At 35.4% G+C, this 123,303-nt stretch overlaps 10 protein-coding genes, 6 long non-coding RNA genes and 1 other non-coding gene across 27 annotated transcripts; 12 read left to right on the top strand and 5 right to left on the bottom strand.

Annotated features, from left to right (window-relative positions):
- The first annotated feature begins 8,209 nt into the window (after positions 1-8,209).
- On the top strand, positions 8,210-13,265 carry LOC125204374 (GTP-binding nuclear protein Ran-B1-like). 3 transcript variants are annotated; one of them, XM_048103026.1, is made up of 10 exons: positions 8,210-8,350; positions 8,482-8,551; positions 9,067-9,123; positions 9,233-9,348; positions 9,387-9,499; positions 10,420-10,468; positions 10,577-10,668; positions 10,753-10,861; positions 10,952-11,086; positions 13,232-13,265. In XM_048103026.1, the coding sequence occupies exons 1-8, from the start codon at positions 8,348-8,350 to the stop codon at positions 10,793-10,795; spliced, it is 543 nt and encodes a 180-aa protein (XP_047958983.1). In that variant the 5' UTR covers positions 8,210-8,347; the 3' UTR covers positions 10,796-10,861; positions 10,952-11,086; positions 13,232-13,265. The 3 variants fall into 3 exon arrangements, with proteins under 3 accessions (XP_047958983.1, XP_047958982.1, XP_047958984.1); XM_048103025.1 differs by lacking the exon at positions 13,232-13,265 and having other exon boundaries at positions 10,952-11,199; XM_048103027.1 differs by lacking the exon at positions 13,232-13,265 and having other exon boundaries at positions 10,764-10,861; positions 10,952-11,199.
- Positions 13,266-17,056: 3,791 nt separating this feature from the next.
- On the top strand, positions 17,057-19,981 carry LOC125208508. Its single transcript, XR_007174122.1, has 3 exons — positions 17,057-17,730; positions 19,125-19,185; positions 19,781-19,981. It is a non-coding gene; the product is annotated as an uncharacterized LOC125208508 (long non-coding RNA).
- Positions 17,082-18,857, bottom strand: LOC125208509. Its single transcript, XR_007174123.1, has 2 exons — positions 18,165-18,857; positions 17,082-18,073 (listed from the first exon to the last, which is right to left on the bottom strand). It is a non-coding gene; the product is annotated as an uncharacterized LOC125208509 (long non-coding RNA).
- Positions 19,982-35,644: 15,663 nt separating the features above from the next.
- On the top strand, positions 35,645-38,597 carry LOC125207748 (myb-related protein 305-like). Its single transcript, XM_048107224.1, has 3 exons — positions 35,645-35,780; positions 35,930-36,059; positions 38,122-38,597. Exons 1-3 carry the CDS (start codon positions 35,645-35,647, stop codon positions 38,435-38,437), a joined length of 582 nt encoding a protein of 193 aa, XP_047963181.1. The 3' UTR covers positions 38,438-38,597.
- Positions 38,598-41,242: 2,645 nt separating this feature from the next.
- On the top strand, positions 41,243-42,121 carry LOC125206880. Its single transcript, XM_048106096.1, has one exon. The coding sequence runs from the start codon at positions 41,243-41,245 to the stop codon at positions 42,119-42,121; it is 879 nt and encodes a 292-aa protein (XP_047962053.1).
- Positions 42,122-48,626: 6,505 nt separating this feature from the next.
- Positions 48,627-50,997, top strand: LOC125208282. Of its 3 annotated transcripts, none has more exons than XR_007174083.1 (4): positions 48,627-48,848; positions 49,592-49,643; positions 50,127-50,257; positions 50,504-50,997. It is a non-coding gene; the product is annotated as an uncharacterized LOC125208282 (long non-coding RNA). The 3 variants fall into 3 exon arrangements; XR_007174084.1 differs by having other exon boundaries at positions 50,614-50,997; XR_007174082.1 differs by having other exon boundaries at positions 50,127-50,215.
- Positions 50,998-51,072: 75 nt separating this feature from the next.
- On the top strand, positions 51,073-51,144 carry TRNAP-UGG. The gene has a single exon. It is a non-coding gene; the product is annotated as a tRNA-Pro (tRNA).
- A 5,428-nt stretch (positions 51,145-56,572) lies between these two features.
- LOC125203297 (PWWP domain-containing protein 3-like) lies at positions 56,573-59,169 on the top strand. The gene is made up of 2 exons (XM_048101612.1): positions 56,573-56,732; positions 57,407-59,169. The coding sequence occupies exon 2, from the start codon at positions 57,459-57,461 to the stop codon at positions 59,007-59,009; it is 1,551 nt and encodes a 516-aa protein (XP_047957569.1). The 5' UTR covers positions 56,573-56,732; positions 57,407-57,458; the 3' UTR covers positions 59,010-59,169.
- Positions 59,170-60,776: 1,607 nt separating this feature from the next.
- Positions 60,777-61,596, bottom strand: LOC125203826. The gene is made up of 2 exons (XM_048102297.1): positions 61,180-61,596; positions 60,777-60,915 (listed from the first exon to the last, which is right to left on the bottom strand). Exon 1 carries the CDS (start codon positions 61,523-61,525, stop codon positions 61,181-61,183), a length of 345 nt encoding a protein of 114 aa, XP_047958254.1. The 5' UTR covers positions 61,526-61,596; the 3' UTR covers positions 60,777-60,915; position 61,180.
- Positions 61,597-66,788: 5,192 nt separating this feature from the next.
- LOC125207714 (cinnamoyl-CoA reductase-like SNL6) lies at positions 66,789-68,858 on the bottom strand. Its single transcript, XM_048107178.1, has 4 exons — positions 68,468-68,858; positions 67,916-68,097; positions 67,488-67,670; positions 66,789-67,399 (listed from the first exon to the last, which is right to left on the bottom strand). The coding sequence occupies exons 1-4, from the start codon at positions 68,766-68,768 to the stop codon at positions 66,950-66,952; spliced, it is 1,116 nt and encodes a 371-aa protein (XP_047963135.1). The 5' UTR covers positions 68,769-68,858; the 3' UTR covers positions 66,789-66,949.
- Positions 68,859-70,993: 2,135 nt separating this feature from the next.
- On the top strand, positions 70,994-73,582 carry LOC125205354 (proteasome assembly chaperone 3). The gene is made up of 7 exons (XM_048104232.1): positions 70,994-71,153; positions 71,423-71,470; positions 71,543-71,589; positions 72,503-72,569; positions 72,679-72,722; positions 72,820-72,877; positions 73,376-73,582. Exons 1-7 carry the CDS (start codon positions 71,094-71,096, stop codon positions 73,430-73,432), a joined length of 381 nt encoding a protein of 126 aa, XP_047960189.1. The 5' UTR covers positions 70,994-71,093; the 3' UTR covers positions 73,433-73,582.
- Positions 73,583-73,620: 38 nt separating this feature from the next.
- On the bottom strand, positions 73,621-80,770 carry LOC125205353 (serine/threonine-protein kinase BLUS1-like). Of its 5 annotated transcripts, none has more exons than XM_048104230.1 (22): positions 80,507-80,770; positions 79,452-79,536; positions 79,047-79,302; positions 78,225-78,479; positions 77,871-77,995; positions 77,728-77,772; positions 77,555-77,636; positions 77,392-77,460; positions 77,151-77,321; positions 76,971-77,036; positions 76,803-76,871; positions 76,607-76,720; positions 76,435-76,508; positions 75,797-76,027; positions 75,046-75,137; positions 74,874-74,950; positions 74,543-74,665; positions 74,428-74,470; positions 74,296-74,342; positions 74,137-74,198; positions 74,004-74,055; positions 73,621-73,893 (listed from the first exon to the last, which is right to left on the bottom strand). In XM_048104230.1, the coding sequence occupies exons 3-22, from the start codon at positions 79,212-79,214 to the stop codon at positions 73,840-73,842; spliced, it is 2,019 nt and encodes a 672-aa protein (XP_047960187.1). In that variant the 5' UTR covers positions 79,215-79,302; positions 79,452-79,536; positions 80,507-80,770; the 3' UTR covers positions 73,621-73,839. The 5 variants fall into 5 exon arrangements, with proteins under 5 accessions (XP_047960187.1, XP_047960188.1, XP_047960184.1 ...); XM_048104231.1 differs by having other exon boundaries at positions 79,047-79,316; XM_048104227.1 differs by having other exon boundaries at positions 79,452-79,632.
- Positions 80,771-88,458: 7,688 nt separating this feature from the next.
- On the top strand, positions 88,459-94,354 carry LOC125207643 (probable phospholipid-transporting ATPase 8). 3 transcript variants are annotated; one of them, XM_048107071.1, is made up of 12 exons: positions 88,459-88,774; positions 89,011-89,422; positions 90,169-91,529; positions 91,624-91,734; positions 91,833-92,109; positions 92,216-92,304; positions 92,378-92,486; positions 92,563-92,772; positions 92,883-93,008; positions 93,134-93,232; positions 93,334-93,525; positions 93,604-94,354. In XM_048107071.1, exons 2-12 carry the CDS (start codon positions 89,030-89,032, stop codon positions 94,159-94,161), a joined length of 3,525 nt encoding a protein of 1,174 aa, XP_047963028.1. In that variant the 5' UTR covers positions 88,459-88,774; positions 89,011-89,029; the 3' UTR covers positions 94,162-94,354. The 3 variants fall into 3 exon arrangements, with proteins under 3 accessions (XP_047963028.1, XP_047963027.1, XP_047963025.1); XM_048107070.1 differs by having other exon boundaries at positions 88,460-88,774; positions 88,933-89,422; XM_048107068.1 differs by having other exon boundaries at positions 88,460-89,422.
- Positions 94,355-101,215: 6,861 nt separating this feature from the next.
- LOC125204849 lies at positions 101,216-102,245 on the top strand. Its single transcript, XM_048103593.1, has one exon. It carries the CDS (start codon positions 101,275-101,277, stop codon positions 102,079-102,081), a length of 807 nt encoding a protein of 268 aa, XP_047959550.1. The 5' UTR covers positions 101,216-101,274; the 3' UTR covers positions 102,082-102,245.
- Positions 102,246-106,340: 4,095 nt separating this feature from the next.
- On the bottom strand, positions 106,341-107,831 carry LOC125203580. Its single transcript, XR_007173399.1, has 2 exons — positions 107,567-107,831; positions 106,341-107,472 (listed from the first exon to the last, which is right to left on the bottom strand). It is a non-coding gene; the product is annotated as an uncharacterized LOC125203580 (long non-coding RNA).
- A 505-nt stretch (positions 107,832-108,336) lies between these two features.
- LOC125208665 lies at positions 108,337-109,203 on the top strand. Its single transcript, XR_007174162.1, has 2 exons — positions 108,337-108,397; positions 108,935-109,203. It is a non-coding gene; the product is annotated as an uncharacterized LOC125208665 (long non-coding RNA).
- A 7,261-nt stretch (positions 109,204-116,464) lies between these two features.
- LOC125208664 lies at positions 116,465-118,171 on the top strand. Its single transcript, XR_007174161.1, has 5 exons — positions 116,465-116,653; positions 116,732-116,816; positions 116,891-117,456; positions 117,535-117,767; positions 117,844-118,171. It is a non-coding gene; the product is annotated as an uncharacterized LOC125208664 (long non-coding RNA).
- The last annotated feature ends 5,132 nt before the right edge of the window (positions 118,172-123,303 follow it).

A 123,303-nucleotide genomic window follows, 5' to 3' on the forward strand; every position in this document is an offset into this window, starting at 1 on the left:
CAAGGTGAAACCACATTTCTCTAATAAAAGTATTTTCTCCACTTTTATTCTTGAAACTTAAATTTCTCCTTGCATTTTATTTCCTCCAACGAAGATACTTAAATTACTCCAAAGTCGAATACAATGAGGAAAATACGATCACACATCTTCTAAACGAAATTAATTAAGCTAATAAATCCTGATTTATCTCGAAAGAAGTGAACGAAATTCCGGAGCGTCACAATTACCCTTACATTAATTGTTCATTAATATACTTAATTAAGGACATTGCTCTAATTATGCATATTCAATTATTTTGTTAGCATACGACCTTTATATTTATGGTTGACAGTATTTTTTTTTTTAATCTCATCTTTCTTTCATTTATTTAAAGACACATATTTAAAGTTTTAAAATAGTGTAATTTCATTATATATTTAGTGTTCATTTATCGATCTAATAAAGTAAGATATATTTATCAAGCAAATAATTTATAATGGATTTCTTATCAAATTAGTTTTTATAATTTTAATTTAAATAAATTAATAAGTCTACACAATTAATATTTGTTCTTTCCAAAATTTAATCTCTATATATACTTAATTTCTGAAACGTTACAATTGAACCTCGATAAAAATAAAATCATATGTTCTTATCTCGTCAAATTTCCTTATAAATAGTACTATTAGACTTCTTGGCTCCACTCAACTCAACGGAATTGTTAACGGAGGACCAATTGTGATTCGATTTGAAATGTACAGGACCAAAAAATTCATAAGATAAAATTTAGAACCAAAAAGTCAATAAAATGCGCATATGTGTATGACCAATTTTGGTCTTTACTCTATGTAATATTACTAATTAAGCTTAGTAATGTTGTATAGAGTAATATTACTAATTAAGCTTAGTAATGTTGTATAGAGTAATATTACTAATTAAATTTAGTAATATTAGTATCACCATAATGTTCAATTTCAAGGTCATACATAATATAAAGTTAAAATAGTTACTTATTTTATAGCACAATTAAGAAAACAAGTCATACTATGTAAAACTAACGATATTATAATCACAAAATAAACAATAAAATACAAAATACGGAGTTATCTTATATAAAAATTAAAATACAAACTAACTAATGGTATATAAAAAGTATAAAAATAGAAAGAAAATCAAAATCATACAAAGCACATTACGAATATAATTAAGATATAAAAATAATATAGTAATAAAATATACTAACTTCCTAGTACTATTACTTAAAAAAATATAAAAATCTGCCTAATATTTGTAAAAATAAAGTCTAATCTAATGCATTAATGAAAACAATATTAGTACAATTTAGCTAAAATCAACACAGATATATATCTAATTTGATTTGGCATGTATAATCCAATTAGGCTATATTAGTCCATATTTAAATTAATCTTATGTTAAAGAGACAAAGGGATATTATGTCATGGAGACATTATGTCTCTAAATCACTACTGAAAACTGAGTAATCATTCAAATGGATAGCTATATAATTATAGCTAATAAAAAAAAGATGAATTTATTATTCATTCATACTCTTCGTCATAAAATTATTAGAATATATTGGTAGGTATTTTGAAAAACATTAATTTTTTTTCACTTTCTCGGCACTTTATAAGATCTATGTAATCATAATTTCAAATGAATATATTGACATAAATAATTGTCATTGTAGTAAAATCACACGCTATAATAAACTATCAATATTATAATTTAACTAATTACTGATGAGCAATTTCATCGTGCGCTCTAAGTCTTTACCTCAAAAGGCATGAAACAAAATTAAATATACTAATAGTAAGTTTTAAATTAAAATGCTAATTGTCATTCGTATTCAATTATTTTATTATTAAGTACTCTGCAATTCCAAAAATTACTCTATAAATTATAAAAATAACTACAAGTAAATATATATGTAACACCTCTTACCCGATTATTTTAATAATCGTATAAATAATGTCACATTTTGGTACAAATCTTGATTTAATAGAAGATGATCCCCTTTTTGCGCGCGCGCGCACACACACACACACACACACACATATATATATATATAGGATTGTGATCAATTGAGATTATTTAGGCTTATTGAGAAATGAGATGCAATATCAGCCATTCATTTTTATTAAATGAGTGGTCCAGATTTTTCCACATGGAAAATATCTTTAGATTAATTAATTTTAAAATGGCAGAATGGTAATATCATAGTTAATTTTATTCAATAAATATTTTTTTTAATTTTTAATTTTAATTTTTTTAAAAAAAATTTAAATTTTATTTTATTTTTTTAAAAAAATTTTAAATTTTTTTTTTCGTTTTTTTATTATTTTTTATTTTTTTAATTTTTATTTTTCAACTACATATACAATTCATGTCAACTACACACATATAATGTCAACTATGTGTACAATTCCATGTCAACCACACACATAATTCATGTCAACTACACATATATAATGTCAACTATGTGTACAATCCATGTCAACTACATATACCATTCATGTTAACTACACAATATAATTTCAACTTCATGTACAATTCATGTCAAATAGTATTTATTGAATAAAGTTGTTGACATTTGATGTGTAGTTGACATGAATTGTACATATAGTTGAAAAAATAATTAAAAAAATAATTATAAAATTTAAAAAAAAATAAAAAAATAAAAATAAATTAATAAAATTACAATTATGCCCCTCTGTTGACATAAACTACATGTTGTTGACATTTCACAAGTATTCTGGATGAGTGACCCATATTGCATCTCATTTCTCAATTTAGCTAAATAATCTCAACCTAACAAGACTCTATATAGGAAATTTGCATTTATATGTATTCTGGATGAGTGGCCCATAGGAAATTTGCATTTTAAATGTAGAACACAGAACCAAATAAAATAAATCATTACAAAAGATCATAAAGTTATTGTAAGATCATTTGTAATTCATTATAGGAAATTTGCATTTTAAAATAAATTAAAATAATCCAAAAATGTACTAGTTCATTTTAAGAAGCAGATTACTATATTGAACTAATAATGAAAGAACAATGACCTTAATGGTCTCCTACAATGAAGTATTTTCATATAGTTCCATGTTCTACTACATTTAAGATTGGTTCTACTACAATGAACTATTTTCAGTATTTAGTGTAAGGATGTGAATACATTCCATTTGGAAAACACAAAACTAATTATAAGGCATTGATCTTTTCCATCTAGTGGCCAATTTATATGCCAAGTGTAATTAATAAAAATATTAAATAAATTTTAAAAGGTTAGTTTTGGGAGATGAATATTGCAGCGGTTATTTTCTTTCCTTGATTATCTCCCTTTATGTAAACGTGTATTTTATGATTGATTATATTTGATTTTATTTCCTTAGATAATCCTGTACCTTTTGAAACTCACGCAGACGAAGACTATATATTCATTCTCCGCTACAGAAACTCAGCGAAATTGACAAATTTGTGTTTTTATATCCATGTACCTACTCAAACTCGACCAACTCGATTAGCGATGAAAGAAGATATTGTCGATTTGTAATTCCCAAATACTGAAACAAGATGAATTCCGTAATTCTTTATGCGTTGTCTATAATTTGTATAAATTTTTATATGAACACTTTGTGCTTAGAACTTGTGTTTATTTGACGTTGATGTTGCAATTTTTCATTTTAAGTATGAAATTTTGTTATAATTAACATTTTTTGTATAGTTGTCAGGGGCCATTACAGTAAATAATGTACGAAAAATGACAATTAGTGTAGATGTGTAATACTAAATGGTGTACATGTTTAAAGATTTAATGTTTGGAGAGAGTTGAATCCATACACTTTGGGTTTAACAATCCATGGGGCTAGGTTGTAGTACCCACTCACAAACAAAACTATCACCAAGGGCAGAGAGTTTAAATTGGTCCCTAAGCGTTTATTAATCCATGGGGCTAGGGTATAATACCACTACATGTACTGAATTTTATTTTTTGCGTGTTTTGGATTTCATACAGTAAATAATGTACGAAAATTGGCCTTTAATGCACATGCGTTACACTAATGATGTACTTGTGTAAGAATTTAATGTTTGGTGGGAGTTGAATCCAATAGCGTTTGAGTTTAGCAATCCATGGGGCTAGGTTGTAGTACTCACTCACAAAATGAAATCATCACCAAGGGTAGAAAGTTTGAATCATTCCCTTAGGGTTTAACAATTCATGGGGCTAGGGTATAGTACTACCACATGCTTTGAATTTCGTTTTTTATATGTGTTTTGGATTGCATACAGTAAATAATGTATGAAAATGGACCTTTAATGTACATATGTAATATGAATGATGTACATGTGTAAGGATTTAATGTTTGGCGGGAGTTAAATCCATATCCTTTGGGTTTAGCAATCAATGGGGCTAAGTTGTAGTACCGACTCACAAATGAAACCATTGAATCATTCCCTTAGGGTTTAACAATTCATGGGGCTAGGGTATAGTACTACCACATGCTTTGAATTTCGTTTTTTATATGTGTTTTGGATTGCATACAGTAAATAATGTATGAAAATGGACCTTTAATGTACATATGTAATATGAATGATGTACATGTGTAAGGATTTAATGTTTGGCGGGAGTTAAATCCATATCCTTTGGGTTTAGCAATCAATGGGGCTAAGTTGTAGTACCGACTCACAAATGAAACCATCACCAATGGCAGGGATAGAATCATTCCCCTGTGGTTTAGCAATCCATGGGTTAGGGCATATTACCAACACATGCGTAAAATGCTTTCTAGTGTGTGTTTTGGATTTTATACAGGAAATAATGTACGTATATAGTCTTATAATGTGCATGCCTAATAATGAATAATCTATAAAAGTAATCGTATAATGTATATTGTTTTGGATTCTGTTTGGTGACAATTATATATATATATATATATATATATATATATATATATATATATATATAGGGATATATTCATGTCCTTCTTTGATTTTATGTTCTATTCTCCTTTTTAATCTTGGCCATTTAATTTAAAGATCTTATGGCCCAAAATAATGCCACATGTAATTAATTAAAATGCTTAAAAAAATCGTGTAGGGTGTTTTAGGAATTCACAATGGAGTTAGTTATGGAAACTTGCTTGATTTTCTCTTCACAATATATTTCATCGGTTTTTTTTCATGGAATTACCAGAATCTTTCTTCTCTCTCCAAAAAATCTTTCTGTATCAATACATCACTGAGGAATTAATAAGATTGGATGCATCGTAAATCTGGAGAAATTCGTGAATCAAAAGAATTGAAAAAGTTCCATCGTTTGTGATTTTGTTCTTATTCTCCAACAATGGAAGAAGGTAATTTAAGGTCTTCACATGTCTATTATGAATCTGAGTTCGTTCATCTCATTCATATTTTAGGAGTTTTGCGTTTAATCATTCGCAGGGTTTTGTTTATTTTCTGTCGTGTTTGAATGTATTGGGCGAATTTAATATAATCTTCTAGGGTTTAGCAGTAATGGTGGTCATGGTGTAGTATGTTGTTGAGCCGACGAGTTTCAGTTTTCTGTCTAGGGTTTAGTTATTTTCTCGGCTACTGTATGGTGTTTATCGACGTATGTAATGTACAAATATTAAACTGTAATGCACTATTTGTTATCAGTAATGTACGATTTATATCATGTAATGAAACCTAATTCACGAATGCTTGTTTTTTTGATCTGGTTTTGAGTTTGTTCATCTCGTTGACATTTTAGGAGTCGACGCGTTTCATTGATTTGTCTTGGGTTTAGTTATTGTCTCGGCTACAGTGTGATACCAGCAAACAAGGAATGAGGAAGGCGGCGGACGGTGTTACTACTTGGTATCAGGTGTATGCAATATGGAGGGCTGCAAGAGGTCGAACGAGGAAGACGATGTAGAGGTCCATCCTCCGGATGTTGTAAAGACGAAGGGTCATGCTAGCAGCTCCGCGAGCCGATTGGTTTCAAAGAGAGAAAAGGCTATAAAGGAGGCTGCTAGGCCTCTTAGACGTTGTAAGGCGTGCGATGAGTTGGGCCATCACGACTCTAGAAACTGTCCAATGCTTAAAGAGATGGAGAAGGAGAAAGCGCTTAGCAAAGGAAAGAGGAAAGCTTGATGTGTTTTGTAACTAAGAAAATAATTTTTCATCTCGGATTTGTTCTTATTCTTTGTATCGCTGTGGTCATTTTTTGCAGAATAACTCTGTGGAGTTGCTATATTTATTGTTGATTATCGACTTAAAACCTTGCATTAATTATGATATTATATGCATCACTCCCTCTATTTATTCCATTAATTGAGTTTTTTGGTTTTGTGCATTAGCGCATTTATAAGCTTGCATTAATAACGATATTCTGTGCATCATTCCGTCGTTTTGTTCCATTTGTCGAGTTCGTTCATAATGTGCATTATCGATTGATATCCTTGCATTAATAATGTATATTTTATGCATCACTCCGTTTATTTAATCCAGTACTCCATCACTTTGTTAATGTTTGTTATAGTCTTTTAGACTTGCATTAAACCCGCCAGGTTGCGCAGCACTCCCGTTTATTTGTTCCATTACTCCATTACTCTGTTATTGTGCATTATCGTTTTATAGCATTACATTAATAGGGCTATGTTGTGCATTACTCTCGGTTATTTCATCCATTACGGATACAACAACTATTAGTCCTAAGTTTGTAAATAGTTTATCCTTTATCTCTGTACTACATCACACACTAGTACCAAAAAATGCATCAGTTATCAAGTGAAATGTATGGTTCAAAACATGCGTCATTTGACAAAATCAAAATAAGTCTTCATTGCGTGAACTTGTTGCAGCCTCTTCCTCGGCTAACCTTTTCCGCAGTTTCTCAGCTAATCCTATGGGAATAACATCGTCTACGGCTTGGTCAAACTCAGGCCGACGGTGCTTGGAACCTGCCCAGAACAGGTAAAACCATGATTTAGATCAAATAATCTATGCGTTTAACTAACTAATGCACGCCAAGTATTTATCAATGCACAGAACTGAAGCTGTAATGCACAAACACAAACATACCAATATATCAATTGCTAAAGGGATGCATCCAACAACTTCATGCCAAACTCAGAACGAAAATGCCAAATAATCTAAGCGTTTGAATTAGTAATGCACGACATCTACTCGCCAATGCACAGAACTGAAACTATAATGCACAAACACAAAGACATGAATATATCACTTGCTAAAAGGGATGCATCCAACAGATTAATGTCAAACTCCCACAAAACAAAAATGCCAAATAATCTATGTGTTTGAATTAGTAATGCACGACATCTATTTACAAATGCACAGAACTGAACCTACAATGCACAAACACAAAGATAGCAATATATCACTTGCTGAAGGGATGCATCCAACAGATTCATGCCAAACAATCACAAAACAAAAATGAACAATTACCCACAAAATTGAGGGAATGATGCATAACCTTCATTCTGTTCTGGCTGGCTTTTGTAAGGGCGTTGTCTTTTAGTCATTCTATATCTGCGCGACGAGAGGGCAAAAAACGATGAGTTTTCAACCATATCTCAGTGTTTTTTCACCCAAAAAAGGACAAAAAGTGTACATATTGGCCGGAAAACGAGCATACAGTAAATAGAATGCTCACAATACCAATGTCTCCAACAAAAAAACAGTATCTTTTGTGCATTACACCAACTGCAAAGTAAACCGATGCAAAACCCAGATCCAAAAGAAAAAAGTAATTGTTTTATCAAGGATGAACAAAACCCTATCTCTACCAACTGCAATTTCATTTTTTCTAACAAAATCGAGCCACATAATTTTGTGCATTATTTCGATTACAAACTCAAAATCGATGTTTAAGAGTGTTTGTGACTTCAATCGAAGTTTACGAGTGTTTGTGCCTACCAAAAGACAAAAGAAGACACTTAGGGTGTAAAAGGACCTTATGTTACCCTTATATATATATATATATATATATATATATATATATATATATATATATATATATATATATATATATAAGGTTGTGATCAATTGAGATTATTTAAATTTAATTGAGAAATGAGATCTGATATCAGTAACTCATTTTTATTAAATGAGTGGTCCAGATTTTGCCACACAATAAATATTTTTAGATTAATTTAATATGAAAGGGTATAAGGGTAATTTCTTGATAATCTGCCAATTTCGCCTCCCTTTCCATCGTCTTCCCTCCCCAATCTCTAACGCCTAATCCTCCGCTCCAATTCCTTCTCCGACCCTCTCCCAATCTCTCTTTCTTCCCCCGATTCCGTTTTCTCTCTACACTTACCAGGACTGCAGAGATCAAATGGTAAGCACTCACTACTGGCCTTGTTTCGATTCTGAGCTCGATTTAGTGTTCTGATGAATTTTGCGTTTCTCTAAATTACTGCGATTCGACTGTGTTGTGATTTTTTTTAACCGATTTTTGTGATTTTTTAGGCGTTGCCGAATCAGCAGACTGTGGATTACCCAAGCTTCAAGCTTGTAATTGTCGGCGATGGTGGTACAGGTATTGGATTCGACTTAAATCTCGAATTTGAGGTTTTTCTTTTTTGTTTTTGTGTGTTTACCTTTACATCTGGATTCGATTATATTGTTTGAAGTGTTGATTGTGTTTTTGGAGAACCTGAGCCATTTTTCTATGTGTAGTGAGATTAATTAGCATTGATTTACTTGTTAGACATTTAGGATTATTTCTGAAGTCTACTTGTTTTATTGCTATTTTATGAATATAGTGTATGGTAAATTTATGTTTTCTTTTTCGTTTTGATTTAGGACTTCGGATGGTAGGGTTTAGTCTAGGTTTTATGCGATTTTCTTTTTCTATAGAAATACTTTTAATGAATAGCCTTTTAAAATTTTTATGTGATTCGAAATTAAGTTTTGTAGTGGAAAAAATAAATTCTATTAATGTCTGATGCTTCAAATATTAGCTTGTATGTATCGCATGTCTAGTTCAATAAGTAGAAGAAAGATCATACGAATGAGTCTAATCAATGGTGTATCTCTTTAACTCTATGACAGGGAAAACTAGATTTGTGAAGAGGCATCTGACTGGTGAATTTGAGAAGAAATATGAGCGTAAGCCTTTACTTTGTCATTTGTCAATAGTCTCAGTACATTTCATTTCCTTTTTTCCTCTTTTGTCTTTCCTTGTGTTTTTATTGACAAAGAGATCTGCTTTGAACAGCTACAATTGGTGTGGAAGTTCATCCTCTTGATTTTTTCACCAACTGCGGAAAGATCAGATTTTATTTCTGGGACACTGCTGGTCAGGAGAAGTTTGGTGGTCTTAGGAGAAGTTTGGTGGTCAGGAGAAGTTTGGTAGTCATAGGAGAAGTTTGGTGGTCAGGAGAAATTGGACACGCTCCAATTTCTTGATAAGCTACGACGTCTACTACCTCAATCTCTTGCAAATCGCCGATGCAGAGGATATGAACTCGCTCCTAAATCAATTGTGAGTATTAACTCGCTCCTAATTCAATTTTTATTTCAGTTATGCACTGTGATTGTGACAATCTTCATGATTATTTGAGCTTAATTTCGTTGAGGTTTGAGGAGATTCTCATGGAGACTGAGATTTGAATAAAGTGTACCATGATTTTCCTGAACTAGTGTGTTGAAACTGTTGCAGGCTTTGAAAGGGGGATGAGGGAGAAAGTGCAAATTATAAGTGTTATTTTGTTAGTTGTTGACATTTTAATATGAGTTGTTGACATTCGATATTCTCGCTACTGATATGTGAATTTTAAGTGTTATTTTGTAGTTGTTGACATTTTAGTAGAGTTGTTGACATTCGATATTCTCGGTATTGATATTTGAATTTTAAGTATTATTTTGTAGTTGTTGACATTCGATATTCTCGGTATTGATATGCGAATTATAAAGGAAGAGATTTTGTCTGGGTTCCATTTGATGTCATTACCAATGCAGTCAAGTATGTTTCTATCATTAATTCATCTGAGTGATTATATTCTGTCTATAGCTTATTACAGATCTCAGGTGTTTATTTATTTATGTTTTATGTGAGAGATAAGGTGTTGATGATACATTGTCCTTGAGGATTGAACTGGTCATAGTGAAATATTTTCTTTACTGCTAGATTTAGAAACAGATCTATCAATGTTCCTTTCACCAAAATCCAAGATGAGATTTATCATGGCTCTTTATTAGGCTTTTATGTTGTTTCTCACTTTATGGGTCAAAACTGTAGGTTGTGATACTAACCTCTTAATAGGATGGTAATTTTTTAAAGCAGAGGAGCATGTCATGGTTTGTTTGTGGCTAGGAAATATTATAGTGTTCTTAGATGATTTAGTAATCCTATATGCTCTAGGCATAGCTGAAATACTAAGGATATATTTCCAAATAATGCAGGACTGTAGAGGGGCATTTAAAGACTTTCAGTCATCGTGAGAGGAAGAAGGTAAAGTATTTCTTCTAATATTTCATTTCCAAATTAGTTTTTCCATGAGAAAAGTGAATTCTCAAAAGTTGATAACGTGCTATTAATATTGCTTGTATCACAATTCAGATGCCGGACATGTTGAACTGGTTCAGATGGTGTACATGGGATGCCTTCTATACTAATGTTACTGCCCAAGGGGTGAAGCAGGGTTTGGAGAGGTAACCTGGTTACATTCTAGTGTGGCCTGACCCTTTGAAATTTCATCAACTTGATGTTATTTTCTTTGCTATTTCTTAACACAATTTGGAGAAAGGCGGGATTCCCCCAAAGTTTTATAATAATTGATGACGGGTGGCAGTCAGTTGACATGGATCCAACTAGTGAGAAAACATAAGCAGATAACTTTGCTAAGTGAGTCCATTTATCATCTAATACCTTTCATTTGTTCTTGCTACTCTTTTCTATCACTAACTGTTGTACTTTGCTCATTCTTGTGTCCAGCTTCGCGAACAGATTAACAAATATCAAGGAGAACCACAAATTTCAAAAGGATGGGATAGAGGGTGAAAGAATTGAGGATCCAGCAAAAGGAATCCAGCACATTGTTTCAGAAATCAAAGATGAACACTCTGTCAAGTATGGCCTCTTAGTGATCTTACTTTTTAAGTGTTATTTGTTAGTTGTTGACATTAGATATTCTCGATATTGATATGTGAATTTTAAGTGTTATTTTAAGTTGTTGACATGAAGATATTTATTTTTGACATGAATATATAGCTCGTTGACATAATAATGTTTGTTGTTGACATGAATTATATAGGTTGTTGGCATAAATTTTATGAAAAATGTTGTTGACATAAATTATATGTAAAACATTGTTGTTGACATGAATTATATGTAAAACGTTGTTGTTGACATAAATAAAATAGGTCGTTGACATGAAAATATTTGTTATTGACATTAATAATTTGTAAAATGTTGTTGTTGACATAATAGTTGACATAAATAACGTTTGTTGTTGACATCGTAGTTGACATGAATAATGTTTGCTGATGACATCGTAGTTGATATGTGAATTATAAGTGTTATTTTTTAGTTGTTGACATTTTAATACGAGTTGTTGACATTCGATATTCTCGGTATTGATATGTGAATTATAAGTGTTATTTTTTAGTTGTTGACATTGGATTATAAGTGTTATAAGTGTTATATTGATATTGATATGTGAATTATAAGTGTTATTTTTTAGTTGTTGACATTTTAATACGAGTTGTTGACATTGGATATTCTCGGTATTGATATGTGAATTATAAGTGTTATTTTTTAGTTGTTGACATTGGATATTCTCGGTATTGATATGTCAATTGTAAGTGTTATTTTTTAGTTGTTGACATTTTAATACGAGTTGTTGACATTCGATATTTTTGGTATTGATATGTGAATTGTAAGTGTTCTTTGTTGGTTGTTGACATTTTAATATGAGTTATTGACATTCGATATTTTCGGTATTGATATGTGAATTATAAGTGTTATTTTTTAGTTATTGACATTTTAATACGAGTTGTTGACATTGGATATTCTCGGTATTGATATGTGAATTATAAGTGTTATTTTTTAGTTGTTGACATTGGATATTCTCGGTATTGATATGTCAATTGTAAGTGTTATTTTTTAGTTGTTGACATTTTAATACGAGTTGTTGACATTCGATATTTTCGGTATTGATATGTGAATAGTAAGTGTTATTTGTTAGTTGTTGACATTTTAATACGAGTTGTTGACATTCGATATTTTCGGTATTGATATGTGAATAATAAGTGTTATTTATTAGTTGTTGACATTTTAATACGAGTTGTTGACATTCGATATTCTCGGTATTGATATGTGAATAGTAAGTGTTATTTGTTAGTTGTTGACATTTTAATACGAGTTGTTGACATTTGATATTCTCGGTATTGATATGTGAATTGTAAGTGTTATTTGTTAGTTGTTGACATGAAGATGTTTATTTTTGACATGAATTATATAGCTCGTTGACATAATAATGTTTGTTGTTGACATGAATTATATAGGTCGTTGGCATAAATTTTATGAAAAATGTTGTTGACATAAATTATATGTAAAACATTGTTGTTGACATGAATTATATGTAAAACGTTGTTGTTGACATTGGATATTCTCGGTATTGATATGGCAATTGTAAGTGTTATTTTTTTAGTTGTTGACATTTTAATACGAGTTGTTGACATTCGATATTTTCGATATTGATATGTGAATAGTAAGTGTTATTTGTTAGTTGTTGAAATTTTAATACGAGTTGTTGACATTCGATATTCTCGGTATTGATATGTGAATAGTAAGTGTTATTTGTTAGTTGTTGACATTTTAATACGAGTTGTTGACATTCGATATTCTCGGTATTGATATGTGAATTATAAGTGTTATTTATTAGTTGTTGACATTTTAATACGAGTTGTTGACATTCGATATTCTCGGTATTGATATGTGAATAGTAAGTGTTATTTGTTAGTTGTTGACATTTTAATACGAGTTGTTGACATTCGATATTCTCGGTATTGATATGTGAATAATAAGTGTTATTTTTTAGTTGTTGACATTTTAAAACGTGTTGTTGACATTCGATATTCTCGGTATTGATATGTGAATTGTAAGTGTTATTTGTTAGTTGTTGACATTTTAATACGAGTTGTTGACATTCGATATTCTCGGTATTGATATGTGAATTATAAGTGTTATTTTATTGAATGTTGATTGTTGAAGATTCGAAGATTTGAAGATTTGAATGTTGAAGATTGAAGATTTGAAGATTTGAATGTTGAAGATTTGAAGATTTGAATGTTGAAGATTTGAATGTTCAAGATTTGAAGATTTGAATATTGAAGAGATTTGAAGATTCGAAGATTTGAACATTTGAATGTTGAAGATTTGAAGATTTGAATGTTAAAGATTTGAAGATATGAATGTTGAAAATTTGAAGATTTGAATATTTAAATGTTGAAGATTTGAAGATTTGAATGTTCAAGATTTGAAGATTTGAAGATTTGAATGTTGAAGAGATTTGAAGATTTGAAGATTTGAATATTTGAATGTTGAAGATTTGAAGATATGAATGTTGAAGATTTGAAGATTTGAATGTTGAAGATTTGAAGATATGAATGTTGAAGATTTGAAGATTTGAATGTTGAAGATTTGAAGATTTGAATGTTGAAACTAGAGTTTTAGAGAGGATTTTAGAAAATGATTTCAAACACAATTTAATGAAAAGATAATTATACCCCCTTGTTGACATAATGTGGTATTTGTTGACATTTTGTTAATCTTGTGGATTAGTGGCCCATATTGCATCTCATTTCTCAATTTAGCTAAATAATCTCAACATAACAAGACCATATATATATATATATATATATATATATATATATATATATATATATATATATAGAGTCCCATTATCCACAAATCCACTCTTAAAGACCGAACCACCGAACCCTACCAAATTAGGGCTTTTAGATCTAGTTTTTTATGGATAAGATACATAAATTTATAAATTATTTTCGCCTTCATCACGAGCCTATTTTAATTCATCCGAAGGTAAATAAGTCATACTAACATGCTACGAAGATTTAACTTCGTTCCAGAATATATTACTTCATTCTAATAGGTTTTTACTTCATTCTAGTATGTTATTACTTCATTCCAGTAGGTTTTTACTTCATTCCAGTACTTAAATGTGGTTTCGCCGTCGCGTGCCGTTCTTTCTCTCTACAATATCTATCACCAACGCCATGGCGCTAATATGGTTTAATAAACACATGGAATAATGTAATAAATTATTGGAATGAAGTATGTGTAGAAGCATTTGAAGTACAGAATGAAGTAATAAACCTATATAATGAAGTAAAATGGGCTTATAATGAAGCCGAAAAAATTTTCACAGCAGCACATCTCATCAAAAAAACTAGATCTAATGGCCCAGATTTGGTCTCTAGTTCGGTCTTTAAAATTGGTTCGACATTGATCACAACTCTATATATATATATATATATATATATATATATATAGGGGTGTGTTAGGGTCCTTACAGCATCTTAGTGTAAAACACAGCACAAATCACAGCCCTTGGATCATTAGATTGGATGGTTGTGATTAGTTACATTATCATACTAAAAATCTACATTATTAGGCGAGGTACATTATTAGACTAGAAATGTACATTGTAAGACTAAAACTGTACATTATTAAACTAAAATGCTACATTATTAACCTAAATTGCTACATTATTATCCGAGCTACATTATTAGTCTAAAATTCTACATCATTAGATGACACGTGGCATTAATCTAACCGTTAGATCATAAGATCCAATGGACTGCAAGTGTTTTGAGTTTTACATATACTTAGCGTTCTGACCTGAATACATCCCTATATATATATATATATATATATATATATATATATATATATATATATATATATATTGTTTTAATACAGATGCTAGTCGTATGATCTTCCAGAGGGAAAAGGCTATAAAGGAGGCAAGCAGACCGCTTCGAAAGTGTAGGATATGTGGTGCAATGTGCCATCATAATGCGTAAGGGGAAGAAGAAATCTTGATTTTTTTTCGTTTGCTTTCCAAAACATATTGTTTCTAATGCGTAAGGGAAGAAGAAATCTTGATTTTTTTTCGTTTGTTTTCCAAAACATATTGTTTCTAACAGCTGTTTTTACATCTACATTATTTACTACTGAATGGTTACATAATAATGAGTTTTCGTACATTATTCACTGGTGAACGACTACATTAGTTATGTATTTTATGTACATCATTCATTTAGGCAGTGAATGACTACATTATTTACTATCGAATGACTACATTATGCATGAGTTATTGTACATTATTTACAAGTGAATGAGTATATTAGTTATGACTTGTATGTACATCTTCTAATTATTCTTTTACAATGGTATATTACTTTGTCATGATGTGTTACATTATTGTTGCTTATATGTACATTACCAACATACTTAATAAATAATGTACGGGATTTTATACAATTAATGTATTATTCATACAGTAAATAATGTACAATTGTATAATGCATAAAATGTACATTAAAACATAAATATTACAAACAATGTAAACGCTTTGGCGTGGCAGCACGATCAGTCTCCCTATCTGTAGCCATTTCCTTTCTACATTGGTGTATAAATGAAAGAGGAATTTGTTCATCAATGTCATCATCGAAGTCGGCCACTGTCCATTTTGATTCTAATAAGACAAGCGTACATTTATTAGTCTAAATGTAAATTAAAATGTCTTATAACACAACATATTAATGCAGTATAAGGATTGTACATATCGAAATAATCGATGTAATACGATGCTTCAATTAGAAGACTTGGTGTACACATAAGACTGAATAGTGTATCAATGCATAACTAATTAATGTACACATTAAATCCTTACACATGTATATCACTTAAGATTATGCATGTTACTTTTCGTACATTATTTACTATATGCAATCCAAAACACACTTTAAAAAAATTAAATTCAATGTATGTGGTGGTACTATACCCTAGCTTCATTGATTGTTAAACCCTAGGGGAATGGATTCAACTCCCGCCAAACATTAAATCATCTTTACACAGGTACAGTATTTAGTATTGCACATGTACATTAAAGGCCAATTTTCGTACATTATTTACTGTATCAAATCCAAAACGCACATAACAAAATGAAATCATATTACAATAGAGCATAAAAAAACAATAATGTACAATATCATAATTAAATGTACGAAATTGATTCAATAATGTAACAAAATTCGAATCATTTATGAAAGGAAACACAAATAGATAAAGAATGAATTAATTTCAATTACAATTTCAAAGAAATACACTATATCATACTGCAAATGACCAATCTTTCAGTATCAAGAATTAAATTTGTCAAAAGAGAAACAAAATTCAAACATTAGCTCTGTCATTGAAAGTAATAAATTAACAACATTTAAACATTAGCTCTGAAACAAAATTGAAACTATTACATTTGGTTACCAAACAATCGAATCTATGACGAAAAACAACATAAACAAAAGACAAATGCACCGAAACAGAACAAAAAGCATACCAATACTGACAAAAATAACTGAAAATCTGTCATTAAAAGAAACCCAATGAAATCTTGAACAAAAAAGTTCAACTAAAACCGAAATCGAGATTATATGGTAAATTTAGCAAAAAAAAAGACCAAATAAGTGTCGATTACTATTACCTTGTTCGTGGTCATCATGAAAGCGACAAAAAATCTGGAAATAATGTACAATTCGCGGTCGATTTCTAATATCCACGTTTGCTTCGTCTTCAATTCCTCCACAAATAGTGAAGATTAGGGTTTTGTCTTCAAAAATTGGGGAAATGAGGGTTTTGAAAAGAGAGAGAACCTGGGGAGACGGATTTGAGGATTGATGGTGTAACATTCCGAATTTTCGAACCTTATTATTATTATTAGCTTAAGAATAATTAATAAGTGATTGTTGTAGTATTCGGAACCTGCCCCTTTACGTTTATAATAATCGATCTTGGAATAATAAATATAGTCGCTTTGTTCTCAAACGAACATTTCAAGTACTGCTAAGAGATTAGATCCAAACAAAAATTTATAATATTCGGCTACTATTATACAAATTTATCAAAATCCTATCTATTACATTTAGAGAGAGAGACGTGCAAGTTCCAGCCAGCCCTTCAACTATATCATGGAAATAACCAATGTTCTCCAAACGAATTCTCCTGCATAAAAAGGTAATTAGAGAAAATAATAGATATATATGCAATAAACTATTGTAGTAAATTGTAGGACATTCAAACTAAGATAACAATAAAAATATGAGTAACAGAGGAGATTTATCTCAACATCAGACCAAATCTTTGAGCAGATTTCAACAAAGAATAATTAACGTCTCAGATAGTCCCTCAAATCTCAAAACTCATATTGGCCATAGGATCACCAAAATGAACAAAATATCTCTGACATACATCCAACCTCCCCAAGATAAACCTTTCTTCTATTTGACAGAACTTGCAACAAGTATATAAACCCAGCTCTTTGCACTTTCAAGCAGCCATCACCATCAAACATTCTCTTCACACTCACATAGAATAGAGGAGTAAGAGGAAGAGAGTATTGCAGATAATTGTAGGATCAAAGTCCCCAATCCAACAAAACTTTGCTGAGTTTGCTCCCATCTAAAAAGGTAAACCCCCAAACCTTTCTTTTCTTTCATATATTTACAAGCATATGCATATATAAATTGATAGTAGAATCTACCCAAGTAACATCAACAAATACACAGCAAGTTTAACATCATCTTCCACCACTAAGCCATCCATAACAGTAAGACAAATGCTCCAAAATCACCAAATTCATGAAGTAGCAGAAGTAAGTAGACACTTTAATGACTAAGCCAATTGGAAAACTTATCTTGAGGAATGAATCCGCCGGATTCCGGCGAATGGACTTAGGCACCCCATCGACACGAGGACAGCCCCACAACCCCGATATGACACCGATGCAAAGATTTCAAGACCTTTACAAATCTACAAGTTAAAAACACCAAACTTTGAATTCAAGATTTAATCTTTAGAAATAAAACAAAAAGGGGAAATGATAAAATTGGGCATTCCTTACCTTTCGGGAGTTCGGCGAGGAGGCGGCGACGGTGGTGGCTTCGGGGAGCTGCTCCGGCAGCGCGAGGCGCGGAGAAGAAGCGGCGAAGCCGCTGCCTGTGCATGCACAGCAGCGGCGGCGGCAGATCGGGAGAAAGAAGGGGGCTGTGGCGGTGCGTAGCAGCGGTGATCGGTGATGGCGGCGGATTCCGAGGGAGAGAGGTGGAGGGCCGCGACGGCGAACCGCCGCGCTCACTGCAGCTGCGGCGATGGAGTAGGGCCGAGAGAGAAAAAGGGAAGGGAGAGAAGAGAAAGAGAAAAGGGAGAAGGGAGAAGGGGAAGCCGCCGGAGGCGGCAGCGGCGCGACGGTGGCGGCTGGTCGACGGAAATTCCGATATGGGGAAGGGATTTCCCTAGTTTTAGCAATTGGGGAGGATGAGGATGAATAGTGATTGAGAGAGAGGATACGATAAGTGGGAGAGAGTATATGTGTTGAATTAATCTCAGAATTTGGCCATTGTTTTCCTAATTAGTTGCTGGGCCATTAATTATATTTGAGTTGGGGTCAATTTCTATTGTGGGCTAGTCCTATGGAATAGGCAATAGGCTAGTATAATTAATTACTGGACCTAAATTTATCAAAGAGCAAGAAGAATTGTTGGGCCGAATGGAATTTTTTTTCTAAGGGATTTTGGACTGAAGAATAAAATGGTTAAGAAAGATAAAATAATTAGTTGCGATTCGAATTGTTATAGTTTTGCGTAAAAATTTGTAGCAATATATGGAGTATCAATTTAGTCAAAGCCCAAAAATAATAGAAGAAGAAACATCAATTAATATATGAGTTTTAGAAATTTCTTAAGGATAAGTGAAACACGTTTCAATAAAAGAGAATTAATTGCGGCATGCATTCCTATAAAAGTTTAAGAATTTCTTGAAGTCTGATTAGTATACTATATTATATTTTGTTGTTTCCAAAAAGGTTATCTTTGCAAGTTAAAGTCGGAGCAAGAATTTCAAGTTAAGGAAATTAAACCAACGAGGTGAGCTTTCTTATACTAAAAATACAAATTATACTTTGTGAAAACTCGAACACATGTTCGTGATTTTAATGTTGTCTTGCCATAAATATTTTGTGTATGATGCCTATCTGTTGGCTAAGGCCAAGTGAATTATGAATGATGATATATAAGTCGAATTCGGGTCCCAGTGAGGGTGGTGTCCCCGCTCGGACTAGTGTACACGGGATACCTCTGACCGTGAACGGACGGCAGAGAAGGTGACCGTGGAAGGTGGCCACCTTCCCGGCACAAGGATACCTCTTACATGTTGGGCAGAGAAGGTGACCGTATGAGAACACCATCTCAGCGGCACAAGGATACCTCTGACCTGTTGGGCAGGGAAGGTGACCGTATGAGAATACCATCTCAGCGGCACAAGATGATCAGATATGGCTAAGTACAAAAAAATGGTGCACCAATGTGAGTATTTTTAGTAAACTCAGGTCTTTCAATAAAACCCCTGAGTGTTACTGTGATGATGGCTTGACAATATTTTCAAATGTATATGTGTATTTTTCGGCAATGTGTTCACTGAGTACTTTTGTACTCAGCCCTGCATATATTTCTAAATATGCAGGTTAAGCGGTGACGACGAGGGGCGATGTTGAGCAGGATGGCGAATGTGTTTCAGTTTGATAAATGCTTGGATGCATCGTGTCTCCATACACGATGTCATTCTCTCTTGACTCTTCCGCTGCAATGTAAATAACGAACTTATGTTCTTTTGTATTACGCACTCTGATACATTTTGCTAGTTATTCTAATTTAATTTCGTTCATTCTAGTTTTGTCGAGATTTTCCCTTTCTTCCCCGCTTCTTTAATCCTCTCCTAGTCACGATAAACCGTGTTTGCTATCCTTAGTAAAGTGCGGTCGTGACAGATGGTGAGAGAGTGGGATTCGGTTTTAATGAAAATAGCGGAAATCATGGATATGCATTTTAAAACCGACTACTCAATTTCTCTGATTCCAATTTTACCCTTATAATGTAGCTGAAAAACGTATTAATGTAGCGTGTGCTTTTTAAATCACCACCATCAACTTCTATGATCTAACGATTGAGATTAGTGCTATGTTTAAGACTAAGGGAGTGTTAGGAGGTTAATGCGCTCCTATATATATATATATATATATATATATATATATAGGGGCGCACTAGGCTACCACCATAGTTAAAATAACACCATACCACCAATATAGTCCGTTAGATCTTATCTATGGACGCCTAGGATTAAATTTCGTGAAAAAACACGGGTTTGCAGTCTACTGTATTAGATATTGCAGTCTATTGTATTAGATATTGCAGTCGCGGTACTCTGCAATATTGTTGTGGTACGACTTGCAATATTCAATGAACAGCACCTGCAATCTGGTAGCATAAAATTAGAAATTTCCTATTTTACCCCTCCGTGTTTTTACACGTGGCAGCATGATAAGCGCACACGATTTTCAGATCCAATGGCCTAAAATGGTGGTATGGTGTTACAATAAAGAGGATTGTTATCTTAGCACATCCATATATATATATATATATATATATATATATATATATATATATATATATATATATATATATATATATATATATATAGGATTGTGATCAATTGAGAACCAATCTTAAATGCAGAACATAGAACTATATGAAAATAGTTCATTGTAGGAGACCATTAAGGTCATTGTTCTTTCATTATTAGTTTAATATAGTAATCTGCTTCTTATAATAACCTTATGATCTTTTATAATGATCTTAAAATGCAAACTTTTTTTAGTGTATTTTTAGTGTATTTTAGTTTATAATAACCTTATGATCTTTTATAATGATCGTTGGATTTTTTTAGTGTTTTTTAAAATGCAAATTTCCTATAATGAATTAAAAATAATCTTATAATAACCTTATGATCTTTTATAATGATCTATTATATTTTGTTCTGTGTTCTACATTTAAAAGGGGTTCTGGTTTTAACGCTACCCATATATATGTATATATATATATATATATATATATATATATATATGTATGTATGTATATATGGATGTAGATTAAGAAGGAAAAAGGACAAAAGATATGAAAAGGATTTGAATACATCCCTATATATATATATATAGAGATGTGATCATATCATAACCCCCAAATCACATAATAACTCTATAACTAAATCTGGACCACACATATTTGATAATCTTGTGGTTGAGATTCAAACTTAGATTTACTTCATAAAAAAGGCGCAGAGGGGTAAAAATGTAATTTCCTCATTTAATTTCTGAATTTTACTCTAAACGCGTGATTCACGCTTTCATTCTGTTTGAACTCAATTCTCTCATCTTCATCTTCATCTTCATCTTCATCTTCACAATTAACAGATCGATTCTCTCATCTTCATCTTCCATATTTCTCGCCTATTTTATTTCAACATCTCCAGATTTTCTTCGATTTGTTCATTATTCCGTAGTCTCCAGATTTTGTTTCCATATTTCTCGCATAATTGTGATCGGGAAGATGTTTTGAATTTTGCGTTCTTATTTTCATTGATTACCTCTTCAATTGCTGTGAAAATTTGCTTCGATGGAATCTGTAGCAAATAACGAAGATAACAATCATTATTGATTGTGTTCATATTCATGTATTGAATTTGATTTTAGATTAATATTAGTTGTCGATTGGTTTATGTTTCTGATGTACTGAAATTCTTATTTGATTATATTATGTATTGTCGATTATGTGTTAAAATGATACTTTTGGCTTATAAATATTAGGTTTACTGCATAACATGATAGTTTTGTCGGATAAAATGATACTATGATAAAATGATACTTTGGGCTGATAAAATGATAGTCATAGCTGATAAAATGATACTTTTCAGACGTGTCATAGCTGATAAAATGATAGTCCTAGGTGATAAAATGATACTTTTGGCTGATAAAATGATAGTCATAGCTGATAAAATGATACTTTTTGCTAATAAAATGATACTTTTGGTGATAAAATGATAGTCATAGCTGATAAAATGATACTTTTAGGTGATAAAATGATACTTTTCAGACGTGTTATAGCTGATAAAATGATAGTCCTAGGTGATAAAATGATACTTTTGGCTGATAAAATGATAGTCATAGCTGATAAAATGATAGTCATAGTAGTTGATAAAATGATACTTCTTACTAATAAAATGATACTTTTGGCTGATAACATGATACTTTTTAGCTGATAAAATGAGCAACCTTGGAACAAAGTTTCTACAACGGTTTACATCTACAAGGAAACTTCTATGACAAACTATCTTTGAAGAAGGCTTCCAAAATAATTTCAATTGAACAATACAGAAGAGTTCTCTTCACATTGCACAGACCTACAAATGAAAAGTCTAATCTAGTTCAAATTGAACCACAAACAATGGCAAAATAATGTTTAAAGCCTACATAAGTAAATGTCTACCAACAAAATCTATGTTGAAGTATGGTAATTAAAACAAGCGCTGAGTTTCAGTTAGAGATCCTATCATGCTCGCGCTTGGCTTCACCATCTACGCACTTCATGCCTGTTGGGCGGCATCTTCCTGGGCGCCATTAACAGCAGGCGCTGGCTGTTCACTGTCAGCGACAACAACTTCTGTTTTCTTCCGCTTTGTGGCGGACTTCTTTCTCGTTTGAGCCGCAGGACTCTTCGAAGGCTGCGGAAGCAATAAGCACCAAAATATTCAGGAAGCAGAAAAATCTAGAAAGAAGAATTCAACATCATCAATGTTCTTACCTAATAAACAAATGATTTCAGTGTGTTAAACAGTTTATGTAATTATATAAAGTCAAAGTATCATTTTATCCCATGAATTTTATCCCATGAAACTATCATTTTATCAAGAGCAATTATCATTTTATCTTCTGAAACTATCATTTTCTAAATTTCAATGAGTTCAAAAAAGCAGAGAGGGCATAACTTGTCAATTAAGTAGAACAAAACACTATTCACAAATTATCATTTTATCATTTTCAGAAACTATCATTTTATGCACCCAAAGTATCATTTTATCAAGCAAAAGCACAATTTCTACATTTAAACAGATCATCCAAACACATAGCAACACACACACACACAAAAACACAGAGACACACACAACAACACACACAAACACAGCAGCAGTAGCCTCAGGACACACACACACACAAACATAAAGTATCATTTTATCCCATGAAACTATCATTTTATCTTCTGAAACTATCATTTTATCAAGGGCAATTATCATTTTATCAACTATCATTTTATAATCTGAAACTATCATTTTATCCCATGAAACTATCATTTTATCTTCTGAAACTATCATTTTATCAAGGGCAATTATCATTTTATCAACTATCATTTTATAATCAAACTGAAACTATCATTTTATCTTCTGAAACTATCATTTTATCAAGGGCAATTATCATTTTATCAACTATCATTTTATAATCTGAAACTATCATTTTATCCCATGAAATTATCATTTTATCTTCTGAAACTATCATTTTATCAAGGGCAATTATCATTTTATCTTCTAAAACTATCATTTTCTAAATTTCAATGAGTTCAAAAAAGCAGAGAGGGCATAACTTGTCACTTAAGTAGAACAAAACACTATTCACAAAGTATCATTTTATCATTTTCAGAAACTATCATTTTATGCACCCAAAGTATCATTTTATCAAGCAAAAACACAATTTCTACATTTAAACAGATTATCCAAACACATAGCAACACACACACAGCAAAACACACACAAACACAGAAAAACACACACCAACAGCACACACAACAAAATGTAAATCTAAATATATAGATTGTTCTCAATATTGTTATGCATGAATGATATTGTATAAATATAAGAAATATCTACACTAAAAAACTACAGAATCTAAAAAAATCGAGAAAATCTCCAGCAAAATGATAAATCGAGCAAAATCAAAAGTGAAATAAGTAATAAACTTCATCCAACCTTTCTTCGATGATGCTTGATCGTTTTCCTTCGACATTTTCCAGAATCGGATGATTTTTCCTTCGATTCGAAGGCTTTGAAACGCGATTCAGAGGGTTTGATTGTGAGAGAAATTGATGCAGGGTTTGAGTCAAGTTTCCTTCTTTCCCACCAAATTTTAAAATGAAATGACAATTTTGCCCTTAATATATCCGAAAATGATAGTTTTATTTGATAAAATGATAGTTTTGTTAGATTAAATCTAGACCACATATTTTAAAAATGTGTGGTGGAGATTTAGTTATAGGGTTATCACACAAATTGGGGTTATCATTATAATGCACCCCTATATATATATATATATATATATATATATATATATAGGGGAGTGATCAATTGTTAACTCATCATTTAATTGTTAACTACAACTAATTCAAGGCCACGTGATTTTAAAAAACGTGTGGTCTATAATTTGCCACGTGTAATTTGCGTTTTTATTAATTAAATCGAAAAAAATTAAAAAAAAATGTCAAATTAGGGTTTTGGATGAAAATGTCAATATAGTGTTTCGAAAATATCAACACAATGCTTTCGAAAAATACGAAAATTCTAAATTTTTTTTTTCAAATTTTGACGTCGGAACATATGCATGTAGTATATCGTTGGAATCCTTATAAAATTATCTTTAATTTGATATATGTTATAAGAATTTAAAGTTTTGGAATTTCTTTTAAAAATTAATTATAACTAACTTGACATTAATACCCCTATTGATTTTTATTGGAATTAATTCTATAGCCTTATTGACGTTTTTTGTTGATTGTATTGACATTTTGTGGTATGATCTAGGTCTTTAATTTGAATATCTAATGGCTATTATTGAATTGTAGTTAGCAATTAAGCATTGAGTTAGCAATATAACATTCCTCCAAAACACTAAAGTAGAGAATCTCATTTCACACCGTTAGATGGGTGAAGATTCGTCACAAATAACAAGATTCGGATCCAACCACACTCCCAACACCAACACAATATATAAATCATTTAATATACGAATTTTGATCCAAATATAAATAATCTCAACATGTCATATGCTATGAAATATATTCCGATATTCTAGTGCATATGAAATAGTGGATTGTGCTGGAAATTGTTGTCGTATTAGCTTTAATTAACTAGCACCTATATTCGACAAAAATTAAGAAGATAAATTAATCCCACAAAAACAGTTATCAGTCACACTCAAAAGCCCATTAATAAACTAACAAAAACTGATTTAGAAGCTAAAGTCTCGTGAAGATCTTTACTAAAATAGTGATAATTAAGTAAGATTAAACTACAACTTCCAAAAACCTTAATTAATTAATTAATTTTGTTTTTCCAAGATTTGTGGCTGTGATTTACCTGTCATGATCAAGGCCCACTTAATTCTATTGCCCACAAAAAATGGCTTGTAGTCATAAATTAAATTAAGAGAAGAAAAAAAAACACTTTTGCTTATTGGGTCATCTTTTCATTCGCTTTCGAAAATCAAAGCTCATTGAAAAAGCTAAAAGCCTATTTAATCTTTTTCGAATTTTTATCCATTTTAGGAAATTTTGTGAATGGATTACTCATGGAAGTGGTTTCCTCTATTGGGAAAGCTATGAGCTATGGGGAAAAGCTGTATTAATTAAGTTGATTATTAAGTTGTTGTCTTGCTTGGCTACATTACATGTGGCAATCACTTGTAAAGATTAATAAGTGGTGCTTGTTAATGACACTTCGAAGACTTGGAAACCATTGTTGGGGCTTGATTTTTTGCTATTGTTTTGTGGCAAACTTTAATGACTCCATCTAGAAGGTTATTTCATTATCATTTGGATATTTTTATTGTGTGGCAATGAAAAATTTGACACTATTGCTTTGAATGAATGGTTGCCACTTTTTTTTAAAGAGGTTTCACGATGATTCTCAATTACTCTCGTGATAATCTGAATCCTTAATTATTGAAAGAAGGAGAAGCATTTTATCAATCAAATTATACTTTATAGTTTAATGATTGATGAGATTAGGAGTTCATGCTATTTATTATTAATGTTTAGCTCGTATGCTTCGTTTAAGTCACAATTTCATCTATTTTACTTATCATAACAAACAATTAATAATAGAATAAATATATCCCCATTTCAAGAGTCCATAAGATGTCCATATACATGCTTAAATTAGAGATAATCAACTAGTTGCGTTTTATCCTAATTATTGCCTTAAATTAGTGTCCATCATCTTCTTTAATTGATTTTGATCATTAGCCGCCTTACAAGGACAAAAGTACAAGGTTTAAACCTAGTGGATAGTACGTAATTAACAAGATTAACACCCTTAATCAAGTCGAAGAACTTTAAATTTTTCTCAAAATAGTATCCTCTCCATGAAACATTTCGAGAAAACCGGCATAAATACACCTCTCACGAGTTATACAAATCAGTCAATCGAAATTTATACATGTAACTGCCTCCACCATTGGCAGAACTCTAGTAAGAGGAGTGGGCCCATGAACCCACAATAAATTTTGGTATTTTGGTAATTTTAATATTTTTTCAAAAAATTTAATAGAAAACAATTTACATAATGATTTTTCTTTCTTTGGTCGTATTTTCTCATTTTACTAATTAGAATTGGTTCGAATTCTAAGTTCCTACTTCTCTCTAACTAAAATCTTTGTCGCTTTTGCATTTGTCTCTCACTCGCTTCACTCTTTTATCATTTTGTTTTCTCCATCCGTACATTACATTTCTTATTGCAGACGGCACCACAACTACTTGCCCGTTGTTGTCAATTCGTTAGGCATCGGCGTTGCTTTCACATTGATTTCTAATTTCCCTAAATCACACTCCAGTTATTTCTCATTTGACGCCAAGAAATATCCTATAACCATTAGGCATTAATAGTAATACAAAGCCATATATTTTCTTCTCAGATCTCTATTAATGTCAAAATCTTAACTCCTGAAACAATGTGTTGGCATAAGTTAGGTGCACATTCACGAGAAATACAACATATATTGTCCGCCCATCCATTGAACTCCTATGTTACAAAGTTATAAACGACATCTCATTTTACATTTCAACGTAATTAATACATTGCTACATCAATTAGTTAATTAATTAATAAATTAATTAATAGCTAGTACTTGTAGTCTTGTAGATATGGTGGATGGGTCGATTATTCAAAGAGGGACCATGGCATGTTAGGAATCAATCATTCCAAACCCTTGATTAATTAAATTTTGTATATCTTATGTGCAGACAATAGATCATAATCTATAGCAATTGATTTTGTCCATTCCTGTCTTCCCCTTCCATAGACTTTTTAGTTTGTGTGGATAAGAAGTGTTCTTCAATACCTAACTCTACATGCTATTCATCAAATCTAGCCCTCTCTCTCTCTTCATAGATCTTTGAATAAACAGCTAAGACACTTTCCCTTTCATCCACATATTTCATTTTACTTGGATATTTTTGATGGATTTGGATCGAACAAAGAACAATGAAAGTGTTGATGGTTTTGATTTTACCATTCAATCGCCTAAACTCGGAATTTTAACTTGACTATATATGTATGGGGAAATAAATCATACTAGTATACAAGCATGCATCTCTTTGTATAGAAACAAAAATAAATGTACTCAAGTCCATAGCAATTGGATATTAGAAGTCAAATAGAAACAAATTCATTAGGGAGTAGTTTTTATGTATATGTGGATGATATAGTGGCACATACACATTGAATCTACACTACAATAGGTATATTTATATCTCAAAATATTAATTAAATTACAATTTTAAGAATTTTTTTATCCATAAAGAATCCTTATGTAGTCTATATTGTAAAATAAGAGTAATAAAAGCTTGTGTATTTTAATATTACCAAATCCATATAATTTAAACTATTTTATAATATTACATTATACAATCAAAATTTCTAAAAATATACTAGTAGGATTTTTTACTGAAATTAATGTATTAGTATCACGCATTACATAGAAGTATTATGTACAATTAACATCAAAATAAATATTTAATATTCTCCCACGAAAAGAAAAAGGTATTCCACAAAGAATTTAGAGAAAAAGGGAAAACTTTGAAGTATACGTATCCGTACAGTGGGCCCATCGTCGGTCACCCATAAACGCTTTCCCTTTCTATATATGGAAATATTCATTTGTCGCCGACTATTACACAATTCCACGTCACGGGAAGAAAATATTTAACTGACCACAACTTTCCGTATTTAGAAACTCATTTGTCTTATGTCAGTCACTTGTTGTGGAGTCAAACATTATTAATTCAATCTTGTTTATTAGATCATTCATTTCTTTCTGTATTTAATTAAATAATGTATCTAGATATAAAAGCATGTAAGTTAATGAGAGAATATTTATCTAATTATATAGCAAAACTCATTCGGCATGCAGTACTAAAAATTTTTAAAGTAATTTCTCGAATAGAGTTAGACAATTTTGTTTCAAAAGTTGCACTAGTAAGTAGTTGTTAAATAGCAAAGAGAGATTTGAAAGAATAATTTTGAACAGAATGATATTCAAAAACTAAACCATCGAACTTTATTTTAAATGATCTTAATATAGTTATGCTTGATTTTGGAGTACAATTATACCCGTTTTCTTAATATAATTGACTATCTACCTATATTACTGTTTTATCCCAAATAAAATCTCATTAATTATACATATTGCGATTTTGGATTTTGTTGAATAGCCTTTCATATTATGGGACCCAATATATATTTGACAGGTCAACGACTGAGGATATTTAAATGACCTTAATTGATAATACGAGTGTATGGACATTAATAAAATGCTAGTCTTATTATTAACTTTTTCGAGACTACAAGATTCGAATTAAATTATTGGCACTTTTCAAAAGAAAGTGAAATCATAGTAGCTATTTTAAAATAATTGCAAGTTCTTTAATTTAATAATTGTATGTTGATCGAGAATTAAATCAATGCCTATATATATATATAGATATTATTTAACTGGCCATTATCTATACCTAGCTATATTTGGATGAAATTATAAAAATTTCAAATTTAATTTAGTAAGTAGTACATAATAAAATTAAGATTTTGTGTGTAGTGTATGCGTGCTTGAGAAAAAGAATTAGTGACTCCATGTGTGGTGTGGTGTGTGTGTTTAATAATAATTATAGGAGTACTACTAATAAATAATAATAATAATAATAATAATAATAATAATAATAATAATAATAATAATAATAATAATAATAATAATAATAATAATAATAATAATAATAATAATAATAATAATTACTAAATTATTGAGCGCATAAATCTCAAGTGCTATGTGCATCATTCCACATGATAACAACTTTTATCGACTATTTTGAGAAGTTTATATGGGACACTTGCATTTCTCCTTCTATTAATGTGCGTGGACTGGAGCATTTGAGGTGTGAGCTTGCGAATATTCTTTATATGTATTTATTTATTTATTTATTTTATTTATATGTCTCTCTCATTGGTCGGAGATACTTTCGTGATTGAGTTTTATGATGTAGTAGTACATAAATTATAGACAGGCCTTACATCACTCATTAAATCAACTCCGACTCCACCATTTTATAATAATAATAATAATAATAATAATAATAATAATAATATTAATAATAATAATAATAATAATATTAATAATAATAATAATAATAATAATAATAATAATAATAATAATAATAATAATAATAATAATAATAATAATAATAATAATAATAATAAATAATGATGACTTGAATTCCACAGATTGAAATCTTGAATCAAGGCTTGTTGACATTGAACATTTTGCAAATGGAAGATGGGTTAACGATTTAACGAGATTTATTAATGGTCTGTTTTTTTTGTGATACATTTTATGTATCATTTTATTTTTTCATATTTTTTATTAATTTATTAAATTTTAAGTTCTTTCTGAATTTCTTAGTTATTATCAAGAGTTTATTTAAACAAATAGGTCAAAGCTGTGATACAGGACACCACAATTTGATGGGTCTCTTTGGATATCTCATTTCTTGTAAAATAATTTTATCTCATTTCTTGTAATTTGTTATACTCCCATTCCCGAATGAGTCGCACTCAAAAAAATGCATCGTCGGGATTTTTGTTTTTGGGAGTTAGTTATTCCATTAAACATATGTAATTGATAAATTAGGGACAGTTAATATGGTTCCAAAGAAAATTAAGCTTTTTTTGCTTTTAATTTTATGTCTTTCTAGCGTGCGCTCAATTTAATTTTTTCTCTTGCAGTATTTCCAAGTTACTATTGTGTGGCTTTTTCTTCACGCGGATTTGAATTAATCTTTCGATTCCAAATATGGTTAAAGTCAGAAAGAGTGTTATACATATATAGTGATCATGTATTAATGCTCTGTCACGGTTAGGTATGCTTTAAAATTATCATTTTATAGTAATTCTCTGAATAATATTGGTATGTGTTGCTCTTAAATCTAAAAGCGTGTGAGTAATACTTTAATCATTGTAATACACACAATAAGTGTTTCCAAAACAATAATCAAAGAACTTGAATTTTGATGGAATTTGTTTTTAGAAAAAAAAATCCATCAAAATTCAAGTTCTTCAATTATTGTTTTGGAACAGATATTTGAGTAGTATGTATATATGTGGACATAAGCTATCATTTTTCTAAATTATCATTCATTTCTTAATTAAGTATGTATACTCCATGTATTAGTATTATATTTTGCTATAATAATATCAAAATATTCTAACCAATGCATATAAAAGCAATTACACTATTGGTGTCTGGACTGTCCGTACCCCCCCTTTCATTGTATGGCTGCCAATCATTATAGTATTATCTTGAATTGATAAATAAAGTAAAATGGAGTATTAATAAGTTCGAACAAAAAAATTGGGAGAGGGTGAAAGGAAATCCTGCGTGAGCTCTCAATAAATTAAATTAATTTCCTATTTATGTAAATATGTGGAAAATCTGTGCATGTGAATGGCTTTGACAGTTAAAGGTTGCTACAAGACATCAAAGGTGCATGGTCAAATCACTGGGGTGTTCGATTTGACATCCATATATCCATAATTTCGGAAAGGATCACATAATCCGGATCCTAAGAGCATCCGCAATAGTCGGCTAGGGGGTCACCGGGAGGGGACCCGGTATATCGGCCCTCTCTTGATTTTTTGACGGCTTCGTCTCACACGTCGACCCCAGCGGAGACGCAGTTCACTGGCGATGACCTTCTGTCGTTGCATGATATGGGGATCGATCTCGATGATCCGGATACTCCCGTTCCAGCGAGGCGGGCCGCGCCGAAGAAGAAGACGAGGGGGAAGGCGAAGGCGGTCGGCGAGTCATCGCAGCCCGCTGTTGACCACACCCCGACCCGGAGGAAGTGGACGGAGGATGAGTACGTCGGGGTGGCCAGGGGGTGGTTGGAGGTGTGCGACGATCCGCTGGTTGCGAACCAGCCAATGGGTCGTCAACATGTGGGCGAAGATCAGAGCTGCCTATAGGAGGCACTGCCCGCAGGGGAAGGACTTCAGCAACGAGGAGGTTCGGAAGGGGTGGCAGCGCACCAGGGCCGCGGTGGGCCGTTTTGCGAACTTGTACGCCAACGCCCTCCGTCGGCTCAAGAGTGGGCAGAACGAGGAGGACGCCCGGAGGATAGCCGCGAGTCGTTTCCCGTGGAGGGGGGAAGTATAAGGAGTTCACCTTCGGGGAGTGCTTCTTGTTGCCGAAGGACTCGAGAAGTTCGGCGGGGGTGCGACGCCGGGTGGCCGAAGAAACATCAACTGAACTATAGCGGCGACTACAGCGGCAGCAGCGGCGGATCCCACGACCTCCCCGGATGCCGGGGAGTTTCCGTCCCCTCCTTCATTTACAGGTCGCCCCCGCCCGATTGGGACGTGGCGGGCGCAACGAGCCGCGAGGGGCGGATCCCCCCTATCGCCCCGCGAGGTCCAGGTCCTCCGCCCTCCCACCCGCCCCACTCGAGTACACTCTCCATTCGCGTAACCATACGCGAGATCAGATGTACAAGGTCTTCCAAGAGTGGAGGGCCGCCACTGACCCCACGGAGAAGATGTTTCTTCACGAGATGCTCGAGAGCATGCGTGCCGATTTAGCCGCCGCGAGGGCACGGCTAGCGATTCCGACGTGGGCTCAGATACCACGGGTGGCGGCAGCGGCAGCGGTGGCGGCGACGGAGACGGAGACGGCGACGGCGACGAGGAGTAGAGAGCGGCGGGGCCCGTGTGTTGAAGCCCTTTTTTTTAGAAAAGAATCATGTATTTTTTTAAAAAATATTTGTACTTTTTTTTAATGGAATGGATTATTTTTCCCGTATATGTGTCCTAAATTTAATTCCGTATTTTAATTCCGTAAATGTAGTATATTTTGAATTATTTTTATTGCGGCTGGCCTATGGCTGGCCTAAATCTGATGTGGCAGGTGGTTTTTTGAGTGTTGCTGACGTGGCAGGGGAGAGAATGGCTGGCCTATCAACCATTGCGGATGCTCTAATACATTTCCTACTCCATCTCTCACAAATATAAAATATAACGGTGGGGTCCACTATCATGTTTGTGAGGGATGAAGCAGAAAATATATTAGGGTCCGGATTAGGTGATCATTTCCACCATAATTTAGCCCTCCAAAATTCCAAATATCTTGTACGAGCTATTATATGTTGAATGATATCCATAATTTAGCCCTCCAAAATTCCTAATTAATATATTGTACGACCAGTTAAATGTTGAATGATATCCATTCATCCATAAGTTAGACATCTATACTCCTATTTTCTTCTATGGTTGTCAAAGATTGCGGTTTATGATTTAAATGTTTGTAGCAAATGGTAATAATGCACAATTTTTTTTAATTAGTAGATAAAAAAAAGTCCTACTCTACAAGAACAGAGAAATTGTTCAAATTAATGTGGAAGGACTATAATTTATACCTTTCTTATCAATCATCATGCTCCTTCCGTCAGCCATTAGGAGTCCCAGTTGACCATTTTAGTTCATTCGACATTAAGAATCTCGGTTCATTTTTACTATAAATAGTAGGTACACCTCACTTTCCACTAACTCATTTCACTCACATTCTATTATAAAACTAATGTAGTGTATAAAAATAAGTTTCACATTCCACTATCTTTTCTCACCAACTTTTCTCTATATTATTTTAAATCTGTAACGAACTCAAATAGGACTCTTAATAGCGGACAGTGAAAGTACTAACTTTATAATTAAAGAACATTCTGAACAAGCTATAAATTATTTTCAAATAAGATTCTTTTTTCATAAAAAAATTAATTCTGAGTTTTATAAAAAAAATTATAATTTTAACTTTATTTCAAAAAGTAATTTTACGTATTATGAGAGTACTAACATTTTTATATAGCAGTTATTGTCATTTCATATTATTAGATGAAGATTGAATTATATGCAATTAAATAAAAATACACTGACCTAATGTTAAAATTTTTCAAATTGCCTTTTTTTATGAAATCATATTGTTGCAAGACTCGTACATGTCACATGTTTGCAATAAATTGCGGTGGTATATTAAATTAAATGTAGAAAATATATAAAACAGGATATAAAGTTAGAATCAAGGAAGTACTATCTCTAAATTTAGAAATGGGAGTTTATTTGTAGTATTTTCCAAAGGTTACGATTCTTCTATTAATGAACTTGAAATGCTCCTGTATAGAAATGGGCCAAGAGATTTTACTGTACCGACTAAAAGTTTATTACTTGTAGCTATAATTCAACCTATTGAGTATATATGTCACACGTGCATGCACGTGCGAAGCAGATGCAAAAAATCCTCGTACCATTTGATCATTCACCAAAACAGTGTAAAAGGGAGAGGGGTGGGGGATGCATGTATTATGTATATATACAAAATGCAATGTTCACATCCGAGTTCTATGTATTATTATAGGATCATGTATTATCAATTATCATGACTATTGAACATTTGAACCATTGAATTTGCCTATAGTACTTGGTCAAAGGGGATATATGTATTCCACGATATAATGTTTGATCAAATTTTATGTGTTCATTTTCTCAATCACGTCATCAATATTCAATTATGATTAATAGCATGACGAGTATTCAACATTTGTAACTGTTGAAAACAAAATTAAAAATTTATTAATTGTGTATGTATAAAGACATACTACTTGTAAAAATATTAGTATATCGTATGTATAATTGAGTTGACTAGGCTAAGAATCCATTTTAATATCGGAACCACGAACTATGCATGGGATATGGATTTACTCAATAAATTATTTTTATCGTAATTCTTTAAGATTTTTTAATAAAGGGATAGTTCTTTCCAATATAATTCATATGTGTATTTATTATATGTGTGATTTTCAATTTCTTATGTTTCAATATGCTATCTGATTTTCTTTCTTTCCAAGACTTTTGCTTTCAAATATTAAAACGACTCGTCCGTGAAATGTTGTCTACATTGCTTTTTTTTTTTCATTTTTGGTAAATGGAGCCCACTATCCACTAACTCATTTTATACTTATAAAATTAAATTAAAAATGTGGAACCCACATTCTCCTAACTTTTTCCACATTTTTTAAAATCAATGACGAGTCAAATATGGACAACATTTCGTGGACAGAGAGAGTATACCACTAGGCAACTTAAAAGCACACCGGATTCTCCTTTTTACCATATAAATACTCCCTCTGTCGGTGAAAAATAGACTCATTTGTGAATATAAGGGGTCTTAATGTGCGATTGTTAAAATAGGAGATGATAACGAGAAACCGTGAATAAAGTTTCCATAAGTGAGATTATTTTACATACGTGAATCATAACTCTCATTCAAGCTATGTTTGTTTGAAGAAAATATATATATTGCTCAATCCCAATTCAATTCGAAAAAATTAAACTACTACTATGTATTTGGCTCCATGCATACAGCTAAATGTACTATTCCAGCAACTTACGTCTATTCGCATGTAAAAACAATTAATGACACATATATAAATTCGCTGCGTGTTTAGCTTCATACACACACACAATTTTACACATACACATATATGATAGTATAATATCATGCTAGATATCCATACTATGTTTTAGACCCTAATTAGTAATTACCAATGTTGATACAAAGTTAGGTTTAAAAGATCTCCATTATGTTGTCAATTAATAGCTCATTTAACTGGAAAAATCTCTCTTATACTGCCTCTATAAATTGAGCATCACCTCCATTATTTTCTTCAGATATCAACCTCTCTCTCTCTCTCTCTCTCTCTCTCTCTCTCTCTCTCTCTCTCTCTCTCTCTCTCTCTCTCTCTCTCTCTCTCTCTCTCTCTCTCTCTCTCTCTCTCTCTCTCTCTCTCTCTCTCTTCTTCTTCTTCTTCTTCTTCTTCTTCTTCTTTTCTCTTTCTTTCTCACAATATCTGTCTAAAGATGGATAAGAAACCATGCAAATCTATAGATGTTGAAGTGAGGAAAGGCCCATGGACTATGGAAGAGGATCTTATTCTCATGAACTACATTGCAAATCATGGCGAAGGCGTTTGGAACTCCCTCGCTCGATCTGCAGGTAAATTAAACACAAAACACACACATATTTATATATAAAGAAAACCCTAATGAGAATAAGAGAAAATAAAACTTTCTTCTACCATTTTAATTACTTTGATACTTGATGGAAATTTTCTAAATTTGTTTACTTTTTGTGTTGTTTTATAGGGTTGAAGCGCACTGGAAAAAGTTGTCGTCTCCGGTGGCTTAATTACCTCCGGCCAGATGTTCGACGTGGAAATATAACACCGGAGGAGCAGCTTCTGATCATGGAGCTGCATGCTAAATGGGGAAACAGGTATGTACTATTTATTTTTCTGGTGTGGTTTATATTTAAAAGTGGTAGTATTTTAATTTTTATAATCTTTTTTAGATTAAAAAGAAACATAAAGTGGTAGTATTTTGTTCTCCGTCTTTTTTTTTTATTATGCTTCATTTGAGTTGTAGTACAACTATATAACTAGATTTTATAGAGAGATAGAGAGAGAGAAGAGGACGAAACAACCAAGTTATGAACGTGAGGAAATCAAGCACTTCGCCGCAAAAAAGATTCAAGAAACATGCGAGTTTGTAATTTATGGAAACCATAATATTCCCCAACCCCATATCTTTCTAAAACAACTTTTATTGATCGTTACATATAATATATTTATTGAGGATATTAAACCCTTCAGCTAATCCGGTAGGCCCGCCTTGTTATTCCCATAATTATGGAAGTTTAACTATGAGTTGTTTTAGTTATTTACTCATTTTGAAAGTTTTTATTTTTATTTTCTATAAAGGGTCTTGATTTAAATAAATTATCGGGATAAGTTAGTTCGGAAAAGAAGGTTGCAAATTGATACACGTTTTGAGAGGTGAAGCCAAAGAGATTGGGGCTATGGAATTTTTCCATATTAATTAGGAGAAGAAATCACATGTACAACTCCAATCACTTGAAAGAGAAGCTACCAATTGATGCCTACTATCATGAAATCGACATCTGCCATATTTTGTTGTCCTATTCCAACAAAAGGGCCCCTTCCAAATTATTTTTATTTACACTTTTTTATAAAAATTTGCATCTAAGGTGAATGGGATATTTCCTAATTATTATGCTATTATCCACTGAAATAGTACCACTAACCGTTTGATAATATTTTTTGTGTGTAAGAGAGGGGGGGGGGGGGGGGAATGGAAAGGACCCATATACATGTCCTTGATTTTGTTCATTTCAAATTTTTTGCCATTATATGTCTATTAATCAAGCTTAAATATACAATGCTTGATTGTGGAAAATGGAAGGCGAAAAAGAATTTTCAAGCCGCCGGAGATAAGAGATGGAGAGAGAGGCTTTAAAATCATGCTAGAAAAGAATTTCCACGAAATAGAAAACTTTAAAAAATTGCACTTTATTCTTTTAAAAAAAATACTAAGAGATTGTGAGTGAATGTTAGTAAAACTTACCGGCCTGTGAGGGGAGTATCAAATGATGATATACCACACTTTCTTCGTTTTCGTCGAATCGAAATAAATAAATAAATCATTTTTAAGAGAAAAAGAAAGAAAAGAATATTGAAGATTATATTTTTCGGAAATGGATCTCAACCATGCCTAAGAGTATCGAGTGAAAGCGAGGTGCTAATACACACATGCAATACTTGGTAGTATTTGTTTTTCCTATAATTTGATTTTTCAATTTGGAGTGAATCTTCACTTTGCCTTCAACAATTGCTTTAAATAAATTGGGAATGCCAACAAACTATGAATTTCAACCGTAGAACATGGCTTGTCAATAAAATCCTTGTTGTGATGCAAAAAAATTGAAATATTGTCTATTAATAAGTGGCCCATGATGCATATTAATTTGGCTCGTTTTACACGTGTTGCTAGAAGAATATTAATAAAATTATAGCTTCATTTCCTTTACTTTCATACAACAAAATGCATTCTTGGAATACCAATGTAAGTGGTATAGTATAGCCGTCCCACCACCTTTAAAGAACATATACTACTATCATAAAATAAATAGTTAATTATTTCAATACCTACAAAAAATTGCATTCTCAGCAAAAGAAATGGGCCCCTTCTTTACTATATACTCCATAAAAATATTTTTAGAATTCTTTAAAACAAAGAGATTATATTGGGTGAAGAACATGTCAAGGAAGGCATGTCAATATCTAATAGTTGATCGAGTACATGTTAGAAATAGTGACAATTTTCTAGTAATTAAATGACAGAGATTTAATTTAGTTGAAATTATTTGTTTTTTCACACCTTATGAATTTGAAATAGAAGGGATTTTAAATTTGCTTTCCAAAGTACATAATATAGTCCAAAATTAATTAGGTAGCAACTTAATATCAATTTGATTATAGGTGGTCAAAAATTGCAAAACATCTCCCGGGAAGAACGGACAATGAGATAAAGAATTATTGGAGGACTCGAATTCAAAAGCACATCAAGCAAGCCGAGAATTGTACAGGTCAAACTGTGGAGAACTCCAACGATCAAGCTAGCACTAGCCAAGTCTCCAGTTCATGCCCTGCAGATCATACAGTTGAATCCTACTCCCCGCCTTCCTTTAATGGCAATAATATGGAGTCTTTTCAGGGCCCATTTCCGACTGAAACGAACGAAAACCTTTGGAGTATTGAGGATCTCTGGTCCCTACAGTTACTCAACGGAGACTAAGTTAGCCTCTGTTGACTAGCCGCCCTATGATGGGCCCTGCGATTGCCTCCGTATATAAAGTAGTTAAATTTCCTCCTTAGTATACTACTGCTTTTTCATATAGTTCTTGAATTAAGGGTCGACTTGTAATATGGTATGATGAAATATCGAGTTAAGTGCATTTATATACTATATTAAATATATATAATAATATATACTAAAGGACGAAGAACGGTTACATATGTTGTACATTAAAGTATGATGAGATTTGATTAGTAAAGGGGGGGTTTTTTTCACACTTAAATGCGAGTATTAGACAAAGTGCTGTTTTTTTAAGATTAGGACAATTAGTACTTTTGTTACCATACTTAGTCATCTCCAAACAATGATTAAATCCTGTTATTATAACGATTGATGGTTAGTTTTGTTTGCTTATTTAAATTTTGTTTTCTATAACTATGTCACTATTGGAAGTTGGAACTAACTAGCTTTTCAATTGAATAAGATTTTACTTTAATAGTGAACTCCCCACCTTAACGTGTTGTCTTAATCTACTTTGAAAGCTGACCTTTTTTTGTCGATCTTATCCTTCATATACAATTAGGGTTTCCTTCTCAAACACGATTTCTTTGTGTGATGTTCACTGTGTGTCTGTGTGTGCATTCTACACACGATTTTTCCAACTAAAGGTGTCGACATGTCTTGCATGTGTGGTCTGTGGACTGTGTTTATATCCGATAATGTGTGTGTGTAAGCGCGTGCGTGTGAGGAGAGCTATTTACGCGTGTGTATATATGTGTGTGTGATGTCGGGTTCAGGTAGGGTTGGTGCCGATTGACCCAACGCCGGTTTATAAAGGCTGTAAAATTTCATTAGATTTGGATTTTTGAGTTGTCGTCGGTATTAAGGTGTAATAACGTAGTGTATAATGTGTGAAGAGAGTCACGCGGGTAATAATTGCCGAACTGAAATGAGGAGAAATAGGCACGTGGAAAGGTGGCATAGCTATTTATGGCAAAATTGAATATCTACTTTCTATATATGGCTATATATGGTCGTTGCCATCTATTTTGAAGTATGACTGCTGCCTAACTCTTTACCTCTTTTTAAGAAATCTTCACGTGGTCCCTTTTTATTCACACCTACTATTATTTTTATTACTATTTTTTGATAAAATATACTCTCTCCGTCTATAAAAAATGTGATACATTGTGAATAACACAAGTTTTAATGTAGAAATGGTAAAGTAACAGATAAAATAAAAAAGTAAGAGAGAAGTAGTGTTAGTGGAATGTGAGACCATATTATTAGTAAGAGAGAAGAAAAAAAAAATAAGAGAGAAGTAGTGTTAGTGAAATGTGGTTCGATATAATTAATAGGAGAGAAGGGAAAAAAGTAATAGAGAAGTTGTTGAAAACTTTCCTCTTTAAGATGTGCTCTATTTTTCATGGACAACCAAAAATGGCAAATATGCTCTGTTTTTCGTGGACGGAGGGAGTAATTATTATTTTAGTTTATCTAGTATTTTAATATTATCGCGTAAGTCTGTAAGAACACTAATAAATTGGGAATAGAATTTCACGTGTGTATGTATGTAGACACACACAACTTGAGTAATAAACTAATTTTACATTTAAATATTTATTTGAAACTAATATTAAGAGATTGATCGGTCATCAATTAATAGCACAAGTCACGCAAGCAATGAAATTTCGTTTTGGGCTTTCGCACTACCAAATTTAGACGCAATAAATTTTTAGAACTGAGTTTAATTCGATATTAATTTCTAGAGCTCAATGAAAAACAATTAATTGCTTATAAATTTATAATTTGTTTTTAATATTCTTCACCCGCAAGCTAAATGCTATAGCCTTTATGTATCCATTAAGAAAATTGTCTTTCTGTAAAAAAAAATAGAAAAAGAAAGAAGTACTACTAAATACTTCAGCCACAAAAATTTTTTGCCCACATGTTTTTAGTGTGAAATTGAAAGAAAGGAACGCACCACGTGAAGGATAAGTAACTGTCACATGGGGGTCTATAACTGCATGGAAAACAACTCTTTTACCAATTACAAATGTGTAAAGGAAATAAAACTACAAATGTGTAATAAAAAATCACAAGCATCATATAATCAAGAGAAATATTGGCGAAGACTCCAATATAACAATAAGAAAATGTACGAGATACAAATTCAACTTAGTACATTTTATTGTAGAAATATGAAATGCCCAAATCTTAAGTTTGTGATTAATTATTTAAAAATATGTATGAAAAGGTTTGAGTGCTTGAATCTTGGGCTTTTAGTTCGGCCCATTATAATTATACCATGATCTGGTTTCACAGTTTGGGGTTATATAGTGGGCCCTATTGAGTAAATATTGTGTGGATGTGGGCCCGAATGGATATTTATGTAGTGGAGTACGGAGTATATTTTATTTCAAGTCTTAATACTCCATTAGTTATAAACGGTTAATACTTAATATAAACACTACTACTTAATATAGGGATGTACTAAGAGTGTCCACAGTGGGGGAGCCGCGGCTCTCGGCCCGGGCTTGGGCAGCCCGCGGCCCCCCACTACTGAGGCAAGAGGTGCCCGCGGCTCGGGGGGGTGGACGAGAGAGAGCCGAGCGCTCGGCCAGGCCGAGGCTCTTGGGCAGGCGGCTCGGCCCGCCACTGCAGGGGCCGAGAGCCGCGGCCCTGCCCAACGAATTTTTTTTTTTTTTTTTTTAATTTTTTATATATTCATCCCTTCTCCTCCAATTTTTTTACCCCAAACCAAATTCTACTCTTTCCACTTGATTTCAATTTAAGATTCAAAACATGAATTTCGACGATGAAAATTTTCAGCGCTTGGTCGATGAGGAGTTCGAAGAACTCGTTGCAGCGGTGCAAGCTGAAGCCGACGAGGAGGCGGCGGCTTTGGCGGCGGCGGCGGCCATCCCTCGGCCGAGATACCGTCGCCGGTTTATCAACCGTGACCATGTCGGAGCCGACCAGCGGTTGATGGAAGACTACTTCGGCGATAACCCCCGTTATACGCCGGAGATTTTTCGTCGGCGATTCAGAATGTCGCAACGACTCTTCATCCACATTGCGGATTGTTTGTCTCAGCGATATAGGTGCTTCACCTTGCGGAATGATGCCACCGGTCGACCCGGATTGTCGACATATCAGAAGTGCACGGCCGCAATTAGGCAGCTTGCCTATGCCGGGCCTGCTGACATGTTCGACGAATATCTACAGATGGGCGAAACGACTGCCCTCAAGACGCTGAGGCAGTTTTGCAAGGGTATCAAAGAACTCTTCAAAGGGGAGTACCTACGGAAAGCGACGGCCGAGGAATGCCAGAGACTGATAAATATGCACGGGGCAGTGCATCATTTTCCGGGCATGATGGGCAGCATCGATTGCATGCACTGGGAGTGGAGGAACTGCCCGGTGGCTTGGAAGGGGCAGTTCACTTCTGGTTTCAAAGGGCGACATCCCACAATGATTCTTGAAGTCGTTGCTGACTACCGCTTGCGAATCTGGCATGCGTATTTTGGTGTCGATGGGTCGAACAACGACATCAACGTTCTACAATCATCGCATCTCTTCAATGATGAGTCCCGGGGTAAGGGTCCGCAAATCAGCTTCATGGCCAATGGCACGCAATACAACAAGGCATACTATTTGGCCGATGGAATATACCCTCGCTAGCCCGTGTTTCTCAAGACGATCCGACATCCCGTTGGGCCGAAGCAGACCTATTTTGCCAAAAAACAAGAGGGTGCTAGGAAGGATGTTGAGCGGGCTTTCGGAGTCCTCCAATCGCGATGGGCCATTTTACGGTGTCCGGTTCGACAATGGCACGAAGATGATGTCGCGGACATCATGACTGCGTGCATCATACTGCACAATATGATAATAGAAGAAGAAGGCTTTACTGCAGAGCGTTGGGCACCGGAAGATGGTGCTAGCACAAGTCACGGTATTGCAACCCCTCCTCTGCAGATGGGTGTACCACGCAGTAATGAATACTTGATTCAGCGCTTCACCGATATGCGGAGTGAAATATCACATTCAACACTGCAGGCTGATTTGGTTGAAGAGGTCTGGAACCGTAGAGGGGGGGCGCAGCGTGATAGGGGTTCTCTTTGTTGTTCGCGTTGTATCGAAAATTTTCGTTGTGTAATTTTCCCTTTTATTATAATACAACGAAAAATTTGTTATAATTTTGTTTAGTTTAATTTTGTTTTGTTATAATTTTATTCTAGCTAAATTAAAATATATCAAAAAAGTTAAGAAAATAATTTTAATTGGTGGCCCGGAGGGCCACCATTGTGGTGGCCAAGTTTTGAGGGCAAGGGCCAAGTTTGTTGGGCATGCCCAATAAATGGTGGCTTGGGCATGCCCAAGAGGGCCACCATTGTGGACACCCTAAGAGCATCTCCAGTGGTCGGCTAGCCACCGGCTAGCCGATTCGTCGCGCTAGCCGGTCGGCTAGCCGAACCATTGGGGCCGGCGAGCGGCAAATCGGCTAGACGATCGGCTAGGGCTGGCCGATCGGGGGGCGGCTGGCCGATGCGCTGGCCGATCGGCTAGCCGCCATTGTGGCGGCCCGATCGGCTAGCGATCGGCCGGCGCCTATTTTCGAATTTTTTTTTTTTTTTTTTAAAAACCTATATAAACGCGATTTTAGTTTCATTTTCATTTGCACCACTTGTTTTAACGAGTTTTCTATCTCTCTAACTTTCTGTACAAGAGCATCATCGAGCGATGGATCACAACAACGAGTCCAGTCCGGTGACGAGTGGATCTCAGACTTCCCACGACACCTGTGGGATGCGGATCGGGGCGAGATGGGCCCGGGGTGGAACGTCCCTTGGCCGCGAGATGATGGGGATGATGGGCGGTGCGCCGGGGGGGGTGCGGGGGGTATGCCGGGGGGTATGCCGTGGGGATGCCGGGCGGGGGGCAGGGGAGACGGTGGGCGGTCGGTGCCGGGTGGGGGGGATGCCCCAAATGCGGCAATCTTTAGCCATGCCAGCAGCAGATGATGCTCCGGCCCGGCAGATGATGGGGCTGCGGGGGGGGATGCAGCACGGTATGCATCCGGGATGCGGGGGGATGCTGGGAGGGGACACGGTATATCGTCCCTCCCTCGATTTTTTGACGGCTGCGTCTCACACGTCGTCCCCGGTGCAGACGCAGTTCAATGGGAATGAGACTTTCTCATTACAGGAGTTGGGGATCGATCTCGGGGATCCGGCTTCCCCCGTTCCAGCGCGTCGGCCCGCGCCGAAGAAGAAGGGGAAGGCCAAGGCGGCCGGCGAGTCGTCGCAGCCCGCCGCTGATGACACCTCCACACGGAGGAAGTGGATGGAGGACGAGTACGTCGGGGTGGCCAAGGGGTGGTTGGAGGTGTGTGACGATCCGCTGGTGTCGAACGAGCAGCGGGTCGTCAACATGTGGGCGAAGATCAGAGCTTGCTATAGGCATCACTGCCCGCACGGGAAGGACTTCAGCAATGAGGAGGTCCGGAAGGGGTGGGGGCGCATCAGGGCCGCGGTTGGCCGTTTTGCGAATTTGTACGCCAACGCCCTCCGTCGGCTTGGTAGTGGGCGGGAACGGGGACGACGCCCGGAGGATAGCCGAGGGTGAGTTCCCCCTTGAGGGGACGTATAAGGAGTTCACCTTACGGGAGTGCTTCTTGTTGCCGAAGGACTCCGAGAAGTTCGGGCGGGGTGCGGCGCCGGGTGGCCGAAGAAGCGGCGGCGAACTATTCCGGCGACTACGGCGGCAGCAGCGCCGGATCCCACGACCTCCCCCCGGATGCTCGGAGCGTCCATCCCCTCCTTCGTTTACCGGTCGCCCTCGCCCGATTGGACGAAGGCGGGCGAAACGGGCTGCGAGGGGAGCATCTCCCCTATCGCCCCGTGAGGTCTCATCCGCCCTCCCCCCCGCCCCACTCGAGTACGCTCTCCATTCGCGTAACCATACGCGGGATCAGATGTTCAAGGTCTTGCAGGAGTGGAGGGCCGCCACTGACCCCACGGAGAAGATGTTTCTGAAGGAGTTGCTCGATAGCATACGGGCTGATTTGGCACTCGCCAGGGAGCGGTTGGGGGGTACCGACGTGGACTCGGATACCACGGGTGGCGGCAGCGGCGGCGATGACGGCGGCGACGGCGATGACGGCGGCGACGACGACGAGGAGTAGATAGTAGCGGGGCTCGTGTGTGGAAGCCCCTTTTTTTTTACCAAAATTCATGTAATTTTTTTTTTTGAAACTTTGTACTTTTTTTTGAATGAAATGAATTAATTTCCCGTATATGTGTCGTAAATTGAATTCCGTAATGTAATCGTAATTTTAATTCCGTAAATGCAGTATTTTTTGAATTGTTTTTTTGCGGCTGGCCTATGGCTGGGCTATGGCTGGCCTAAATCTGATGTGGCAGGAGTGCTGCTGACGTGGCGAGGGGAGGGAATGGCAGGGCTATGGCTGGCCTATTACCACTGGAGATGCTCTAATAGCTAACTAATTTTAAAGTGCTAGCGTACATCCAATCACGTGCTGCCACGTGGCACGAAAAATGCAATATTATATACAGAAAAATGCAATATGAATTTCGACATATTGCATTTTTGTTATATGAAGATTGCATTTTGTATTGTTGAGTTTTGCATTTTCAATATTGACTGTTTAATTTGCATTTTTTATCTATACGGATTGCATTTATATATGTGAAAATGCAAAACTTAACAATATAAAATGCAATTATGTGAAAATGCAAAACTTAACTATAAAAAATGCAATTTTCCTATAACTAAAATGCAATATGCGGAAATGCATGAACAACTTCACAAATGTGTATTGCATTTTTATATATACAATATTGCATTTTTCGTGCCACATGGCAGCACGCGGTTGGATGTACGTTAGCACTCTAATTAAGGATGCGCCCTAGCGCTCCCCACTTAATATATTATCATCAAAATAATGACATTTTGTCCTTTTCTACGATATGAGTCATATGACTCTATCACTTTCTTAATCGGAGTACTCTCTCCGTCCTATAAAAGATGTCAAATTTGTGGAACGACACGAGATTTTAGGAGGTTTTATTTTTTGTGTTAGGTGGAAAGAGAAAATATAATATTTATATTATTGTAAGAGAGAACTTTTAAAAAAAATGAAAGCGTGATATCTTTAGCGGGACAAACTAAATATGACATCTTTTATAGAACGAAGGGAGTATTATTTAATCACTGCAAACCCTTATTTTAAGTGAGACTCTTTCTCATCTCACAATACATCAACCATTTTTACTCAAATCTGCGTGTCTTTGAATAATTCAGACTCGAATGTACTCATATTAGTGGCACTTGATGAAGTGTAAAAAGTATGGAATTGTTGTTTTTAATATTCATAATTAAGATGGATTTTATACGAATCAGTTTAATAAATTGTGACAAGATGGATTTGATGTGTATGTAATAATGTAGTACTATCAGTGGTTGTTAGTGATTCAATTTATTACAAGTATGAGGTGACATCGCTTTCATTTATATCTTTTTCAATGATTTTGTACTATAAAGTCGAAATCAAAATTGAGCAATGATAAATAACCAAATTTTGTACAACCAAAACAACATTATATTAGTAATTTTGATGTGTTAATTAAATATTAAAATAATAGATATAGTTAGTTAACAAATTAAAACTAATTTATTAGTCTTTGGCCTCATTTTCAATTTTTTATTTTTATATTTGAATTATTTCTCTATTATTTTTAAAATTTGTATTAAAGTATGCATTAATTATATTTTATGATTCAAAAAATTTAAAAAATTATAGACAAATACCATAATATTATGCTCATTCCCTATACTATATATATGTTTATACTTTTTAATTAAATGCATAAATAAATTACATTTTTACTTAAATAAACTAAATTTTGGTTGTACAAAATTTGGTTGCATAGACTTGTTGATCAAAATTTCCACCAAAAAATCTCACTCCATTTTTGTAGGTTGATTGAGATTGCATAAATTGGTTGTATGGACAAGTCAATTCGGCAATCACTTACACTTCACTCTCTATCTTGAACCGACATTATAATTTGATAACTTTTTATGAAACTTTAGCATGTCGATATCCTTATTAAATAAATGTATAATGTGTGATTAGGAGAGTGATAGGATACCATCATCTCTTAAAATAACACCGTACCACCATTCCTAGCCAATCATTTATACATATAGACGAATAATAAGTTGTCACGTGGCCAAAAAATAAAAACCTAAAAAAGACGGCCAACAATATCGTATACACTATACAACAATTTTTTTTGACCAGCAATATCTGACACACTATATAGCAATCTATAGATTGATGTGTAACGTTTATAATATTGTTGTAATATATGGTGTTATGGTGTCACTTTAAGAGGTGTTGTCATTTTAACACAAACCTGCGTGACCAAGTTGCTATCTTAACTAAGTCTCTTATATAAGAAAATTGGGTTGATATGCAACTACACACAACTTTCATGTCACTTTTCTTCGTAGATGTTCTAGAACTAAGATGGTAAAATGGACATTATGCGAAAAATCACGAGTTAAAATTATGTCGACATCATCAAAATTCAACCACACACAGTATAGAGTTTATTGAATTTTACCTAATAATTAGCAGGTAAATAAAGTTCAGAATTTGATAGAACTATATATAGCATAGAAGCTACTTTCAAACACTAATGAGTATTGAGTACTGACTGAGCTAAACATATATTCTAAAGTATTAGACCATCTCCAACCATACACCATATCCCATTTTTAGTGTAAAAAACATTTCCAATCATACTCTAAACCCAAACCCATTTTTGGGTTTTTCTATGTGATAACACCAAATTTAGAGTAGAACACCAAATTTGGGTATCTACTGCAAAAAATTTTAAGATGTGCAAATCACTCCATATATGAAAAAGAATACGTTGTCTTTCTAAGCAGCAAGAAAGCATGCTACTGGAATACTTGTTTCTTTGGTTTGGTAGTAATGTTGCAATGGAATGCATTATTTCTTTTGGCTTGGCATTCGTTATTTAAAATTATTTATAGTCAAGTGAGATTCATTAATTATTTAAAATTAAGAACATTTCAAATTAGTGTAAGTTTTTTAATGTAAAGTATATTTAATACTATTAATAAGAAAATTAATTTAATTTTTTAATATAAATAAGTTATTGAAAAAGTATTGTGGGTTTGATATGTGATTTAAATAAGTATGTGAGTATAATTGAAAAAGTATAAAAAGTAGGAGAATGTAGAATATTCTTTTGGGTTTGAGTTTGGTGTAAATGATTGGAGTAAAATTACTTTTGGTGTTGACACATACTCAAAATTGGGTTTGAGTTTGGTGTAAATGGTTGGAGATGGCCTTAATGCATTCAATAAATAAAGATATGAAACTATAACTTTAGAAAATGATGTTACCAGAAATCGACACCTTTTTTTTTATCAACAAATAGTTTTAACTTGTAAGACCATCTCTAACAATACAATAAAATCTAAAATGAGATAGATAATTAGCTTTATTGATATTAGAAAATTAATTTCATTTTTTATTTTTGAATAGAGAAATAGTACTATTTTTAGGTCATTCAACCAAAATACTCCCTCCGTTTTTTAAAATAGCAACTATTTCCATTTTATCACATTCTTTAAAAATAGCAACTTTCAAATTTTCTATTTTAAAAAATCTTTACACTATTATACATCAATTTATTTACCACTTATACCACCACAATTAACAACTTAAAGTGGACCCCATGATCCACTAACATTAATTCCTTTACTTTTTTTATCTCTTTCTCTTACTTTACCAATTTATCACATCTTCTCTCTTACTTTAACAAATTGTGCATTAAAATCTATGTTTCAAACCTCCATATTTTTAAAAAACAGAGTGAGTAAAACTTTTCTAATTTTGTACTACTAAAAAAAAGGCATAATGTAGTATTCTTTTTAAGTCTGAGTTTAATGTAAATGGTTGGAGATAAAATTATATTTAGTATGATATACACTAAAATGGGGATTGAGTTGAGTATAAATAGATTTGAGTTTAGTATAAATAGTTGGAGTATTAATCACATAAAATTAAATGTTTTTGTTAGCCGGAATTTTTTTTTTTTAGCAACTGCTGTACTTGAAAAAAACACATTAAAAAGGGCGAGTTTGACGAGTCAAGAGCGCTGACTCAACTCGGAAGAAAGACAGGGAGGGACGTATTCTACTGGTTACTCCGTCTATAACATCGACATCGCGAGGATCAATAGTGTTCGGCGGCGGATGGCGAGAACGTTTTTGTACTTGATTCTCTGCGGTGAGTGTCGGCGTCGGCGTCGGCGTCGGTTAATTTGTGAGAAAACTGAAGAAACAGGTAATTCCCCTCTCTCTAATATGTATGCATTTATGTTTATAAAAATGTGTGATGCTGTTTTTTTTATGTAGTTCGCGAGTGATGGTAATTTTTTTACTGTATTAAATGTGTGTGTTACTGGTGGTTTTGCATTTACAAGTTCAATTATGATTTGCAGTTGATTGCGTTGAGTCCGATTAGTTACACTTGAAGGTGCTTGAGCTTTGTAAATAATTGTGTTTTCCTTAGGAATTAGGATGATTATTTGCTATTGTCATGGTTTTTACTTCATAAATCATTGCATCACAACATAGCCATAACTTGTGTACCCTAGAACAGCATCAAAGAATTCCTATACCATTCAACAGCTTCTTCAACACATATAGCTCTCTGAGTTACGCAAAGGTGCATAGAACGAAAAAGAAGACGGTTGGATTTGATGGCAGAGTATCCAGTTCACTCTACGCATTTATCTATATGCTGTTTAGGACTCTGTGGTCTGTAGCATTGTGAAACTATGGTCATAAGCAATTCTTCATTTTCTCATCAAACTCTTCGTCCTCTTTCATAAGCTTATTATTATACATAGAATTGGATCATGAGATTTTCTTACGAATTTTATCAGTTTGAGAAGGGGCAGCATGCTTTGTTAAAATTGATGTACTCATATTATGTGCAAGGTGAAGTTTGGCTGATGACAAAATGTTAGTATTTCCGATTTCGTTATTGTTCTTTGATTATATGCACGTGATCATCCTTTGCAGGTTGTACCCTATGAAAGGCCTGCATTAAGCAAAGGATATTTACTTCCTCAAGGTATTGATTTCCTTGTCAACCATTTCTTGCATGCTCTGCCAGCACTGGGAAGCCTTCTAAGCAGAAGGTGTGAATTAGTAAAGTTAAATATGATTACACAAACTGCCTCTGCTGTATAGTTGGGATTTTGTTTCATCTCCATAATGTCCACCATGATTAGTTTTGTTAGATTTCAAATACGCCCTTTACGGTTTCAAGTATATCGTTGATAGTTGATTAAAATATGCCCTTTACAGTTTCAAGTTTATAGTTGATAGTTTATTGTTACTCCCACCAGCAGAGTTTCCCTGCGGAATAAAAAATTCCAGTTGTAGAAAGGATGTGTTAATGTATTGACCCCTTTTTGCAGTATATGTGTGTTCCAGTGTCATTCTATATCTGTATATACATGATGTTGTTCTCAATTCTTATTGATTCTATACAACTGAAATTTTGACTTTTTGTTTTGACTGGTTTTCTCTCTGCCCTGTTTGTTATATTCAGCTCAAGCACGCGTTCCTTCATTTCACTGGTGTGTGGGTACCAAACTACCAATGGCTAAAGGCTGACTCCACGAGGGTACAAGGAACATGGTAAATCCATGTTAGCATACTGGTTATTGTGGAGCAACTTGGGTTAGATAAAGCACCTCTAAAGTTTTTTTATGCAATCTTATGTGTTTTTAACTTAATTTTTGGTCAAATTCTTTGATCTCAAATTCGTGGATCAGATCTGTTCATAAATCAATGTAACTCATGATATATTTCACGATAAAATGAGCATAAGTATCGTTGTAATAATTATTACTGGCTATATGACTATGCATATAAACTTATGTATTTTTGGAATGTGTTGATTTATTACTTGTTAACCCATCTTAGGTCTTGATTGCGGCCAAGAACCTGGTAGCTTGTGTGCTCATTATTATATAAGAAGTTGAGTTTGAGACCCTTCCTGAGGAATTCAATCCGTTTGTTTGCTTTTGATTTAGTTTGGAGATTCGTAAACATGTGATGTGGAGTATACGATTGTTGGATTCAGTACTATTTACTCATCAACTGTACTTCTTCAGGTATTGAGTTGATTCTTGGAACTAGACTTCAGTTTTGTTGATTTGATTATGTGAAGTGGAAGATATTGCTAACTGCAAAAAGGAGAAACCATAAGATAATATATCATAGTTCATTTCATGTAATGTACTAATGTGTTCATTTTGCCTTTGGTTGTTCAAGAACTCGCGAGAATGTATTGTCGAAAAATTGGAGTTCAGTTACTCTTAAATTATGGTCATACATTCAAGTTGTAAACCCAATTTCGATTTGTATGACCTTGTGTGAAACACCTTTTACAGATCATGAAGGAACCATTGCTTTAATGATGTAAGTTCTAGTTCTAGAATGGCTCTTTTTTGTAAATCTATGTGCTTTGATAAGTAACAATTCATCAAGATGGGCGTTTGGTCTAGTGGTATGATTCTCGCTTTGGGTGCGAGAGGTCCCGAGTTCAATTCTCGGAACGCCCCTTTTTCCCAAATTTTTATAATTTTGAATTTTCGGAAATTTAATTTTAGTAAATTGGATGGTTTGAAATGGTGATTAACTTAGGAAAGACGGAACGCCCCTTTTTCCCAAATTTTTATATTTTTGGAAAATTAATTTTGGTAAATTGGATTAATTTTAGTAAATTGGATGGTTTGAAATGGTGATTAACTTAGGAAAGACGGAACGCCCCTTTTTCCCAAATTTTTATATTTTTGGAAAATTAATTTTGGTAAATTGGATGGTTTGAAATGGTGATTAACTTCGGATAGTCATCAAGTCGCAAATCAGTCGATAGAATGATACAGTGTATAACTTCAAAATAGTTATAATTGAAAAAACGAACTACTCAAATGGTCCTTGAACTATGCGTTTCGCATGTAAATGGTATCCAAACTTTAAAAATATTATGAGTAGTCCCTAAACTAAGGTGTAATCATATTTATGGTATTTTTTCACAATTTTGCACTAAAAATGCCCCCATTGCATGCAGTGCATTTTTGCACCTAAAAAGCCCTTCATGCCTTGGGGGCATTTTTTGTGCAAAATTGTGATGAATAGTGAAAAAGTATCGTAAATGTGATTACACCTTAGTTCAGGGGCTACCCGTAATATTTTTTAAGTTCAGGGACCAATTACGTGCGAAGCGCATAGTTCAGGGACCATTTGCGTAGTTGACTCAAAATATTAATCCACAAATCTTGAGAAATGTTTCAGTGGTTGGTGAACGAAAATTTGAAAGATGTGTTGTTGTATACAAAGATCACTTCATTCGTCAAGTTATCATAAATCGATGTAGTTGTTAACATAGTCTGACTTAGGAATAGGTAACATGCTAGAGTAATTCATTAGAGACAAGTGTAGATAAGACCAAATATTGATAACTATTCGACGAATATTGACTTATTAGATGTTTGAGATATGATCATAATTATTGCCCGAAATAATTATGACTCTTTTTAATCTTTCAATTAACAATTTAGGGAATCATAAATCTCAGCGCTAACGAGGTACGAAACAAATTGAAATAGTCCACCTCCATTACAAAATTATGTATGTATGGCGTTTTTTAACATGCAATTTTCTACAATTTTATGCTATTAAAACACACTTGAAATTATACACACCTTTTTGTTTTCATCTACCCGTGCAATGCACGGCCTATTAATTTATTTCCTGTGCATATAAATGCGAGAATATTTTTCAATTTTTTAGCGCATATTTTTTATATAAAAATTAATATTCTATACAATTATAATTTTGATAACATTTTATTTCATATTAGTAGATGGGTCATAATTAGAAATTAAACGGGCAATATCTATCATATACTACCTCGAATGTGTCGATAATCATACCTATACCAGTATCGACCTATCAATATTAAATGCGAGATATTTTTTTACATTTTATGCGCATGCTTTTTAACTGGCTATTTATATAGTATTAATTTAGAATTCACATATTGATAAAAAAAAATTCTAAAAATCACTATTAATACCTTTTACTATTTTATATATATGGATGAGATCATAATCAATTCAACCTTATCAATCATTGTATTAAACGCGGAAAATAAATTCTATTTCGAATTAATCGACAATTAACAATCGAATCGACCTATACATGTATCTACCTGTCTATTTAAATGCCAGACCTTTTACTATTTTGTAGTAGATGAGATCATAATCAATTCAACCTTATCAATCACTGCACTATATACGGAAATTAGATTCTATTTTGTATTAATCGACTATGCAACTATTTAGGTATCTACTTGTCGATTTTCAATATGAAAAAACAATTTCACATTTTTTTGCTCATGATTTACAAACATATTAATAATTATACATCCAACTATGACAACACATCTAATTATAAGTACATTTTTGTTCCCACATGTTCATGCATTGCACGAACATTAATTTATTCCATGTCTATATAAGTGCGAGAATCTTTTTCATGTTTTTAGAGTGTAGTTTTTTTGTATAAGAAGAAATATTATATGCAATTATAATTTGGTTATTTTTTATTTCATACTAACAGATGCGTTGTATCTAGAAATTAAACGTTCAATAAATATTTTGTATTATCTAGAAATTAAACGTTCACATTTTATGAGCATGATTTACTCATATTAATTTGTAATTTATATATTACAACACATTTAGATATACATATAACTATTACAATACATCTAATTACACATACCTGTTTGTTTTCACATACTCGTGCGACGTGCGATGCACGAACATTAATTTATCTTTTTGTCTATATAAGTGCAAGAATTTTTTAATTTGTTAACATTGATCTTTTGTTTAAGCTATAATTTATTTTTTTATTTATATAACTGCGAGAATCTTTTTAATTTGTTAACATTAATCTTTTGTTTAAGCAATTTGTGTTAATTTACATGGCACTTCGCAAAGAAGGCAAGGTTGCGGCAGCTAGTCGCGTGACTTGGACTATAAAACTTATAAATTACTATTCCAGTGAATAATTGCGTATGGCTTTATAAATTAGTTTTTGCTAACTACTATAGTTTCCCTTGAAAATAGGTAACCCTCCCATTACTATACTAATTGGATGCTTTTCTAGCAGTATCCACGTGGTAAATAAAAAATAATTTATAAATATCAAAATTATTGATTTTTAAAAATAATTAAAAACTAAGTACTAAGGTGTATAGTAGGTATAAAATTCACATAATTCAAATAAAAAGTACAAACAATTCAAATAAAACAAATTAAATAATTGTAGTGGAAATTGGGATAAGAATAATAAAAGAAAAAGGGGAAATATAATTGGTTTGAATTTGTAAACAATTTAAATTGTTATTTTTATTAATAATTTATTTTCATATTAATAATTCTTTTAAGAAGTGTTATATGTAGCGTCTCATGACTTGATAGCAATATATCAGTGGAGAGGATTGCTAGAGAATGTAATTCAGTGTAACACGAGCAAGCTCAACAGTCGACAACGATGTGCACTTGTGCCCCACTGGTTGAGCACGTCTTTGCAAAGTGCCCAATGCCCATGCCCCCAAACTTTAACAAAGTTACTTATCCAACAATTATGCTTAAATGTATACTCTATAGATGCCCCAAGTGCTTTATTATTCATTTGAATTGACGCAATAAAGTTTGTGTTGATAAAAAAAATAAAAGAAAATTACTATTATTACCTTTTATTTTTCTATATTAATGAATGAGATCATAATCAATTTAATCTTATTAAACGTAAATTTTATTCTATTTCTAATTAATCGACTATCGACCTATACAAGTAACTACCTATCTATTAAAGTGCGAGGCCATTTATTATTTTATATTAGTGGATGGAATCATAATCAATTCAATCTTATCAATCAGTGTATTTTATATGAAATTGGATTCTATTTCGAATTAATCGATTATCGACCTATATCGACATCTGAAAATCTTTTTAAATTTTTTCTCACATCCTTACTATACAAAATTCTTATATTCAAAAATATAAAATTTATAGTACTATTTACTAAGTAAGTGGTATAAAAAAAACTATAGGCCAGAGCGTTCACGCAGTAGAGATACTCACGCAATGAGGTTTTTGTTGATAAAAAAAATATTCATTATGTTATAAATTAATTATAGTACTATTTGTTTATCTCATAGTAATAGATAAGCCATATCTGTAAATTAAACACGTAATAATTATTTCATACTACCTCGAATGTATCGACAATCACACTTACAATGATATCGACGACCTACATCAATATCAACCTATCAATATTAAATCAGAGAATCTTTTTCACATTTTTTATGCATGATTTTGTACTAGTATTGTGAAATACGAGTACAGTTTACATCTCCTCTCTTTTACTTTACTTTTACTCTTACTTTTACTTAAACTCTCCTCCTTACTTTATTATCTTTTTATCTATCTACTTTATTCGTTATTCCCTTAATCCACTTAATACAATTTTCTTAAATCTTGTACCCAAAAGAAATGTATCGATATACTATGAAGAGACTAAGGGACTATAAAATGAAAAAAAAAAAAAGAAGATAAATTACTCCGGCACCGCCGTACTTCAATGTCTGAGCACGCCGATGTCGATGCCCCTATTCTAACAAAGTTATTCATCCTGATCCAACCATCATCCTTTTTGTAAAACAGATATCCCAAATGCTTTTAATTATTCATGACTGACCCAAAGCGATTTTTGTTGATATAAAAATAAATATTCTTTCCCATTATAATTGCGATTATCTTTTTATCTCATTACCAGATGAATCATATCTCGAAATTAAATATCCAATAAAAATCATGTATCACCTCGAATATATCGCCAATCGCACCTGCACCGGTATTAACCTACACCAGTATCGACCTTTCAATTTCAAAATGTGAGTATCTTTTTAACAATTTTTGTACTTAGTTTTAACACTGAGTACTAATAATAAATTAATAATAATAAGAATAACAGTCGTTCATCTAATTATTCTGAAAATACCAGCTCATGATTAAAAAATTTAGAATCAAATTAAATATTCTTTATAATTATAATTATTTCCTTTTAACAAATGAGTCATAACTGGAAATTAAACGCCTAATAAATATCAGTTACTAACACGAATGCATCGACAATCGCATCTACACTGGAATTGACCTACACCGATATGGACCTGTCAAATTTAAAATGTGAGAGTCCTTTTTAATAATTTTTGCACTTAGTTTTAATACCAAGCACTAGTTCTATATAATTTACATCTTATAATAAAGTGTAAATAATAAAAATAATAAATTTTCCGTCTAATTACAATTTTAATTTTTTTTATTATATTAACAGAAGAGTCATATCTGGAAATTAAATGCCCAATAAATACCGGGTATTACCTCGAATGTATCGACAATCGCACCTGCACCGGTATCGATCTGTCCATTTTAAAATGTAAGAATCTTTTTAACGATTGTTGCACCTAGTTTTAATATCGGGTACTAGTAATTTAAAATTTATATATTACAAAAAAAATTTAAAATACTAAAAATAAATCCAATTTCACCCTGAAACCTGCTACGTCGGAAGGTCCGGTCACTTGCATAACGAAAACTCAACACAACCAAAACGCCAGACCGCCAGCTGTCAGTTACAACATTTAAACTCCATTCATCAAACCCAATCTCAACAAAGTCGATGTTAATAGCACGCGCTTCCTCCAGCTTCCACATCAGCAGTAACTCTCCAATTAAAGCGAGTAGAATCCAGTCTCCTCACTCCCGCGATTGAAATGAGTGACTAAAATACGCAGCACAGCATCGGCGACTCGAAGCACATCATTTCCATGGGAAAGACTCTATAAAAAGCTTAATACATTTACTTCACTCTCATAATATTTCTCTAAATTTCTTCTAATTTTGGCTTTCTGCTAAGAAACAATCCTTCTCTACAAACTACTGATTCACTTCTCAGAAACCCTAGCTCTCGTCGCGTTGAGCGAAATTTCTGTCCTTTTTGCGCCTTTTCTGGTGAATTTTCAAGGATTTCGAGCTTCCCGAAGAAAATCGGCGTGTGCATTGTTGTTTGGTGAGCTCCTCTGCTTCTTCTACTGATTCTCGTTTGTTTCTAACGTTTTTACTTCGTTTTTGGGGATAAAAATGGTGTTTGATTTCCAGTTTATGCAGCGAGAAGGTGTACGGAAAACCATGGGGTTTGATTTTGATGTTTGCTTTGTTTCCGTCAAAATTTTCTTGTGATTTTTCTAACCGTGTCGCCGCGTTTTTGCTTATTGGGAATTTTTAATTGTTAGTATTTTTTTATTCTACGTAACTGATCACTGTTGTTTATTTATTTATATGTGATTATTTGCATTTGGTGTTTAATTTTATTTTGATGATTTTTTAATCGGTGAATTCGTGTAATGTTGCTTGCGATTTTGCAATGTTTTGGTTTAGCAGTTGGTTTTCTGATATTTTGCGGTTAGTTTTTCATTAATTAGCCGATTATTTTAGTTGATACACTATTTGCATTTGGTGTTTACTTTTTTAGATAATTTTTGGTCGTTAAATTCGCAAATGTAGCCTGTGATTTTGCAATGTTTTTGTTTAGCAGTTGTTTTATTGATAAATTGCGGTTGTTTTTTCGTTAATTAGCCGATTAATTTAGTTGATACGTTACTAATTACACCTTTAATGAGTTCCCTGATTATACTTCAATTAATTTTTTTGACTGCTATTAACATAGCGATAATTTCGTTGCAGGAAACGTAGGGGGCTTACCTTTGTCAAATAGTAGACTGTTTATACATTAATTATGAGTAGCAAAGATTCTCAGACTCCAATTGGCGGGTCGGGCCGGGCTGGGCCATTGGTAGCAATGAAAGATCATGGTGGCTCTGCCGCAGCAGTTAATACAGAGAGACGATTGATCACCTTCAATGGTAATGGCAATGTGGGACGGGTGGGATATGGAAGGTGGAATGGCGAGCTGCTGGAGGATCAAGATCACGGCTTTCGAGCTGGGGACCTTGTGTGGGCGAAGATAAAGAGCCAACCGTGGTGGCCGGCTCAGGTTTACGACCCAAGGGATGCCTCAGAGCTCGCACTGAAGCATAGCCGAGAGGGCTGTGTGCTTGTGTGCTTTTTTGGTGAAGATTCTTGTTCTTGGTGCTTGCCCGTGCAGCTAGTACCTTTAGTCGAGAATCTTGATAGTATTTGGAGTGAGAGGCCTTCGAGGAGCTTTGAGAAGGCGGTGCATAGGGCGTTCGATGAGATAGGGAGGCTTATGGAGTCGAAGATCTTGTGCAGGTGCATATCGTTGGAGAAAAGGGGCGATCTTGCTAGGCCTGTGGCAAAGAATGTTGGTGTCAAGGCGGGGTTGCTTGTGCCAGAGGTGGACTTTGACCGTCTCCCTATCCCACAATACGAGCCTGCTGATATACGTGCAAAACTTGTGCGATTTGCGAGGACTGCCTCCTTTGGCAATGTGCTTGATCTTACAGTCCTGAGGAGCTGGATATCTGCGTATTCGTATGCAGAATGTGGTGGTAGGCGGCTTGCTGCGTATAGTGAGCCCGTTTTAATTGAAGAGCTGGAAGATAGTAGAGTAGTGAGCCCCTTCTATTCCCCTGAACCCACCGATGATGTTAAGAAGGTCTACAAAAGAAAGAGACTGAGAACTGCTATTGGTGGTGGATTTAAGGATGATCGTTTGGTTGTTTTCCAACCAAATGAAATCGAATCTAAAGCCGAGCCTTCTACTGCAAGGGAGAGGAAGAAGAGCAAGTATCTGTCTCCTCCTTATACGAATCTGAACGAGATAGGCTATAAGCCCTGGTTCGAGATGAGGAAGTCTTCATTTCTTGAGGAGCTGGATGATGAGAAGGCCTCTGAGAAAGATAAAATGGCTTCTCTGGCATCAGATGTTGAAGTAGAGGTGAATGAATTGATGCTGAGGTTAAAATCCGCAGCTGTTGATCGTTTCTACCTGAGAAACGAGGGCCATCTCGATTCCATCTGCAGCTTCGCCTCAGCATACAGAAGCTCCACCTACCTGCACGGCGCCCACTTCAAAACGTACCTCCGGTGCAAGAAAGTGAGCAGCCGTAAGAGAAAGAAGCTCACTGGCAGCCCCAAGGTTTTGAGATTGACTGCGCCTGCACACGAGCCAACAGATAGTCTCGTGTTGGATGCTAGACTGATCGGGAAGAGGGTCGACTCGATGGCTAAGATGCTGGAAAGCTGTGTCTCGAAGTTCTCATCAGACGACAAAGCTCGGCTAAGAGAAGAGATGAACGGTCTGATCGAGAAGGTGGAGGTGGCAAGCGATAAGGTGAGGTTGATAGCTGAGAAGAGCTCCTCTTGAATGAAGAGATAGGTAGTCTTGTTTTTTGAAAATTTGCTTTGAGGATTTTGAAATTTTTCTGAATGTTTCTTCATTTTGTGGTGGGGGAAAACAGTTTATGTTTATACTACTCCTAACAACTGACCTTTTCTGGAAACAATATACATTAATCATATCATGAATCTACGATGATTTTGCATTTCAATTTTTGTTGATTTGCGTGTATTCAGAATGTGTTGATTGATTTTATGTTTCTTCAGAGTTTTGATGATTTTCATCTTATTTATTGAGAGCTAGTAACCTTATTTTTTGGGTCTTTTGTGGATTTGGCATGCACTAATTATGCACTGAATTGCACTCGGCATGCACTAAATATGCACCGATTGTTTTATAATTATTTTTTCAATCGATTATGTATGAACTTTCGGAAAATACCATCACAACTTTTTTTTAAGGCGACACTCACAAAAATAATTATTGATTTTATTTATTCACAACTTTATACTACTATTGTTTTACATGTTTCCAAAAAACTCGAGTATTTTGTAATTTTTGACATTTTAATTTAATTTTTTAATATACCACAATGAATCAATCAAAATATAAACTAAATAATCAAATGCTACTCAGTCTCTCCCAAAACTAATTGCAGCTTAATATTTTCTTGATTTTGACTACTTCACCAAAAATCAGAAACAAAAAATAGAAAGAAATCAAAAAGAAAAACAATAAAAAATAGGAGTATTAAACTTAATGAAATGGGGCCCAAGGTGCTGTGAAAGCCCAGTTATTTATTAGAAATGGGCCCATTTCTTTATAAAAGGAGACCAAGAGCTCGTGTTTGAATAAAAATTGATTAAATTCATCTAACAATAACAAAACCTACCCGCTACTTAATAAGCTAAGCCGTTCATATAGGGGTGGCAAATCGTGCGTGTCGGGTCGTTATCGTGTCGACACGATAACGACACGAACACGATAACAACAAACACGAACACGACCCGTTAAGAAAACCTCAAACACGAACACGAACACGACCCGCTACCCTCAGACACGAACACGACACGAACACGACACGAACCCATTAACGACACGAACCGTTTCGGGTCAACACGACACGAACACGACACGAACCCATTAATGACACGAAAATAAGTATTGAAAAATGAAAATAATAAGAATAATAATATAAAAATATTATGTGTTAATAAGAATAATAATATAAAAATATTATGTGTTAACGGATAACACGAACACGACACGAACACGCATTGTTAACGGATAACACGAACCCGACACGAACACGACACGAACACGACACGAAATTTTCGTGTCCTTAATGGGTCGACCCGATAAGGACACGAACACGATAAGCTCTGACCCAAACCCATTAATTTCGTGCCGGTTCGTGTCGTGTTATCGTGTCGTGTCAAAAATTGCCAGCCCTACGTTCATAACATAATTCTTCATTTAATTGAATTTATATCGAATTCTAAAAGTTGCACCTGAGACTGTGACCGACTCACCTACAAACATTAAATCGATTTTAGTATGAATTCAGTTCCAAGATGACTACAAAATGGCACTAACTATAACAAGCAAAAAATTATTTAATACTAATAAATACCTGCAAGAATTATGCATTTTATTGATTAACAAAATACAAAGAGTTCAAGGCACAGAAAAATTAGCTTATAACATTCACATACAAATTAATACTCAAACCAAAAAAAAAAAAAAAGAACAAAGAAAGTGCAACGGTCTACTATAATGACACAATTGAATAAATTTAAATACAATCATAACTTGTTAAAATTATCCATAAACACTTAACATAGCTTACAAGAAAGGCTTAGCTTGTTCGTCTCTGATGGTCTTGTGGTAGAGTTGGCAACGCTTGAACCCAAAGATTTCAGATACGAGTTCACTGTGATGCAACCGTTAAATTTATGTTTATTTATCATTAAAAAAAGGCATAACTTGTGAATGAAGGAGCAAAATAGACAATCACAAAGAATATTCCATCTACAAATATTTCGGTCTCGTTTAATTGGCAAAGAGTGAAATTCTTAAAAATATGATTTTTTGGAATTGTGATAAATTATATAGCTAAGGAATTGGATTAATTTTCTTATGTTTTATAATCAAACATAGTTTGGTGATAATTAAGGTAAACACAAAAGTGAATTACCTCAATTGCCCTTTTTGTAGTAATTAATTCCAGCAGAAGAAATCCTCCCAAAACCCAAGTGGCCAATCTCGGCCAGCTCAATCCACAACTCCTCCGCGCTTACTCCCTCTCCGGCGACCACGATTTCAAGCTCGCACTTCCTCTCCTCCTCCACCTCCACCCGCCGCCGGCTCCTCCGCAGGCGGCGGCGCGCCACCGCCCACGGCAGCTTCACGAATGCCAGCACGAAGCAGTTGACCACCGCGCACGGGCAGCAGCACAGCGCCACGCAGTCTCCGATCGCCAGCGCCGCGCACGACTTCGCTCCGGCGCGGCGGTGCGGCGATGGATTGCGGTCGTCGTCCATTTTACTAGTACTGCTTCTCAATTGATTCTAATTTGAAGAAATTTGAAATTCGATTGATCTGTGAGAACAACAAATTGGATGAACAATCGAGCTCGGATTTCTCTCTCTAAATCTAAATTCATATGAAGAAGACGTGAGTCAAGAAAGGGAGAAATATATTAATTGCGTTAACGTGCCAAATATGGTGCTTTCCCATGCAATTATATTCTTTTTCCATTTTTTGATAAATGACGTATGCCTAATTTGCATTCATTAATACTACCGATATTAATACGCATTTGACGTATGTTAAACATCGCTATTAAATATAAATGGATAAATATTACTCTTTTCGTCCCCAATAGGAGTCATATTTGGTATTGACACGAGTTTTAAAAAATGTAAACAATAATCAGTTAGAAAAGTTAGTGGAATATGAGCTCCGCTTTTTTTTTTGTATTGATTTTATAATAAAATGTGAGTGAAGTGAGTTGGAGGAATATAAGACATACTTACCATTTATAGGAAAAGTAAAATGTGATTTTTATTGTAGGACGACCTGAAATGACAAAATATTACTTTTATTGTGTGAAGGAGAGAATAGTATTTCTTAATTAGTGTACATTAATTTGATGAATGTTGTTTTAGAAATTCTACAGAAAATTACTCCCAATAATTTATTTAATTGTTCAGTTTTCATGCAAACATTAAGAGTAAAATGATCTGTGTAATTTATCCTATCAATATTTAAGAATGATTTGATAGTTACCAATGACAAAAACGTTTTGGTACATATAAATGTCCAAATGCTAATATACCAATTAATTAGTTCCTCTTTACCTTTTTAAACTTGTGTACTTCTCTGATTTTACATGTTTATCAATATTAGGTAGAGAAAAACAAAATTAAGTGCATAACATTTGGTTGTCAATAATATCTCAAACTAATGGAAACAATCACCATATAGGTATAAATAGATATGTTATAACATTTAGGAAAGTAGGCATTCCACTAATTAAGATCTCCACCAATTACCTTTGAACAATATGTTGACGTCTCAAAAAAATACTTTTTGGGGAAAAGAGGAGGATTTCTTATTATGAAATGAACAATCACAACAAAGTACTATATATAATCCAATATTTCATTATATATTAAGGAAATAAATTAACCTAAAATCATCAAAGTAACCCCAACCTACAAGTCTACAATCCTAGCTTAGCTAGGAAAGCCAAGAAGTGAGTTTTATAATCATATATAATTTGTTAAACAAAAACTCTATATAATCATATTTATAAAAATGTGACTTTTACTTTTAATTTCAACCATGTAACTTCTACCTTGCGTATTTGTAACATAAAATCATCAAAATAACCCCCAAAAAACTATGGCTATACATGTATATAATTCTATCATGATCTTATGTGGATAGTATATCTCATTAAAATTATAAGAAATTAGTAGAGGGTGAAAAATATTCTAAAAAATACATGGTGTAGGGGTGACTAACAATAGTAGGGTCGTTATATTTTCCCTGAAAAATGAAAGAAGAAGATTTTGAGGAATATGAGGAACGATACATAGAGACACAGAGGTAGAAACAAAAGTTGTTCTCGATTGTAATGTCAGTAAGTTTTTTCTGTCAATGTAATACAAAAAGCTATTCAAACTGATTCTTATTCTGTCTTTGCCAAAACATATATATTTTGTATTTTGGGACTACAAATTATTGCTCTCTTTCTGTAATTACAAAACATATATTTTTCACTTTAAACAAAAATATTTGCAGTTTCACTCTTCATGCAAGATAAAATCCATCGTTATGGTATTTGTGGAAATGTTTAATTGAAATAGTATACTAATTACAATATTACATGTTTCTATATAGAGAAAAATCGGAAAATATGCAAGAAATTGACTTTAGAAATAAAATTCTATTCGAAATGTATTATCAGTTTTATTTCATCATTCACCTAAATTCCTCAGTGTTCATAATTTGGTAGGTTACTCCAATTCCACAAATGAACTGTAAATTTAGGACCTAAGAGAAATTTGTTATCAGTTCAGGGTGCAAATTGAATGACTGTAATTATAAATTTGAGAATTTCAAACATTTTTTAGTATTTAAATATAGTTAATGAGTTTTCATTAAACCAAGTTGACCATGTATTCAATAGATTTCATGAAATTTAATTAGAAGTGAAGTGAAAGCGAAAATGGATTACAAGGATAATTTCTTTCAATCAAACGCTAATATTAACTTCAAAGTGCTAAAAATTAAAAAATTAGATATTACTATATGAAAGTACATTTCCAAGAGGCGTTCAAACTTAGTAAAAGCATCCACAACGGCAAAAAAAAAATGTCCCCATCTCGTCTCGGAGGGACGAGACGGCGTTGTGGGCGTCGTCTCGTCCCCATCTCGTCGCCAACCCGTCCCGCGTCTCGTCGCGGCGAGGCACCCCGCGAGACGTCTCGCCACGCGCTTGGGCGACGTGGCGAGCTCCAGTTCATGCGTGACGCCCACTCGCCGTCCCGCGAGTGGGCGTCGTTTATATCCGTTAAAATTGATTTTTTTTATATTTTTTTTAAAAAAATCAGAAAAAATTCAAAAAAATAAAAAATATATATATAAAAAATTTCAAAAATTATACTAGCCGTTTATAGCCGTTTATAGCCGTTTTTTACAAATTTTTTATTTTTTTTTAAATTTTTTTTATGCCCCAAATCACTTCTATAAATACCAAATCATTCCCACAAATTATCCACCATAAAAAACTCTCTATTCTCACTCAAACACACTACATTCTTCATCTCAAAATATTTTTCTTCTCCCAAATTTAATCAATTCATGGATCCATTTGAGCTAATGCGTCAACTAATGGAACAATCGCTAGAAGAAGATCGACGTAGGGAGGAGGAGGAAGCCGCGGCGCGTCAAAAGCGAACCCGGAAATACATCCATCGTGACAGGGAGCAAGCCGCCGCAAGGTTGGTACGCGATTACTTCTCTAACAACCCGATATGGGATGATACCTACTTCCGTCGCCGTTTTCGTATGTCACGCCCGCTATTTTTGCATATCGCAAATACATTGGCGGCCCGGGAAGAGTTCTTCCAAGAAGGTTTCGACGCTACTGGCCGTCCCAGTCACACGACGCTCCAGAAATGTACTGCAGCTCCGTCAGCTTCCTACTGGACAAACGACGGATTTGTTCGACGAATACCTACACATCGGAGAAACCACTGGGAGACTTTGTTTGATGAAATTCTGCAAAGGCGTCCGGGCAGCCTTCACCGACGAATTTCTGAAGAAGCCAAACACCGCGGATTGTCAGTTTCTGCTCCAACTTCACGAACAAGCACACGGGTTTCCCGGGATGCTCGGGAGTGTTGATTGCATGCATTGGCAATGGAAGAATTGCCCAACGGCGTTGAGAGGGTCATACACGAGCGGCTACAAAGGCACCCACCCCACCGTTATACTCGAGGCCGTCGCCGACTACCGACTATGGATTTGGCATGCGTATTTCGGGGTCCCCGGCTCGAACAACGACATCAACGTGCTCAACCACTCCGACCTCTTCACTTGAAGTTCCGAATGGTAAAGCGCCGGCCATCAACTTCGTCGCTAACAACCGCCAGTATAAAATGGGGTACTATCTTGCCGACGGCATCTATCCGAAGTGGCCAACCTTCGTGAAGACGTTCAATAGGCATGCGAACGAAAAACAGGCTCTTTTTGCGCAGAAGCAAGAGGCTGCTCGCAAGGATGTGGAGAGAGCGTTCGGGGTTCTTCAAGCTCGATGGAACATTATCAAAGCCCCTGCTCGTACGTGGTTTATAGATAATATGGTCGACATCATGTATACGTGCATAATCTTGCACAACATGATTGTTGCCGACGAAGGACCTCGGGGCGGGAAATTGGTTCGACCCTGAGACCGCGGGAAGCTCTACCGCAAGTAGTCCGCCTCGCAGTGGATTGCATCCGTCTTTGGAAGAGCGGATGTGTATTCGGGCTAGGACACGTGATTCTACCGCCCACGGCCAACTCCAGGAGGATATAATGGAGCACATTTGGGCAAAATTTGGCAACGAGTAGACGCAAATGATCTTCATTAGACAACTCTTTGCCTCCATTTTTTTTTAATGGTGTGTGTTTTTATTTTTTTAGGATTTTAATTATGTGTGTTTTTATTTTTTTAGGGTTTTAATTATGTATTTTTTTTATTTTTAGGATTTTAAATTGTAATTTTATTTTATTTAATGAAGTGTGTTTTTTATTAATTGGATTTGTTGAAAATAAAAATGAAAAATGAAATTGAATGAATAGTTAAGAGATGAGATGGTTAAGAGATGGATTGATGTGGGTGCTATCTCTTAGTTAAGAGATGGAGTGAAAAGTACAGTGGAGCCCATGAATAGTAAAGAGATGAGACGGTTAAGAGGCGGATAAGAGACACCGCTGTGGATGCTCTAATAATAATACTGAATTACTGATTATTATCAATGAATATGATAGAAACAGCTATTTAAGTGTAAGGAAATAAGCAAGAAGATTAGATAAAATTGCTAGAACAAGCACTAAATTCAGAGTACCTGCGTTAAAATTAAATAAAGCATTCTCAAAGTAGTAACAATATTCTGTGTTGATTGAGTGTTGACAATTCCTAAAACTTTTAATGCGTAATTGCGTATACAATTTTAATATATCCACTTTAATGCTTAATAAAGGGTATCGAAAAATAGAATCAGAAAAAGAGGGAAACAAATGTTTTTTCTCTTCGAATTTAACTCTACTCACAACATATTATAATGCTTGTTCAAAATTACTACTATGATTTTGTATCAAGGAACAAAATAAACCATAGAAATGCGATCAATAAAATTAAGGCGTATTGAAAATAAATAGTAGTAGTATATAAAAACACAGACATACCTCAAAATTTGTATCACCTATTCCAGCTTCTGCATACTGCAATGTGGGTTGCGTGTGTATTTGTGCGAGCATTGTGTGTTTCTATGAGCATGTTCAATATTGTGTAAAAATGACGTATAGTGTGTAACAAAATGTTGCAGAGCCTCCGACACAACATGTATCTTCATGTCAAGTTTTAGGCACGTTGTCGAGCAGCACACATCCGTCTCGACGAATGGCATGGTGCGTGCTGCACACGTCATCTCATGGCAGGTTTTGCTTTTAGCGTTTTATTTATTTATTTTTATTTTTTTAAAAATGAAATTATAGGAGGAAAATTAGCAAAGGAGTTTTATAATGGGCTACTTAAAATGGGCCTTTCAGATGAAACTACCTTTAAAGTTGAGGTCAATAACTACAATTATATTTTCAAAATCACAAATTCTTAACTATGGAAGACCCATTCATACTTGATGCTCTTCAAATGATACAACAAAATTTGATTTATAATCATATCTCATCATTCATTCATTCTCACAACGTTGCGGTCTCAACATGAGCTGCCTAAGCTCTGCGTTCGACAGCTCATACCGAGGCCGGCAGCTGGACGAGGCGCCCCCTGTTAACGAGGCCACACTTATGCCCGTCTCAGCAGCCAGCCTCTCGACCTCGTCTCCTCTTTCCATCACTTTGTCGAAGCAAATGTACCTGCTGCCGGGGGCTGCCTTCTTCATCTCCTCAAACACGCGCACATGCGCCTTAGCTAGCGTGTCGATGCTCACTGTTGCCAGCAGGCCATATGCATACATTTCCTCGGCTCCTTTAAGGTATGCAATGGTAGGTGTTGGATTTCTCCTGTAGAAATCCGTGCCAGTGATGAGCCCGGGGCAGATGGTGGCCAGCTTCACGCCACTGGCTTTGGCAATCTCCCACGCGGCCTTCTCTGCCCTCAGCTTCCCAAGCGCGTACCAGAGCTGTCGATGATTACAGGCAGAAACAAAAGGTTAGGATCGATTCTAGCTAGACCGTGATTACACGACCACGCTAGTGAACTATATATACCTTTTTGTTTACGCATATAGACTCATCACTCCAGCACTTGTGGTCAATGACACGCATAGAGCTGTCGCGCCAAATGCAGGCCAAGAGAGACGAGGTGAGCACGCAATGTCTAACAGAAGGCGAAAGCCCACACGCCCTCACGACGTTCTTGCTCGTATTCACTTCAATCTCAGCCATGGCTTTCTACACAAAAGAATTTAAGTTAGCTCATCTAAAAAAAGCATTACATCAGCCACAACTCAGTGGATCAGATTCTTGAACTGATTAAACAGATTGTAATCTAATTTCAGCAATTTAACATCAAAACTACATAAGGTGCAATAGTTATATCCAAATCATGTTCCAACACTAGGTTAACAATACTTAAACTACTCATCCTTCATCAATGAGAAACCAATTTTTTACTGATGCAAACATTCAATACTCACAGAGTAGCCGGACAGCCCAGCCGGATCGACAAAAGCAGCAGGGTGGAAGACGACACGGCAGCCATCAAACGCCTCGGTTAGGCTTTGAGTCTCAGTGAGCCTGGCCATCACGACTTCAACTACACTGTTGTTAAGCCTCATTTCACCGGATGTTTCCATCTCCCTCAGCTTCTCAACATCCTCTGCATTTTTCCGATTTCAAAGCTGTTAATTAGTTACACATCGCACCAAACAATACATGCAAAATGTGTGAGTAGCATTCATTTTTTTTAGCTGGAAAAGCATTCAATAAATAGGCCTGAGCTTCTCCCGCTCATGCCTTTAATGCTGAAATTCACGGAATAACGGATTTATGATATATAAAAATGGACAAAAAATAAATTTAACGATTAAATTTAAAACAAAATTCAAACCAGATCAAATGATCAATAATCCAAAAATGTTTGCAAAAATCTCAATCGAGATTTTGATGAATTCGTTGTTTGATTTCTGAGCAAAAATTGACGAATTCGATATATAAAAAAACGAAATTACTCGAAAACAGCAACCGACCTTCATTATCGACGATGATGCGAACAGAGTAGCCGTTGAGCAGTAGCTGGTTCACGATAGCGATCCCGAGATAGGATACGCCGCTGGTGACGCAGACCATCCTGTCCAAGGCGTCGCCGGGAAACGCAGTCACCCTGGCGCCGCCGAAGCCGTCGCCGGCCTTGCGCCGGTTCACCGCGGCGCACGATAGCATCCGCCGGAATTCCTCGAGCTCTGCCTCCTGCCTCACAATTCCCATCGCAAAAAACTGAATTTGGAGAAGAAAATGAACAGAAAAAAGACGGAAACATAAGCGAATCATGAAAAAAGCGCTGCAGCAGATTATATCGATCCCAATTACTTCGGCTATCCAACAACTTGCGGTAGAGTTTGAAAGCAACAGTTAAGTGTTCCTACACTTCAAATACAAATTTTAATTGAAGCCCAAATGAAATTCATACAAATTTGAAATATTATAAAGTAGATAAAAAGTGGGATGCCTCTAAATATTGTACAAACTCATGTCAATAGACCACAGAGAAGTATCAACAGGAAAATGTTCAACAGAATTTCAACAAAAGTCAACTATTGATGTTGTGTTGATACTGTTGATACTCTATTGACATTAAAATCTAGAAATTTTACATTGTGTTAGATATTGTATTGAAACTGTGTTGAAGCAGTTACAATATATAAATTTGTATTTTATCAGTACCCAATGAAAAGTTAACAATGTTCAAATGCGGAGTTTTATTAAATTGAGGCGCAAATAAATTTTTTGTATGATTCATACAATTTGAAATATTTTTAAACAGCATAAAATAAAAATAAAATATTTTATACTAGCATAAATTATGTAATTGCATAGTATAAATTAAGCTATAAAAAGTGTTGAATTTATAAGCTTCTACTCCCTCCGTCTCCTTAAGATGACATGTTTTCCTTTTTAGCTTGTCCTAACTAAGATGACACATTTCCTTTTTCGGTAACTTTCTCTCTCCAATTAATACACTCAACCACTTTTTCTCACTCCTATTAAAATATCTATCTTTCTTTATCTTTCTACTTTAATACTTACACCCACTTACTCTCTCTCCATTTAAACACTTTAACCAATAACTCTTAAAATTATGTGCCGGTTAAATCATGTGTCATTTTAGTCGGGACGGAGTGAGATTGTCTATTTCGTTAAAATATATGGTTGAAAAAGACATTAATGTCTTGTCAGCGCTACAATAAAAATGGGAGTTCTAGCTACTAGTACTACTACTACTAGTTAAAACTACATATTGACTATGCAATAAAAATACACTTCCAAAATTTTTTTTAAAAGCTTAAAAAATATTTTCATGCATTCTTTATTAAATCTTTTTTCCAAAGTCCCCTTGTATATATTTCAAATACCATAATGAGACAGCAGCAACATTTTTCTTCAACCTTGACGTTCCTAATATTCGGATTTGGTTATAAGTTATAACCTCTTGCTATTAGACTATTAGTAAAGAATTGTTTTTTGGCCACTTGATTAGTAAGAGAAATTGAAATTAAATGCTTGAGAAAAATGGATATTGGAGGTTTAACATTTTTCTGGAAAGTCAGACATGGAGTGAGACATATGACAAAAAATAAAAAATAGATGCAACTATATCCATCAGCTAGTCACGGTCCAATTTGAGAAACGTCCTATTTTATGAAAAAACATATTTTTCTGATGTGACACTAATATAGTGACTAGTCTAGTAAACAATCCGGCTTGGCTACGGCTTTAAGCAGCTCGTGTTATACAAAGCACAACTAATAACCCTAAATACATTTTACATACACAGAAGTAGACTTTAACTACCAGCCCAAATAAATAATTTGACATACACCCTTGAAAGGCCCAATTATCTGTATTTTTTGGGTTTAAAAGTCTTGTAGCCCGTATAGATACAAAGCTATGAACTTATAGAAAAATTTCTCTATATTCCAACTATTACTGTTTCTAATTTCTATGATTGGGTCAGTTAGTAAAAGAGCTTTCACTTGCTATAGCATATGGTAGTTTGGAACTGTTAATTTTGTATGATATGCACACTTATGTAACAATTCGATCTTATTTATAAATTTGATTAGATAGAAATCATTGAAAATTTTGCGATTTAAGTTTTTGATCCACATTGAGTGTAAAACCGAAATACGGAATATATAATAGTCAAATTATTAAAATTTTGTGCTACACATTAAACTCATCATTTTGTCTATCATTTTTTCGGTTCACGCCAAAGAAAGAGAGCTTTATATGATTTTTAAAGAAATGAGATCAAAATTGCAAAGCAGAAACAAATTTAAGATTTATTTTGAAATAAAACTTTAAAATGTTTTCTTTTACTCAGCAAAGGAATAGTACAGGTATTAAAATTAAATTAAAGATTGCTTGTCACAATTTATATATTATGATAAGTCCAAAAAATAGGAGAAATAGGAGTACTACTATTTTAAGTATTGTCTTTTTCCTGCTCTACACTCTTTGGTTCGGTATTAAAACCAACTCAGGTTCGGTTCCGAACCGCGCGAATGCTCAACTTATTTGTTGAAGTTGAACTAAACTCTAAACCCCTAAAAAAATCTTCGGTAAAACATTCGTTAACTCCGAAATTCCGCGCAAATGAGATCGTCGGATCCTGCTTTTCCCGTTCCGAACACCTCGCTATGTTTAGATATCAATGTAATTTCTGTTTCTTCTGCTTTAATTTTCTGCGATATTTGCTTATTTATGTATTGAATTTCAGTGGTTATAGTTGTGCGAGCTTCTTCTTTTTTTTTTTTTTTTTTTTTTTTGCGTAATTGAGCTCAAATTTAGACGGAAAATTACTCGAGATAAACAATCTATGAGTTGAAATCCTTTTCGCCCCTATTTTTTGGATGCTGTGATTTCAGTATGCTTGATTCGTTATTAATTGAATGATTTTTACTGTCGTGTTTAATTGTATACAGGGACATAAGACGGATATTATCATAAGCAGCTACGAAGATCATATTCTTGTGAGATTTTAGTTTAATTTTGAAATTAAGGTATTTTTTGGAGTTATGTGTTGATATTTTGATTTATTTCAGGTCATGGCAACTCAGATTGGAAGCATGGGAACTATATTGCAAGCTAGGTATTGGCATAGTAACATTGCTTTAGATTCTAGTGTTAAGTATAATTTCGATGTGAAGAAGAGCCTGCATTTCTTTAGTTAATTTTGACAAAAAAATGTGATTGCACTGCCTTAGTTTACTTCTCCGTGAGAAGGCCGATTTGCTTGACCTTTATGCTTTAAAGAATTTGATAGTATACTATGGCAATGATGACTGGATTTTCATAGCATTTAATGAATTTTGGTTATATTAAGTAATGTAGGATTTATTAACCATTTTCGTTTTGGTTGCGCTTGTAGCAGTATCAGACTGTTAGTCTAAGAAAATTGGAAATTAAGGTTGATCCTTTGCATTTAGGTAATGGATCAGAAATAACTGACCATATGAACTCAAGAACCTCGTTATGGATCACAATTAGTCACTCATGAGATGTTGAGTAATGTATTGATAAAATGAGGCCATAACTTGACAATGTTACCGAGTGTGATCTATTCCATGTTTCATTGGCAAACTGCTTATATAGATCTGGATTTGTCTTGATGTTTTTGTATATTCAACTTATTGGGCGGGAGATCGGAATTTAGTTTGTCCTCCAAGATGCTAATAAAGCTCACAATAGGATCGAGCTTCAGCTAATTGCGAAGCTTTAACAGAGTGCTTCATAAGCATTAAGTAATTATGAGAATTTTGAGATTGCATTTTGGCAAATCAAAACTACTATTCCCACACACATAGTCAGTCCTGCCTGTGATTCTATTACCCGATCATTGTCCATGACATGGTAATGTATGGGTGTGTTTGTCTTAGAATATGGCTTTCTCTCTGCTTCTACTTCCTCTTTTATTCATGCCTGCTTTATATTTTTCTTCCAAACATTTATAGATAGAACTGCAGACTTTGATGGAAATTAGCAAACATTTTGTTGACTATCAGGAAAGAGGGAGGGGTTACAACTGATCCAACTTACAACATCTCTGTAGTATTTGGTAAACGAGATGAGGTAAGTGGATCTTCATTAAAAGTGTCTTTCGATTAAGTTGAGGGATCTTGTTACTTCTATTAAGGATATATAGTACTATCATACTGATGTATAAGGTGACTGTTTGCAGCCCATGCTCATCGCCTGTGCTCGACAGTTGATTGAACATATAAGGTATTTTGTGATACCAATCTGATGCATCATTTCATTTTGCAATATTGGTGCTTTGCAATCAACAACCGCCACATAATTTCTACTGTTACATTTGCAGCAACTCCGGATCATCAAAAACATTAGTCTTGTCCCTTGGTCTGAGAGATCATTCATTGGTATGATTGCACCCTCTTTTTTCTACTGAAATTAAATGTCAAATTTCAGTGTATATCCCAATCTTTGAGCATTTTTTAATATGTCCGTATGTTTTCGAACACTTGAAAAAATGATCAGAAGTTGTGGACTTGTGGCATAATCCAACATTTGACCTAAAAATATGGCCATTTAGGCAACTATTATAGTACTCTCTCCGTCCACCAATAAACTTCCCATTTTGCCATTTTTGTCCGTCCTCCAATAATGTCCCATTTGCTTTTTTACTATTTTTGGTAATGGACTCTACATTCCACTAACTTTATTTCACTCACATTTCATTATAAAACGAATATACTCCATAAAAGTTGTGCCCACATTCCAATAACCCTTTCCATTCACTTTTCACTACATTTCTTAAAACTCAACCCGTGCCCAGTCAAACTTGGCCTTATATTGGTGGAAGGAGGGAGAAATATTCTAATGTTTTACTTTTTGCATCTTTTCCTTTCTACGCGCAGGGGATATTGAAGACAATAGTTTCAGCTGTAACCGAGAAACTCGCTGAGGTAATTTAACTCGATCGTCGTGCCATATTGGACTTGTAAGGCTGAGTCTTTGTTAATTTAGAAACCTTTATTTTGAATATGACGTGAACTCTATGTTCATACATTTTCCACTTCCATCCAGAAACTTGGTGTTATATGTAATATCTGTCTGGAATCTCATTTTGGAAGAAGCAAACTGCTAATTAATATGCAAAAACTTGATAAAAATGCTTCAATACAATGAAGTGGTATCTCCACTAAGAAACTGCAGCAACTCATGATTGTAATGTCAAACAAACAATTGGACCAAGCTCACAATTAACACAAAACCTCAGCATACAAACCAAAGCTGCATTGGAAGTATATACACAGGAAAATTTCCTAGAGAAAAACAGAGGATAAATTTGATGAATCACGAGCTTCCCTTGTGTCTCTCATTATTCTGGTATCTTGTCATCTTTCTTGAGCATCATGAATAGTTCTCGTTCCAACTGCAAATAATCCAACAAAATCCAGCAAGTTATTATGACATACACATGTATTTGAACAGGGATCAGGTTCAGGGAAATTTTGTCCTTTGAACGAAGAACCAAAGACGAACCTTAGTGTTCTTAGCCTTGAGTCTCTGTAGTTCCTCAACCATACCTCCGACACTGATATTAAAAAATCAATTCAGCATGGTAGGACATTAAATCCAGACAAATCAGTGTGCATGAGTGATTTTGGTTTCATACCTTTGTTGCATTTGAATCACTTGAGCTTGCAGCTCGCGTTCGCGTGCTGAACTAGGGTTCATCTGCAGAAACATCAAAACATGTTTTCAGTTTGTTTCTTCTGAATGAAAGGAGATCTTGACAAGAAATTGGTGAAATTTTCGACTTGAGCAACTCTACCTGCAAAAGGTCGGTTATTCCTGCATCTGTTGACTCACTAGCATTTCCTGCAAAGAGCCGATATCTAAGCTGATGGAGGGGAAGGTAAAGGAGCATCATATGGGTCATGTATGGATTTTCGTTTATTCTTACCTGATGTTTGTTCCACAAACTCGATCATTTTGAGCAGTCCATCCTGAAAAGATGAGACGGGACAGATGAGCAAGAGAAGAGCAAATAAAGTGCAAAAAGTTGAGGCGGGTCTTACTCTTTTAATTGTATTATGCTGCAATATGCACTGCAATGACTGGAGAACTGAAGCATTCAAGACACTAGAATTCGTTGGGAATGCAGAACTACCAGAAATCGAGTTAACATGGTTCACCGGATCCTGGATTTGATAATAACAGTAGTTACAAAATGTCCTAAAAACTGAAATCTGAGCCAAGTACTGTATAATTTCAAAGGTGTGCTTGATCGATATACTCCGTAGGAGAATCTACATCATACTCATTCATACTATCTGACTATCCCGGATCCTTGCCTCAAAAATGTGAAGAGGATACAGTTAATGATGATTCAAAGAAGGGTTTTGATACCTTGATATTCACATCTGCTGAAGTTACTTTGAACCGCCCTCTGCGCTCGACCACAGCCCCTTCTGATGCATCCTCTCCTGGATTTACATTTAAAATATGGGTGTAGTATTTAGCACTCGAAAAAAATTAATAGAAAGCTCAGGCTGATGTAGGTGATTAAATAATGAACTACCGGGCCCAGAATAATTGAAATCTTTTCTTTGACGATTCTGCAGCGGACCACTACAATTTCGCTCCACCTGGTATCTCTGTGGCATATTTTCCCTTCATAAAATTTAAAATCAGCATCTCAAAAGCTGACTATAGCATGACAAACTACTTGAGAAACACGGTGTATACGATGAATGCTTTAACCAGTTAGATTCTGAATGCCGGACATTCGATTTTTATCAATGCTTCTAAAGTTAAACAAGCAGTCAAAAAGTTCAAAGACTCACCTCTAGGAATAAATAAGTTAGGACTTTGTGAATTTTCACCAACAAGGTAACAGGAGTGCAAGTGTGGATGTAAACAAGTCTTCAAGGTAGGAGAGTCACGAAGCTTTCTATGAAAGAATTTTCTAGTTTGGAGCTAAAAACAAGAGATGGGCCAAACTCCAAAGAAATAATAATGCGATTTCACTAGCAACAACCCTCATTTCCCCCAAACATACCCTGCCCCTGCGACCCCAACTCCCCTGCATCGCCACCCCCCACAGGGCCCATCCCCAACACACCCACATGGGAAGCAAATTAAATGATAAAATAGAAAGGAATTAATGAAGCACAATTAGACGACATAAATGCAACCATAGTAACTCAGTTAAGTAGGATTATATCCAAAAAGAACTAATAAAAGTTAAAAATAAAAATCTAAAGAAAACCAGTAGTTAGCTTTTACCTTTGGAAAATAAAATTGCATTACTCTAAGAGAGGACAATATACCTGTCTCCATCACCATTGAAACTTTTAGCAGGGAGGCTATTTTCCTGCAGTACAGGGATGCTGGGAATTCTTTTAAGACTTAGACGAGAATCTCCACCGTTATTTTTTGCCGTTTCTTCGTCTGCAGCAGTTGTCAATGGCTGTTGTTGGCTTTGTTGTTCGGAGTCTAAGTGGGCGGAATCTATTGAACTTGGACTACCAGGGTCATCCTCATGTACATCAAAACAACCTCTGCATTCAATAAGTCTACAATAAATCTCCTCATATATAATCGACTAATAAACAGTAAATGAATCCGAACATAAGGGATGAGTTCAACCTCAGGGCTGAGTAACATGGACAAAAAGGATATTACTTGTTCTTATTTTATTTAGGGAAGAGACTTACTTGAAAAATAAAAGAGAATAAGAATAAAGTTTATTATCTACAAAAGATAGTAGATGATGGATATGAATACACTTTTGTAGCTTTTGAGATTTTTTAATGAACCGACTACTCTATATTAGAAAGTCTGCATCGGATAAGCCCACTGTGGAACCATCCAACATCGGCAACTAGCAGCTACCAACAGATAGACAGAGATATGTGAAGCATTATCTAAGGTAGCAAGGAACCAAAAGCACATCTGGGTGGCTTACTTGAGAGCCTGTAGAGGTTTTATAGGAAATGCAGCTAATGACTTCTCCAAATCATCGATGTCATTGAGCTCATCCTAGGAAAATAGGAAAAAAAATAGATCAATGAGAATAAAGCCCTAAAGCAGGAATATAGCAAAAAAAGAAGCCACAAGGATATCAAATACAATCATACTTCCAAATGAGAAGCAGCACTGGAATTATTTGTCTGGTTGAGATCATTCTGACCATTGATGTGTTTCCATCTCATACTTGAGTCTTCTGAACATGATGTAGGGTCATCTTCAATCTGTGATCAACAAAAACGACCTTAGTGAATCTTGTGCTAAAATTTAACCATTAGCCAAGTGATCAGAAGAAAGTTGGTATACAAGGGCAGCCTGATTCCTTAGATCCTCCAGATTGAAATTCCACGCACTGACACCTCGAATGTACTCTTGCTGCACATAGTAACAACTCATGACAACATGTCAACATTCAAGATTCTCTATAATCTCTGTGTCCAAACAGTTTCATGCTTGAGTTAAATGATTCCTTACCTGTGATAGATGTTCTTTGTCCTCATATAATGACTTATTTTGCATAAGAAGTTCTGCATCTTTAGCCTGGAAGAAATGTAAATGATTCTTTACAGAGATCTTAACCAATATAATGAAGCAAAATACAATTCATGTAAAACAAAAGAAAAACCAAGCACGGAAATAAGGCAAGCAAGGGACCTTAAGATTCCTAAAACCTTCAGCAAGTGGGGATAAGCCGTCGAGGATAGCACGAGCCAAATAATCAGCTGGCTTAGCATGTTTGAAGAAAGGGTGCTTCAAAAGCTTTTCAGAGCTGGGACGTTTTTTCGGATCCTTTACTAAGCAAGCAGCAACCAAATCTTTGAAAGACTGCAAAATTCTGTAGTTCAGTAGCAATGTGAGAGATTCGACATTGTAATTTTCCTAAAAAAAGATAAACCTTAGAAAAGCGTCTGTCTCTTTCATAGTCCAGCCCTGGTGGAGCATTTTGCAAGGTCATCAGCAGAACCTGCAATTTTATGGAGTATAATAGAAGAACGAGCAAACTGAATTCTCTGCACATTTGAGAGCAAAAGAGAGATATAGGGAAAAAAGATCTAAACCTTCATAGGTGGATACTTGGAAAATGGTGCATGTCCATGAGCAAGTTCAAGTGCTGTTATTCCGAACGACCAGATATCTGCTCTGTCATAGGAAAATATTTTGCATAAAGAAATAAAAAACATAAATATATCAAAGAAATGAATTGACCAAAAATTCTTCAATGAATACTTACTTAAAATCATATCCATGCAATTGCTGCATGACTTCAGGAGCCATCCTGATCAAATCAAAACAAATATTGAAGTCAAACGCTAGCATGTATTGCAAACGGCGTGCACCTAGAAACTGAGAACTGTTTTTGTGGGGATAATGTACCAGCATGGGGTTCCAACAAAAGTATTTCTTGAACGCTGGCGATCACCGGTATCAAACATGCAAGCAGCAACTCCAAAGTCCGCTAATCTGACAGAACCATTAGTATCAATCAATATGTTACCAGCCTGCAATTAAGAGGAAAAAGCACATCAACCATATACCAGAAGGCACATAGTTCCTTAACCGTATAAAGTAAAGAGGATGCTCAATTTCAGGTATCAGAAAATAAATCTGAACGTTATGAGGATTGTCTGCTTACCAAATTACCCAATGATTCTTTATTAGTTACTACGATAGGGTTTGAACTGTAAAAATGAATGACACATAATAGCCTATGAGATAGATGTGGCATACCTTTACATCTCTGTGAATATGTCCATGGGCATGAAGATACACAAGAGCTTTAAGAACCTCACACAATACTGTTGCAATAACAGGTTCCTCAAAACCTTCGGGATAAGCTGATTTAATAATGTGAAGGCAAGATCCCCCTCCCATGTATGGCATCACAACCCATAGGTTATGGCCCACAGTGAAGGAACAGTGAGCTTGCAATACATTCGGATGATCTGTCAAAATCATTGTTTGTACCTCTCGCCGGATGCCATCCTATTTCATTCAATAACCCAACAGGAGAAAGTCAAAAGAAAGATGTAATATACTGCACAAATTGCAAGTGTGCAGAGTAACAATGCTTAACAAGCACGACAATAGTAAGCCTCCCTAGAAATATAGACACACCTTAGCCATGCCTAGAGACTAGGATAAGCACAAACCCCCAACCATCAAGACTCATGCCTCCAAGTTCACCTTAGCTGTGTACATCTAATAGAATTTTATTCCTTTATCCCTTATATAATCTGTGGTGTCAGGTGTGTAGTGTCTTATTTACTCTAATCTGGTCATATCCCCACCATTGCAAAATTTAAACAATTTCATGATAATGAGTTTTTATACGCTGATAATATTCATGACTCAAAGCTTTTTGTGTATCCATATGAGGTAAAAGACATGAGCTCAAATATACAATCATGAAAATCTGGATGAAATACTAGGTATTTTTCGTAAGTTCAGCAGCTACAGAATAGATTTAATATAAACACTAAAAAAACAAATATGAGACACAGTATTTTACGAAAGAGGATCTTCTGCCAGATAGAGGTGAAAAGGACTTACCAAGTCATTATTGCACTTCTCAAGATCAAGAACTTTGATTGCAACACTCTCATTAAGCGGTAAACAGAGGGCTTTATAAACAGTAGCACTGACCCCTTCTCCAATTTCCTCACACAACTTGTAATCTTTAGCAGTAAGAGGGAATTTCTTCTCTGATGGCGGCTTCATGATTTTCTGCTTTTTTATTTTGTTGAATCTTCTACACGGCTACACCTTGCTGATATAGTAAAAGTCCCCTCACTGGTTGCAATGGAGGCTGGTGAAAAAGTACTATATTATGGTTATTTAAACAAGTTAGCATTGTTCCTCATGTGCCAAAAATGTTCAAGAGTTTGTGCTCAGAGAATATCAATCTGATGATGCATCAAGAATTTAGGAAGGTTAAATTAGCAAGTGAAGCCTGACCGCAGTCACGTCAAGTCTCCCCCCTGCAACTGCTAGTAACTTGCAGTGCTGTCCAGCCCTTAAAGAAGTGATCACTTGTAAACTTCTACAGATGAGAAAAGATATGATCATAAAGGTAATCCTCTTGCAAATTTCAGTCAAACACCAAGTCTGCTTTCAGTTTAGTATGATACAATAAGATCTGCACAGTTTATAAAAACCAAATAAACAACTGTTGAGAAGACACAAGTTATGATGGCATGGGGTCATTTAGTTATAACTTATAGTAGGGTCAAATGCTGGGGAAGAACACTTCTGACAATTGATAACTGATCATCTGCACATGTTCAGCAAATAGCAGGTCCCACTAAAGGCCACTTGAAACTGATAATGTTAAAGTATCATTCATGATTCATGGTTGAGAAGTACTGAAGTTGCATGCATCAATATATGCACAGACCACATGATGAAGAAAACAATGAAGTATGCAACTTCAACAGCAGCGCAACCAACATCACATAAAATGGACAAAACATCTTCACACAACGAAGCTTAACAGCCACATGAATAAATGGTTACATGAAGGCCAACCGCAGCATAGTCCGATGCCAATTGCCAATAAGATATTTACGTTACTGACTGAAAATAACTGAGTACTCCGTTCCTTCACCAGATTGGTTCTAACACCAAATTAACATACATGACTGCACTTCAACTAAAAGTTCAAGTAACATACTAACATGATCTGAAAATGGAGAATCTGAAACATTCTAAACAGCAACATGACAAATTCTGAGGATTTTATTTTCCATAAGATTAAAAAAACTAAATAACTGCAACGGTATCAGAACAGAGTGAAAATAACTATCCTAGCACAATTATAGCTAAAATTCCAACCAACATAAGCTCGAAATGCATAATATCACGATTGTTACTATTCGAAGATATGCAAAACAAAACAACTGCGTCGTGCATCATGACAAAGTTAAAATAACAATATAAACACAATTATCGCCACAAATCCAATAAAAAAACTATGCAGATTCATAAGCAGTTCATCTCCTATTTAGACTGACCTAGGGTTCCGGCAAATCGCGGAATGAGAATGCGACGGTTTCCAAAGCCTGATCAACGGCGGAATCCGATCACCGGCGAGAAGATACGCCGTCTGCGGCGGCGATGGCAGAACTTCCGGTATTGAGCAACAACGATCTCAAATTGTCAACTGAATACGTATGCAGCAATAGAATCTCGCGTATATTGCGCAAATTTAGAAGCAGTAGCTCTACTGTATGACAAGCGTAGCAATTGGAATGGCTTATTTCGTTGCTCCTCTTTTTAAGGGAATCAATTTTCGTTTATTTGATAAGCAGAGCGACAACTGTATCGCTAGAGTCGCACCCCATGTGGTCCCGCGGTATGAATCTCGTTTACTAGTCAACTCAGCTCAACCGGGATGTTCGATCGCTCGGGTTTAGTTGTTTCCACATTTTCCGATATTGAATTGACTCGTGATTGTTCGAGTAAACGATAATAAAGTTAATTTTAATTTACATTCTATCTGATCAAACTACGTTCATAACACTCAATCTTGTCTGGTTCATTAAATTGAACACCTGCCACATGATACTTATCGTCTCAATTTTTATAATACTCAGTTCATAACACTCAATCTTGTCGGATTCATTAAATTGAACACCTGCCACATGATACTTATTGTCTCAATTTCTATAATACTCACTTAAACGTGTGATTTTAACTTTACTTACAATACTTCCACAATCGTATTAAATTTTATACTCCATTTTGGGAGAGATTGCATAGTTTTCCAACCATATATGTTGGGTATAAATATGTACTACTATATATCAATACTAGGTGACATATATTAGTGAAAAGTGCCGAACTGGCATGTATCGAGTGAATATTTATTAAATTAAAGAAATTTGTGTGCTTTCACATTCTCAAATCTAAAGTGGCTGGTTTATATTGATTAACAATGAATAAAATATTAAACTAAACTTCATTAACTTAGTGATCAACGTGGTGTGGAGAGCATAATGATAATTGAATCACATGAGATGTCGCAATTATTGTTCATCCACTCACACTATAAGTTGATCGTATATTCATATATGTATATTGCAATTATTTAATTATGTTTTACAAAATAAAATTTCTAATACAGTTGACATTTGAGGATGTTGTTCTATTTCTCATTCCCCTTTAACTATAACCACATTTTTGTAGTTAAACACCAACCGCTACATGTTACTCCCTCCGTCCCAGAAAGATTGTCCCATTTCCTTTTTCACACTCGTTTTGCAAAAATAATAATAAATAGTTAAAGTAGAGAGATAGTAAAATAAAAGAGAGAATAATGTAGAGAATGGTCTTACCTACATTAATCTTTCTCTTATTTTACTCTTTTTCAACTTTACATATTTATTATTATTTTTGCAAAACAAGTGCCAAAAATGAACTGGGACAATCTTTCTAGGACGGAGGGAGTACTATAAATTATATTGAGTATTGGAAACCATTAATTATGATTTTAAAAAAATAGTAAGGTTGTAATTTAGTAAAGAACATGTTCAAAATCTTAGTGGGATAGTATTTTAAAACCAATAAAAGCAGAAAGTGGTTTGGTGGACAGCCAAACTAAAAAACTTGTTATCCATTTTTTTTTTCTAGTCAAGTTATGATGACATTATGACCCACAATATTATAAAACATGTAGTAATATGTAAGTATACATTATTCGAACGTCCTTTTCATCTCTAATATTTTATTTATTATGAAAAAAATCTAAGTATTGCTGCAAAATTTTAAATCTTATCCTCTGATTTAGATAATTCAATTTAAGAAAAGTCAACTAAAAGATAGTCAAATAAATTGGAAACAATATTGGGCTATAGCCCAAGAACTTCATGTATGCTTATTGGATATAAGTGGCCTAACTTAGCTTTGTTAATAATATCAGTAATTTCCTTTAAACGGGGCACGATTCAAAATTATTTTGGGCCTATGACGAGTAACAAGTATTTTCCAAAATATTGTTGGGTACCCAGTTACAAAAAGCAATAACGGGTATAAGAATTGAGATGACTGGAATTTTTTTCTACAAGTTGTTGTTCCCCAAACATATTTCTCTCTCTACCATTTATTAGACATCTTCGATGCTAAATAGGTCAGTCATAGGCCAGCAATAGGTCAGTCATTCTCCCTCTCTGCCACGTCAGCAGCACTAAAAATACACCTGCCACATCGATTTAGACCAGCCATAGGCCAGCCGCAAAAAAATAATTCAAAAAATACTACATTTTACGGAATTAAAATTACGATTAAATTACGGAATTAAATTTACGACACATATACGGGAAAATTAATTCATTTCATTAAAAAAAAAAAGTACAAAGATTTTAAAAAAAATACATGATTTTTTTTTAAAAAAAGGGCTTCCACACACGAGCCTCGCCACTCTCTACTCCTCCTCGCCGTCGCCGCCGTCCGCCGTCGTCGCCGCCGCGCCGCTGCCGCCACCCGTGGTATCTGAGCCCACGTCGGAACCCGCTAGCCGTGCCCTCGCGATTTCCAAATCAACCCGCATGCTCTCGAGCATCGAGTGAAGAAACATCTTCTCCGTGGGGTCAGTGTCGGCCCTCCAATCTTGGAAAACCTTGTACATCTGATCCCGCGTATGGTTACGCGAATGGAGAGTGTACTCGAGTGGGGCGGGTGGGAGGGCGGAGGACTGGACCTCGCGGGGCGATAGGGGGGACCCGCCCCTCGCAGCCCGTTGCGCCCGCTTCTGTCCAACCGGGCGAGGGCGACCAGCAAATGAAGGAGGGGATGGAAACTCCTCAGCATCCGGGGGGAGGTCGTGGGATCAGCCCCGCTGCTGCCGCTGTAGTCGCCGGAATAGTTCGGCCTCTGCCTCTTCGGCCACCCAGCGTCGCACCCCGCCAGGAACTTCTCGGACTCCTTCAGCAACAAAAAGCATTCCCAGAAGAGGAACTCCTTATACTTCCCCGCCTCGGGGAAGCGACTCTCGGCTATCCTCCGGGCGTCCTCCTCATTCTGCCCACTAGTGAGCTCTTGGAGGGCGTTGGCGTACAACCCCGAAAATCGGCCGACCACGGCCACGATGCGCTCCCACCCCTTCCGGACCTCATCCCCGCTGAAGTCCTTCCCGTGCGGGCAGTGCCTACTATAGGAAGCTCGATCTTCGTCCACATGTTGACGACCCGCTGGTTGTTCGCAACCAGCGGATCGTCGCACACCTCCAACCACCCCCTGGCCACCCCGGCGTACTCATCCTCCGTCCACTTCCTCTGGCCGGGGGTGTCGCCACCAACGGGCTGCGACGACTCGCCGACCGCCTTAGCCTTCCCCTTCGTCTTCTTCTTCGGCGCGGCCCGCCTCGCTGGAACGGGAGTATCCGGATCCCCGAGATCGATCACCATATCATGCAATGACAGAAGGTCATCGCCAGTGAACTGCGTCTCCACCGGGGTCGACGTGTGAGACGAAGCCGTCAAAAAATCAAGCGAGGGACGATATACCGTGTCCCTCCCGGTGACCCTGCATCCCGGGATGCATACCGTGCCGCATCCCCCCCTGCATCCCTCCCTGCCACATCATCCCCATCATCTGCTGCTGCATCTGGGGGTGCATACCTCCCCACCCCGGCGCCGACGGCCCGCCGCTCCCCGGCTCCCCGCCCCCCGCCCGCATCCCCCACGGCATAGCCCCCGGCATACCCCCCTGGTTCCCCCTTGCATCCCCCCCGGCGCACCAACCATCATCCCCATCAACTGTCCCCAAGGGACGTCAAACCCTGGGCCCATCTGGCCCCATCCAGATCCCACAGGTACCGTGGGAGTATGAGATCCACTCGTCGCTGCACTTGGACTCGTTGTTGTGATCCATCGCTCGATGATGCTCTTGTACAAGAAAGTTAGAGAGAAAGAAAACTCGTTAAAACAAGTGGTGCAAATGAAAATGAAACTAAAATCGCTTTATATAGTTTTTTTTTTTTTTTTTAAAAAAAACAATATTCGGCGCTGGCCGATCGGGCCGCCACAATGGCGCCCACCAATCGGCCAGCGCCCACCAATCGGCCAGCGACGCGAATCGGCTAGCCGATCGCTAGCCGACCATTGTAGATGCTCTTATCCCATTTTCTTTGGGCGAGTGCTTAAAAGAATCATGTCTGTTATGATTGCATGAAGAGAGTATGAAACTATGAAAGAACATGAGTGATATACTCTCTTTGTCCGTCATTAGGAGTCTCATTTCTTGGCGGCACGTGTTTTAAGAAATGTTAAAAAAAAGTGAATGTAAAAAAGTTAGTGGAATAGGAGTCCCACTATATATATATTAGTTTTAAATGAAATGTGAGAGTGAAAAGAGTTAGTAGAAGGTGAGACCCTATTACCATCTATGGTAAATATGAACCACACTCCTATTCGCGGACGGACTAAAATGGAAAAACGAGACTCCTATTTACAGACGGAGGGAATATACATTAGTTAAATTTATGTCCTATATACTAAATATAGTAAAAAAATAAAACAGGTAATCACAATTATTTCGATGAAAAAACTTTATGACAAACAAAGAATATAGATTAGGAGTAACTATTGTCCCGTTGTACCATTTCAATAGGCCTTAAGATTAGGAAATAAAATACTATCTCTGTTTCATTCAAGATGTTCACATTTTCTTTTTAGTTTGTCCTTTGTAAGATGTTCATTTTTTATATTTGAAAACAAATCTCTTTTTCCTCTCTTTCCATTAAAATATTTAACTATATTTTTCTCTCTACTTATTTCATCTTACAACTCCTTCTAAAATTATGTATCATTAAAAAATATGAACATCTTGAATGAGATGGAGGGAGTACGTAGCTTTTAATAAGATACTCCCTCCGTTTCGCCATAGTTGAGTCATTTTACTATTTCGGGAAGTTTCTTTAGAATTGAGTCATTCCTTTATATGGTAAGTTTTTTCTCTTTCTTATTTTACTCTCTCTTACTTTATTATCTCTACTTTATTCACTTTATACTTTATTCTCTCTACCTTTTCCTCTCTCTTTCTTTTTTATCTATTTATTTAACATACCCAATATTTATTTCTAAAACTCCGTGTCGGAAAATTTTGCCTCAACTATGGCGAAGATAGTAGATAAATTAACTTTTGACATATAAATAGATTAAAAAGAAGGAGACACAAAAAATACTAGAGTGGGAGTATTATTTAATAAAGTAAGGGGGTGGATCATTAATTATGTGTATGAATAAGGAGAGAGAAATATTTGATCATAATATGAATTGAGAAATGAGAGGGGTCGTTGATAAATTATTTAAATAGTTGGTCAAAAGCAATAAAATAAAGATGAAAAGGATAGTACTCAAAATTTTAAATCAAAATTACTTTTTATGATTGCAATAATTCCCATGCAGTTGATTTGTTCTATTTTCCGTAGAGGGCCCACCGACAGCGACGGGTTGGCCCGATAAGCACGTGGTCTCACTTCGTCAAATAAGACGGCCCAATTTTACCGACCCCTTTGCCTGCCACGTATTAGGAATTCACAATAAAAAGTTTCTTATACATGGTTTATTTTAATATTTTTATTATGCATATATACTACTATAGTCAATTGAAATTTTACACATGTTACATGTCTGCCTAATGTTGTTGCACAATGGTGTAAAATGAGTGAATGTGGCAAGTGCTCGTAATTGTCATCTTGTACCTATGAGATACACACACGCATCACATTTAACGAGTGTCAGCACAATCTAAAATTTCAAGATTTTGGTGTCAACACGGTCTCAGTCATTGACAATATGTTAAGATTTTCTGTTGCTATTATTTTATAATCTATCGACATTTTTTAACGATCCTATAATTTGGAGTTTATAATATATGATTTTTATTTTATCAATATCCTATGTATGGATATATAATAACAATATTCTATTTAGCCAATCATAACATTTTTTCAAGATTAGCGTATCAATATGCAATTTCATTGACTAATTTCTTCTCTATTTTGTAAACACCTCGATAAGAAAAATGACCTAAAGTATTTTAAGACTAATTCATATTTAAAGTCAAAGATAGAACTAGTTACTGATGAATGACTCTAGCATTTAACAATCATAATATGTAAAACATTAGTTTGACATAATCTAGTTGACCAAGATAAATTTGTGGTGCCAGCAAATTTTTTGATAATTTGAATTTTCAACATCACTTTAGAAGTGGAATTAATTACTACAGAAATTTATTCATACTTTAATTTCTCATTTTCATCATATGTATGCTTTGATAAAACCATCATAATACTCAATTCTGTGCAAAATTAAATTTTTTTTATAGTCATGCATTAGTTGTATCTGTTTAGATGCTTATTTGTGAATATGACGGATATATTCATAATTGAATATACTTTATCAAGATACCATGTGTACCTCCACACCAAAATTTTCCCCACGAATGTTAATGTTATTTATTGGCTTAATTTATTTTCACATTTGATTAGCTAATTACACTATATTCAAATATTTATCCCTTCTTACATGCATGTTTTTTTTATAGACCAGGACGGGAGAATTTATCCCAAAATATTAGTCTATTAAAAAAAATAGCTCATTTAGTCTATAAATCTTATACTAATTGCCCTAAAAATTAATGTCGCACGCACATACACATTAGTGCACTAAAATATTACTACTATAGTATCTATTAGTATATTACTAATTAAAGTGCATGTAAACTTATCAAATAACAACTGTGATTATACAAAAAGTTAATATTACATACCTCATCAAACTATGCCGAATTAAACAAGTTTAAATCTAATCCAACAGTATATTCCAACAAATGAATATTACAAAGTCGTGTAAGTGCTTGTCACCGTACGGTTGTACAGTCGTAGTCGCACCACATAATTCAACAACTTATGTGGCGTTGGACGGTCCAGATTGCGCAATCAATCACGATGGCCAACTAATCAATCTATCTTATGACATGAGTTATATCAACCCACCCTATTGTCTTTTTCTCTGGGTGTTTACTTGTTTTTGGCAAGTATTAGTTTGTATTTGGCATTTGAACAAAACGTATGAAATTGGTTAATTCTTTTTTTCTATCTTCTCTTGCATCTGTCCAGCAAAATATACATCACTACGTGTTTATTCTCTTACAACCGATAACTACATAATACGTGCACGGAGTGTTACGGAAATGACTTGCTATTGATACTTTTAGTACTCCTAGTATCAATGCTAGCCTTTAAGGAATACTAAGAGTATCAACAAGCAAGCCATTTGCGTAAGACTCTGTGCACGTATTATGTGCTTATCGATTGTAAAAGAATTAACACTTAATGCTTACGTTTAAGTAAATGTTAAGCATTTAATATGTGTGATATGTGCACCTTTTCTACCTACTAATCAAAGTATACAATTAATTTTACATAAATATGAAAACATTTTAAAAAATGTGAAAAATAAATAGTACTATAAGTTAAGCATTTCTTAATACCAATAGGCAATATGTATACGGTGTCAAGTGAAGTTCTTAAAATATATAAATAGTGTAAGTGAAGTGCTCTTTAATGGCACAATCCCATTACTTTCTCTTGAAATAATTTTTGAAATGATATGGTTTTGAAATTATTTTCCAAGCTTAATCTGACCAAATTTTATCGAGATACGATAACTCAATTATCAAGTCTAAATTTCATTATCAATACATACCTAACCTGTACAAACAATGATAAAATCAGAAGACAAATTTTGTATTGTAATAGCAATATTTGTCTGGTCGTGTCAGCAACAATTATTCTACTTTTACATTGGCTCATGCATAAATTTCTGCGTCTATAAACGTAGCCCAATTTATACTTTAGCCTAAAAAGACGCCACATACAAAATTGGCCGTGTCACATTTTATCATTAATTAAGACCAATACGATAATGTAGTTAGTATGCACGCAAAAATACGACACGACATGAAAATCTTGATTACATCAACGCTTAATCATGCCAGCTGATCATCATTAACTAATCCAAAACCGAACAATTTTCCCACTTTTTCACCTCATTCAATCCACGCCCATTTCCTGCTCTTCTCTGTTGATTCAAATTCGTCAACGAAGAAGCTAAACTAACTCCAAACTCCCACCTTTTCTCTCTCTACTGCTCCAAGAAAGAGACCCTTTCTCTCTCCTCGCGATCACGTAATGGCGGAAGGAAGGAGGGAAGAAGCCTCGAGAACTTGCTACCAAAGTAAAGAATGGATTTTTATGAGGGGAAACGAGACTTGAGGTTTTCTTGACAGCTCAATTTGGTTGGATGCTGATTTAATTCTTTTCCTTTTCTTCCCCATTTGGGTTTAGTTACTGCATCTTTGTTTTCTTCTTCTTGTGATTATCTTGGATTCTTGAATTTCTTGCTACACCTCATTTGCCGATCTGTTTATACAGCTATTCAATGTGGATTCTTGAAATTATTGCTACAGCTCATTGGTTGATTTGAGGAGTTGATTTTATGAATTTGGATAGGGTCTGAGACAGGGGAGATATGGCTAGTCCTGGGAAGAAAGGGATTCGGTTTAGTAGACTGTATTCATTTTCTTGCTTTAGATCATCATTTAGAGATGAACATAGTCAAATTGGGCTAAAGGGTTACTCAAGGGTGGTGTATTGTAATGATCCTGATAATCCAGAGCAGATTCTGCCTAGTTACCCGAGAAACTATGTCTCGACTACCAAGTACACCGCGCTTAATTTCATCCCGAAGTCGTTGTTTGAGCAGTTTAGGAGGGTTGCAAACATATATTTCCTTGTGGTGGCTTGTGTGTCTTTTAGTCCTCTGGCGCCTTACTCTGCGTATAGTGTGCTTCTGCCTTTGCTCTTGGTGATCGGGGCGACCATTGGTAAGGAAGCCATTGAGGATTGGAGGCGTAAGAAGCAGGTATATACTCTTATTGCTTTTATCCTTTTTTGTTGCTTTTGGTTTGTTTCTATACTAGGGACATTTCTCTGTTTGTATGCTATTGTTCGTTGCTCGTTTTGGATGGAAGAGCTTCCTCATATGTTGATTTTACTACTTGTTTCGCTTTGTCTAGAATGTGTGAGGCTGTGTAGCAGAAGTTTTATTTTCCGATTGTGCAATGTAGCCTCAATCAGGAAAAGCAATTGGTAGAATTGGAATGATGGTGGAATTTCCTTTTTTGGCGGTGATATAAGTAGAATTGTTTGAACTAGAGAAGGATAGATGAGGCCAAAGCTTGTGACAGTTTTATAGGAGAATTACTTTAAATGTTTCAAAAAAACATATGTAGGGACGAAAACTTGATGTTTCATCGTTGCTTTTGTAATTAAGAAACTTTGTTTGATAGACTAGGCTATATGACTCAACTGTTTCCAACATAGATAGAAGGGTTTATTGTGTGATAGTATCTGTTCAGTTCACTGATCATAATGTGCTGATTTTTTAGTACCTAATTTATCTGTGTGAATGCAACTAGTCGTACTTGGAAAAATTCGTATTTTATTTGCAAACACAAAAGTGATTCTATTTAACATTCATTCTTGTGCATTTTATTGGAAATAGAGGTTATTCTGTTTCTTCGTGGTTGTATTACTCTTGCTTGTTCTCTCGTTTCTCTGTACACCTTGGCCCGTGTAATGAATTTTGATCTGAAAACCTATTTTCAGGACATAGAGGCCAACAATCGGAAGGTTAAAGTCTATGATAAAGATCATGGATTCCTAAAGGAGAAATGGAGGAATTTAAGAGTCGGTGATTTGGTAAAAGTTCACAAGGACGAGCATTTTCCTGCTGATCTGCTGCTTCTCTCCTCGAGTTATGAGGATGGGATTTGTTATGTCGAAACTACAAATTTAGATGGGGAGACTAATCTAAAGGTGAAGCATGCTTTAGATGTTACATGCACCCTGAACGAGGATGATTCCTTTGAGCACTTTAAAGCCGTTATCAAGTGTGAAGACCCGAATGAGGATCTTTATTCTTTTGTCGGAACTCTTTACTATAACAATAAGCAGCATCCCCTCTCCCTGCAACAGCTTCTTCTAAGAGATTCTAAGTTACGAAACACTGATTATGTCTATGGTGTGGTTGTTTTCACTGATCATGATACGAAAGTGATGAAGAATTCTATGGAGCCTCCTTCGAAAAGGAGTAGGATTGAGAGAAAGATGGATAAAATTGTGTACGTCCTCTTCAGTCTGTTAGTTTTTGTATCTCTCGTTGGGTCGTTCTTCTTTGGAATCATGACGGAGAGCGATATAGATGATGACGGGGAGATGAGGAGGTGGTATCTTAGACCAGACCAGACAACTGCATTTTTCGACCCGAATGATGCGTTTATGGCTGCCTTCCTACATCTCCTGACCGGGCTTATGTTGTATGGGTATTTGATACCGATATCCCTATATGTATCGATTGAGATAGTCAAAGTATTGCAAATTATATTTATCAATCAAGATATCAATATGTATCATGAGGAAACAGATGGACCGGCCACTGCAAAGACGTCGAATTTGAATGAGGAGCTTGGTCTAGTGGATACTATACTCTCTGACAAGACTGGAACACTGACGTGCAACTCAATGGAGTTTGTCAAGTGTTCGATTGTTGGAACTGCGTATGGCCGTGGTTTAACGGAAGTGGAGAGGGCTCTTGCAAAGAGAAGAGGAGATGCACTTGATGACTCTGAAGTCACTTCATCTGCTAGTTTGCAGAGTGACGATGGCATGGCACATGGAGAATCGGTTAAAGGCTTCAACTTTTACGATGAACGGGTCATGAATGGTCAGTGGGTGAATGAGCCTCATGCGGATATGATCCAGAAATTCTTTCGAGTTCTGGCACTCTGCCATACTGCCATTCCCGAGGTCGATAAGGAAGGAAAGGGAATCTTGTATGAAGCTGAGTCGCCTGACGAAGCTGCTTTCGTCATTGCTGCTAGGGAGCTTGGCTTCGAGATGTATAAAAGAACACAGTCTCACATCTCTTTGAGCGAATTGGATCACGAGAGCCACCAGAAAGTCGACAGGTGCAATCTCTTTAAATCTCCATGCTTCTTTTTTGGGAATTTTATTATTATGTAGTTTATATTATCCTAGCTTTATGTGGTATTGTTTTTACAGACCATACGAGCTTCTCCATGTGTTGGAGTTTAGCAGTAGTCGGAGAAGGATGTCCGTGATTGTAAGAAATGTCGAAAACCAGTTGCTACTTCTGTCCAAGGGCTCTGACATGTACATTTCTCTCTGAGGACATCGATGCACTAGAAGTGTCCTGTTTTCGACATGGGCCTTTTGTTTCCTTGCTTATGCATTTTTGTGCTTGCGTGCAGTGTAATGCTTGAAAGGCTCTCGAAAAACTCACAAGATTTTGAAGCTACCACGATGGAGCATGTCAAAAGATATGCTGAAGCAGGGTTACGAACTCTAGTACTTGCATACCGTGAGCTTAGCGAAGAAGAGTTCAGTTCGTGGGAGAAAGAGTTTCGGGATGCCAAGGCAACTGTTGGTCCCGACAGAGATGCATTGATCGAGGCGGCGGCTGATAAGATTGAAAGAGACTTGATTCTCCTCGGTGCTACAGCTGTAGAGGACAAACTGCAAAAAGGGGTCACTCTCCAACTTGCATTTTCTTTCAATTTGTTCACAATGAATTGAATGGTATTCGTCTAGATGTATCCATTCTTGATGTTATTTACTCGTATGCGCTCTCTAGGTTCCCGAGTGCATTGAAAGGCTCGAAAAGGCAGGCATCAAGATTTGGGTGATAACAGGTGATAAGATGGAGACAGCCATTAACATCGGGTAAGATTAATCGCTACTGTGGCCATTAGATTGAAAGCGACATGCTATCTTATACTACCGTGATTTTGTGTAGGTTTGCTTGCAGCTTGCTGCGAGAGGACATGGAGCAAATTGTGATTACGTTAGACTCTCCAGAAATAATCGAGCTAGAAAGGAAAGGCGACAAGGAGGCTGTTGCAAAGGTAACAGGTCCGAAATATCCATAAATGTCTTTAAAATACACCTCCTTCTAACTTATCTTCTTGTCTGCCATGCTAGGCTTCGCGTAAAAGCATAACGAACCAAATCAGACAAGGAATGTTGCTACTGAGTTCGTCTGGAGGGAACTTTAGTTTCTTCGCTTTGATAATTGATGGCAAGTCACTGTCGTTCATTCTGAGCGATGATCTGGAGGGTCCGTTTTGGCAGCTTGCAGTTAGTTGTGCCTCGGTTATATGCTGTCGATCCACGCCTAAACAGAAAGCCCTTGTATGTCCTATCTCCACCCTTCTCAAATATGCTCGTTGTTTTTCTGTACTGTTTTGAATTTAGAGTTTACTAGGATCAAATAATGTAATGTCACTGTTGAAGATATTCAGATTACAAGATTGGTTAAGAAGAGTACGGGCAGGACGACGCTGGCTATTGGCGACGGGGCAAATGATGTTGGCATGCTTCAAGAAGCTGATATTGGGGTCGGAATCAGCGGTGTGGAAGGAATGCAGGTAACCTCAGCTCCTGTTTTACGTTGTATATCTTTCCTACATCGCCCCGATTCTTCTATAGCACGATCTAGACTCGTTTAAGGCATAACGTTCACGTATTTCAAAACTTGACTCGTTTATTTCAGGCTGTGATGGCGAGTGACTTTGCCATAGCACAGTTCCGATTTCTGGAACGCCTTTTGTTGGTTCATGGCCACTGGTGCTACCGAAGAATCTCTATGATGGTATGTCTCCATTCCCTCTATCGAGACTTCTCACGAAAAACGAGTACATAGTATCGGGATAATCTGATGCTCTTCCTTTCGTCGTTCTGCTAAAAATGCAGGTGTGCTACTTCTTTTACAAGAACATTGCATTCGGGTTCACTCTCTTCTGGTTCGAGGCTTACGCTTCCTTCTCTGGCCAGCCAGCTTATAACGATTGGTATATGTCGTGCTACAACGTATTCTTCACCTCGCTCCCCGTGATAGCACTCGGTGTTTTCGATCAGGACGTCTCTCCACGACTCTGTCTGAAGGTACGAACTGCCCGTGATTTAGTCCCGTCCCAAAATTATAGTAGTAGTTATCGTTGAATGGGAAAGTCGGGTTTGCAGAATCCCGAGTTATATCAAGAAGGAATACAAAACATCCTCTTCAGTTGGCCGCGGATTCTCGGATGGATACTCAACGGGATCATTTGCTCGGTCGTCGTCTTCTTCTTCACCACCAGCTCCGCCCTGCACCAAGCCTTCCGCGAAGACGGCCGCGTGCTCGACTTCGAAGCGCTCGGGGTCTACATGTACACGTGCGTCGTGTGGGCCGTCAACTGCCAGATGGCCCTCTCGATCAACTACTTCACGTGGATGCAGCACTTCGTCATCTGGGGGAGCATCGCGGTCTGGTACGCGTTCCTGCTCATCTACGGGGCTTTCCCGCCTCTGTTCTCGACAACGGCCTACCAGGTGTTTGTGGAGGCCTGCGGGCCGAGCCCCATTTTCTGGCTCGGGACGCTGCTCGCGGTTGTATCATGTCTGCTGCCTTACGTCTTGTACAGGACGGTTCAGACGGAGTTCTTTCCCATGCCTCACGACATTATCCAAAAATGGCAAAGGGAAACCTCGGATGATAGTAGGAGTAAACAGAGGGAGAAAGATACATTGTTGTGTAAATAGTAAAGTATGATAATTTGTTGGGATTCAAATTGATGAAGCCCAATTCACAGTTACATTGATTGTAAGTTGTCTTGTAGAAAGCTTTGTTTGTATACAAGGAAGTAGGAGTAGTTTTTTTCTTGGTCAATTTTTTTTATTGTGTATTTTGTTTTAGCAAGGAAGTTAATATTCAAGAATTTACGTTGCTTGTTCAGGGAGAGGAGACAAATTGAATGATACTTGATAGTAGTAGTTTAATATAGTTATGAATATTAAATTCCGATTAATATTTTTTGACTGTTGTAGTATGAATTTGTAATTAAAGTGTAATTAAGATTTATTTAATCAATCATAATATTCAATTAGAAACTATACATTAAAAACCAGAATACAAACGACAATTCATCTTAATTAGTAGGAGTAATAATTAAACTGAAACAAAAAAAATAAATTAAGTTGGAGAAAGGAAAGAGAAGCTGACAAAAATAATATGAAAGACATATTTGGCCCATTTTAGAGGATTAATTCACAAGTTAAGAACATTACCAATTGATGAACAATTGTTTTACTTTTAATGTAAGAGCATATTACCAATTGATGAACAATTGTTTTACTTTTAATGGCATCTCCAAAAGAGAAAGGTAAATTGAGAAATATATATAATCATACTCCACCTTATCAAATAAATAACTACACCTTCTTAAAAAGTAAGTACAGTAATATTCTAAGCAAAAAAGATAAATTAAAAAATAAATAAAAATAACTAATTTTTCTGCACCGAAATTATCACAATTTATGGCTTTCAAAAAAAATAATTGAAAGTATAACTAGGAAACTCATTAAAGGTGTGAATAGTGTGATCGGTAATTTATCAACTAAACTAATCGGCTAATTAAAGAAAAACCAACCGCAAATTATCAAGAGAGCAACTGCTATACAAAAACATTGCAAAATCGCATACATGGGAAACTGGGAAAGCATTCATTAAAGTATCTTATAACAACAACATATTAGAAATCATCTACTACATCATACTACCTCCGTCCCCCAAAATTTGCTACACTTTGACCCGACACGAGTTTTAAGAAATGTAATGGAAAGTGTGTTGAAAAAGTTGGTGGGACGTGGGTCCTACTTTTAAAGTATTAGTTCATGACTCATGATTGAAAAGAACTATAGTTGCATGCCTCAATATATGCACAAACAATACAATGAAGAGTAAAAGTGAATATGCAACTTCAACGGCTGTGCAACTAACTAGACTAGAAAAGGAAAAAACAGCTTCATATGATGAAGCTTAACAACCACATAAATAAACAGTTACATGAAGCCCAAACGCAGCACAGTTTGATGCAAATCAGATATTTATGCTAATGACTAAATAATAAGAGAAATAACTAAGTACTGGCATTCCTCCATCAGATTGTTTCTGACACCAAATTAACATACATGACTGCATTCCAGCTAACAGTTCTACTAACATGATCTGAAAATGTATAATATGAAGCATCTTCAAACAACATGAGAAATTTAAAGGATCTTATTTTTTATAAGATCAAAAAAACAAAAGTGTAACAGGTATCGAAACTGAGTGGAGATAACAATTCTATCACAATTATAGCTAAAATTCCAACTAACATGAGCTAGAACGTAGAAATGCATAAACTCATTATTGTTTTTATTCGAAGATAGACAAAACAACTGCATCGTGCATCATGACTGAGAGAAAATAACAATCCGCAACACAATTATCGCTACAAATTACAGAGTGGAAACAACAATCCAAAGCACAATTATCGCTACAAATCACAGAGTGAAATGATAATCCAAAACACAATTATCGCTATGCAATTTAGACGGACCTAGGGCTCCAGAGAATCGAGAAATGAGACGATTTCCAACGCCTGACCAACAATGGAATCCGAACACTGGCCTAGAAGAAATGCTGCGGCGGCGATGGTAGAATTTCCGCTGATCAGCAACAAACCGCCGTAGACGATCTCAAATTTTTAACTGAATACATCGCAGTTTACTGAGTGACAAGCGTGGTTGTGCTCCGTTTTAAAGGAATCAATATTCGTTACTCCTGATAATGGAGGGAAAACTATACACCCATGGAAAACTATACACCCATGTGGGTCCGCGGGATGAATTTCGTTTTTAGTTATTTAGTTAATTTATAATTATTTGAGATAATTACTCCTATTATAAAAGAGACGTCTCACTATTTATTATGATATGAGTCTAATCCCAAAAATAATGCATTTTAGATAGAAACAAAGTTACTACATGATACTTTATCTTAGGGTAAAAGTTACTACCTCTGTCCCTGAAAATTTGATACAGTTTACTATTTCGGTCCGTCCCTGAAAATTTGATACACTTCACTTTTACTATTTTTGGTAGTGGACCCCATATTCCACTAACTCATTCCTACTCACATTTTATTATAAAACTAATACTTTAAAAATAGGACCCACATCCCACCAACTTTTTCAACTCACTTTCCATTACATTTCTTAAAACCCGTGTCGAGTCAAAGTGTAGCAAATTTTGAGGGACGGAGGTAGTATTTTGTATGTCAAGGATGAACTAATAGAAAAATAGTTTATATTTATAAAAAATGGAGGGAATATCTGTAATTAAATGTTTCATGCCGCACCTTGGCCGGCGGTCTTCGCGTTGAACTCCAGAGAGTCTGTTCCCTCGGCGGCGGACCGCCGCACGACTTTCGGCGGTCGCCGGACGAGACTTCTCTTCCAAGCGTATTTTTCCGAAACGGACCGCTGCATTGATCTGCCCGCCGGGCGCCGGCGGTTTCCGCACACTTCCGCGGTGGTCGCCGGTCGCCTCTTGAACCGATCTAAGCTATTATCCTTGCTAGCTCCATAATCTGCACATTTAATCAAAACAATTAGTAATAACAAGAAGGACCCTCTCGGAGCTAAACTCAAACTACTAACTAAGAACAAAGAGAGAAACAATAGATCAAAGATTCTTGGCTCATAACCCGCCACAACAACACTAATCTATTCTTCCAGAACAAGATCCAAGGGAGCACGGATGGATAGGATAGAGTTAACCCTCAGACCACTAATACCTCCACCAGAAAATCCCCTCACACCAGATCAAAGTTCCACCGAACAAATCTCAGCACAAAGCCTCCTAGTCTCACAAACCCTAGTTCCTCTCCAGCAACAAGCAATCGAAGAGATTGTCTCACACCAGCACTCACAACAGATCTACCACACAAAGAACCATGGGAGATCACCATGAGATGGCCGGAAGTTCATCGGAGAAGAAGAGAGAGAAGAGAGAATACACTGGATCGAGTGTAGAGAGAGAGATTAGAGAGTGAATGAGAACGGCGCATCTCCTTCTCACATAACAAACACAGCCCTAAATCCAACGGCTGAGAAGCGGGATCCAAATGAGAGGGCACGTGGCAGCATATGGTGAGAGGGGATAAGTAATTGGGCTCAGCCGAATTAATCACATCGGGCCAACATAATAACACAGCCTAAATTAAAGTCTACCCAATAAAACCAACAAAATGTTTTGTAGTTAAATTAAGTTAAAAGCGTAATTATAAGTGTCTTTATGAGATTTTAACAAAGCATGGAATTGTTGCTAAAAACTTACGCGGTGGTGCTCTCATAATGAGTGTTACCATTAGATGACATTAATTAGGGTGATTAAGTGTTAGTTAGGATGATTAATCGAATGTTTCATAGCGCGTACTAACTAGTAGAGCGCGTAAGAGAGGTTGGTTACGTTGTCTTCTTTGTTTATGAGATTTTAACATTGTATAGAATTGCAGAGTGACAAAGCATGAATTCTTTGTTTATGGCCTTTCTTTTGCATCAAGCCACTTGGAAGTGAATATTTATTTTGTTATCAAGAAACTTCGTATGCCCATTACTCGTTACTCATTAGGTACTACTCCAATAAAGTTATGTTTGACTTTGCTTTTGAGTGTTCGTGAAGGAAATGTGGATTTCATCGAACTAGCTACTAATCATTGGTGTGTATAAATCAGACAATTATAATAAATTTGTATGTATAATGTATTTACAATTTAAATTAATTAAATCTAACAGAAATTAAAAAAAGTTTCACCAATTTGCATACCGATTGCCGGCCCGGCTCTGCAGTCCCTCCAATCCCACGAGGGTCTGGTGAACTGTCTCCTAAATATTTAATTATGGCATTAATTATAGAAAAATGTACATAGTTCTACTATCTTTATTTGATATAGTAAACAGGTTTTATATTGTTCTTGTTCGGTTGTTCCCCTAGCTCCGGCCTTTTGTTTGCTGACCACTTCATTTTATTCATATCATGTGTTTTGAATTTTTTTGAAAGAGTCGTGAGTAGACAAATTATTTTGGTCAAATTGGAGTATATATTCTTTTAATTTGGTGGTTACCTGATATGTTTCGAATAACTTGACATAAAAATTGTTGATGAAATTAGTATTAATTCCTATTTTAAGTTGATCACTGGGATTATGTAGTTAGTATATATGCATTCAATTAGTACTATTAATCTATAACTGATTGCATTCAAGTTTATTCTCATTGGTCACTCTGTTCATTTTTAAATTATCTGTGTACATTTTCTATTTCTATTTACACTATTAAAATATGAGCTTTGAAAATTAGATAGTAAGTAATATATTTAATTCTTCAAATTTTTGGTCAACCATTTAAAACACATATATTTAAGCTTTCAATATTCCGTGCATGTACTAAATTCAACCTGCAGACATACCTTTAGAATTTTGGATGTTAGAAATGTAAGGTTTAATGATCAGTTTCGACATTAAACGTGTGGTTTTCAATAGAGACATCTCATTAATATTGATGACATGTGTCTAATCACCAAAAATTGCATTTTAAGTAGTAATCAAGATTTCTCCTAAGTAGTATGTAATTATGACAGTAATCTTAATGCAGAAGATATGCAAGATCTGTCTATCATATATTCATTTACATCTTGTATTTCATTCATCTAGTATAATATTGAAATACTTCATAGTTCATACACACTATATGATGTCGTGCACCCATTGGTCAAGAAAATTTAGTACAATATTGAAATACTTCATACATATATCATATATGTTGTCGTGCATCTATGGTCAAGAAAATTTAAAATATCACACATACTATTAGAGTATAACATATTGTCATTTTTAGATATCCGTAATTTAATAAGTAGTAGCATTATCTTTTATTTTACTATTAGTACTTTTTATAAATAGACTTCACTAATATTTTATATAATTAAAGTAATATTTATTTTTTTATATTTATAAAAATTCATATGGAATATAAATGAGACATGCATGAATGAAGGAATACAAAATTGAAATAATAAATCTCCATAGCATATTATTTTATTCGAACGCATGTGAAGAAGTTCTAGATATGGAGTATAAATTACAACAACTTAATTCAGTGAAATCATGTTTCTAGAAAGTGTGCTATTTTCTCATGCTATTTTCCAATCTTAGATTCTACATATTTATGACAGCGTAAACTAAGATTTCAATGGATTTTCTCATAATTAATTCCTCATGCTATTTGCCGAACATTATTCTGGAAGGCGGCTGGATATGCAATAGTCAAGTGGAATTGATTGGATGACATTGACTTCCGAAAATTAAAATCTAAATAATTTATTAACGTTTGTCCAAAATAATAATTTTTCAAATTTCATATTATTTGATTTTAGAAAGAACATATATTATATACATGTAATTTAAAGTCAAGGGCCTGCGCATAACTTTTTCCTCCGCTTTGATGTACACTTATTTTGCCCTTCTTACAGGATTGGATTGCATAAAATAGCAATATTAATTACCAAGAGATGATAATTGTATCCTCTTTAATTATAACGTAGACGATGCAAACAATAAAGTAATACTCTCTATTCCATAATAATAGATTCATTTTTCTTTTTAGTAAAAGTCAATAAATTTTTCCACACATACTTTATTCTTTCTCTCTTACTTTTTTCTCTCTTCATCTCTCTACTTTTTTTTTTAATTTTTCATTTTATTCTCTCTTTACTTAACTCGCCTAACACAATTTTTCTAATTTCTGTGCCGAAAAGTTTTGCCTCCATTATGGAATGGAGGGAGTATGTACTAGTACATGATAATTTTATTAAGAGTCTAAGTACTCCACTAGCTATAGTAATAATTATTAAATTTCAGAATCACGAAATCCCGTAGCAAGTTAAACGAACACATTATAATAAAAAGCATATAAATTTCGTTAAATTAAAAAACGTCGTTAATTAGGTTTGGTAAGCAAGTCTTGCGTTCATTTAAAAGGGGAGTACTTAACGTAATTATTTATCTAATCACCATTCTAGAAGCCCACGTGCAAGTGTAAACTCACCGCGGCATGAACCAATTTCTTACGAGGAATATTATTAATTTAATATTCTACTATTAAATACAAACACGTAGTTATGTAACAGAAAAAAAGACTAAAATTACACGCTAAATCCCTCAAACCCGGTCATCTATTTGTTCTAGATTCTCTATTTTTGTTTTATCACAACTCCCAAAATTTAGTTAGACACTACAAATATATATATAAACATCAATATAAATTAGTATAAACAGCCTTATCCAAATTTTGTCTCAATTATTATGACTCTTACCTTTAAACTTTTGGCCCAAAATCAAAATTTTATTGTGGAAAAGGTGATTCAGAATTTTCGATTTGCGCTTTCAAATGCAATAAATAAATTTGGCTTTATTTATAGAAATTGAAAAGCAACGTTCTGATTCAAATTTCTTAAACTAGATTTTTTTTTTGAAAATTTAAATTGAATTAACACAGTTGTATGGAAAGTCTAAAATTCGAAATATAAAGTATAGTGACATTTAAATTTTTTTCTATGCATGGTGAATAAATTGATTTTATTTTATTGTTTCCAAATATTATACTCCTATTAATATTAAGCCTGCCAATTGGTGATTACAATCGTCATTACGTCATTCGCTAATCTCTGCAACGCCTTCGCCGCCCGCGTATATATAAACCCCCTTTCACTCTCTCTCTCTCTCATATACATACAAGATATAACAGTTATACATATACACACGCATATCTTATGAGTACACAGGAATCACAAATTTCTGCAATGGATAACAGGATAATTAGCGGAGAAGATGCATATACGAGCCCTAGCTTCAACAGCTATTCATCCGATCGATTGGCCGAAATCGCCGTGCAAATCGCCGCGGAGAAGATCGGAGACGACGAGGATTTCGAATTCTCTCTGGTGCGCGACGATAATGAGCTATCGGCGGAGGATTTCGTCTACGACGGCCAGCTCGGCCCGATTTTTCCAGTTTTCAACCGCGATCTGCTGCTGAGCGACGATCGGCGCGATTCGAGTGTTCAGGTTCCTCTAAGTCAGCTCCTCCTCGAAGATCGCCGAGGCGGAGACGGTGATCCGCCGTCGTGCTCTTCGTCGGAGGCCGACGAGCTGGAGAGCGTCCCCGCCGGCACGTACTGCGTCTGGCGGCCGAAGGCGTGCGATCTGGCGTCGCCGAGCCGGTGTAAGAAGAGCAAATCCACCGGATCGGCGTCGAAGCGGTGGAAGTTTCGCGATTTGATGCGGCGGAGCAATAGCGACGGGAAGGACAGTTTGGTCTTTTTGACGCCGAAGAGCAGGGAGGAGAAATTGCCGGCGGAATTTCCGAAAAAATTGAAAGGAAAAGGAGGCAGCGGCTCAGGCTCAGGCTCAGGTTCGACCTCCGGCGCGGCGGCGCGTTCGGCGCACGAGGCTCTGTATGTGAGAAACAGAGCGATGAACGAAGTTGATAGGAAGAAATCGTATCTGCCTTACCGGCAAGATCTCGTTGGATTCTTCATAAACGTCAATGCTCTGGGTAAAGGTTTGCCACACTTCTAGAAGAATAATAAAATCGTGTTTTTACCATTTTTTCTAATAGTATAATGTATATTTAATTATAAAATCAACTGTATAGTGTATTATTTTATCTTTAAACTGTTTTGGATTTGTATTATTATATCCCTAAATTATGCAAATTGTGAATAAAATATTACCGTTTGAGACTTTGAGTTGGTTTTTACTTTTTACCATGTTAGAGTTCAAGAGTAATATGTTAAATAGATTATGAATAAAGTAAGAGACATAAAGAGAACAAAGAGTTATTTTTTGACAAAAATATAAATCTCAATTATATTGGAACTTCAAAAAAATACAAGCACCTTAAATGAGTAAAAGATTAATTTAATTTATCCTTAATTTAGAAACATTTTCTTTTTACTTTCTAAATTGTTGTATATTAAAAATTTTCCAACGTAACTTCGCCTCATTTTTCATATTCTTACAAGAGACGTTTTTTTTAATGATCAGACTAGCATTATTAATCACTAAGATAATCAACTGGGAAAATAGGCGAATAGCATCACAACCCTATAAAAAAAATTAATCACAATTGGAATAAAAATCAACCCTTTAATTTAAAGCTACTCAACAAATTTTTGGGGCCATTTAAATTTATAATTTATGTAGGTGGGGGTGTGTTAATGACTTGTGAAAATGCTAGACAGTCCACCTTATTTAATGGTGCAACATCAAGAATTTGGTGTCATACATAGTCCCCACTAATTAATTAGGAGTAGTAAATACATCTAATACAAATATGTGTTCACGTTATGCATTTCTACTTAATTCTTATATATTTTAATAATTAATTAATATTTTAAAGTCTAAATTCTAATTTTTACAAATCTGAAATCTAAGAAATTAATCTTAAAAATCTTGTGTGAACGGCCATATACAATATGCATGGCCCAATAAACCATATATTAAAATAATAAATTGTGATATAGAGGTAATCAATGAGCTCACAAACCTAAATTGCTTCAACTTTTAGATTATGGTTTGCCGTTTTTTTTAAGTAGTTGCATGGCGAGTAATTTATTTATTCCTCTAGAATTAAAATAGATGATGCCGTTTGTATTTGACATCAACATAAAAAGATTTTTATACACTCAATTATTAATTATATATAGAGTTTCGATTGACAACGCGACTAAATCATGTAACAACAAAATGAATTCAATCTAAATAAAAAAAATCATCATAAAAATAATAATTCTAAACTGGGATATAAAGAAGTGACCGAATTGATAGTTGTGATTTTGGTGAAGAGCATTATGGATTAGGTTGGTATATGCCTCTTGACATAATTATTTATGTTATTGAAAACGATGCTTCACCGTTTTTGGAAACAAGTTGACGTTAGAGCTCATTTAATTTAGTTCTTTTATTAGGCAGGTTTGAGATCGATGTAAGTATGTGTGTCACATTTTTTTTGGAGCTTATACTGTTATAGACATCGATAGATATGTTCATTATGTTATAATACTATCAATGATAGTGTGATTAATTGAATTATTGGAATGAACCATTAATTAGTGATGTTTTGAAATGCGTGTTGTTGGCATCATTGAAGGTCTGGAAATGGACGAGACTAAAACCCACAAGAAAACTGAATCAAAAATTATTTTTGAAATATATACTGTATTAGAGAGAAAGAGAGATAATTTCACTATAGTCCATGATGCCTAATTAATTTTATTAGGTGTTGCGTTAGTGTGCTAACTAATTCACAGTAATAACTAATGTTAACTTTCAATTCAGTGTATTAAAATTATCAACAAAGACATAATTATACAATACAACATGTAAATTTAAATATCAACACAAATACATAAGTTTATCAACACAACAAGATTGATAAATTTATGTATTTGTATTAATTTTTAATGTACAGAATTGATATTAGTTATTAAGTTGATTGAATCTGATTTATCGAGTATTTGTAACGGGTAAAGAATTCTGATCCTAATTAATAATTTTGGTCATCAATCATCATAAGTTCTTGAAATAAACAATGTTCAAGTGCTAAATAATCAACCAATTTTTTAGTGTTTCACATTGAGACATATGAATCACGACTCAATCTTGATTCGTATCAACTAAGAACCCCACATTTGACAACAAATGATGTTGTTTGAAATTGCTAGAGAATAAATTGACCATTATTAAACTAAATGAAAACCAATTTTATCAATCTGAAATATCTTTAAAGCGGTGACAAAATAATAACATGAATCGATAATAAGTTGTTGACAATTAATTATAATTTCGTTGATAAGTGCGTGAGAGGATTCACCCCACTTTAAACAGTAATAAAATCATACCCAAAGGAAAGTTCATATCATAATGGGAGATCTCGAGGAGATCACACGATTACACATAGCCCAACATATATTAATCGGAAATGTCTTCACCAAATTGTGTTATTAATAAATGAGTATAGTACTATTTCGGTGTCTCTCATATGGTCGATTTATGATTTTGGTCTAGAACATTTACTTTTTAAAAAGTAAGTCCAAAACAAATGAAAAATGATATTGTTTGCATCCATTTTTGACGGAACCATTAATTCTAGACAGTCAACAGTCATTTAGCGAAAATTTGACTAGCTTAGACTTAATCTGAGATTATTAGTTGGTTAATATTATGTTAATTATTTTTCTAAATAATTGAATATTAGAATTTGAAATAAAAAAATAAATCTCCTCTTTCTTCCAAAATTAAAACCCTCAATTCTTCCAAAATTTTCTAAGCCTGAAAAATACGAAACGTCCTCTCTTTTCTATCTTCTCTCGCACCCCTCTCCTAAGAACCCTAGCTCCGATTCCGACCAAGAAGCCCGATTCCAACCGATTATTGTTAGTTTTCATGAGTTGGATTACGCCCAACTCGCTGTTCCGTCACGCCGACGATCTCGGTGAAGTGAAACACGCTTACTCGAGAAGTCCGCCTGACAAACAAGGAGCGTCGGCTTCGTCGGATGTTGTGGGTTCAAACCCTAGTTCTTCTCCTCCGGCTCCAGAAGTCCGTTGTTCTCTGATTACAGAAGTTGAAGACGACGAGGAAGCAAGTCGAAAAATGAACCCTAGTCCTTCAGTGGACGACATTATTTTTTTGTAGATGTAACTGTGGTTGTTTTTGAGCGTGTATCAGGTGTAAATGGCTTATGACAATATGACTGTTGTTTTTGATGCAGTACCTTATGCCTATGGCTTTTTGATCGTGTAAATGTTCAGGACCAATTCGAAGTAAAAAAATGAATATGAAGGACCACTTTGTATTGTATTTTGTTGTCCATTTATTGGTTCAATTTGATGTCAGTTTATTAACATAGTCGACGAAGAAACAATCACACACGAAGAATGTTCAGGACCAAATGGAAGTAAAAAATTTATATGAAGGACTACTTTGTCAGTTTGTCTACTAGAGACTTCTCTATATTATTCTCTTTCTTACTTTTCTTTCTATCCATTTTAACTATTTGTTGTCATTTTTCCAAAATGAGGGATAAAAATAGAATATCTCAAAACTTTAAATGATTATAACTATTTCAATTTAAATTATTTTTTCACACAACTTACATCAAATTAAAGATAATTTTATAAGGATTCCAACGAGATCTTACATGTATATGTTTCGATGTTAAAATTTTTAAAACTTTTTAAATTTTCATATAATTTCGACATACAGCTTTATGTCAATATAGAGAACATAATATGTCAACATAATGTGTACAATGTCAATATTAAATTGTGTTGACGTGTTCAATGTATTGTGTTGATATCTTTAATACACTATATTGACATTGCGATTTAAAACCCTAAATGTGGTGTTAATCTTATATTTTTAATATTAAAATATAAAAAAATGAAATTACATGGCAAATTATAGGTCATTAGATCTCTTAATTTATGTAATTCTAAATTAATTGTAGTTAGCAACTAAGGGGTGAATTAACAGTTGATCATACCCTTAGAAAGGGATGTGGTATACAGCGGTGTGTTGGACTGTAACTGAGGCCGCATTTGGTATTCCTTTGGATACATGTTTCTGAACCGGTGATTGGAGATATGTGATCACCACAATATGGATTCTTTGCTAACCAGAGACTCCTCTTGCTAATTGGATTGTAACACCCCGACTTTTTACCCTAAGGCTTAGAACATCGATCTATATATAAATATAAGTTTCGCGTCTAAATTTTCTTATTATTATTACTTCTTGTTATAATTAATCGTTGTGAGGTATATGTAGAGTAGTGAACAAAAATAGTAATAGTCAATATAGATGGTTGCTCTAATGAAAGTCCGTTTGTGAAGACCGAGTTTCAAATAAAAGTCCGTACACGAATTCAACGTTTAAGTAAATATCTTAAAAAAATAAAATACTCTCCATGCCCTCCGGATCTTGCGCAATAGCCACGTCTTGAACCCCGATACCTACACGAATGGATAAGAAGCGTGTCAAATCAAGACGAGACAATCGACGAAATCAAATCACATCAATCACGCAAACCAAACAGCGGCTCACGTTTTCCAAACGACGGCTCACGCCTTTTTTAAGTGACGAGACATAATATTCTTGCCATTTTTGGCATGACGAATGATTGACGAGACAACTTACCTCATTTGGCAAAAAGTCCATGACCCTTGGACAATTCATTCTCTTCATAAATCAAGCTTCTAACCATGTAAAATCATGCATCATTTTCCTCTATAAATACCACACCATTTCATGATTCTACCCTTTTGATTCACCATCTAAATTCTCCAAACAAAACTCATCTCAAGAAATGATGCTAGTATGTGCTTGAAGAAGGAGGATTAAGTCTTTATACACTACATTCCTTTCTTCCTCAAGGTATTTATCCTTAACCATTTAAATTCCTAAGATTTACTTCACATTTGCTTTCATTACATCATGTAGTAAAACTTATCCAATTACTCTCATCTTTATCAACATTGCTAGACCAAGTTTTCCTTAGACCTTGAACATTGGACTCTTAGTCAATACCATTGCTACACTTTTTTTTTCTATATACATGGATACGGCTTCTAAACCAACTTTACAATCAAATGTATCCAAAGTGTTTTCATAACATTAGCCCATAACATGTTCAAAGAAACATAGAATGCTCAAGATATAAATTAGATAACAAAGAAGTAAAGAACTTAGCTTTTAAGAGTGCACCGTTGGACACCGAACTACCGGAAAGCGCCGCTACTGTCACCCGGAGCAGCCACTGCTGCTGCTGCTATCACTCGGCGGCGGCAGACCGGCGGCGGCGACAGATCGGCGGCGGCGGCAGTCCAGCGGCGGCAGCGGCAGTTTTCCGGCGATTCGCGACGAAATTAACCTCTTTCGACCCCATTTTTCACGATCTATCCGAATCTTCAATTTTCAAGACTTAATTGTTAGTCCTAGGCCTTCAAGTTGAGAAAGTAATGGAAGAAGAAAAAGAAAGGGAGGTGGGGGAAGATCCTACCTCTCGGTCAACGGCGGTGAAACCGCCGTGTAACCACCGGCGACGGCAGCGGCGGCCCGGCAGCGGCGGCAGAGGCGGTGGCCCGCCATGGCGTAGAGAGAGAGAGAGAGGCCGAGAGAGAGAGAGGGGCCGAGAGAGAGAGGGGAGAGAGGAGAGAGATGACCGGCGGCCGGCGTCGCTCGCCGGCGACGCCAAGACCGCCGGCAGAGAGGGAGAGAGAGACCGCGAGAGAGGGAGAGAGGGAGAGAGGGAGGCGCCCCTCTTCTTCTTCTTTTCTTCTAGGATTGGTGGAGTGTAGGGTTTCCTATTTTATTTGGGTATTGGGCCTCTCCTTTGGGCCAAGTAATTAAATGAGAAAGATGGTTCCTTAATTATTTCTTTTGGGCCAAGAATTTAAAGCAAATGAGAAGTTTGGGCTTTGATGCATAAGTAATAGAATGAACCTTATCTCTTAATTTTGGATTTATATTTCTTGAAATGTGTGAAGCTTTTAAATAATTAATCTTATGGTAAATTAATGTCTTGCCCTCCTTAATTAATTAATTAAATTTTCTTGAAGATAAGAATGTATGGATTTAATGAACCCTCTCCCAAATAATTATTTAATTACTTCAAGGTTGCTTATAAAATAAAGATCCACTTTTCTTAAGTGAAATGAAGTGAAGCACCACAAACATAGGACGCATACTCCATGTAGGATCATGTCATGTCATGCACCTTGTGTATGTTCATAAAACTAATTTAAATCATTATACTATTTCAAGAAGGGCGTGTTCGCGGGGTTTGATTTCCAAGGCCAAGCTTTGTAGCATTTCTTTCGGAAGCTTTGAGGTGGGCTTTATATCCAACACATTAAGTGTGGATAAAATTATCAAATATATGAAATGATTTTTGTTTGATAAAATTTGCACTTACTTTTTTTTAAAATGTTATCATGCCATAAATTATGTGTTTTATGATGCCTATCTGCTTGGCGATGCCAAAGGAATGAATGAATGAAACGAATTCGGCTCCAATAGGACCAAGATCCTATTCGAGTTAATGTGCACGAAGGAATGGACCGTGAGTCATCGTAAGGGTTGGCCGGTCAATGTGATCGTGGAAGGTGGCCACCTTCCCGACACGGAATGAGCCATCAGATATGGCGGATGGATGGAATGAACCATCAGATATGGCGGATGGATGGAATGAACTTAGCTTGATCAAGCGAACTTTATGAAAATGAATTTAGTAAGCTCGGGCCTTTAAGAAAACCCCCGTGTGTTACTGTGATGGCATGATAATAACTTTTTCTTATATATGTATCTTTCGGCAATGTGTTCACTGAGTACCCCGTACTCAGCCCTGCATGTATTTCTAAATGTGCAGGTTGAGCAAGTGATGAACTGGTGGCTGAGTGGAGTTGGTGGTCGTATTATCTCTTTTGTAGGATTTTCGTGGCATGTGTCTTCATACACATGACCACATGGTTACAACTCCTTCCGCTGTGTTTTTTTTTGTCGTAGTATTTTGTAGTAGATGGGTCATAGGAAAAACGATCAGTAACGAGTGATCCGTGATAAACACTCTTTCAAATTCTCATGATCTTTATTGTCTCGTGAACATTTTTCATCTTATGAAGAAATATTTGTGTCTTATCATAAATTCTTTCATCCCCTTTCTTTCCCCTCTTCTTAATTCCCTCCCCTGGTCATGGTTAACTGGGCAATGCTATCCTTAGCAAGGCGCGGTCGTGACATGGATCACCACAATTGATCACTTTTTGGTAGAGGAAACCAAAATAATCATATACATTAGAAAGAAAATAATAGGATTAGTGTTCTAAATCAAACACCTGAAATACTACCAAATACTCTTACAAAATACTCCCTCAGTCTCGGATAATTCGGGTCACTTTGACTAGGCACGTGTTTTAAGAATTGTAATGAAAAATGGGTTGAAAAAGTTAGTGGAATGTGGGTCCTACCTTCATATATTAGTTTTATAATAAAATGTGAGTAGGAATGAGTTAGTGGAATATATGGTCCACTACCAGAAATGGTAAAAGTGAAATGGGACAAATTATGTGGGACAGACCGAAATAGAAAACTGGGACGAATTATCCGGGATGGAGGGAGTACTATAATAGTACTATATAAGGAAACTTAAGAAGATGATTACAACAATAATATCTCCCAGTCTAAGGTGAAATCCAACTCCCTTCATACTCAATGATATCTTCATCCGAGGCCGAGCTCCCAGGCAACTTGAAACGTCTGATGAATTTTTGAGCACGGTAATCATACAAAATCACTCCACCGTCTTTACGACCTCTAAGAACCACACATTCACCATTCCTCCAAATTGGAATATCATCACTACTCTCAATATTGAACTTCAAAAAGGAATGTAGTTGCACATTTTTGACATTATTCGAAACAAACTCACTTCCTTCACCGCTAGACTCATAAACCTTCAACTTCTATCTGTCTACAACGAGGATAACAAAAGAGTAGTCACCCTTTGCAAGTATCGCAGACTCCTTAAATGAGTTGTCAAGTACTTCATCACCCATTCTTGGACAACGATTTTATGGATTTCTCAATAAACAAATCTCGATAAACATCCAATTTACTCCAAGAATTCGTCCTTGCTGAATACAGATTGGCATAGAAACTGCTGAACTCCATGCACCGGATCAACTGCACCACTTTGTAATGTTCGTCGAACTCAGTCCCACATAGTGATCACAACATAAGAACTCTGTATTATGGTAGTCAAGGGTATAGTAAGGATTAAGTGGTAGAATCTTGATTTGACCTAAAAAAGGATTGCATATTCAATTTCTGACATGTTAGGAGAACTTAGGCAGACTAGACCGTTGACCGCCTCGGATACTACTCTTATGTCCATAGGCAGGGGAAAGTCGTGTGACTTCAACGACGTCTTCCCGTTGTCTAACAGATTCATTGATACTTTCTTCCTATTAATTCCATGATCTATACCAAAAGTAAACCACTGATTAAGATTTGACAATCATAATCAAAATTTTAATTACAAATAAATATCCACTTTTAAAACACTAGTATAATTTATAGACTAAAGTCCATAATTAGTCATCTTTATTTACTCTAAAATACTTTTTGATCCTTTTCATTGAGTTTGTTATCTTTTGTTCTCAAACTATGTTATCTATACATATATAAAGGGAGAGTTTTGAAGGTATTTATGGAATTACCAAGGGAAGTTTTGAGGGTATTTATGGAATTACAATTCTTGATACTAGAATGATAATTCTATTTACTACGTACATTGGGTTGTACATTTATAAATAAAGTTGTGCTTTTAATTTTTTGTGTTCTATATTTATATAATGTAGATTTTAGTGTATAGTGGAAATTGCTTACACAAGTGATTTGTATAAGAAAAAAGGTATACAATGAAAAATACAAGTTTAATTATCATTGTGATATAAAATTATGCGAAAAAAATGATCACAAATCAATCGCTTTGTTTTCTGCTTCTACTCAATCATATTATTTGTGTGTCGAGGCTCTCAAAAAAATGATCAAAATGATTGGTCACCATTTTGTATTATTATGAGAAGGCTGTATTATTATGAGAAGGCATGTCAACCGTTTTTCATATTAATTTAGGCAATACAAATATATGAGTCATGCTTATGCGTAATCATGATGGATATTTATTTTTTTAAATCACTTGTATAAGATATTTATTTTTTTAAATATAGCTTCATCATTTTATATGAAGAATGGTCGAATGGAAGTTTAAAAATTGAAATAGGCGTTGCATATTAATTGTCCAAAACATAACTCCCATCATCATTGTATATATCAATATTTGTCATTACTCCATATAAATTGCTCAAAAAATAACTCCCATCATCATTGTGTGCATCAAATGCACATCTTATACGTGGAGAATGTGAGAAGTTTGAAAGGAGGCTCATGGTTCATTTTTTGCCCTATAAATATGACATTTGGTCTATCTCCACATACCTACATACCTTATACAACTCAAGCTTCATCTTTTTGTTATTCCCACGAGTAGCAAGGTTGATACCATGGAACCATTCCACACGTTGCTCGATGATCAGCTAACGAAAACTAATTCGATTATCAAAGTCCGTTGTATTCACATCTATGAAGTTGTCGCTCCTAGAGACAAAACCAATATCGTGAGTTTAGAATGTGTGCTTCACGATCGAATGGTATGTTGTTTTGTGCTTTTTAGTTATGATTTTGTAAGTTATATGAAATCATTATGTTGGGTCTAGAGTGACTGGTCCAATTTATCTGGCCCATAGCAACAAGCCCAGACTTAGGGCCCAAGTTAGAGAGTTTGTTGAATTAAGCTGAGCAGCTCATTTAGTTACATCAGTTTGTTGAAGTAAGCTGAGCAGCTCAACAAGGCCATCGATGACCTTGGAAACATAGATGTCAAGATTGAAGACGAAGACAAGGCCATCTTGCTTCTGAATGCTCTCCCAAAATCTTACGATCACTTAAAGGATGCTATATTATATGGGAGAGAGAAGGCCATCACCCTTGATGAAGTTCAATGTGTTTTGAAAGCCAAGGAGCTGCAAAAGACCTCTGGTAATGCAAGCTCTGATCAGGCTCCAGAGGCACTCGTTGTGAAGAAATTCAAGCACAAGAAGCAATCAAAGGGAAAAGAGAATCAAGGTTTCAAGCCCCAACACTCTAATCAAAAGTCTGGGGATGAAAGTAAGGAGACAAGAAAATGCCACTGGTGTCAAAAGCCCGACTACCTCAAGAAGAATTGCTTCGCGTGGAAGAAGAGACAAGCTGAGTCCAATAATGATCAGAACACTGCCAATTGTACAGCGGAATTGGAGCCAGCCCATGTTATGAATGTGGCTGAGAAGCAGATATCAGACTCCTGGATCATGGACTCCGGGTGCTCATTCCACATATGCTCGCACAAGGATTGGTTTGAAGATCTCACTGATGCTGATGGAACAGTGTTGCTAGGCAACAATCAGGTATGTACTATAAAGGGATTGGTAATATTCGTTTTAAAGTACAAGATGGATCAGTGAAGGTGTTGACTTGTGTGAGGTTTATACCTAGTATTAAAAGGAACCTTGTATCTCTAGGCATACTGGATTTCAAGGGGTATTCTTTTGTGGTTTCTAGTGGATGCATGAAGGTATTGTCTGGGGGCACTATTGTTATGATGGCCTCTAGAAGAAATAGGTTGTATTATCTTGATGCTGTTGTTGTTGTAGGGAATTCTTGTTTCTCTGAGGATTCTGGTATGGCTTTGTGGCATAAGAGGCTTGGCCATGTAGGAGAGAAAGGGCTTAAAGGAGCTTGTTAACAAGGGCATTTTCAAGTTCAGTGATCAAGAAACTGTTAAAATGTATGAGTCTTGTTTGCTAGGAAAGGAAAAGAAGTTGCCCTATGGCTCTGGCAAGCACACTTCCACCAAGCCCCTTGACTATTGTCATAGTGATCTCTGGGGAACTTAAGTCCACAGGGGGTGGAAGATATTTCTTGAGCATCATTGATGATTTCAGCAGAAAAGTCTGGGTATGGATCTTAAAAGAGAAATCAGAAACTTTTGATAGGTTCAAGACATGGTGCAAGGCTGTTGAGGTTGAGAAACTATGGTCTGAAGTGCTTAAGGACAAGGACAGATAATGGCTTAGAGTTCCTATCAAATGAATTTGATTCTTTCTGCAAGGTGAAGGGTATTAAAAGGCACAGAACCGCACCAGGCAATCCTCAACAAAATGGGACTGCAGAGACCCTTCTTGAGAGGGTGAGGTGCATGATGCTCACTGCAGGTGTACCCAAGAAGTTCTGGGCAGAGGCTGTATTCTAAGCTAATCAATAAGTGTCCGAGTACAGCTATAGCTCATGACACACCAGACAACATGTGGTATGGAAACCTTGGTGGGTATCAGAAACTGAAGATCTTTGGTTGCAGGGCTTTTGCCCATATCAAACAGGGGAAATTGGAGCCAAGGGCTCTAAAGTGGGTTCTTGTTTTGAGGTCACAGATTCAGCAGAGGCCAATATCTTGTAAGTGGATTTACAAGAAGAAGGTGGAGGCTTCTGAAAATGATAATGTCAGATTCAAGGCAAGGATAGTTGCAAGAGGTTTCACTCAAGAGGAAGGGGTTGACTACACTGAAGTCTTCTCACCTGTAGTTAAACACAGTTCTATCCGAATCCTACTTGCACTTTGATAAGTAATTTTCTAAGCCTTGATTACTGGTCAGTATGTCGTGAAATGCATGTATTATCTGCAAAACAGTTGCTCAAGTGTGCAAGATTAAAGGATCCAAGTCAGTAGGAGACGATTCAGGTGACGCAAGTGAAATGGGCGCTAGAAGGGTGCAATACTGACCATGGTGCATGCCAGAGAAAAGGCTCGAGATGGAGAAGAATGATAGTTGGGATGATCATTAACAAGGGCATAAAAGTCAAAACATGAAGAAAGTCTACCCGAAAAGTAAAGGCAAGCCTCCCTATAAAAGAAGCCACTTGGAGAGAGAGAAGGAGTTCGGGTTTTTTAGCTCTTGTTTCAATGATACACTGAGTAGAATTCTCTCTAGAAGATCAGTTCCTTCAGCATTATCCAATCTCTCGTTCCTCGCCGCAGCCATGGTCACTTGACGTCCAAGAGTCTGCCGGAGAAGTCATCGATTCACCGTTCCAGCCAGTTATCGTAGTAGTATAGCAGTATCATCGCCCGGAGTGGCCAAAACAATCGTTATTTGCTTTCTAGTTTAATCCTTACTTGTTTCGTCGTTGTTTTTGTTACAAACACTCGTCGCTGTTGCCTTTTGAAGTACTTTGTTATTTTCCAACGTTTACGTTATGAAGTTCTTATTTCGCATGTCGCTTTGGTTCGAGTTTGCTTCATTCTGCCTAGGAAAGTTAGATCTAGTTATAGCTTTTAATTTCTAAGTGTTTTCTTATCTGGAGTTGTCGAATTAAAGTTGCAGTTATGTTTAGTCAAATTTCCGTGCATGAGTTTCTTTTCTGTGACGTGATTACCACCTTGTATGTCAGTCAGTAGAAGTAAAATTGCAGTTTCATCATTTAATTTAAGTTTTAGCATTTTAATCAATGGATCTTGAGTTTGAGTTTATGAGTCTGAAGTTTAGTTATGGTGTTTGTGTTCATATGATTTTTGTCAATACTTGGTGAAGAAGAAAACGTCAAAATCAACTTTAGTTTGGACCACTTTTACCTTTAAGTTACTTTTGCTTTTGTTCCCTACTTTTTAGTTGTACTATCCAGACCTGTCAGAGAGCCCCAACCACCAAATATACCTTGTTGTCTAATTTTCCTCTTTTAGTAACTGCCTACTTTCCATATGCCTCTGAGACACCTTGTCCCCTATTTTCACGAACACCACCATATGCCTGTTATTTTCACGCCTACTTGTCAGTAGAGTACCACCTTTATTTCTTGTCTAGGTAAAATCTCATCCCAAGCGTGGTAGCTAACCAAAACACCCAGGAAAGTCACCGCAGTTATCAAAATGTGTCCATCCTCGTGGGATTCGACCCCTACCTCCATTATACTAATCAGTAGAAGTGGGTTGAGGAAACTTATTGAAGCCAGGTCCCGGTTGTCGTACCAACGACTCAGCTGGGTCGGGAATCTCTTCCTGATTAGTTGGATACACATAAATTTACATACGAAGGCAGTCAAAGAGGCCAAATGGTTGAAGGGGATATTGGGAGACTTTGGGGTGATTCAAGAGGCAGTGACAATACTTTGTGACAACAACAGCGCTATAAGTTTGGCCAAGCATCAAACCTTTCACGAGAGAAGTAAGCATATTGATATAAAGCTGCACTTTGTGAGAGATGAGATTGGAAAAGGTGTGGTGACTGTGAGAAAGGTTCACACATCAGAACGCAACAGATATGATGACAAAGGCTCTACCAAGTGCCAAGTTTGAGCATTGCTTAGACTTGGTTAACTTGATTGCTCGAAGATGAGGGTACTTAAATGAAGGTGGAGATGGTTCATGGATGCAGTCAAGGTGGAGTTTGTTGGGTCTAGAGTGACTGATCCAATTTATCCGGCCCATAGCAACAAGCCCAGACTTAGGGCCCAAGTCAGAGAGTTTGTTGAAGTAAGCTGAGCAGCTCATTTAGTTACATCAGTTGAGAGAGTTTTCCCCCTTTTTCTCCTACGGTATATAATCTGTGAAATTAGGGATTCTAGAGTAGTTCTTCTCTGTATCTCAGTTACAATTCAAGATTAGTTAGCTAAGTGAGTTTTCACAATCGAGTTGTGTTCTTCGATTGAGTAGTTAGCTTGAGGAATTGTGAGCTGTTGTAATCTGTTCTTTGATTGTGTTTGTGGAATAAAATCGTCCCATCCTTCGTCCGTGGATGTAGATCCTTTTGTGGATTGAACCACGTTAATTCTTTGCATCGTTTACATTTGATCGAATCAAGATTCTCGTTCATCACATTAGCTATGGACTTTTTTTGTGTTCAGGGCATAAGGATTCAAGAAACCATTCCACGCATTCTACACGCAAGGTTTGGCGCACTAATAAGGGAAGGGGGTATTTTTCGTATACGCAATTTTCTCGTGAGGCAAAATCGTCCTCGCAATCCAGTTACAAATCATGCATACCACATTAAGATGATTTCAAGCACACAAATGTCTGAAGTTAATGAGCCTCAATTTCCAAAAATGCATTTTAATTTTAAGTCATTTGAGGAGATTATGCAGATTGGTAATGTATGTGATGAACCACTTTTTGGTAAGTTTAGCATCTTTAACTTTACTTTACACTTTATTGGTCCACGGTTCTTACCTTTATATTTTTGCAGACATCATCGGTGTGGTTGTCGACACTGGAAAAAATGTTAAGCATTTTACAACTAAACTCATCGAGATTCGGCTATTAGATGCTGAGTAAGTGTTGAAAATGGTTTTGCTTTGTTATTTTTAGAACATATTAACATGCTTTTTTGCACATTGTGGGGAGATGTTGTTGACTCCTATCTTCAACAACCGGAAAGAATTAAAGGAAAAATGCCTATTATTATTGTCCAATTTTGCAAGCCAACTTTGTTTTGCGGTAAGTGTCATTTTTTGTATTAAATATATGTAATTTTCTACTGCGACAAATTACTAACTTTAAAAATTTTAATTTTAGGCACGATTCGTGTGAGTACGCACTTTAATACATCTAGGGTTTACATCAACCAAGATATGGTTGAGATTTCCAGTTTCAAAGAGAGGTAAAACTTTTTATTGTAGTATTGCCTCTACGTGAAATGTTAATGCTCTTAACATCCACATGATATCTTCATAGGATTTCCGGTGATGCCGCTTTTTTGTCTCAAGAAGCAATTTTTCGTTTTAATGATGCAAGGGTTTCTAATGAATTTGATGACTTGGTCGTAAAGACCCTTGCAGATGTACAAGAAGATGTGGTCATTTTTTCCCCTTTCTATTTGCTATTTTTGATTCTTTATATATTACTTTTATTTCACTTAAAATTAAATATTGTATTCTATAGGATGGTTCTTACTGGATTTGTTGTAGAATTGAAAATGTTGAGTATCACTATAGACAATGGTCATACATGGCATGTAAACAATGTGTCAAAAAGGTTGTGAAGCTTGAGAATGGGTTCACCTGTGATAAATGCGATAATTCTGATGGGATTGTCGTTCCGAGGTTTAGTATTTCCCATTGCTTATCATCATTTATATTTGTTTCCGCATTTGACCTGTCTACTTGCTTTCGTTTTGCAAGTTCCAGTTCATTGTGAACGTTGTTGACGGTAGTAGCAATGCCTCATTGCTATTATGGGATCGAGAATGTGTCCAACTATTGGGGAAAAAAGTTGATGAAATTCGACTTGGCCATGAAGAGGTATTTTGGTGATATACCAAATTATTTATGGACCTTTACTTACATGTTGATTTTATATATATTTTTTATTTTTTCTAGCTTGGAGCTGATGAATATATTCCTCCTGAGATTGAAGAAAAGCTCTTGGGGCAAACTTTACTTTTTAGAATCAATGTGAAAAAAATACTGAGTATTGGATTGATAATCCATACACTGTGAATAAAATTTGCAATGACCCTCAAATCGTCGAGAAGTATGCCCTTCCAACTTTGGACTCAAGGAGTTCAGATTCACGATTGGAAATTTCTCCCACTTTGGAAGGGGCTTCTCCGGTAACGATTTGGTCCCAAATTAATTTTATGTTTTTTTTTTACACTTCCATGTACTAATGTTTACATTTCTATTCAGTTTGCTGGAAAGGGTGTTGTTCTCCATGGCTCTACCTCTGGTACCAACGACACTCGTACTAAATTGATTGCTAAAGATTCATGGAAAAGAATTTTGGATGTTGAAATTTTAGGAGAAACGACGGTCGTTGTTGGTGAGCAGAAGAAATTAATGATCAAACAGGAGAAGAATTAGTTTATAGAAAGTTATTTTCATTAGCTGAACTCCCATGGATCTGTTTTTTATTATGCTTTTTGGTATTAGCTATTGTTTTTCCAATTATTAGGTTGGCATCATTGCTTTATGTGATGGGCAATGAGCATTTGTTATGTGCATTTCTATATTATTATTATTATTGAGGTTTTCTGATTATTTTTGGCCGCCCTATTGGAATACAACATGTTATTTGGTAAATGCCATACATAAATTCAACGTTATCGAGCAATTTTATTTTCTTCAAAATATGAAATATTTATTTGAAATAAGAAACAATATCAAACAATTTCCTCATAACATGTAGAAGCAACTTAAACCCGCTAGACACCAACAAAGTTAATGGAGCTCCGGGAATCAAGCAATACAATACTCCTAAAATACACAATAAAATGTAAAAAAGCTTGAGAGATGAGGGAGAATATAATGTACACTACCTTTTATATGCACAAAATGAGAATATAGAAAGACATGACGATATACAATAAAATTAAGATAATGAAGGATAAAAGAAGTGAAAAGCCAAAGGGCTTCTCATGACCACCTTCCATAACTCACGCCATTTATGTATTATTGTATATGAGTCGAAAATTTATATTTCAAAATTTCAGATTTGTGATTCTTTTTTTTTCCATGAGAAGCACTTTGATGGAGTGTGATGACAATAGGAATAAAATTAAAATTGAGGAATATGGATTGTAGATGAGCTTCTGTTTAGAGTATTAATTATTGGTAATTTAGTTTTTGTGTAAATGAGTTATAATTATTTGACCTTTTAAATAATAAAAAAAAGTTAATTGATAGATAAAGTTTTAATTAAAATGGCATTATTATAAATGTTTCCACCTTTTGCTACATGTATAGATGATTATATTCAATTATATATGTATTCAAAAGTTTTACAATGGCATTAATTTTAGTTTTTTCACAAAACTCACAAAATTGAAATTAATGTGTTTTAAAAAAAATATTCCGTTGTGCGAAAAATTGTAGAACTCAACAATCAACATAGTTGTAATTTTTTAAGATGAAATAGGAAATCCTAAAAACAAAGCTAAATTGGACGAGTATGTTTTGTAAGAATTGTGTGCATTTAATGCACAATAGTGATGGAAATTCATTTTCTACTTAATATGCAATCATGTATTGAGACATTTCAATGGTAAAAAAAGTCTAATCGGTTGATAGAAATTACTGCATAATAATAATAATAATGAAAATGCAATTAACAAATTTATTGAATTACCTTAATTCCACTTTATTTGTAACTGTTATAATTATATTAATGCTAATATTCAATGCATTGTTATGGAGTACTAGTTGCCATATAATAAGCATTATTTATCCAACTTTTACATTAATATTCCTACGCAATCAACTTATTGAGATACTAGGGTTGAATTTTACCAATAAACAAAGATGCCAATATTCCTTAAATCATTTAGAAAAAGTGAAAAAGTTTTGTAGAGTTTTTATGATAAATAAGGGAAAGTGAAAAGATTTTTGGTGATAAATGAGCGAAAATATTTTAAAATAGGATCCTTATATTTTAACATATCTTAGGAACTATCTATTAAACGTATTAATATAACTGATAGAAATCCCAATCACAACATTAGCTATAGCACTAAAATAGTTTTAAACTTATATATGATTGGTTAATTAAGAGGTGTTATGGGTTTTGTAACGTTTTGTTTTGTGATATGAATAAGTTTTTACTACCTCCGTCCCCCAAAATTTGCTACACTTTGACCCGACACGGGTTTTAAGAAATGTAATGGAAAGTGAGTTGAAAAAGTTGGTGGGATGTGGGTCATACTTTTAAAGTATTAGTTTTATAATAAAATGTGAGTAGGAATGAGTTAGTGGAATATGAGGTCCACTACCAAAAATGGTAAAAGTGAAGTGTATCAAATTTTCAGAGACGGACCGACATAGTAATGTGTATCAAATTTTCAGGGACGGAGGTAGTAATAACCATTACAATTCTTTAAGTATTTAGTTTACTTTTAGTACTGATTTTTTTTTCTCCTGAATACAGACAATGGAATAACAACTAAAATCTTTACAACCGAAAACGGCTTCTGCACAAGAGGAAATTGCTAAATCCATTTCAGTGGAGCTTCACAACGCAGGTTTGCTTTCAATTTGATATGTAATTGTTTTAAATATTCTTTGAATGGTCATCTTACTGAATCTAGCTTTGCATTTCATTTTTTTAGCATTCATATATGTATTCCATTCTTTCTATTACATTCCTTATACCTTTGAAATACAATTATTTGATTAGATAGGATACAAGTATAGCTTCAACAAAACCTATTTTGGTTCCAATAAACAATACCATTAGGTAAATAGATGCTTCGATAAATGCTAGCAATTTTTTTTTTATTTACCGTTCACATAGCCCTATTGTAAAACACTTTCTTAATATGAGCATATAAATATATTACGGAGGGAGATTTTTATTGATATTTGGCTCATTTGTTGGTCATGATGAATATATTTTAAAGTTGAGGGTTTAAGATTCAGGTTTCAAGGTTTAGGTTTTTAGTGGATAGGATCACTACATTGCAATAAAATGAAGCTCGACTAGGAAGTGTCTCACCAGTGCAATCTTAAATCTTAAATTATAGGTTTTGATAAATAATATCTTAAATCTCATTAGAAGAAGTGGTAATTATACATCCTTTAGGTTTTTTTTTTTTTTTTTAATGTAAATTTGCTTTAGTTATTAGTCTAACAGTCAGAGTCATTTTTCAGTTTTATTCATATTTTCAGGCCATAGAATTAGTTTACGCTAATAAAAATTATTTAAGTTAGGCAGGCATTAAAAAATGTAGTGGCCATGCCCTATACATTGTTAAAATTGTTTACTTATAATGATTTTAAAATTAAAGTAGTTGTTTGGGTGGACATATTGCCGTGTAATAAATTTTATTGAATATGTACATTGTTTTATTTTTATTGGCCCACTTTTGTTTACTGTTTTGTAGAATTCTGGGATATTGGTGATGCTTCATTTCTATGTTCATTCTGTTGTGCATATTTTTGGTATGAAGAACGATTGGGCAAACCGTCTAAAGCAAAGAAACCCAAATTTTCAAAATGTTGTATGAATGGGAAGATTGAAATTCCTAAGCTTCTTCGTCCTCCAGAAGTCTTACATGATTTAATGTTCTCTAAAGACTTGAAAAGTGTCCACTTTTTGAAAAATATTCGATCTTATAATTCAATGTTTGCCTTTACTTCGTTGGGTGGTAAAATTGATAATAGCTTAAACACCGGTCGTGCGCCTCCTATTTTCCGTTTGCATGGCCAAAATTACCACTTGATTGGCAGTTTGTTGCCGTTAGATGGTTGCTCGCCAAAATTTACCCAATTGTACATCTATGATTGTGACGCCCCGGAATTTCGTTCCTTTCCTTCGGGATAAATCGGATTTATTAGCTTAATTAATTTCGTTAGAAGATGTGTAATCGTACATTTCCTCGTTGTAATTTGACTTTGGAGTAATTTAAGTACTTTCGTTGGAAGAAATAAAGTGCAAGGAAATTTACATTTCAAGGATAAAAGTAAATGCCATACTTTTATTAGATTAGTACTTGGAGGAATTTAAAAACAAGTAGTATATGTTTACATATGTGAGAGTGACAACACACACATCTATTCTACACCCTTTATCCTACAACACTAATTAACAAGTTTGGAAGCTAGCTATTTTGGTGATGGAGCCAAAGGATCTCTAGAGGAGTATCTTCTTTGTTTCTCCCTCACTCTCTTTCTCGATTAGGGAGCAGCCATAAGACTCCAAAGCTCCAGCCATGTAACTGCAAATTAACACAAATATAGGGGTTAAAAGATGACTCACAAATAAAAAGGAAGGGAGACACAAGCTCAAGTAGGAAAGGGGAAGTAGTAGGCAAGGTAGGGCAGCGAGGAGGCTGTCATTTAGAGCATGAAGTCAGCCTATTTTTGTCACATTCTCAACTAGCATTAAAGAGGAACCAAGACAAGAGAGCATAGTAGAATGAGCCTCTACACAAGCCCAATATAGACATGAGCAAGATTCTTGTTTTCCCATCGATCAAGGCCGAGGAAACAGCCAAGAGAGAGACAACCATGCATACACCAAAATAGTAAGGATAGCATGAACATCAAGCTCAAAAGTAGTGGAGCTGGCAGCCCCAAAATAGGAGCCTTTGCCTCCAAGTATAAAGCACAAAAGGCCAAGGATAGAGCACTATATAAACAGCCCCAATCTCCTTCTTCTCCCCTCATTCTCAACACTATAAGATCACCAAATATTCAAGAGAGCAGCAAGAAGTGGAGGAGGAGCAAAGAGGAGTTTGAGGCAGGACATCGGTCCCATTCGAGAGGATTCATCAAAGTGAGGTAACAACCTCAACACCCAATAACCTTGCATCATATAGAGCTAGCACAGTAGGTAACCAAGAACTTAGAATCATAGCAGCTCTAAATGAAACTTAGAAACAGAACCCATAACAATAAGAGTTATTCCAGTAGCTACATTCTTTCTCAAATTCCTCTCAAATGCAATTAGACTCCACATATCAAGTGATGAATCAACAATAACAGTCTTCCCAAGATCAAAGCTTTAGTAATTCTAAACTAAAAAAGGGGCTAAGGGATTGGGGACTTAGCTTTCGAGTGAGGAGTACTCGGCGGAGCTGCCTGGCGACGGACGGGCAGCAATGAGCTCCAGGAGATCTGGCTGGAGCGGAGGCGCGAGCAGCAGAGCGAGGTGGCTGGTGTCGGCGCCGTCGAGGAAAGATCGAGAGAGGGCCGGAGTCGCTGCCTCCTAGAGAACTCGACAGAGAAGAGCTTAAGAGGAGAGGCAGCTTGGCGAGGATGGAGACAATGGAGCAGCAGCCGGCGAGGCGGCGAGTTACTGAGGCACGGAGTTGAGGCGACGCCTCCTCTCCACTACTGACGTCACCAAGGGGGAAGAGAACTCGCCGGAGGGCGTTCGCCGGAGAAAGAGTGCGCGCAGCACTAGGAGCCCGACGAGTGCTCGGCGGCGGCATTGCCACCACTGGCGCGAAGAGGCGACAGGGAGGGCTCGACGGAAAGGGCAGCGAAGAGGGAGAACTCGATGAAGGAAGGAGTACGTGTTGGGTTTTCTTGTATTCATCTAATGAGCGCAGCGGAAATTGCATACAAGAATAACAGATCTAGATTCATAATCATATTGCAAGTTGAGCATGTAAAACACAACGATATTAAATCTTACTTGTTGTGTAGTTT

This window comes from Salvia hispanica, chromosome 2, assembly GCF_023119035.1.
Source record: "Salvia hispanica cultivar TCC Black 2014 chromosome 2, UniMelb_Shisp_WGS_1.0, whole genome shotgun sequence".
Lineage (NCBI taxonomy): Eukaryota > Viridiplantae > Streptophyta > Magnoliopsida > Lamiales > Lamiaceae > Salvia > Salvia hispanica.

Coding starts and splice junctions, on each gene's coding strand:
- LOC125204374 (XM_048103026.1), top strand. Junction 9,124..9,232: donor ATTTGAGAAGAAATATGAGC/GTAAGCCTTTAC, acceptor TGCTTTGAACAG/CTACAATTGGTGTGGAAGTT. Junction 9,349..9,386: donor GTGGTCTTAGGAGAAGTTTG/GTGGTCAGGAGA, acceptor AGGAGAAGTTTG/GTGGTCAGGAGAAATTGGAC.
- LOC125207748 (XM_048107224.1), top strand. CDS start 35,645: ATGGATAAGAAACCATGCAAATCTATAGATGTTGAAGTGAGGAAAGGC. Junction 35,781..35,929: donor CTCCCTCGCTCGATCTGCAG/GTAAATTAAACA, acceptor GTTGTTTTATAG/GGTTGAAGCGCACTGGAAAA. Junction 36,060..38,121: donor CATGCTAAATGGGGAAACAG/GTATGTACTATT, acceptor ATTTGATTATAG/GTGGTCAAAAATTGCAAAAC.
- LOC125206880 (XM_048106096.1), top strand. CDS start 41,243: ATGAATTTCGACGATGAAAATTTTCAGCGCTTGGTCGATGAGGAGTTC.
- LOC125203297 (XM_048101612.1), top strand. CDS start 57,459: ATGAGTAGCAAAGATTCTCAGACTCCAATTGGCGGGTCGGGCCGGGCT.
- LOC125203826 (XM_048102297.1), bottom strand. CDS start 61,525: ATGGACGACGACCGCAATCCATCGCCGCACCGCCGCGCCGGAGCGAAG.
- LOC125207714 (XM_048107178.1), bottom strand. CDS start 68,768: ATGATTCGCTTATGTTTCCGTCTTTTTTCTGTTCATTTTCTTCTCCAA. Junction 67,671..67,915: donor CTGGGCTGTCCGGCTACTCT/GTGAGTATTGAA, acceptor TCTTTTGTGTAG/AAAGCCATGGCTGAGATTGA. Junction 67,400..67,487: donor CTATATGCGTAAACAAAAAG/GTATATATAGTT, acceptor AATCATCGACAG/CTCTGGTACGCGCTTGGGAA.
- LOC125205354 (XM_048104232.1), top strand. CDS start 71,094: ATGAGATCGTCGGATCCTGCTTTTCCCGTTCCGAACACCTCGCTATGT. Junction 71,471..71,542: donor GCTACGAAGATCATATTCTT/GTGAGATTTTAG, acceptor GATTTATTTCAG/GTCATGGCAACTCAGATTGG. Junction 72,570..72,678: donor TATTTGGTAAACGAGATGAG/GTAAGTGGATCT, acceptor GACTGTTTGCAG/CCCATGCTCATCGCCTGTGC.
- LOC125205353 (XM_048104230.1), bottom strand. CDS start 79,214: ATGAAGCCGCCATCAGAGAAGAAATTCCCTCTTACTGCTAAAGATTAC. Junction 77,637..77,727: donor TTGCATGGATATGATTTTAA/GTAAGTATTCAT, acceptor TTCCTATGACAG/AGCAGATATCTGGTCGTTCG. Junction 74,471..74,542: donor AGCATAATACAATTAAAAGA/GTAAGACCCGCC, acceptor TCATCTTTTCAG/GATGGACTGCTCAAAATGAT.
- LOC125207643 (XM_048107071.1), top strand. CDS start 89,030: ATGGCTAGTCCTGGGAAGAAAGGGATTCGGTTTAGTAGACTGTATTCA. Junction 91,735..91,832: donor CTGTCCAAGGGCTCTGACAT/GTACATTTCTCT, acceptor GCTTGCGTGCAG/TGTAATGCTTGAAAGGCTCT. Junction 93,526..93,603: donor CTCCACGACTCTGTCTGAAG/GTACGAACTGCC, acceptor TCGGGTTTGCAG/AATCCCGAGTTATATCAAGA.
- LOC125204849 (XM_048103593.1), top strand. CDS start 101,275: ATGAGTACACAGGAATCACAAATTTCTGCAATGGATAACAGGATAATT.